This window comes from Rhipicephalus microplus, chromosome 8 (assembly GCF_043290135.1).
Source record: "Rhipicephalus microplus isolate Deutch F79 chromosome 8, USDA_Rmic, whole genome shotgun sequence".
In the NCBI taxonomy this organism is placed as follows: domain Eukaryota; kingdom Metazoa; phylum Arthropoda; class Arachnida; order Ixodida; family Ixodidae; genus Rhipicephalus; species Rhipicephalus microplus.
Window position 1 is genome coordinate 31,812,267 of NC_134707.1, and position 144,179 is coordinate 31,956,445.

The 144,179-nt window shown below is 45.7% G+C and overlaps 2 protein-coding genes across 2 annotated transcripts; both read right to left on the reverse strand.

Annotated features, from left to right (window-relative positions):
• Window positions 1-17,227: 17,227 nt before the first annotated feature.
• LOC142768913 (uncharacterized) lies at window positions 17,228-18,672 on the reverse strand. Its single transcript, XM_075871464.1, has 5 exons — window positions 18,271-18,672; window positions 18,110-18,212; window positions 17,654-17,738; window positions 17,529-17,570; window positions 17,228-17,392 (listed from the first exon to the last, which is right to left on the reverse strand). Exons 1-5 carry the CDS (start codon window positions 18,564-18,566, stop codon window positions 17,256-17,258), a joined length of 663 nt encoding a protein of 220 aa, XP_075727579.1. The 5' UTR covers window positions 18,567-18,672; the 3' UTR covers window positions 17,228-17,255.
• A 23,413-nt stretch (window positions 18,673-42,085) lies between these two features.
• LOC142768914 (uncharacterized) lies at window positions 42,086-92,336 on the reverse strand. Its single transcript, XM_075871465.1, has 8 exons — window positions 92,182-92,336; window positions 84,460-84,584; window positions 81,384-81,446; window positions 78,891-79,012; window positions 54,535-54,593; window positions 50,544-50,652; window positions 48,615-48,680; window positions 42,086-42,238 (listed from the first exon to the last, which is right to left on the reverse strand). The coding sequence occupies exons 1-8, from the start codon at window positions 92,267-92,269 to the stop codon at window positions 42,196-42,198; spliced, it is 675 nt and encodes a 224-aa protein (XP_075727580.1). The 5' UTR covers window positions 92,270-92,336; the 3' UTR covers window positions 42,086-42,195.
• Window positions 92,337-144,179: the final 51,843 nt, after the last annotated feature.

The following is a 144,179-nucleotide window of genomic DNA, read 5'->3' on the forward strand; positions in this document are numbered from 1 at the left end:
TCTAAGGACGGCTTATCCCGAAGTCTACAGCATCGGTCGCCCTTCACCTGTTTGCTACAGCTGCGGTGCGACAGGACACATCTCTCGTTTTTGTCGCCGTCGCCGCCAGACAAGGTATGGCCCACCACCGACTTGGCCTAACATTGAAGGCGTCAACGATGATCATTGGCAAGGAAAACATCCCGCAACAACCGCTATAGGCTTGCCACCCAGGAATTTTTTCCGCCATTTTAACAGGAGGATTGACTCGCCAGCATCATACCGCAGCCTGACACCACCAACCAGTCGCTCACGCCTTTCAACATCCCCACGGCGACGTTCTACACCACCGCCTCCATCGGGAAACTAGCCGGCGCGGCCTATGGAGGTAAGGTCGTCGGCCGGTCCCCGTCTCTGCAAACTGCTCCTCTTCCTATTATGATGTCCCAAAACAAAGTGTGTGTGTTAATTGATAGTGTGCCTGCAACTCTGTTAGTGGATACTGGTGCGACGGTTTCCGTCATGAGTGCAACATTCAAGGATAGACTTGGTCGGAAGGTTATGTTCCCGTGGGAAGGTGGTGTGATGTTTCGTGGTGTCAGCGGAGAATGCCTCGTTCCTCTAGGTATTTGTGTTGCAAGTGTTTTGTTTGGTGCCGAATATCTTGTCTCGGAATTTTTGGTATTACCGCAGTGTATCATGATTTGATTCTTGGGATCGCCATTTTTCAGGATTGTGGTGCTTCGGTGAATTGTGGCCCAGGCGAAATTACGGTGAATAACGCACTTTTGTCTACGCTTGCTGAGATATGTTTACCGGAGAAAAACTATTTCGTCGCGTCGAATGATTCTCTTTCAGCGCCATGGTCTTTATCACGTGTTCCTGTTAATCTTGCTGTTGCCGACCTTTCATCGTTTGACGCGCAAATTCAACCACTTGCGACCGGTTGCGTGGAGAAAATTGCACTTGTGCCTCGTTCTCTCGTGACAATTGTGAACGGCGTCTCAAGCTTATGGGCTTTCAATTGTTCTTCGGTGCCTGCTGTTCTTCCACGTGATATAAGGCTTGCCGAGTTCGACAAAATCCCGTACGGCACTATCATCGTTTAAGGCGAAGAGCAGCAGTCTGAAACAAGCGAACCCCGAAGAAGCAGTTCTAAAGAATAGATTTTAAGAATGATCAGCAAGTCGCTACGCTCACATGAACGCCACGTTCTTGCACGTGTCATTATGACACATCTTTGGCGTTCGATTTCACAAAATGTGACACGGAGACTTCACTACCGCGTTCTCGTGCTCATCACAGAATTTACAACGGATCTGCACACCCAATCCGTCAAAAACCTCACGGCGGGTCGTCCACAGAGAGGGCAGTGAAAGCTGATTAGGTCACCAATATGTTGCGGAAAGGTGTTGTCCACGAGTCATCTAGTCCGTGGGCAGCGCCTGTGATCTTAGTAAGAAAGAAGGGTGGATCATGGCGCTTTTGCATAGACTACAGAAAACTAAATGCGGTTACCGAAAGAGATGTGTATCCGCGTCTTATAAGTGATGACGTCATTGATTGCCTGCATTCTGCTGCCAACTTTTCGTCACTGGATTTGCGATCAGGGTATTGGCAAATACCAATGCACCCAAACGACAAAGAGAAAACGGCCTTTCTGACACCCTACGGCCTTTATGAATTTAGTGTTATGCCGTTCCGTCTTTGTAATACACCAGACATTCGAACGCTTTATGGACACAATACTTCAGGGACTTAAATGTGAAATTTGTTTGTGCTATCTAGATGATGTGGTGATTTTTGGAAGCACATTGAACGAGCATTACAGACGTCTCAATCTTGTTTTGGATTGCATAAAAGGCCGGCTTGATCCTAAACTGTAAGAAATGTCGTTATGGTGAAACGGAGACATTAAAACTTGGACATCTCGTTAATCAAAATGAAGTAAGGCCAGACACACGAAAAATCGAGGCCGTCAGCTCTTTCCAACCACCAAAATCAGTGCGGGAATTGATGAGCTTCTTGGGCCTACTATGCTCATATTTTCGTCGTTTCGTTCCGAGGTTCGCTGATGTTGTGCATCCCCTAACATGTCTTCTTCAAAAGGACCTTTCTTTGAACTGGACTTCAGCTTGCGACGATGCGTTCCACTAGCTAAAGTTTCTATTAACGTCGGGGCCCACTTCGATGCGCCCTTGTCTACGGAAGTGCATGCTGGTGCTAGTGGCATCGGCATCGGTGCTGTACTTGTGCAGCGTCATCAAGGAGCTGAACACGTAGTGGCTTATGCCAGTCGCTCTTTCAACAAAGCTGAACGCAACTATACCGTAAAAGAACAAGAATGCTTGGCAGCTGTTTTTGCGATACACAAATTTCGACCTTATATTTATGGACGTCCGTTCACTATCGTTACCGACCACCACGCTCTATGCTGGCTGGTGAATCTTCGTGACCCGAATGGTCGACTGGCACGTTGGGCTCTTCGACTTCAGGAGTACGACTTCGTCACCTCGTTCAAGTCTGGACGCCGCCACGCAGATGCCGACTGTCTCTCCCACCTTCCCCTGAAGACAAATAAGTGTCAAGAAGACAGTTCTGACGACTGTTCTGCCTCTATTTCTTCCACATTCCCCGACTTGAGTACTTTCAAGAAAAAACAAAAGGCTGATATTAGCTTGGAGCCATTACTTGCCGCGGCATTGCGTCCTCAAGCCAACGGCCGCTTTTGGTCTGTGACGGCCTTCTATACAAGACAAATTATTCGGCCAAAGGCGCAAGCTTCCTTCTAGTCATACCACAGAATCTACAAATTGACATACTCAAGGCCATACATGACGATGCGACAGCTGGTCATTTGGGGTTCATCAGAACTTTGAATAGGACACAAGAGCCCTTTTACTGGCTCAGAATGCGGGGCACAGTCAAGCACTATGTCGCAAGTTGCGAACAATGCCAAACCTACAAGCGGCCTACAACTCCTCCGCCAGGTCTTCTCTATCCGGTGCCACCTCCTCATCTACCATTTGATCAAGTTGGTATCGACTTTTCGGGCCCGTTTCCACGCTCTTCTGACAACAATCGATGGATGATAGTGGGCGTCGACCATCTGACTCGTTACGCAGAAACTGCAGCGATACTATTCTCGACAGCGGCGTGCGTGACCACGTTTTTGCTTAGAATTATCATTCTTCGGCATGGCCCTCCCAGAGTGATCATTAGTGATCGTGGGCGTCAGTTCGTTGCGAATGCCGTGCAAGTACTGGTTCGTCTGTGCAATTCGCAGTTCCGCCATTCATGCCCGTATCACCCTCAGATGAATGCGCGGGTAGAACGTACGAACCGAACTCTGACTAACATGATGGCCATGTACGTATCGTATGACCTCAAGGACTGGCACGACATTCTCCCCTTTCTTACTTATGCGTATCGCACGGCCAAACATGAGACAACCAATTACAGTCCTTTTTACTTCCTATACGCACGTTCACCGTTAAGCTGCATCGATACTATTCTACCATTTGACTTCCATAGCGACTACTTTGTCTCCAGGACACTCTGCCAAGCCGAAGAAGCCCAGCGAATTGCCCGTCTTCGTACTGTGCCTTCGCAACACCGATCAAAGGAAAGCTATGAACCCCGCCATCAGTCTGTAGCATACTGCAAAGGAGACTTTGTGTGGTTGTGGACGCCACAACGTAAACAGGGCCTATGCGAAAAGTTTTTACCTAAGATCAGTGGCCCATTCGTCATTGTTGATCGCTTGAGCGATTGAACATACGTGGTAGCACGGCTGACATCAGCTGGCCGTCGGTCGAACCGGACCCAGCTGGTACATGTCGGCCGCCTTAAATGGTTTCACCCTCAACATTCAGAATAATTCATACTCGCCCAGTGGGCTTCATATGGGAGCCGGGAATTGCAGTGGGTATGAGCCGAGAGAGGAGAAGAGGAGAAAGACGTGAACTGGTGGAGAAACCAACGCCATTACTACCGAAGCATCAACCTTGCCCTGCAATAAAACACCCTTTGACTTTAACCGTAACAATATGACGAAAAGATGCAGATGGAGGTAGTTGGAGTGTTGAATAGATAGACGAACGGACACACAGACAGATGCATGGAGGGACGCATGAATGGACGCAGGGAAGGATGCATGGACAAACGCAGGGACGGACGCACGGACGGGCGGATGGACACATGAATGGTCACACAGATGGACGCATGGTCGGAAGCAAGAACGAATGCTTCACCCCACTCTCCATCATTCACTCCGTGGATGTGCTGGCAATTTTTAGCATTTTACTTTTGGATATTTTACGCACATTGTTACTTCGTGCAGACTTAAATTTAGTGAGCTAACGCAGAAGTATTATTTAATTTTTATGCTACGCTGTCTATATACTTTCTGCTGATCATGCTACGCATCAGCTGGGTCGTGAAATTTCGATGAAAACATAGCATTCTTGCAGTGTATATTTTTCGTAGAGAAAACTCCAGACAATACTTGTGTTGTCCGATATATAAAAATAGGTGGACAAGTTTGGGTGAAGACCTAGCTTTTGAGAAAAATTACAACAACCAAACGTACAAAAAGCCGCAAAACAACAAGTAAAATTACCAGAGATCACGTGAATTCAACAGCGCGCGTAAATCTGAGCGTGTTTTTAACAAAAATTACGAAAAGTACCGACTGATTCCAAAGTCTAGCCCGCATAGCGGTAAATGTTGTGCTCCGAGACTAGCACTCTGGGTGTTAACAATCTTTGAGACTTCTATGTTCTCAAAAAGAAGTTTTTTTTCTTTTGCCAAAGAGTGGCAGCACTCTGCAGGCAGGCTTGCTTGAAAGGAAGAGGGGCAGCGTTTTTTCAACTTGGCGCGCTGCCGATTCCGGTAGCAGCGCTTCAGCTATCTCGATTCCACCAGGCGCACGTAATGCTCGTCGTTCTTCGTCTAGAGTCGATAAGCTGCCGCGCGATAGTTTCAATGAACACTTTTTCACCTTATTCTCTTCTTTCTTGCTTCTCTGCACTGTTGTCGTCTGGGGACTTACAAACAAATGTCAATTGTTTCACTGTTCCCTTGGAAGTGGCGTCGGAACTCAATGCTACTAGGAAACGAATATTTTTCTTGCCTATATCGAGGAGTTCATAAGGAACGCTAGTTTCATGCAAGTACAGAAGTGTAGCAAAGCCACTGGCGGAAACAGTTAACGGTTACCATCACCAACTTTATCAAGCGAAGAAAAACTACGTTGCAGTGATGGAAACGTGGAAGAAAAAAACCACATGCCGAAAGTTACACCTGCCTGAATCGAACGTTGATGGGTCCGCAAATAGACTTGGCAAATACGCACTGCATTCAGAATAAGAAATTTATTCGAAAGAGCACTACATCCCCGCAAAACCTTGCATCACGAGAAATAAAATAGTAAGTCACTGCTGCTGAGTTGTTCGCACCACGTTTCTGGCTGTATTCTCAAGAATCGTGCACAAAAAGAGCGCCGAGGGTGAGTTTGAAACCCGTGCGCAGCTAAAAAAGAAGAATACAGTGCCCTTCATTGTAGAGTGGCAACAAATAAATCTTGATAAGAGGTAAAGGCAGCAGCCTAATATTCTGGATCCCTTATATTGCAACACAAGAAAACACAGATTCTATAGAGTACGACAGCTCAAGAGACCGTTGCTGCCTCTCCTTTAAGATCGAGTCCTTCATTCTCCATCACGCTTACAAAACATTTATTTTTGTGTACTTTTTTGCGATTTAAGATGATAACGTTGTAACACAAAAGAGCGCTGTCTTCACCGGATCTTGCATTAGTCTTCGTTAAAGTGATTTATATTTAGCAAGCTAGCTACGGCAATGATTACTCTCCTGAGCAAGGAATGTCGTTGGTGTGTTCAGCTTTATTTGTTTCCTTTATAAAGGAAGTTTTCTTAATCGAAGAAACGAGAAGTGTATAGCAGAAGAAAAAAAATGGCAGCATAGCCACGGAGTGAATGATGGAGAGTCGGGCGAAGCATTCGTCAATCTATTCGTTCTCTCTTCCGTCCGTCCATGCGTTCGTCTCTGTGACCGTCCATGCATCCATCCACCCGTCCGAGCGTGTGTCATTTCGTGCGTCCGTACCTGCGTTCGTTCATGCATCCGCCCCTGCGTCCGTTCAAGCGTCCATCCATGTATCTGTCTGTGTGTCCATTCGTCCATCTATTCAACACTCCAAGTACCACCATCTGCCATCTTTCGATCATATATTGCCCGTAAGGAAGCATCGCAATCAAGCGGACATTCCGAGGACTAAACGAGAGGTGGCACACGCACACTTTCTTACGGCTTGCGCTTCGGGTCTACTTCCCACCTTTAACCACCTCGAGTTCATGGTATATACTAGTTCACTGTATTCATGGCACTGCCACCCAACGCTCGCCAAGCTTTTATAAAACCAAGGAGGTTAAGTCCAGCGAGTATAACGTAGCAACCTTTCCGGTCAGGTAGAGCTCAATGTACATGCCAATGGCTGCTAATGAAAAATGAGAGACAGGTGAATTCGGCTCTTGCTTTCTCACGGCTTGAGCTTCGTATTTACTTCCCACCGCTAACCACCTCGAGTTAATAGTATACACTAGTTCATTGTATTGATGGCACTGCGGCCCAACACTCGCTAAACCTTTCTAAAACTGAGGAGGTTACACCCAGCGAGTATTACGTAGCAACCTTTTTTGTCAGATAGTGCTCAATGCACATGCCAATGTTTGCTAATGGGGATCGCAGCGGGCGCTTTAGCTAAAAGGCGAATGCTTCTGTCTCTCATTCCCCAAAAGCAGCCATGGGCATGTACATTGAGCACTATTTTTTTATTGTTTAACAATGCACACAAGAAATCTCTCACCGGCACCACCTTGGAGGAATTGTTAGACACTACGACTACGAGGGACGAACGATTGTCGCTATAAAAAGCTTCGTCCCCAAGAAGCTGCCTGTCTAAAGAGAGATGTTTTTGCTCTAACAACCTCCGTATTCGAATACATTTTTATTATTAACCTCTCGAACCAAGTTTCTATTGCCGCTCACTGAACAAATCGCGTGGCGCTGCCGGGGTACGTTTCACCGGAATTTAACTTTGTTGTGTACCCGGAGTGACCGCATGGCCCCTTCAATGTATATTTCTCTGGTTTTTCAGGAAAACTATCGAAGCCTTTAGCATTTCACTTGAGGGTATCTTGCGAACATCTTTGCTTCGTCAAGACACAAATTGAGTGAGCTAAATCAGATGTATTATTTTATTTCTATGCTACGCTGTTTATATACTTTCTGCTGATCATTTCACGCATTATCTAGATCATGAAATTTCGACGAACACACAGCATTCTTACAGTGTAAATTTTTTGTAGAACTAAAGCGCAGAAAACTCGAGACAGTACTTGTGTTATACGATTTATAAAAATAGGTCGACAGGTTGGGGTGAAGACCTAGCTTTTGAGAACAATGACAGCAACCGAGCGTACAAAAAGTAGCAAAACGAGTAAAATTACCACAGATCACGTGAATGGAACAGCGACAATAAATCTGAACGTGTGATTAACAAAAATCGCGAAAAGTACCGCCAGGTTCCAAAGTCTAGACGGCATACCGGTAAAGGTTGTGCTCTAAGACTAACACACTTGTTGTTAACCGTCTTTGAGGATTTTATGTTCTCGGAAAGAACTGTCTCCTATTGCCAAAACCGCAGCACTCTGCAGGAAGGCTTGCTTGAAAGGAAAAGGGGCAGCTTTTTTGAACTTGGCACGCTGCCAATTCTGGTAGCAGCGCTTCGTTATCTCGTTTCCACTAGGCACACGTAATGCCCGTCATCCTGTGTCTAGCTGCGATGAGCTGCCGCACGATAGTTTTGATAAACATCTTTTCTACTTATTTTCTTTTTTTTGTTTCTCTACACTGTTGTCTCTCGGGGACTTATGAACAAATGTCAATTGTTTCGCTGTTCCCTTGGAAGCGGCGTCGGCACTCAGTGCTACCAGGAAAGGAGTATTTTTCTTGCCTATTTCGGTAGAGTTCATTATGAACGCTAGTTTCATGCAAGTACAGAAGTGTAGCAAAAACACTGGTGGAAACAGTTAACGGTTACCATCACCAACTTTATTAAGTTAACTACGGTGCAGTGATGGAAACATTGAACAAGAAACCACATGTTGAACGTTACACATGCCTCAATGGGACGTCGATGGCTCCGTAAATAAACTTTCAGAGTAAAGTTCAGAATAACAATTTTATTCCAAAAAGGACTACATCCTCGCAAAACCTCGCATCACGAAAAAAAAAAAATTCACTCGTGCTGAGGATTTCGCACCACGTTTCCGGCTGTATTCACAAGCGTCGTGCACAACAAGAGCGCTAAGATTGATTTTGAAACTTGGGCGCAGCTAAAAAAAAAAATGGTGCCCTTCATTGTAAAGCGGCAACCAATTAAATCTTGATACGAGGTAAAGGCCGCAGCCAAATATTCTGGATCCCTTTTTTTTTTAACACCAGAAAACACGGATTCTATAGAACAGGACAGCTCTTGATACCGAATGCTGCCTCTCCCCAAATATCGAGTCCTCCGTTCTCCATCACTCTTCCGAAACATTTATCTTTTATATATGTGTTGCGATTTGAGATGACAACGTTTTAATACAAAAAAACACTGTCTTCACCGAAACTTGCAATAGTATTCGTTAAAGTGATTTATATTTAGCAAGTCACGCTATGCCAAATTTTACTTTCCTGGGCTAGGAATGTCGTGGGTGTGTCAAGGTATGTTTGTTTTCTTAAATGAAGAAATGGGAAGTGTATTGCAAGAAAGTCCCCAGACGACAAAGGTGCAGAGAAATAAAAAATAAAGAAGAGAGTAAGGAGAAAAAGTGTTCATCGAAACGATCGCGCGGCCGCTTATTGCAGCGAGGTGCAGAATTACGAGCATTACTTGCGCCTGGTGGAATTGAGATATGCCAAGCGCTGTTACCGGAATTGGCAGCGCTCCAAGTTGAAAAAACACCGCCCCTTTTCCTTTCAAGCAAGCCTGCCTGCAGAGTGCTGCCGCTCTTTGGCAATAAGAGACACTTCTTTCTGAGAAGATAATAGCCTCAAAGAGTGTTAACACCCAGTTTTTTGTTCTCCGAGCACAATCTTTACCGCAATGGGGGCTAGATTTTGAATTCCGGTGGTTTTTTTCGCGAATTTTGTTAATCACATGGGCAGATTTATTCGCGCTGCTGAATTCTCGTGATCTGTAGTAATTTTTCTTGTTGTTTCGCTGCTTTTTGCACGCTTGGTTGTTGTCCTTGTTCGCAAAAGCTAAGTCTTAACCAAAAGATGCCCACCTACATTTATAAATCTGACAAGACAAGTATCGTCTCGAGTTTTCTGCGCTTTAGCTCTAGGAAAAATATACACCGTTAGAATACTGTGTTTTCATCAAAATTTCATCGTGCACCTAGCCAATGCGTAGCATGATCAGCAGAAAATATATAGACAGCGAAACAAAGAAATGACATAAAACTTCTGATTTCACTCACTAAATTTACGTCTGGACGAAGTAACGATGTGCGTAAAATACCCGCAAGTAAAATGCTAAAGGGCCTGATAGCCTGCCTGAAAAAACAGAGAAATATACAATGAAGGGGCCACGAAGTCACTCCGGTTACCCGACGTTAACTCCCGGTAAAACGTACTCCGGCTGCGCCACGCGGTTTTTTCAGTGAGCGGCAATAGAAACTTTGCTCGATAGGTTGGTATTAAAATTGATCCGAATAGGGAGGTTTTTCGAGGACAAGCATTAGAGGACCACCGCCACCGCAACAGCGACCTGCCCCACTCTCGCCACCAAGTGGGGCACGTCCAGAGTGTGCGGAAGACAGGGGGGCGAAGGACACAACATCTGGCTCTGACTGACCCGCTTTACCGCGGGTACACGTGTCCACGGAACCACAACATAGATGGTCAACAATGGATACGCCCCCAGCAGGCAGTCTATCCGCCCAAGATGTACAAGTTTTTTTCTGTGTAGAAGTCATTCGTTAGTGTTATTCGCACTCACTTGGCTAGTCTACAGATCCCTACCGCTAAATACGCGCTGCAAGTGTTGGACATAGAACCAATTATTGCCTGATTTCAGTAACCAGATCGCCCACCATAGACCACATCAGCCTTTCCGAGAAAAAGTCAAGCGTGCTTCCGTAATTCAGCGGAACGCCAGAGGTCTACCATCGAGAATGCCTGAGTTTAGACTGTTCGTTTTCAAGAATAAGGTCCCCATCGTCGTCATTTGTGAACCGCATTTTTCAAAAATACATTGACTGTCGGGCGATAAATTGTTCGTTTCTTCATCATGCATTGAGCGAACTCAAGTTGCTGTGTACATCCGTAAAGAACTCACTTATGTTCACCAACGAGTAGAGTGTCACAAAGGAAATCACTACGTGTGTCTATATATTAAATATAAGCAGCTGTCGTTTAGGCTGATAGGCGAATATATAGCGCCGTATATAACTCATGCACCTTGGATAGTGATGGGTGACTTCAACGCCTATCGTCTAATGTGGGGAAGCATCAGAACAAATCGAAAAGGCATGGACATTGTTGATCTCGCATCTGAGCACAGGCTTCAGGTGCTGAACATTGGCAGCCCTACTTATCTCCGAGGAGTAACTCATAGCAGTTGCCCGGACTTGACATTAGTGTCACATAGTATTATCACGAAAGTCCAATGGTTCTCAGATACTGAAACCCATGGCAGCGACCATATCCCAACGTACGTGACACTCAGAGGGCTGGACAATCTCCTTCCCCTGGACACGTAAAAACTCATTGACTGGGAAGAGTGCCAGATATCAGTGGAGAGCAAGTGCATGCACCAACTACTGGAATCCATTGAAGAAGTGATTTGTCATATGATGGAGACTTCCACGAAGATATGTTCAAAATTATCGAAAGGTACTGCACTCCACCAAAAGTTCGAACAACTTCGAGCGGTGCGCCGACATGCCGAAAGACGTTAGAGACGCACAAAATCTATTTATGACGTCATAGAATACACACACAATCAGAAGAAAATTCAGCGTCGAATGCACAAACTCCAGGAACAACGATGGAAGACTTTTTGTGACTCGCTAGACCCTCGAAAGCCTTTGTCTCCCATATATAGGACTCTTCAAGGTATTCACTCGCATCCGCAACAGCATCATTCCTTTGCTGCTCTGCGGCTACATCTACGTCGCTCACAGCTTGATGTTTCTGGTGAATTTTGTGCAAAGATCGCCGGCGACATCTCTATACCAATCGATATATTGCCGCAGGAGTCTCCAGTCACACGAGATCAGCAAGTGGAGGTTACATTCACTATGGAAGAACTTCATGCAGCACTAAACACTGGCAGAGGCTCATCGTCCCCAGGTTCGGATGGAGTAACCTATACTGCCCTTCGACACCTAGGCCCCGAAAGCACAGCGCTGTCTCCTGGACATTTTCAATAGGTCTTGGCATGATGGAATGGTGCTTGCTTGAGTGGAAGTGCAGTCGCCTAGTGCCTTTGTTGAAGCCCGGAAAGTCTTCATTGGATTTGGTATCTTAATAGCCTATAGCACTAGCAAGCTGCGTCGGCAAGGTCATGGAGAGGATGCTGCTTACACGCATGGAATGGTACCTGGAACATTATAACATCTATTATGATGCTATAGCTGGCTTTCGACGCGGTCGGTCCTCAATTGATAGCGTCATTGACTTAGTGACCTCTGTTCAGCAACAGAAAGCTAAGAAGCGTCTGTCGGTAGCTGCGCTCATAGACGTGAAAGGTGTCTATCACACCATGACCCTTGAGGCTGTTCTCAATGCTTTTGAAGCAGCTGAACTTGGAGGTCGTGTCGTTCTATGGGTAAGAAGCTAACTCACAAAGAGATCCATGTTCGTTCTAACTGAAAGTGGGCCTATGAATAAGCATTTCACAAGTCGTGGGGTGCCACAAGACGGCGTTTTGAGTGCGACTCTTTGCAACCTGGTTCTGGTGGAGCTCACTGAAATTCCGCCACCGACGGCTTATATATCTCTCTACGCTGATGATATCTGCATTTGGGCACACGGCATTACACGGCCTCAAGTGCGCACAAGGATACAGGAATAAGCGGACAACAATGACATCGGCATACCTTCGCCAGTAAGGTTTGAATATTGCCACAGAAGAATGCACAGCAGTGGCGCTTACACGCAATCCGATGCCTTTCTACCCATTGTGTGTCGATGGCAGATCAATGGCATATAAGAGCAGTCATAAATTCTTAGGTGTCATCGTAGATCGTGACCTAACCTGGAGCCCGCTTGTCGCATACCTAGAAAAAAAGCTCATTGGCATTGAGAATGTATTGTAGTTCTTCGCCGGAAAATTAGAGCCGTTTCGTGCACTCCATGTTACCGCTTCGTACAAGCCTCTTTCTCGAAATTCTGCGGTACACCCTTCCTGTCCTGTCCAACACGTGCACGGCTAACTTCCGTGCACTGCAGAGCGTAGAAGCCCAAGCCCTTCGGACATGTCTTGGCCTTCCAAGATGCTCATCGACAGTGGCAACTATTGTTATCGTACAAAAACAGCTGGTCACAACGCATATAATTGTCGAGACGCTGAGAGCACACATTCGGCATTTATCATGGCTGCCGTCACATCATTCAGCGTGTTTGACAGCGCGGAGGCCCCATCCTTTGTTCTGTGGTATTGTGCCAAATCATCAGGACGCATTAGGATGCAGCGGCGTTATGGAGTCTTCATCAAGCTGACGTGCACTTATCAGTTCCTGGAATCATTAAGAAGACAGGCACGTCACCGCTAGACCTGAAGCAATTGACTTTGCGTCTGTTGAACGAAAGGTACTTCGACCATATACATGTTTACACCGATGGCTTCACTAATTCTAACAGCTCTACAGGAGCAGTGGCTGTTTCATCTGATAATGTATTGCTTCAATACAAGTTTTCTCACAACACGACGTCGACAGCAGCAGAGCTTGCAGCGCTTCAAGGTGCAGTAAAGCACATTCTTCGGCAGCAACCTAACCAATGGGCCATCTTTTGCGACTCGAGGTCAGCCTTGCAGACACAACGGTTTGTAATGCAGCACGGGTTACACGAACACTCAGGCCCGTATTCACAAACGCTCCTTCACTCAAGGGCTCCCCTCGACTTGACGAAGTCAAGGTGGAGCGTGCTCCTCCACTCAAGGGGCCGCTGCGTTTCATCAACGCTCCTTCACACTTCCTTCGCCAAGGGAGGCCTTGGAAATGCTTCCTTCACTTGAGTGAACTGTGGTGCTATTATGTAAAAATTCCAAATCCGGACAAAGGCGGTCTCTTCCATTGAGTCGCACGCGATTGGCCCATACAAGCTGTGACGAATGCTGTGACGTTATGAGTGACGTGGACTGGGGTGTCACGTGACTCTTTTTTTACGGTTTTCGGAGAAAGGCGATGGAACGGTCGGAGAGACTGTCCGAAAGCAACCGGAGGGATTGAAATGGCTGCAAGGTGGCATTGATTGGATTGAAATGGAAAAAAAAGCACGACTTTTCGGCACCGGGGCAGTTAGACAACATGGCGTTTCCCACTGACATGGTACTTCGCCTTGCCTGTGCGGTAGCTTCAACCGAGCAGAGGCGACAACGCGAGGTAAAAGATGCATTTGAAGAGTTCAGCGAAGAAGAGTTCCGGCAATGTTTTCGTCTGTCCAAACGAACAGTGCGTAGCTTGTGCGACGAACTTGACCCTATCATCGGATGCCAGCGAGCCAGTGGCCTTTCCACAGAGAGAAAGGTGTTGTGCGCGCTGCGATTTTTCGCCACCGGTAGCTTCCAGCTGAGCATTGGTCGCGAGGAACACATCGGCATGTCTCAGCCGGCGGTGAGCAACACCATCCACGAGGTGACGGAGGCGATTATTACCGTGGCTGCCAGAAAAAGGGTGGTGGACTTCCCATTGACCACAGCTGCCAAGGATGAGGCGAAGGCGGAGTTTGCACGACGTGGTTGCATCCCAGGCGTGCTGGCGTGTGTCGACGGCACGTTGGTCGCCATTCGCAAGCCAGAGGGATACAGCCTGGCCGACACGGCGAGTTTCATGTCCAGAAAGGGCTATTATGCCCTGAACGTCATGATCGTAAGTACCGTTCGGATCCTTTCTTACTCGCCCATCGGAGTAGCTGTTCAGTTTTGACGTCGGAGCTGGGAAAAGTACCAATTCAAAGAATAAGGGAGAACATGCGGATAAACGGGTGCGTGCTAGTTGGTGGCTCTCATGGCCTCGGTTATCATAAGTGGCAAGTGTTTGTGTAAGTGAGCCAGTTGTCGTATTTTTTGTCTTCGTTCTGGCATGCATGCGCAATGAAGTTGAGCATTTTGAAGGTAATAAGAATATGGGCTGTAGTCGTAGCAGAATTATACACACGATAGGGAAGTATTTCAAACACGAAAGTACTTATAACCACAATTGCATAGGCTAGCTGTGGTATGTACGAGTGTTCTTTCCCAATAGCATGGGGTAGGTTTTCATTTATCGATCATTCAGTGGAAGTCCTAGCCATGTGTACAGGGGTATGGTCATTGCCCCCTTCCCTCCTCAGTTGCTACACCCTGTCCCTGTGTTCCCCTCTAGGTGAAACTGCATGTACCAATGACTGTACTAGTATGCATTGTTTCCGGCTTATGTGTAGAAAGAAGGGGTTTGTTTGGAGCATAGATGCAGTACTATTTTGTATCACTCATTACAGGTGTGCAACGCACGGCTGCGCATCCTTGTCGTGGACCCACGATTCCCAGGTTCGTGCCACGACTCCTGGGTTTGGGAACACAACCCTTTGCGTTCACGCCTAGCTGCACAGCTGCAGCCTGGCGAATATCTGCTTGGTAAGTATTAATGTGAACTAACTGGGGTAGAGCACTCAGCCGCCATTTATCTATTGAAGGAGACGCAGGGTATCCCCTCGAGCCATGGCTCCTCGTTCCAGTTCCTGGCAGTCACCCCGGCAACACCTCCGAAGGCCGATTCAACAAGGAGCACGCATCCATGCGCAATGTTGTGGAAAGATGTATCGGAGTGTTGAAGAGCAAGTTCCGCTGCTTGCAGCACTTTCGAACGATGCTCTACAACCCCGATCGAGCAGGGCGAATTATTTATGCCTGCGCTGCTCTCCACAACATTGCATTGGACGCGGGGGACTGGACCTTGGATGAGTATGTTGGGGACATGCCACCAGTTGAGGATGACGATAAGGAGCCAGGAGAGAGCCATGTGCTCACACCCCGCAACGTGCTGCTCAGAGGACAGCAGCAGCGCAGCGCTGTCGTGGGCCTTTTTTGAAGTGCACAGGAACGCGGTAAGCTGTCATATCACACACATAATTTATTCATACTAATTCCAGTGCACCCAGGCAAGACAGGGCTGTGTTTGCCACAACACAAAGTACTCACTCGTGCTTCAACATTATGCATGGTGGCAATAGAAAAATGCTGCATTTTTTTTTAAATGTCACATGAATTAGGCAACGGAAACACACTTTTCTATATCAGTGATCACAGTCACAACAGACTAGATTGGATCAAGCGCATATGAGGGGCACCCTGTGCTGACTGTTGCCATCAAAAGATTGTGGGAACAATGCAGCAACGTCACACAACTTCTTTCACGAAAACGCATAAAAATTGCAGTTACATTAAAAACATGTTGCAAGAACGCATGATACGTATGTCCGTCTCTTCTCATAGTCATTGACTGCAAGCATTCAATTGTACACATTTAGGCTTGCCGAGCACAATGCCGTGCCGGCTTTTTGTTCATTGTCCTCAACATTGTATAAATATTTAAATAATATTTCATTTGATTTGAATTCCCGACTACAGTTATACTGCAATGCTACAAAATACGTAAATCAAAGCAGCAAATAACATGTGGGTTGTTTTAATGACACACGGCATGAATATTTGGCTCAGCAATCTCGCTGCTCCCAAAGCATACCACGTTCAAAATTAATTCCTGCAATGAGTAATTTACAATGAAAACAGTCGCTGGAATGTTGCTGTGATGATGACCCTTTTCATTAGTGAAACTGTGCGACATACCCACTTGCTAGTTTAGTGATCTCAAAAAAGACTTGGTTGTAGTTGTACCTTAGCCTCATTGCGCTGAAATGACAATATCACAGTGTAAGCAATTTTCGGCAGGTAAACATGCTTCATAAAGAATGCAGCGAGCTGCGAAACAGTGTGAGGCTAAAAAATATCACAGTCCAACACTATGTGGTAATGCTGCATAAAAAGCGCAGTGAGCTAGAAAACAGTGAGGCAACACAAATATCACAGTGCTAAAAACATTCACAAAAAATGTCAACTATACGCTCTTGGTCTTTGTGTGGATGACTAGACACCTTTAAGATGGTGGGGGGAGGGGGGAGACGCTGCCTCACGAGTAGGTCGAACATAAATTGAGAAACGCATATATCGAACATCAAAAAAGATGAAAGACACGTGAAGAAAAAAACGCTGTACTCCTTGTACAAAGTAAATGCTAACTTAAAGGTAGTATAAACCAATAATGCATGATAAACATTTAAAACATTAAAAACATGATGCAAAACTTAAAATAAACGCATATATCGAACATCAAAATAGATAACTATGTATCTCTTTCCCGCAGAGGGCCCTCAGCCACGGCCCGCTCCTGTGCTGCGGCCGCCCGCTCCTGTGCTGCGGCCGCCCGCTCCTGTGCTGCGGCCGCCCGTTCCAGTGCTGCTACTATACGCCGCGCCAGAGAAGTTAAGTGCAAGGCTGATCTTCTGATCCCCCGCACCTCCTGCAGTGAATCATCATGGTGGAAATGTTTGCATGAGCTGCTGAAGAACTCTCGACCATCTCGTGGCTCGAAGCTGCTGCTGCGGAGAATTGCAACGTGAACAACAATTTCCCCTCAGTTGAAAATTCATTGGCCTGGTGGCATCCTTTGAAAGTGTGAAGCTTCGTGTACAAGCTATGCCCTCTTCGTTTGGATCAACAAACAATTGCTGGAACTACTCTTCATTCATCTCCTCAAATGCATCTCTTACAATCAAACAGCCCTTTTCAGGGCTAACCAACCTTTTGCCCGGCAGTTTATCATTGCAGATGTCAGATACCGTGCCCTCAATACAATGCATGTTTCTTATTTACAGCCCAAGTTGGTTTCAGTCATCATAACAGAGCATCAAAAATGTTCAAACCCTTTACGTAAAATTTAAACAAACGGTCTACTCACATCAAGCAACTTCTCAGTCAGCTCGAGGCTCTGGTCGCACTGGGAAGACACCCGCAACAAGGTGTCGGTGCGCCGTGGCCTCTGTTGACGGCGAGGCCGCACAGGAGGCTGAGGCACTGCAAACATGCAGCATTTTCGTCACCGCATGCTGTGGTAGGCTTTAAGTCTATGGCCATGTTGTGGATAATTGGGCAATTCGAATAACATACGAGAGGTTATTTTCTCAAAACACTTTGATGATCAATAACTTACCCGGTGCAGCGGGGCCGCTTTCCAGGTAACTTGGGGGGGCTTCTGTGGAGTAAAAAATAAAAGTTCACGAACTGGGCGCACATACGTCCTATAATCAATAAAACACTAAGTTCTCAGATGCTTACGTGTGGCTGTGTCACTGTCAGCTGCTGCAGCCGCTTCAGTGGCTTCCACCTCGACCTCCATTGCAGGAGCGGGAACATCCGCCTGCTGGAAAGTGTCGTGGGCATAATCTTTCAGAAAAAGGGTATTCGTTACTCTGGCTATTTTACAACCTTACCTACTAAACATCTGCGGAAACGTTCTGCAGCTATTCAGTGGTCAATGATATCAAGTATTACCATTTTAGTGCATGCACTTGCCCGCAGGCATTTCGTGTCTGTTTGATAAATAAATACGCCTTTTACTGCAAGGGCTGCAAAGCGAGATTTCAGTTGACAAACCTACCTGCTTTTGAATTCTTTTTCCTGCACTATCTTACTGTTCAACAAGGTTCCCCTAAAGGCACCCCTTACAAAATGGGCAAACTCTGTCATGGCACCGCTCAGGAACCCGTGATACTGCGGCGGCAGAGTGCTTACCTGTTGATATTCGAGGGAACCGAAGACGCCACCGAAGCGCGCCAACCCGGTGAGTTGCAACACGCGACCCCGGAAGCCTGGCAGACGACCCCCTCCAGTGCCCCTGGAAATATACACCAATGTCAAAGAACAAATCGCCCGCACATTCAACGGTCACTCACGTTTGTGCCTCTTTGATGGCGGCGGCGTCACGGCGGGCCTCGTGCACCTGCCTGCGCCACCAAGCCTGCCAGTCATCCGCGCTTTTCTGCGCAGGGCCTTCAAGGTTCAGCGCGTCGCTGAGCTCTTGCCACAGCCGCCGCCGGTCGGCGACCGTGACGCCATGCTGCAGCTCAATGGCTTTCGCCGCGAGCTGCGGATGTTCGCTCATAAAGGCGAGCACCAGCGCGCGCTGACCCTCGGAAACGCGGATGAGCCGCTGCTGCTGGTGGCTAGCGGTGCCGTTGCCCTCCGCCATGACTGCGCTCGACCGAGCCAACGACTTCGAAAGTTGCGCCGTTTAGTAGTGGAGTTTTGAAAACAGTAACTGCTTGAAACAAAGTTGTACCTAGCGCCACCACAAATCGTCCCGCTAAATTTAGCGTTGTTTAGAACTATAACAGAAAAAATACGTTTGGATTGTATTGTATTCCTTATTAAACAATTGAAAACTAGTGCCAACACATTTTAATAGTGCGCAATAATAGTCAAACACTTCTGAACATGTTACAAACACTTTTCACTTTGCTATACGGCCCCCAAGTCAACGTCAAAATGATGACGCAAGCCTCCATTTCCCTCATTGGCTGTTCACTTCCTCTCGTCCTCGCGACCGCTGCAGACCGCCCATTTTTTGACGTCACCGACAGACCGCCTCCGTCCGGATTTGGAATTTTTACATAATTGCGCCACTGCATGCGCCAAGAAAAGCACCTGATAACGAGAGTATTCGCAATTGTGGTTAAGGATTGCCTATCTATGTACATTAAGAGGACGCCTTTTCTAGTTACTCTTTTTTCTAAATTGACATTACAGCAAAATACGTGCATTTAGAGTGGTAGTGTTGTTTCCCTTAGCCTTTTGCTGATAGAGTTAGCGAAAACCTCCTTCAAGTCTGGCAACAGTTGAACCCAGGCAGCTGAACGAACAGCTGATGGCATTTCGTCTGCTGCTGAACGTGTCTACCTGCTTAGTTTATTTTGTCTTGTATGCGTCTATTATTTGCAGTTTATATTTACGGTAGTGTTTGCGTGTGTGTTGTTTGAGAGCCTACTTTCGCCGGGGTGACTAACGAACAACGTGAGTGATGACGGGAAGCGCAATAGATGGTTTGTTGCTTTGTTTACTTTCGCTCTACTGAGAGCCTTCTGATCAGTAATGTAGCCACCGAATGTATAACGCGGTGGAATGAGTATTTTTTACTATACATCACAGTATGTTGGCGTGCTTTTAGCATTCACCACCGCATTATGTATAGGGATTACTCGTACGTAAATTCGATCTCGCTACGGGAGTACGTGCACAGTTCCTAATTTCAGGGGCCTGTGCAATGTTTATTTTTCTCATTTACTGCAAATTTCACCGTGGCGCTTTCGTAGTTGTTCCTCTGCGTATAATAGGAAATTTGAAAGACATTGCTCGCAACTGATATTCAATGCTATAACAGGATAGCGTTAAAAACTAGGCAGGTTATACTCGTGGCTGAGCATTCGAATTAGACTGCTACGCAAGTTAAGAAAATCGATCGTGTGCCTTTCTTTCACTATTGGCGAAAAATACATTTTAAAGTTGTTTTCTTCATTTAGTAACATATATAGTCGGTTAACAGGGACTTGTGTGTGTGTCCACTTTAACATTTTAAACTTCCAAGGAATAAGTTATTGTTTTTTCATTGTTTTTCTATTTGCCCTGCATTTGTGGATGCGTCTAATTTGACAGATTCGCATAGAAGTAACCTTTAAATTGGTGTAGCTTCCGTCTCCATGTTCACACAGCGGCAACGTCTTAAATTGTTTTCCTGTCTCCTCCATCCATCTGCATGCTCAGAAGCACAATCGTTAGTGCATGAATGACCTTCGCACTAATGTTTTGGATTTTATTTGCAATATAACTACTGGAAATACCTGTTGCAAAGGATCGTGGTGTCTGTGCTGCATTCCAAAGCCCCGGCACAACATAAATTATAGGGGATGTTTTATTTTTTTGGAAATCATAAAACTGAAGCCGCGTCTGACTTTTGGCGCTGTTCTGTTTCAAAAACTATCCTGTGGGTTCTCTCAATCTTCGAGAAAGTGTCGTCAAAAGCACCATATATTATTCTGCTGATTTATTGAAGACCAGTGCAACAAAGCGGTGAAAAATGCTCAAGAGTATTGCAGTCATCGCGGATACATCTGGTCAGAACCCTGTAAATATAATATCCGCTATTGCTGAATCATTAGCAAGTCTACCAGTTAGAAGCACGCCATCTCAGTTCCGTGGAAGAGGAGTGGTGCTGCTTTATATAAAACAAGTTTAATTTTCCTAGAACTGCTTTCCTGTAGAATCAAAGAAGTGGTTTTTGCAGTCCTGTCTCATCATGAAAAGACAAACACGACGATAATTATGTATTGATAAATGAACGAAACAGAGGTTGTGAATGACAAATGCACCTTTATAACATGTGGCTGATGAGGAGCAACGTGGCAAACATAAGAATGCGAATGAAAAGTGTTCATCAATCAACCATATGCAACCTACACACTGTAAAGATAAAGTACGAGCTCGGAGGACATCATAAATAAGATTAAGGAAGTAGACACCAGAGCGCCTAATGCAGTGTAGCTGCACGCATTCACTGCTGTTTTTGTGCTTTTGTATACAGTCGTGCAAACTCTGCAATGCATTGATAATACGGCAGATTCTAGGAGGCCTTTTCTCTGTGTTCTTCTGTCGGCAGCTGGTCCGCTGCACAAAAGAGGCAAGAAATAATATTAGAAAAACGTAATAGCTTTGATACAAAAGCCGCATTTTTCTTTAATTCTAGCTGTGCACACATTCATTAGTATATCTCGCGTTCAAGAACAGACATGGTTGAAATATTGAGCTTTGACTATTTTGACACAAGTTTGGCTCAGGCACTTGCGCAGCTGACCAGTCATATGGGCATATAATTTTATTATCTAATTGCACGAATCAGGGTCATAGCCAGCAATTCTTTTTCGGGGTGTAGAAATGGGGTTAAATTAAAAAAAAACAATCTCATTATGTATCTGCTGTATTTATAATTCATATGTTTGCGTTTTCATACGACACTCGACGCACTTTTGCGTACATGCAGGTTTCACAGAGCATGATAATCTGCTTGATCCCCTAAATGTGTACTTGGTTGTTCATTGGTATTGTGAGCTGCATAGGCACTGTATAAGGAAGCTATGTTTCACGCGTAGTAGCTACAGCAGCACACTCATTGCGCCCAATGTATTGTGTTGTGCTTTTCCTAAACTGTCTTTAATAGTAATCTGACCGAAGCAGAAAAAAAATAAAAAAACACAGGGGAACTTACCTTCTCATTGGTACAGATGGTCGTCTAACGGAGGTGTGCTTCGTCGTAAATTTCGGCTAGGGCAGCAAAGGTTCACCGGAGAGGAAGCCACTCTAAAGTACGGTGAACCCAGAGCATCAAAAGTTTGCTCTGCTGCTTGCCTGTCAAGCTTTCGCACCACGCTTGAACTGATGCGGTGTGAGAGCTTCATCAAAACACTTCAAAGCACTGGAATCCGCAGTAAGTCATGGAGCACTCGCACGAAGAGTATACGCACACCCGAAGGCAGGTAATCCACTGGCTCATGCACGGAACGCAACCCATCACGGCACTGGTGAGTGCTCCTCTTGACACCACGCCCGCTTATCCCGGCGCAACAGTAGCCGTTGCTGAACCTTTCGAAGACAGCTCCGTAGTAAACGCGCACCGTCATTGTCGAAAGAACGCGGCGGTGGCAGCCAAATTAATCGATCAACGCCGTCAAAGCGAGACGGGCTCCGCCATGGACGCGATGCTGGCGCAAATATTTCACTCGAGGGACGATTCAAGGTAGCTCGATCGCTTCCTTGACAATCTCGAGGAAACGCTCAAGATTTTTTCAAGTGAAGGAAGCGTTTCAAGTGAAGGGCGGTTTGTGAATGGGAAAACGCCACTTAAGGAGCGTTTCGAGTGAAGGGTCGAGTGGAGGAGCGTTTGTGAATACGGGCCTCAGTATATCAGATAAGGCTTGACTACCAAGAAGCGCTCAAGGAAGGCTGCGATATTTCGTTTAAGTGGTTGCCCAGTCATTGCTGAATTGTCGGCAATGACCGCGCGGATGAAACTGCTCGATGGGCTCATGACCAAGACCTGCGTTCGCCCATACCACTCTTGAGAACGGACGCTTGAAGGCGACTACAATCACTTGCTCGCCGTATAACTCTCGTATACAATAGAATACGCCGGGTTTCTCCAACACGCACCTGTGTTCGATCGACCCAAACTTGCAACTTCATTTGCCATTCTGGCTCCCACGATGCGCTGAAATTTTACTGTGTATATGAGGCTAGGCGTGGCATTTACGAATGCGTACTCTCATCTCGTTGGAATGGCGAGCACTTCGGCAATGAGGCTGGGCGTGGCATTTACGAATGCGTACTCTCATCTCGTTTGAATGGCGAGCACTTCGGCACAACATATGCGCCTGCGAGGAAACGCTTCAGCACATTCTATGTCATTGCCCAGCATACTAGTCTCAACGACGTATTAAGGAAGCCAAGCTCTGTCAGCTGCATTCACAGCCGCTTACAGAAGAGAAGATCCTGGGACTTTGGCCGCCGGTTTCCCATACGCACAAAGCCATGAAAGCCCTCTTGCACTTCTTAAAGACCACAAGACTTCCCGACCGTTTGTGAAAGAACAGTGTGAGACAGTGCTGTGTAATCTCGAGCTGACTATTCATCCTTCTCTTGGTTACTCCTCTTCTTTGCTATCTATTTCGTTTCTATTATTCTCCCTTTACCCCACCCTAAGTGTAGGATATCCAACCGAGCCAAGCTTGGTTAACCTCCTTGCCTCTCTTCTCTATTTCTCTCTCCTTCTCTCTTCAGGAAGGAAGCTTTTTCTTCTGCTATACACTTCCCGTTTCTTCGCTTAGGAAAACAAAGAAACCCTAACACACCAACAATATTCCTTGCCCAGAAGAGTGCTTATTAGCCTAGCGTGACTTAACAAACATAAATCACTTAAACGAAGAAAGAGAACGCAGCAGCGTCACGTGAATTCTTCAGTGAGCCGCAATAGACGCTTGGCTCGAGACGTTGGTAATAATTTTTTTGGGGGGGGGGGGGGGGCGAAGCTCCTTATGGCGTGGTTTGTGTGTCCCTTGTAGTACGTAACAACCAGTGGCACATACCCGAAATAGCGGTCCTTACGATTTTGACCTCCAAGGTGGTTCCGGTGAGAGATTTCTTCTGTGCGTTGTTGAACAATAAAAGATAGTGCTCAATGCACATGTTAATGGCTGCTAAGGGGGAATGAGAGACAGGAGCATTCGGCCTATAGGTAACGCGCACACTGCGATCCCCATTAGCAGCTATTGGCATGTGCATTGAGCACGATCTGACAAGACAGGGTTGCTACGTTATACTCGCTGGGTGTAACCTCCTTCGTTTTATAAATGTTTAGCGAGCGTTGGGCCGCATAGCCATGAATACAGTGAACTAGTACATACCATGAACTCGAGGTGGTTAAAGGTGGGAAGTAAACCCGAAGCGCAAGCCGTAAGAAAGTGTGCATGTGCCACCTCCCGTTTAGTCCTTGAAATGTCCGCTGGATGGCGGTGCTTCTATATGGAGAATATATGATGGAAAGATGCGAGATGGTGGTACTTGGAGTGCTGAATAGATGGACGAACGGACACACAGACAGATGCATGGATGGACGCATGAACGGACGCAGGCGCGGATGCATGGACGAACGCAGGGACGGACGCACGAACAGACGCACGCACGGACGGGTGGATGGACGCATGAACGGTTACACAGACGTACGCAGGAACGGACGGAAGCAAGAACGAATGGACGGACGAATGCTTCGCCCCACTCCCCATCATCCACTCCGTGCATATGCTGCCAATTTTTTCAAATACGGAGGTTGTTAGAGGACAAGCGCCTCTCTTCAGACAGGCAGCTTTTTTTTTTTCTGCAATGCAATTTCCGTTTCTTCGCTTAAAGAAACCAACATACCTTAACACACCAACGACATTCCTTGCCCAGGAGGGTAATCATTAGCCTAGCACGACTCGCCAAATATAAATACCTTAAACGAAGACTAATGCAAGATGTGGTGAAGACAGCGCCCTTTTGTGTCATAACGTTATCGTCTCGAATCACAAAATGTTATAAAATATAAATATTTCGGAAGCGTGATAATGAACGGAGGACTCGATCTTAGGAGAGAGGCGGCAAAAAAAATTACGACATATTCACGGGGTGAATGATGATGAATGGGCGAAGCTCCGGAGGGATTCATCGGTAAACTGTGAATCTTCCGTGTAATTCGCCCAGTAGATCATCATGTAAAGACGTGAGAAACGCTGTGTGTGTATATACACAAATCAACTTTTATTTGTTCTTAGACGATGGATGGCTTGCGATGTCCCTTGCCTCGCGCGCTCGCACATCGGGATTCTGTCTGCGAGCGCGCGCTGCTGCCGCCTTGCGCTCTCTCCGCTGTGCAGCCTTATCCATCCGGCGACTCCGAGCGCGCGCCAACAGCGAACGGATTTTATCACAACGCTCCCCCTAGCGTACGTCGCCGCACTAAATCGAACGATTGCATTCAACCAATGACACGTGCCATATGTGACATCATTCCTATTTTATAAGATCTCGCGTCTTTCATGAACTACAAGTACCGCTTTCTAGTTTATAACATCTTGCATCTTTTCATCATCAGCTACAAGTACCACCATCTAGTAAACACTACAAGAACTAAACGAGAGGTGGCTACATGGATGGATGGATGGATGCTATGAGCGTCCCCTTTATAACGGGGTGGTGACAAGTATGCCACCAGGCTCGACAAAAAAAAAACCTTTTTTTCTTTTTTTTATGTTGGCCTAATGCCTCTACTTCGATAAATTCTATCTTAATGGAAAAAAGGTAAATTTTCAGCTTAAGTTCTCTGCCATTTACGGCACACTGTCCATATTTTATTTTTCCTATATTTATTTTTGTCCTTTCTCTCTAATTTTCTGCCACCAATACTCTAACCGTCTCTTACTTATTTCAATCGCGGGTGTGTTCAGCTTTCCATTGTTGTCCCTAAAACCCAAGGCTTCCTGTAGGCTCGTGCCCAAACGTACACCTGGGTGGATATCTCCACATTCAATCAGAACATGCTCCGCCGTTTCCTTATCTTTCCCGCAGCATGTGCATTGTCTTTACTGAATCTTGCTTTATAACTACGCGTTCTAAGGCAACCCGATCTCGCTTCAAACAATAAAGCGCTTCCCCTTGAATTATCGTAAAATGCCTCCCTCCTTATTTCATTTTTGCCCTTTCGGTAGTTACTCAAAGCCGGTTTTTTCTCCATAGCTGCCATCCAGTAAATCCTCTCCGCCTCCCTGACTTTTCCCTTAACGCTCTTTGTTGACATATGGCTCACAATACCAGCCGTATATTTACTAGTGAGTCTTCTAGTTCTTTTTCTCCACTGTGTGTCCACGCTCTTCCTATACAAATAACGGAACACCTTCTCTGCCCATCTACTCTCCTTCATATTTCTTAGCCTTTCTTCGAACCTTATTTTGCTCTGCGCTTCCCTCGCCTCAAAACCTGCCCACCCCATATCGCCCTTTACAGCCTCGTTTGTCGTCTTCCCGTGAGCACCCAACGCGAGGCGTCCCACAGTCCTTTGATTTACATCCATTCCCGATTGCACCTCTGTCTCATGCACACCACTGAGTTCCCAAAAGTAAGCCCTGGAACCATTACACCCTTCCACAGACCTCGAAGCACCTCATACCTATTGTATCCCCACAACGCTCTGTGCTTCATTATTGCCGCATTCCTCTTTCCTTTTGCTGCCGAGGCTTTTTCCTGTACCTCCATGTATCTATCACTCTCATTTACCCATACTCCAAGGTACTTGTATTCACTTACCCTCGGTATTTCTTGGCCTTGTATGGACACCGTCTGATCACAGGGATCATTGAATACCATCAATCCACACTTCGTTACACTGAATCCTAGTCCTAGAGCTTCACCTTCCCTTCCGCATATATTCGCCAGCTGCTGTATATCATCTCGACTGTCCGCAAATAAGACGATATCGTCCGCATAAAATAAACCTGGAAGCTTCTGCTCAATCATCATGCCGCCCTGTTTGTGTGACAGATTAAAACCAATGTTGATACCTTCTAGCGCTTTTTCCATACTCACCATGTACAGCATGAATAACAGTGGGGACAAAGGACATCCCTGTCTCAGACCCCTGCTAACCTCAACGTTCTCTTTGATACGCATTCCTTCCCACTCTATGCAAACTGTATTTTCTAAGTATATCTCCCTCAAAAGCTGTATACAGTCGTCGCCCATGCCCATTCCTTTCAATATATCCCACAAAATTTCCTGATTAACGTTGTCGTATGCCCCAGTGATGTCTAGAAAAGCCACGTACAAGGGCCTATTCTCTATTTTAGATATTTCTATACACTGAGTGAGAACAAACAGGTTATCGTCTAACCGCCTGTCGACTCGAAATCCGTTCTGAAGTTCTCCCAAAATATCGTTATGTTCGGCCCATGTTTCTATTTTCATTTTTACTGCTTGCATCGCCAACCTGTATAGTACCGATGTAATGGTTAGTGGTCTATACGAGCGAATCTTGTCCTTTTCTCCCTTGCCTTTATAGATTAAGTTCATTCTACTTTGTCGCCAACTGTCCGGTATTTGTCCGTCCTTTAAGCTTTTTTCTACTGCTTTTAACAATGCTTCTTTAGTGTTATGTCCTAGTTCGTTAATGAGGCTAACGGGAATCCCATCTAAACCCGCGGCAGTGCGCTTTGGAATTTTTCCTTCGGCCTTTTTCCAGTTGAAATTATCAAGTACTAGCTCTTCCTCTGTTGCTTTCTCCGCCACACTTTTACTCACCGGGGAGATCCCCTGGACGCTCTTTTGAAACGAATCGGCTGTTACCTTTTGGATGTAACCTAGCGCTTCGTACCCTTCCAATTGATTTCCTCCTTCATCTAGAATATGTTGTTGCGTTGTGACAGACTTCTTACCTAGCGCCTTTATGTGGCTCCAAAAAATCCTAGGCGCGGCCTCCTTTTTTTCGTGTATCTCTGTCATCCAGCGTTCACTTTCACCTTTAATTTTAGCCTCTACCAATTTCTGTACAAGGGATTTTTTCTCCAAATATATTTCCCATATTTTTTTTACTTCGTCCTGCGGCCGCTTCTTCTTTTTTGCCTTTCTATGCTCCCGTGATGCTTCGCGTCGCTTCTCGATCGCCTCCCGGATTTCCTTGTTCCACCAACTTTTTGGCTTCCTTTTTCCTTTCCAGCAAACAGTTTTCTTCTCTTTCCCTATCTCCTTCGTCATTAGATGTAACAGCTCCCTATACTCCCAGTCCTTGCCTGGTATTTCGCCTACTTCTTCCTCGACTCTTGCGGCTGTATTTATTATTTGTTTGTCATTTAAATACGAGCTGCCAGACTTTGATTCCATGCTCATATTTTTAGTTTCGTATCCCATTTGTAATGTTATTCGTTTATGATCACTACCCAAGCTGTTAATGCCTTCCTCGTCTATCCTCATTTCTGTCAGTTTGTGGTAAATTCCTTCAGTCATGAGACAATAATCAATACTTGATTGCTTGTTTCCGACTTCCCATGTGATCTGGCCGTCACATTTAGGCCCCGTGTTAACTATCTCCAGACTATGTTGCTCGCAAAGATCTAGTAATAACTTCCCATTGGTGTCTGAATATCCGTCAAGGTCATGTATGTGGGCATTCATGTCCCCTAGAAGGATGATTTCGGCCCCATTACCAAATTCCTTAATATCCGCACTCATGCAATCCACTATCTCCTGATTCTTTTCTCTGCAGTTATTCCCCGTCCACAAGTAGGCTACCCCTAGCCACGTTTCCTTTCCACCTACTGTGCCCAGAACCCAGAGGTGCTCTGAACACGTCTGTTTCACTCTAACCCATTTGGCTCCGCGGTGAATTAGCATTCCTACACCCGCACCTTTCCTTTCCGATATGGTCCTGTTACACCCTTCTCAAACATAATTTTTAATATGTGGTGGCTCTTCCAAGTCTCTAAGGTGTGTTTCTGTAACCGCATACACGCCTATCTGTTCTTTGTTTAACTGCTCCTCAATCTCTAACCATTTTGCCTTCTTTCTGCCACCCTGCATGTTTATGTAACTAATTGCAACACGCGCCTTTTTCCTTTTTCTTTTACCTTTTTTCTGGTTTTTCGCAATTCCACCTGTCAAAGCGTCCTCCTGGTTGTTTTCCCTGTTACGAGCTACCCCGGACTCCGAAGGGCCCGTGAGCCCCCCAAAAAAGCTACTGCGCGTCCTGCCAGTCGCCAGCCCACCTCGTGTCCAAGCCTCTTATCGAAATGAATCTTGTCTCTTTGGAATCCACCCCACCTGTGCACTTCCCTGTTTAAATCCACTACCTCGAAACCCTTCTCTCGACTAATTCGCCATATCTCTTTGTTTGCGTCGACAACCGCTCTTTGCAGGTTGACGTTGCGTACTGGTACTTCCTGTACTGTGCATACTACAATTTGCACCTGGGAGGACACGGTGCGCATGTCATCCACCCCTTTCGCCAAGGTCGTCGGTAGTCCTGACGATTCTTTTTTCAGGACGTCATTTAACCCTCCCGCAATTACAACGAGGTTACGATTGTTAGCTTTAGCTGGGAGTTGTTCACCCGCTTGACTCATTACTGTCCCCAGCGTTTGTCCTGGGAACGTCCCTATCGCAACTCTCTTGTCGCCTTTCACCCTTTCTTTGATTGCCGCTGCGCATCGGACTAAATTTGAGTCACCGGCGATGATGACGTGTTCAGACATTCCTTCTGAAACCTGCACCTGGCTGCTGACTAGGTGACTAGCGTGAGTCACGGCTGCTGGTTTGCTCCCTCCCTCCCTCAAAACTACTTCCCGGTAGCTGGGCCCTGTGGCCAATGTATCTGCCTTTGTCATGCCTGTTTCCCTCATCTCTCCCGCACGGGGGGTCGTCGCCATAATGCTTCCGCCGTCACCTGCGTCTTCGTTCCCCTTCACGACCTTCGATAGGCCCTTCTCGGCTGCCCGGAGCCTTTCCTCCATGGCTGACGTTTTCTCTGGCTCCTTCGCCAATGCATTCTCCAGCTCTGCGATTTTCTCCATGAGCCCACTCTGGACCGCCATCATATTTTTAATTTTCTCCTCGAACTCGCACTGTCTACACTTGGCGTAATCTTCTGCTTTCTCTTCCGCACTAATTTCCACCTTCCTCCCTACCCCGCACTCTGAACACTTTACGGTCTTTTTGACCATGGCTAGCTCAGTTTACCGATGCCCACGTGTTAGAAAACTGTACTAAAATACACTGGTCTAAGCCAAAAAGAACCACAATAATAAATAAATACGCTACACTTCACAGCACCTGCGCATGCACGTGGTCGGTCTACGCGCAGGCCTCAGCCACGTGGTGGCTGGAGAAAAAAAAGACACAATACAGAATACTAAAAAAAAACGTACACTGTACTAGACCTAATCAAGCTTTACGGTAGCGCCTTACGTTCTCATAACGCTACATACAGAGGCAAGCTGGAAACATGCAAAAACACTTATCTGTAGCTGTCATTCCGGAGCTCTCCAAAAACACGTCCGACCTCTAGAGAACCAGCAACCAAAACCAGGTACAGGAGACGGTACCGCCATCTAGTGAACACTGCAAGAACTAAACTGGAAGTGGCTACATACAGGGGATGGTACCGCCATCTAGTGAACACTGCAAGAACTAAACTAGAGGTGGCTACATACAGGCTACAGGGGACGCACAGCCCACGCCCTAAGGAGCTTCGCCCCTAAAACTGCTTCGGCCTTACGAGCTCTCGTGTTCTATAGTATCTGTGTTTTGTTGTGTTACAAAATGAGAAATCCAGAATGTTAGGGTGCTCGTATCAAGATTTACTTCTTATCAAAATTTAATTTCTTTCCACTATACAGTAAATGGCACCGTATTTTTTTTTGAGCTGCGCACGGATTTCAAACTCACCCTCGCGCTCTTTTGGTGCACGACACTCCTGAATACAGCCGGAAACGTAGTGCGAACTACTCCACGCGAGTGCTTGATTTTTTTTTTCGTGATGCAAGGTTTTGCAAGGATGTAGTGCTTTTTCGAATAAAATTGTTATTCTAAATTTGGGGTTCATTTACCAAATTTACTTAAGAGCCGTCAACGTCCCATTGAGGCAAGTTTAACGTTCTGCATGCGGCTTTCTTGTTCAATGTTTTCATCACACTAACGTACATTTCCTTCGCTTGAAACAGGTGATTGTGGTAACCGTTAAGCCTTTCCGGGAGTGGCTTTGCAAGACTTCTGTACCCGCACGAAAGTGGCATTCCTAATGAACTCTACCGATACTGGAAAGAAATACATGCTTTTCCTAGTAGCATTGAGTGCCGACGGCGCTTCCAAGGGAACAGCGAAACAACCGACATTTGTTCGCATATCGCCAGACGACAGCAGTGCATGGAAACAAAAAGAAGAGAATAAGGAGAAAAAGGTTTTATCAAAACGTTCACGTGGCTTATCGCAGCTAGACGCAAAATGACGAGCATTACGTGCTCCTGGTGGAATTGAGATAGCCGAAGCACGGCTGCCAGATAAGGCAGGGCGCCACATTAAAAAAAAATGCTGCCCCTTCTCCTTTCAAGCAAGCCTGCCTGCAGTGTCCTGCCAACTTCTGGCAATAGGAGACACTTTTTTCCGAAAAAAATATCAGCCTCAAAGATGGCTAACATGCAGAGTGTCAGTCTTGGAGCACAACTATTACCGCTATGCGGGCTTGTCTTAAGACTCCGGTGGTACTTTTCTCCTGGGCAAATGATTACTCTCCTGGACAAGGAATGTCGTTGGTGTGTTGAGGTATGTTGGATTTTTTAAGTGAAGAAACGGAAAGTGTATTGCAGAAGAAACACTTGCCTGCCTGAACAGAAATGCTTGTCCTCTAACAACCTTCTTTTCGGATAAATTTTTATTACGAACCTCTAGAACCTCGTTTCTAATGCGCCTCACTGAAGAAATCTCGTGGCGCTGCCAGAGTACGTTTCACCGGGATTTGACTTCGTGTAACCGGAGTGACTGCGTGGCCCTCCGCTGTTTTTTTCTCTGTTTTTTTTTTCGGGGAGGCAATCGGGTACTTTATCATTTTACTTTGAAGTATTTCAAGAACATCGCTACTTCGTCCAAATGTAAATTTTGTAAACCGAACCAAAAGTATTATTTTATTTCTTGCTTCAGTTTCTATATATTATCTGCTGAACAACGTACGCGTTGACTAGGTGATGCAATGATAATGAAAACAAATCAATCTTACAGTGTATATTTTCCGTAGAGCTAAAGTGTAGAAAACTCAAGGCAATACTTGTGTTGTCGCATTTAATAAATTAGGCGGACATCTCTGGGTGAAAACGTAGTAATTGAGAAAAATGACTACAACCAAGCGTACAAAAAGCCTCGAAACAACAAGAAATGTTACGATAAATCACGTGGTTTCAACAGCGCGAATAAATCTGACCGCATGATTAACGAAGATTCCGAAAAGTGCTGCCGGAATCTGAAGACAAGAAGCATAGCGGTAAAGGTTGTGCTCTGAGATTTACACTCTGGGTGTTAGCTGTCTTTGAGGCTTCAATGATCTCGAAAAGAACTGTCTTTTACTGCCAGAAGCTGGCAGCACTCTGCAGGCTGGCTTGCTCGAAAGGAGAAGGGGCAACGTCTTTTGAACGTGGCGCGCTGCTTGGTCTAGCGACAGTGCTTCGGCAAACTTGATTCCACCAGGCGCAAGTGATGCGCATCATTCTGCGTCTAGCAGCAATAAGCGGCCGAGCGATCGTTTTTATAAACGCTTTTTCTCCTCATTTTTTTGTTTTTTTTTGTTTCTTTGCACTACTGTCGTCTGGGGACTTCCCAACAAATGTTGATTGTTTCGCTTTTGCCTTGAAAGCGGCGTCGGCATTCAATGCTACTAGGAAAGGCAGATATTTCTTTCCAGTGTCTGTAGAGTTTTAGGAATGCCACTTTTGGGCGGGTACAAAAGTGTAGCAAAGCCACTGTACAAAAGATGTTACGGAGAGCTACATGCCGCCAACACACTCAAGCTCGACCAGTGAAGTGAAATGGTTAGAGCATCGAAACGTGCAGTTACGACTACAGGCCCCGCTACTCTACAAACTACTCCTGCACTTTACCGGTACCGTCCAAACGATGTTGTTGTTGGATGAATTTTCACAATTTAGACGTTGCGAAAAGCGTACGCGTGTATTCGTTTCGATATGCTTGTTGCGATTGCGCTGATGAAACAGGCAACATCTGAGTGCATTGAATTGCGAATGGTTAGTCTGCTCATGACTGTGACACAAATGCTACCTAATGGGAAGTGGAATGCTTTTGTTGCGTTGAAGAAGCCACACTATGAAGCTTACAGCGCAAGTAATGACGACGGCTCAAATTGTATGCAAACCATCGCCACGTTAAACATTGAGTCTCATGCAGCCACGACAGCATAGTGGCACTAGTGCCATTGTAGTGGGCACTAGTGCACCACTACAGCGGTAATTCCGTCCGAAGGTTCGGCACAAATTATCTCGGAGCGCCGTTCAGTTCATACGCCAATTAGAGTTCGCGTAGTTATTTTGTAGTACGCACAGGATTACACGCAAAGTCGACTATCTGACACCACCACCGTTCACACTGCCGAGAGAAATGAGGCAGCGAACATGTAGCAGTTCATATCGTTTGCGGAAGTACCTTGGTCCGAAATACATTCATTCGACGATTAGGCGTTCATCCAGTGAAAGCGGCACGGGCCGTACGTCCGTGTGTGATATCTTTTCCTTTGCGAGTTCACGGGCTGATTATCCTCCCGCAGCCGTCTTAGATTGCACGACGCGCAACCTATAGCCCATGGGCATTTCAAATTATCCAAAATACTTGCAAAGGTCCTCAAGCATTGTAGCATGGTATGCGCAAAAATTAACAGTTTTCTTGGCTGTAACTCAGTTACATCGCAATAAAGTTTTGAACTGAACCTTGAAAAATAGGATCTTGTAAACGTAAACAATTACAAACCACCACGGGAGATAAACACATCACCTTGCTAAAAAAAACGCCAGGCTTGTGCGGAAGGCACCACACAGTCACAGCGAAAGCGCAGCAAAAGCTAGAAGAGCGCCCTTTCAGAGCCTTTCAAAACACTAATTGGGTAACTACTGCAAGCACACTCGCTTGATACCCACTAGGGCATTAATAAAATTTTCGGGGTAGTAAGCCGGTATTTGCTATGCTATTTTCGCCATTCTTCTGAGAAGCGTTGTATCCGATGAACACTTGCTAGGAATTTCGTGCCAATTTGTCATGCAGTGGCTGACGATGATGAGTAATTATGGCGTAATTGGGTATACGTCCCACTGGTATTAGGGGAACAAGAACGAGCTTTTGTAATAGGTTGAGGCAGTGGACGACCCACTCGTTACGCTATTCGCATTGTGCGACGAGTGGCTGTTATTTCACTGTTTTAAAATGCTGTATAAGTCGTATTATCGCGATCGCTTTCCCGGCATCAAGCCTACCTAATGCAAGTTTGCCACCAAGTTCCAAGCATCAGCGTAACTCAGTGGTGTAATACTGGGCTGGCATCCAGCTGACCGGGGCTCGGGTGCCATTGTGTCATTGGTGCTAGTTTTTTTTCTACTTTCGCGCGATATTCTTACGGACACCGGCAGCGGCGGCGGCTGACAACTGCGCGTGACCCGAGTTGTGATCTCATAACAGCTTTAGCTCTAAAGCACCTCCTGATCGCACCTTCTCGCGTAGCTGTACAGAAATATAGGTGGTAAACACGGAATACACAAACGTATTCTAAGACTCTCGATATAGACAAATACTCATCTTAACTGAGAAAATACCGCAATAGGTCACGCAGACTTTCTCAGTAATATTTCAAACGCCTATTCAGTTAAGCCCACTATTCTGGTTAATTGCTGGCCCATTGAAAAAAAAAAAGTCCACAAAATGAATGATGGATTCCACCATCCACTATTTTGGTGGATTATAGTTCAGGCAATATTGATTGCACGTGGTGTATGATGTATCCTGGAATGCCAGCGATGCAGGAGCGTGAAACGGCGTCAAAACCACCATAACGAGCAGCCACTAAAATTAAATAAACAATTATTGCATAGAAAGCACACATAGAAAGATATAAAAGCACGCGACTTCGTGGATTCAAACGTGCATCCTCTGAAATCCTAATAGAACACACTAACCACTGCGCCATGCCAACATATGGAAATTCACCGCTAAATGACTGGTGAACTTGCGAACTGACCGTCCAATTACAGTTTTGTTTGTCAGGTACTCGAGATAGACGGAATCTGCACCTGCTACTAAAGCTTTGCGCATTTATAAACACAAAAATGGTGAAAGTAGCAACAGCTTTATGTTTTTGTTACAGTTCACAAACCGAAGAACATATAAATCAAGGGGACTGAAGAGCAGGCACAGTTAATGGGCAGTTACTGTCAAGTTTAATATCCGTTTCCCGCTCGTTCTAAAGGGCCACATCTCTCCAGGCTTTAAGGCACCTCTAGGCTCATTCGATGTAAACGCCGACACATTTGATTGAGTATTTAGATTTTTTTCGTGCAATGTAATGTGCAGTCGTGCCAACGCACTGCTGTGGCTCTATCGTTAGCAACAACTACATAACGGCTTGACCAAAACGAATGCGTTGCGCTGGAAACGATATCTAATTGTATTCGTTTAGTAGGCATACGAATTGACAAGTCGATGTTCACGCGTAAGAGCCAGAGCAGTGCCAGCGAGTGCGATTGCCAGTTGTCGGTGAGGGGAGGCGTACCTGCTGGAAGTGCTGGAACCGCATCGCATCAACATTTGTCGCTTCTTGCGCGGACACCGTGCACAATTAAAACGCTTCATTTAGGTTGCACGACTTTGCTGTATTGGCATTTTTACTCGTCAAAATAGTGTATTCTGAAATCCAGAAGCATCGATTACACTTCTGCGGGCTTGGTCGGTAGGCTTAACCTTTGGTGGAAACCATGGTGGTAGAACAGTAGCGTGAGTCACACTCGCTGTACTCGTCTCGACGCATAACAAAGGTAAACATTTAAGCATTTTACTGTCGCCCGCAATTCGTTACCTTAAAAGTGCGGCTAAAGTAATTGAGTGCTCAAGAAATGCCACAGTTGCATTTCTATAGCGTGGCGACATCTGGTGACCGTTGTATGCTCGTCTACAGTTGAAAGGGCAATGACGAAGTGGAGCGTATTTATTTCTGGACAACTGCGTCGAGGATATAACATATTTGTGGTCGCTGTTGACAGTGACACAACATCACAACAATGCAGCACATCGCACATGTCAAACATTGTAAGTACGAGCACAAAATAACAACATTCAAGGCCGCATTCTACGCTCCACAAAATTTGAAGCACTGTTGACACCACACAAATAAAAAATGTGCTAAAAATTAGCGGCGTTGGTTTCTTTTAACCATAAAAATATTTTGCAGAGCATTCTAGAGTGGAACATGGAAAATAAGTTACTTCACATACTGCCATCTGCTTTTTCATCGTGCCACCATCATCCACCAAGTTTCTATCACGCCACCATCATCCAGTTTGTTCACCAAGCTATCCACCAAACACGTTTTTAATCGCCACCATAAGCCGGCATTTTCCACTGTCACCACTATTTGCTCGCCATGACCACCAACCCCTGCCACAATTTTTTCCCTCTCGCCATCATCAGTCATTATGACCCCTGAAGCTTCCACCATATACCCTAATATTTTCAACATATTCAGTATTCTTTAAAACATATCCGCCAATGATCCCAGTATCCAGCTACCCAGGATTTTCAATAGGATAAAACTTACAAGCCCTGCTGTCGTCGGAGTACAAACATGCTGCGCGAAATGAATTTGAAGACCATTCAGTAGAATTAGCCGATGTCTAGGAAGGAGTAAACTGCTGTGCGATATAGGCATGTTTATCCGGAGTATTATCCTGGTGTGATGCAAGAGCTATGCGTGAAGCAAGAATACACTCCTTCCTGTAAAGCAATGTAGGAGCCTTGCACTTTATTTCACCACTGCCGCTCAGCCCCTGGCAAACCTAAACGAGCCACACGTTTACGAAGCAGAGCATTATTACAGATATAACTACATAAAAATTGACAGAGTTGACCCATTTGCGTTCAACACATGTTGCTTCCCAGTGATGTGTGATCTGTTTATACTTCCTCTAAATTACGTGCTAAGTTTTTAATCACCATATCATTGAACGCCGGTATCATATGTTCCGTATCAACATGCCAGCGCCCATGTATATAATTAGATCATTAGCTCTCATCAGAACTTGCGCTTGCTTCAGAATAATTGCGCTGACAGCAATAAATAGATGGTGATATGAGCCATAACTATGGTGAAATGCATCATATCCCACTGAGAACAAAGCTGCTGGAACGTTTCATCGTTAATGGTGAAATCCACTATTTGACTGTCCGTGCATTTTAAAGGACCCCTGAACCTCTCCAATATTTTCCCAAACATTTAAAGCGAACAAGCGCATCGCGTGCAGATTGCCGTCGCGATCAACGATGCCACACGCAGCAGCACTGCAGGTAGCGGGTGCGCCACAATTTCGAAAAGAAAAATAGCTTCTTCTTTCTAGTCCCTGCCATTCTCACCATTGACATGTGTGACAGTGAAACTCGATGACGTTGCCACTTTCAATGGTTGCGATTGGCTGAACAAAAACCGACGACTTCCCGTTACTATGTAAAGAGCTGTTTGCGGGCACTTTGTTGTTCTTAATCGTGTTGCTGCTTGACACGCCATAAACACACTGTGGAAAATTTCTTCGCGAAACTCAAATTGGGTTCGTTTATGCTATATATTATTGTCAAGTCGGAATCGATAAAGCGGAATATTTATTTGCACCGGACTATGTCTTAGATCGTGTTGATTATAGGTTCAAGATAAGAAAAATCGATGCAAGACTAACGCATTTCGAAATTATTTTTAACCAAAAGATGAGAATGGAACCAACTACCTTCTAGCATTGTCTCTACTATCTCAAACTATTTGTTTTATTTCATGTTAGAATTAGTGTGTTGCATTTTCGGTGTGTTATATTTTTATTAATATATGTATTTGTGTTAAAGATTGTGGTTGAGGCGACATTGAATATTTGTTTTGCTGACTATGTATGTTTTGTTTTCTACTTTTTGTAAATGCTGCCCCACAGTAATGTCAATCGGTGCTGTGGGTATCGAAATAAAAAGTTAAATAAAGAAAGTGTCAATAAATAAGCAATAAATTTAAGCACAAATAATGTAGTGAAATAACAGTGACAAGCGCCCACCACAAACTTCAAATTTGTTGCCAAGTCACATTTTTAGCAATTTTTTAGAATAACTTGAAATATAATGAGGATAACTTCAACAAGAATGTAGAGGGGATATGTACTGAATTCGTTTGGGAGATGATAGAGACTGCATGCAGACTTTTCAACAAACAGCTGTATTTCCAGCTGAAAAATCATTTGTGTGGCTTTAAATTTTGCCGGTGACACAGACTGAACTCATATAGATGAATCATCTGAATAGCTATATATAAATGTATCCACATTAGACCATGTTTAACTTTATATGGATGCTTTTATATATAGCCATATATAGATGATGGCCATATACGACCATATACAGACACCCATATATGCGTATATAAAAGGTATTAGGTATATCAGGTTTTACAAGGGCCATATATGGCTACATCCGGAATTGGGCATATCAGGTTGTATAAGGCCCATATATGGGGATTCGCTATAGAGCCTCATATGCCTCATTCCTGATGTAGCCATTTAAGGGAATTTTTATGTCGTCCATATGTAAGATTTTTTAAAGGGTGTATCCGAACTATAATATCGTGGTGAGGAATGCGTCATAATTTCTAGCTGTACGCTGAATAAGAAACACTAGCAATGCTTTTAGCTTTGAAGGTATCCACTGTAGAGCAGAATTGAGGTCGCACACTTTGTTGTTTGCGTTTAGCTGTCACTCACGGTGGCGCCTTTTTAGGAAAGTTATAGCGATTTCCATGAAACTCAAAGATGCAAGATGAACTATTACTCACGCATTGTTTTCGTTCTTTTGTTTACCTACTGTTTCTTCGATTCCGTCTCTTTGTGTTTTCTATGCCTGTAGCCCCAGCGCACGCATTGTGTCAGACTTAAATGGCATCTTTTGTTGTATCAACAATTGTTTACACATTCGTGAATGCCACGGGTGCTGCTACGTTACAACAGACAAAGGTTGCTTTCAAAACAACACGCAGAAAGGGATATTTCAATGACATAGATGATACACGACTAGAACAAAAGCGGAACTCCGCTTTCTCTAGTATATCTCAAGATCGCATTACGTGACATTTTGGGCTCCGTTTATATGAGTCAAAATAAAGCTGCCCTTTTTGACAAATGTTTAGGTACAAATTTTATGAACACAATAAACTCATTATACACTAACGACGGAGATGTTTGATTGCTGACAAAGTGCGTCAGTCGCAAAGAGATTTTCAATAGGCTGAGAGACTATCGGGGTGAAAGCATTACCGCGTATAACGCAATTGGTTGGTTGGACCTAAAAGGAGTGGCTCAACACACCACGGGGGACAAACCAAATCAATAACTCGGCGAGTAGCACATCACGCTCGGCTCTACTCTAGAAACACGTGCACTCATGTGTCCTGCGTCATATCCAATAATTAAGATCGGCAAGAAAATGATTGCATAGACAAAACCTCAGAGGAACGGAAGAAAGGAGTGTAGGAATTTTCAAGAGGACGAGAACAAAGAAAATGAAATGAAGTGTCTTGGTGGTGCGAGATTTAAAACAAGGTATCCGTGGTTTGAAGGCGAGCGTCCTTTATAGGAAGCGAGCCACCACTTGCTATCAAGGCACGCTAGCAGGACAAGCATTCATGGCAATCATAGGATTGCGTTACCATTGGCGAATGAAATAAAAAACAATAGAGAAGGCCAACATAGATATTAAGAAAAAAATGAGAAAATAATTTATGAAGTTTCGCAAAGAAATTGAAAGAAATAAAAAAGGCGAAGCTACAACTGTACTGCGCAAAACTTGAAACAGTGGAACTAACGAATCTGAGTGTGCCTTGGCTACTGCAGTGCTTTTTCTACGCGATGTTTTTAGTCAAACCTCAGAGCAGAGTGCTTCAAGTTAAGGCTCAGGCAGTTCCAGGCATGACAGGAATGGCCAAACTGCAGACACGGAAGCCCTCGCACGAACAGAATCTTCCCACACCTCATAGTTATACGGGCACATCGGTGAAGTGCTCCAATCTTTTCAGGGCCTTCTAGTAGTGGTCATTAGCTCCGCCCATCGCAGCTTTTCCCCGCGATGGACTACCCTGTCGCGATGCAATTGTTGCATTGGCCTGTGCAGTGTTGGTTACGAGCTCGTGCAGTGTTTTCATTGAAAGACGTGAACGTGTTTTTGATATTGGTGGACCAGGTGGTCGAAATTTCCAGGGCCCTTCACTACGGCATCTCTCATAATCATATTGTGGTTTTGGGACTTTAGAGCCCGCATATCAATCAATAAAAATGCTAACGTTCATTCAGGAAAGAGTACGCTGCTTCACGTGGCTTTCAGTGTGAATCGAGATTGGAATTTTTGTCTTGTTACAACTGTAGAAAGATCTAAAGAAAACGTGGTTATGCTTATTTACGCTGGGGCATTGCAAAACAACATTGATCACCCTGAGCCTCTCCGAAAATCAAAGGGAATCGGGGGGGGGGGATAATCTGTAAACGTTAAGTTGTATTTAAGGAGAAATCAACAAGTTTAGAGTAGTCCGGCTCGTAATATACAGTCGACTGCAAAAGTTTGCGGACCACGCGAGCCCGTGCCAAAATGGCTGTCCACGCAATCTAGTGGTGCGCTATCTACCGTCGACCACAGTTCCGGGTCGGAAACGGGTCTTTTTCGTATTCACCGGCCTTTCAGTTTTCTACTTCCACGTCGCGCATTGTTTGTTCGCAGTTTTCACGGGAAGCGCTGATCTGCAGTATTAACATCACATTGCTGTTTTCATCACGGCGTGCCTATTATCACGGCGGTCCTCAAAGGGCGTTTTGTTGGTTAGGTGTCATTTTTTGATAAAGATTGCGAATGATAAAAGTTATGTTCATGAACTGCTGGCCAGTCAGAAACTCATAGACGCAGATGCAAAAAGCGCGTTGCGTTGAAAAGTGACAGGTGAAAATTGTTTGAGCCTAGTCAGAAAAGAGACAGGTCATCAATTAGGGGAAGGATGCTTTCAGGGCGCTGCTGTGCAGTCAACTGCCGCTGGCGTAGCGGAAGTCTCGCGAAGAGGCTTTCGGCCAGGCGCTCCCGTGGTCTGTAAACTTTTGTGGATGACCGTATATCGTGAGCAATATGAGCTCGAACACGCAAACACGTGTCGCATATCCTCGAACCCTATACATTGGCTGATCTGCAGCAGCCACTGTGGGAAACAAAGTGGAAAGGGCAGCGCGCTTATGCTAGCTGATGACACTCCCTCCTCGATATCGTTTCTGGAAAATGCAGCTTATAGCGTGTCAGCTGCTAGTGGCTGCTGTATGAATTCACATCAGTGCGCACATCTGCAACCAGTTGACCTAGCAGGCTATGAAGGTAGAGAAACATCGGCTGTGACGTGGCCAGCCTCGATACACAGGCCATGCGTTTGTTACATCTAGATGGCGTTCGCTGAACATTTTGATGCGCATCCTTGTTTCCAGTGATTTTTTAATTTATTTTCGTGTTATCAATCTAGCGGCCGAAGGCACGCAATAAAGTGCCGTTTCACAGCAACGACCATGCGGGTATGGGGATGCGGGAGTGCTGACAGTCAGCTGAAGAGCGCCCTTCTTTGCCCTCCAGTTTCGACAGCGCCATCCTAGTATCACGTTAACCGTGTTTTGAGGCTCTTGGCCATGCACTCGCGCGTTCGAACTCATATTGCTCATGATAGTACATCAGTCGACCATCTCTTTCCACTCACACGTTGCTTCGTAATAAGAAAACCTGTAGAAAATCTACCTGGGGTAAGGGGAACAGATGCATAGCCCTGTTTTTTGTCCTCAGATACGAGCCTTGTCATAGTCTGTCATTTATAGCACGCAGCCACGGTAATTTTTGACAGTTACCTTGAAAATGAAGATACTCGGTAGGATTGATTTTTGGGGTTTAACGTCCCAAAGCCACCATTTGATTATGAGAGACGCCGTAGTGGAGGGCTCCAGAAATTTTGACCACCTGGGGTTCTTTAACGTGCACCCAAATCTGAGAACACGGGCCTACAACATTTCCGCCTCCATCAGAAATGCAGCCGCCACAGCCGGGAATCGAACCCGCGACCTGCGTGTCAGCAGCCGAGTACCTTAGCCACCAGACCACCGCGGCGGGGCGATACTGGGTAGTAGGCCCCGAGGGAGAGATTTTGCTGCATTACATCGCACTTTAGCGCAAATATAGAGAAAGAAAATAGTACGTGATATTAGGTTGAACAGAAATAAGCCGGAACATTTTTTAATAGAAGCGAAAACTGAATTCGACATATTTCGATCACTGCAGCGCACAATGAACAAAATTGAAATATTTGTGTAAAACAAAAGTTTTATTTCTATCTCATTTTTGGTTTCATCATTGATGCGAAGCAACGTACGTGGAGCCCCCAGGTGGAAAAGTGGCGCAATGACTCAATTGTCTCAACAATATGGAGGCAAGGGTACGTCACCCTTTGGACAACGCCTGCAAGAGAGCAGAAAAATAAATCTGTATTGTATACTTCACCCCAAAGTTCAGCACGCGTTAATACACAGACGTGAATTTCTTTTTAAGTTTAGCTTGCGTCATTTTACGAACGCTACCAATGCACGCAAATGTAATGAAAAGGAGTGCTTGTTTCGAACGAAAAATATCAATTTCCTCGTTTGCCTAAATAAGAGAACTACGATATAATGTGGTGCAACAATCCTACTAAAATTTTCTGGACCGGGTTTTAAATCTACAGTACCGAAGTACAGGAGAAGAATGCTTTATTGTAATACTGACAAGCTTGTGAGGCATTGACAGAGAAACATCTCTAGTTTACTCTTCATGTAGTGTGAGCGCTTTTCACAGAAACATCCGTCAGCCAGCATATATGAAATAGGTTAGTTTTGTTCTAAATTGTTCGTCCCTCAGAGTCTGCAAAAGGACACCCACATTAATAAAGAAAAATATGACAAAACAAGACAGTTATCGGAGGTTAGGAAAGCCTTCATCTTGGATGCAGCCGAAACTGCTGAAATCATTGGTGAAGCCACTAGAGCGAAAATGCGCGCTTCATTCATAGGGTCCATTGCGCACAACTGACAATGAGACAACAGAGTTACTACGTCGCACGTTGCTGTCATTAGGCGACTTGGACCTACGCCAGACTGCCTAGACCCGCCATTGGGAAACCACGCTGTCAACATCAAAACCACAATTCTTCTTAAGAAAACTGCTTTCAGGCGCCAGTTCATGAAATTGGGGGTAGTCGCAGTCGAAGGAGTCGGCAATAAACGAATAAAGACGAAAGAAGGTGGACGTGTATATAGTGTAGTGGGCCGCGGGGTGAGCGTCAGCAATACGTAACGCCTGTTCGCGCTTTTTGAGACTGGGCAACGCATGTTTCTCATTCATGCTTTTGTGAATAAAGACGTTCCTCTTCTTCTTCTCCTCATTCACGAGCCCTATAAAGTAGGTTGCTCTGTGAAGCTTACGAAAATACGTGCGTTGGTCGAAAGGACACTGTGTGGAACGTTTCTTTTGACTCACATTTTGATATATTTTGCCGGACAAAAGTTCACTCATTTTAAACAAATTATAGAGCACCAATTTCAGCCACCCGTGGATGCACTGAGCGCTGTCAGCATCATCGGAACCACTAAAGCAAACGAAGGCGAAAAGCGCAAACGTGAAGCACAGTGGGGAAAAAAGACTGTACTAGACAGGAGAGTATGAGAAAGGGACGAGCTGACCGGACCCATGGTGGCTAGCCACGGCAATGTTGTAGTGCGCACTCACAAGTGGTTGCCGATGAAGTCATCACCGCAGTATGGGGTGAGAGCGTCTACCGATACCGTATACTTAAATAAGTAGCTGAAATAACGGAGGCCTGTCTACAGCAACTCTTGTCCAATGAACCCATGTACTGCATTGCATGGTTCTTGGTTAGTGACAAAGTGACATACACAGTGATTTCCGGAAACAAGAAATATATATATATATATATATATATATATATATATATATATATATATATATATATATATATATATATATATATATATATATATATATATATATATATATATATATATATATTAATGGTTACGAAGCACCACTACACTTTCGTTGGGGTCTTCGACCCCACAGTTCTTAACTAAGTCAAAAACACGATAGTTTTTTCAAGTTTGTGTTCATCATCATCATCACAAGGCTGACACTACGTCCACTGAACGGGCAAAGGCCTCTCCCACGTTCCACCACTCAACTCGGTCGTGTGCTTGCTGCTGCCAATTTATACCCGCAAACTTCTTAATCTGATCTGCCCACCTAACCTTCTGTCCCCCTTAACCCTCTTGTCTTCTGTGGGAATCCAGTTAGTTACCCTTAATGACCAGCAGTTATCCTGTCTATGCGCTACATTCCCGGCCCCATTCCTTTCGTTTTTTTTATTTGAACTATGATATCCTTAGCCCCAGTGTGTTCCCTAATCCACTCTGCTCTCTTCTTGTCTCTTAAGGTTACACCTACCAATTTTCTTTCCATTGCTCGCTGCGTCGTCCTCAATTTAAGCTCAACCCTCTTTGTAAGTCTCCAAGTTTCTGCTTCGTAGCTAAGTACCGGCAAGATGCAGCTGTTATATAGTTTCCTCTTGATGGATAGTGGCAATCTATTTATCATAATTTGAGAGTGCTTGCCAAATGTGCTCTACCCCATTCTTAGTCTTCGAGTTACTTCAATCTTGGGGTTCGGCTCCGCGGTTATATCCTGCCCTAAGTAGGCATAGTCTTTTACAACCTGACGTGCACTATTACCTATCTCGAACCACTGCTCTGTTTCTAGGGTGTTGTACGTTACTTTCGTTTTCTGCAGATTAATCTTAAGACACACCTCTCTGCTCTCCTTGTCTAACTCCGTAATCATGAGTTGCAATTCGTCCCCCGAGTTACTCTACAATGCAATGTCATCGGCGAAGCGCAGGTTACTAAGGTACTCTCCATTAACTCTTATCTTCAACTGTTCCCAGTCTAGGCCTCTGAAAACCACCTGTAAGCACGCGGTAAGTAGCATTGGGGAGATTGTATCCCCCTGCCTTACACCCTTCCTGATTGGTATGCTGTTGCTTTCTTTATGAAGCAATATGGCCGCAGTTGATCCTCTGTGTATTTCTTCCAGAATGTTTATGCATACTTCATCAACGCCCTGATTACGCAGTGTCTGTATGACTGCTGATAATTTTACTGAATCAAACGCCTTCTCGTAATCTATGAAGGCTATGTATAGTGGTTGGCTATATTCTGAGCATTTCTCTATTACGCGATTGATGGTATGAATGTGGTGAATTCTTGAGTAGCCTGTTCAAAATAACGCTTTTTCTTTGGTTGATGGAATTCTAATGTTTTTTTAACTCTGTTAGCAATTAACTTTGTAAATAGCTTGTATACTACGGTGAGCAAGCTGATCGGCCTGTAATTCTTCAAGTCCTTGTCATCTCCTTTCTTATGTATTAAGATGATGTTAGCGTTTTTCAAAGACTCTGGTACTGTTCACGTCAGGAGACATCTCGTAAACAGGGTGGCTAGTTTTCTTAACACAATCTGTCTTCCATCTTTCAGCAGATCTGATGTTACCTGGTCTTCACCAGCAGCCTTATCTCTTTGCTTGGTTTCCAAGGCTTTTCTCACTTTTTCTATCATTAGTGGTGGGGTGTCATCTGGGTTACTGCTAGATCTTATAGTATTAAGGTCGAGGTTATCTCGGCTACTGTATAGGTTTCTGTAAAACTCATCCGCTATTTCAACTATCCTATCCAGATTGGTAGTTATTTTGCCTTCTTTGTCCCTTAGTGCACCCATCCCATTTCTGCCTATCCCAAGTTTCCTCTTGACTGCTTTGACGCTTCTTCCGTTTTTCAGAGCGTGTTAAATTCTCTCCATGTTATACCTTCTTACATCGAGTACCTTACGCCTATTAATCACCTTCAAAAGCTCTGCCAGTTCTATGTTGTCGGTTGCACTAGAGCCTTTCATGCTTTGGCATTTTTTAATGAGGTTCTTCGTCTTCTTAGACAGCTTGCCAGTGTCCTGCCTAAGTGCCGTACTTCCAACTTCCACTGCACACTTCATAATAATACTCGTCAGATTATCATTCATTGCGTCAACGCTAACACTGGTTTCCTCGATAAGAGCCGAGTACCTGTCCTCAAGTAAGTTTGTGTTAGAACTCGATTAATTGGGGAAAAATTATTGAGCGGGGAATGTCATCGGAGTTAACCTTTTAGCTACAGGAACATGTCTTAATCATGCCTACAACTCGCTTTCTTATGAAGATGTGTATGCTTTTGTCATTGTTTTACCACAAAAAAGTGAAAAAAGGGAATAACTGTCTATTGTGCAACAAAGCAGGCACCAAAAAGGATAAAGTGAATTATTGGACCTCTACATTGCATTGCAAAAAGCAAATAAGCTAACGTGAAAAGAAAAAAAATGACTTAGTTTCGAACATATACATAGAGGTTAAGAACGAGGGGGTTCAAGTTTCAATAAAAATTAAGTTCAGATTTGCGTTTTAAGTGTGGTCATGCAACAACATTCCATATCTTGCGAACAAATTCGGACCTGGTTGTCGTCGTTCACTTTTTTAGAAGAGTAGCTTTTTTGTTGTTTGCGACAAATCGAAGACGAAGGGTGTTGCCAATGTCGATTGTGTCTGCTCCTGTCATATTCTGCATGCGTACAGCAACGCTTGCTTCGCAAGGGTGTTATAGGAATGCCAATGTGATTGCACGCAAGCAGAAGGTCACCTGGTGCTTGAAATGATGCGCCCCCTAATTGGGGCAGAACATTACAAATTTCTATACGCTTTTATCAACAAAAGGAATTTTAAGATAATAATACACTTTAACGTTGTCTAAGACATATTTCAAACAACAGCTTGAGGTTTTCTTTCATAATATTGCTTGGGAGTTAAGTAATCCAAATCCAACAAGTAGAATGAGCTCCACAAACCTATAGATTCCATCGAGTAGCATTTTTGAATGTGTATAATAAACAATACTTCTTTTACGTGGTCTCAGTAATATCAAATATTCAGAAATTATTTTTAATTGGACCCTCTTCCGGTCGTGGGTCAAATGACTTGAGTGTTTTTGAGTAATCCTACGACTCAGCTCCAGCGAGTCTCGTAAACGCTAGATGGCCTCACCACCAGAACCCTAGCACATTGTTGTGTCAAAAGTGCATCGTGCGAGGGAGGAAAGAAATTTAGTTTCGTAGAAAGATAGCAAGAATGAAAATAGCCTCAAGCTTTTATACCTGAAAGTTGGCCAACGCTCAGGGCATCTTCGGCTGGTCATTTCGGGTCTCGCGAGCGGCATCGTATACAGAGTTGGAGGGAAGCGTGGGCTCGCGTTCGGCTGATTTTTTTAAAAACTCTATATCCTCTTGTGGAGCGCTCTGAGCTGCTAGGAGCCCTTTAGACAAAGCAGGGCGGGCACTACGTGTGAGGCGATCAGAAGCAGCGTGGTAGTCGTGGCGAAATCATATGAAATCATCAGGTCATCTGGCATAGGCGCATATTTGTCTGTGTGTCAAGTATAGCCTGTTCAAGCGCTAAGCCATCTCCTTTGTCAACCTACCAAAAGACCCGTGGTGAAAGTTATGGTGGCGATAAACACATAAGACGTGCCTGCGACGAGTAATTCACATAGCTGAGCGTTCCCTTGTGGACGGCTTGCTTTCCTAACGCCGGCCATTTTGTTTGAGAGCATAAGAAGCTGTTGCTTGACATTTGCTAGAAAACTAGTTTTCGCTGTAGGCACGAGGTCTCATGTACCGGTTTTCTTCCGACAACGAGTTTGGCGATCGGCTTGAGTGTTTGTACTCTGACTTAGCGTGCGAGCGACGCTGATTCCGTTCACATCTGAGTCGGAGGATGGAGGCGACCAGCGGAGATACCATCAGCCCCTTTAGACCGGTATCAGTAGCTCCCGCCAATACGGTTTGTTGCTTGCACAAGGATTTGTCACTAGAAATGTAGTAAAGGGTCCCACAATATATACCTTGATGAGGGGTAGGAGGAAAATTTCTAAGTAAACCCCAGTGCGCCGCACGCCCCACGTCCTGACGACTCAATTGCTGGAATGTAAGCGAAATGCGAGAGTGCGAAGGACAGCTAGACCCATGAAACTTGATTACCTTGGAAGTTGTGGCTGCTGCTGTCAACAACACCTACAAACGCTAAAGGCTTGGCCTCTGAACACAGAGATGCCATATACTTCTATAGCTAGGTGTCCTGCAGCTCTATTCCTCGCCGTGAGCCACCAGCAAGAAAAAGGTCTTCGCGGCATGCTCGCTGGTTTTCTTAAAGCCCGACCGCGGTTGAATACCAGGTGCCCTCTGGCATGCTGAACACCGGTTCATTATCGCCTAAAAGGAAAATGGGGTGCCTTGCGGCCGCGAATAACAACGACCTCAGGTAGCACTTTTTGAATGACAGGTGCACGCCAGCTTTGTTTGCCTTGATGTTTGCCAGGGTCCGACATAAGACTACCTTAATTATTGCACACAACAAACTTCTTGAATCTGCTATGCAGAAAAATTGTGCATGAAGGTCACCTGTCAAGTCACACTTCTATTTATTGCGATTGCCAGTTCATCATGTGAAGTTTACTTGAGCCTGATAGACGTGTTCGTTGTTTACCCTTCTTTACTTTGTATACCACAGTTATGCACGTATTTTGAGCCCTCACAAGCGATTTCATAGGTATCGGCTGGTAACTAAATATCTCGAACAACACTTTACATTTGTGTAACGATGTATACCAAACCTATATACTAAGTGAGGTAAACAAACTTTTTAAACATATACATACGAAAAGGTCTTGTTCATTTCCCGGATGTCCGAATCATTGAAAAACATGAAGTGCAATGAACCAAATCTGCAGAATAAATGCAATGTAAGAATCAGCGTTTTCATCACGGACTTAAAACTTAATGTGACAGTTCAAACTGTGCAGACAGCAAGTGTCCGAGACCTTTTTAATACTTGACGATACTTTATCAAAATAGATAGCATTATAAAACAGATGTGAGGGAATATCCTGAATGGCAAAAGTTTATCAGGCTGCTCGTTTTAAACGTTTGTGTATGTTAATGCTATTTTGATGCGCGATTACATTTCGATGAGCTATCAAACGTGAAAGTGACACTTGGCGTCTTCATCAACACAAGCGATGCAACATACTATCAGAGGATGACGTCACATTGCGGTGGCATTGTATCGCCGTATGGTGAGGTGAACATAGCATCGCGTGTCACAACATTTCTGTGGTCGTCCTGGAATCATTTTAACCTCGAATATTATTAAGTGGAATTAAGACTTCACGGGAGACTGGAAGAGACAAAGCATATTTGGCGAGTCTTTTTGTCAATGAAGTTACTTACCCTAATCATTTCCTAATCTGAATAGTGTGGATACAACTGCTGAGCGTCATACCATGCTAGATTTCGCGTCTTCTGCAGTAGAAGTCATCGTCAAAACACAAAGCATTTGAGAATGTTCAATCAGGGAGACATAGAATTAGGTTAATATTATTTTGAAGAAAAGCTTAAAAAAGGGAAGTATATATTTGTTATACTGAAAATTGTCGAACTTGAAAGAAAGTGAGTGATAATCTCAGAACATCCTAACTAAATTTACAATAGTCGCGAAGTCATATGAAATGTGGGACACAAAGATCATAAAAATAATTTTCAGAAGGGCAATAAATGGCCCCGGCTAAGACATTTTATGTTGATAAGGGGACGTCTTCACAGGGGCACAAACATAAGCTGATATAAGCAAGATAAAGCTAAGATACGATACAAGGTAAGGAAATGATAGAATGAATAATGTAAAACTGGAAGCCAGTTCATCCTTGAGCTTTGCACAAACTAGTTTGAGAGAGGATGTAGCAGTTGCTTTCTATGTGTGCCATACAGTCGCAGATTCTATATGTTTATGAATGCGTCGATAGATTATCTCCACTTTGCAAGAAACTGCTTTATCAGCCTCTCATCCGAGATGCACCTCGAGGACAAACTTCTGTCGTAATCATTATACTAATATGCGACGGCGATGTAATTCTAAGTAATGAATAAGCAAATCAAACGAGACAAAGTGAGCACTTTGCTACCCACGTCTAGATTTGTCTCCTGTTGTGAGAAATTGTGTCAAGTATATTTATTCACAGTAAATGGATTTTGAAAGAATTGCTTTGGGAATTGCCCGAAAGCACTTGCTCGTTATTATTCATGAAACAAGATCTTCGAGTGCTTTGATTTGTGCTTGTTTTTATGCAATGTTCGGGCCGAAAAGACACTGTTCAGTACAGTCAAGAGACATAAGCTAAAAAATAGGCTGCAGAGTTGTCTTGCGCTCCAGCGTTTATATTGGAGAACGTTTATTTCCGTTCGATAAAGGCATTGTCTTTTACGGCGTCTTCGTCTTTTATGCACGTAAGCAGCATCCTTTAAGAACTAAAACTTACAACCACTGCAAATTGACCGAAAAACTTTATCAAAAGACAACACAATCATTAAAATCTATTGTGCCCACTGCAGTTTTTTTTTTTCACGTAAAATGTGCTCTTTTCAGTATTCGAAAGAAATTATGCAGTGATAGACCATTTCACAGGTTTTCCAAATATATCGCTTAAAGACCTCTCTTTATCAAATGTGTAACTAAACTTCCTAAAATAAGTAATGTCACTCGATTCATAAACATAGCTTCTTGACTGTGCTGAGCTTACATTGTTACTTACATAATCGCTGTTGCCTTCACTGTTGTGTGATAACCGTCATTCGTCAGGTTATGTCGAATGACCGCGCCGCTGGTATCGTTGGAGCAAAACGTGTTATTGGTCTCAAAGTCTGCATAAAAGAAGTTACATTGAACTTGAGAGCACATAAAGTTTGTATCACATCTGACGCAAGTTGTGCAACAGTGACAGCCCCACTGATGCAGCGCGTATACGTACTACCACATAGCGATTCTAAACCATTACAAAACATCAAAACGCTTTTCTCACGAAGATGTCATATGCACTAGAACAACACGTTAACAATCTTGATTCTTGATTTTTGAAATTTGTAGCTAATGATGTTTTTGTATTCGTTGCACCTTGTTCATTATTATCCCTTTGCCTGTTGTTTATTATACTCTAATTTGTCTTCTAGAGCAACTCGATTTCCTAGTCAAGATGTCTCTTGTTAATTTATTTGATAGAAAATATGCATTTGTTTGTATTTTTCACCGCTCGAATAAGGACTGTTTAAATTTCTATTCTTTTATTCACACTTCTGGAAGTTCCTGTTCGACTATGGTACCCGTGTAAGATAACACGTGATGTTATAATTTTCTGCGTACTGTACTTGCGGTATGTTTCTGCTTTGCTGCCAGGGTGGCACGACCAAGTCAGGCATTTACTTAGCCTTTAGTCGTGTCCCCCAAGGCAATTTTGTTCAATTTTGCCTTGAATAAAGCAAACCTTGAAAAAAACCAATCTAAACCGGCATTCTTCATGAAAGTCATTGAGGAGAGCTCTGTGTGTGAAAAGGCGAAGATGTGAATCACTGCAATGCTATTCATTAGTCCTCTAAATGAAGATTCATTCTGACGAGGTGTAAAGGATGGATATTCTCCCTTGGATAAACTTCTAGTTTATATGCCACGTTGGTCAGGAAGAACGAAGCAAAATGTCAGATATCACGAAGGAGTGTCCCTAAAGATGCATGTCGGGAAACCGCTTCGGTCTTGAATGCGTAGGCAATACGGCATCTTGACGATGGTATTGAGATCAGTTAGTGGTGGAAGGAATTGGTGGTGCCAGTCTTTTGCAGTTCCCTGAACAGTGTTTTCTGTTCGCTACAGTAGTAAACAATTTCCCGGATTTCCCGCCAATCGTAGCCAATTAGAATAAATAATAAATAGCTAGAGTTACACTACAGAGGAACAAAACCGCGGCTTCCAGGTTACCTGGGCAAGTCGTGTGTATATGCGCCAAATTAGATATCCACTTACACGAAAAAGAGATATAGAGAAATTAAGTACAGACGTGGCACGCGAAGAAAACTTACGTTTCGTATGCCCCTATCCCTGTGTGTTTCGCTCTAAGACCACTATTGTCTACCTGGATATGTTTCTAATGCCGCCCAAGTAAGCAGAAAATGTTTGCTTTAATATACAAATGTTTTTTGCTTGTGCCACGAAGCTGCCGATTCCAGAAATAATTGAAAAGAGTTCATCTGGAGTGTTTACCTTGTGCATTTATCACTGAATGAACACAGACTACAATTAAGATAGATGCAGTTGTGTATCATTTCTAGATAACTGGTTTCATAGGTGGGAATCATCATATAATCAAGCAAAAAAAATTCAGCACTGGATGCCTAGTATCAAAACTGCATTAGCCAGTGTGTTGAGTAAGACACCTTTTCGACAGTATCAGCTAAATGTCAAATAATTGAATTTTACACAGCCCACTTCCTTGCGCTCTAACTCACATGAGGTCTATACTCCGGAAGTAATTCCTCAATCTTAAGAATGCGTGATTGAAATTATATATTGCATCTGCACACAAGCTATGCATCACTACCTATTTTTTGTTTTACAAGTCAAAAGAGTCTGCTTTGTGTTTAAAACGCACAATGCATCTTCAATCTTCAGCTTATCGAGCGTTATACTTCAGCACACATATTGCACAGATGCTTCTTCTGAAAGGATCATATTTGGCCTCCTCTTTTTGTTAACTTTCAGTTCAGCTGTCTTAACGAGAAAATAAATAGCCCACATCATGGCAAAGCTACACAGAACTATTGCGACCCTATATTCCTTGAATATTTTTCGCCACTGCTTAGATAAACGAATGCTCAACAGCGCTGTAATTACTTCTGCAGTATTACATTACGCATTTTGTTCTTTTCGTACAACCCTGATGAATATTTTGTAACCTTCATCGTTCAGCACACCGATCAATGCCTCGTCGTAGTTTATTGGAACAAAGATTCCTTACAAACAAAAAAATGGAAGGACGATTTCGTAATCAAGTTGTGATTGACCATTTTTAAAGCCAGTTAGGAAACGTCCGCCCTGCTTGATCATATGAGACTCTGGTCGCCCAGTGGCTACAATAGCTGAAGTTCCTAAAACGTACGTTGCAAACGCTTCCTTACTTAATATCTGCCAACAATAAACCCTTTCATTACTTGATATCTTCAGACAATATATTAAAGGCCACGTATTCCGAATTTCTCTTCATAAACTTCTATATTTTATCTCATTCCTTTCTCTGTGCTATATGTAGAATATTACGTTACAGGTGATGCGCATACTAGGTAATGTGAAACTATACGTATTATACACTTGCATTTCTCCAGTGTGTTTGTTCTTCGCGACAGGAAAAAAAAAAACTCCAGCTCATCGAAGAACTGTATCTCGCTTGAAATTTTTACATCGGCTGTACCACGGTCACTACAAAGTACCGCGTGAAAGCTACTTAAATGAGCTCCCCATGTGGTCTGGTCGTACAAATTACAAACGTAAACGTAATGAAAATTAACCCTACGTAAGTGACGCAGCCTTATATGACGGGCGTTTCGCGCTCATTCAGCAGGCAACCCCTTCACTACAAGACGTAGCCTTCGAAATTAGTAAACGCCAAAGTTGTTGATTTCAAATGCCAAGTACAAAGTCCCTGAACCCTACGTAGGCGGCGCAAACATAGATGATGGGCGTTTCGCGCTCATCCGGCAGGCAAGAAAAATATAGGAGGCTAAGGTATGAGTGAAGAAGGAACTCCGTGAAGAAAAAAAAAATAAGGAAGTGGTGAAGAGGTGAGAATGTACACGTGTCGCTGAGTCCTGGTTTTTGAACCGGTTGTCAGAAGTTCCCAATGACAAGTTTGAAATGCCAACACGGGAGTTTTAATTCCTAGTGGTTTTTTCTGTGTATGTAGCATATCGAATGAATAGAAGAGTCCCTAAAGGAACGTTTATACCGGCTGCTGGAGTTTACTGAACTTGTGCATAAAGTTCGACTCTGTATTTTTTCTGTCATTTGCCGAGCGGAAGTTCAAGTTTGAGATCGTTGGAACTGTGTCTTGCTACTAAAAAATGGTGTGCCACTGCTTCCGGTAATTCGATAGTCCGCTCGTCGAAATGTCGGCTTGACACGAGCCCCATTTTTGAATTTATCAATAGCACGACCCACAATACCTATATGTAATGACTTCCGTATCAGGACCAGCTGTTTTGCTGGTTTTGGTACACTTAAAAATTATGAAATGTCCGTAGGCTCATTAGGCTTTCACTGTGTGTGTATGTATACAAAGGGAAGACAAGGCCAGACGTTTGAACAATCGAATAGGGTAGCATGTATTTTGCATTCTCTTATATGTGCAAGTTTTAAATAGTAGCGAAAATTCGATAACATACAAAACATCAAAAAGTACTTTCAGGTTTTCAAAAACTGGAAGCTATTGCAAGTCACATATTTGTCCTTTCAAAAATACACAAGTTATAAAAAAATTTCACGCTGCCCTTCAAGCAAACACATAGTTTCACTGTATCTAGAAAGTTGCTTCGCCAATCAGCAGCTCTCTCTATCTGAAAATACTTTCTTGTTTTAGAAGTCAAAGTGTAATGGAATTACGCCTACAAAGTTTTCTCGTAGATATAGTATGTAAATAATAATTAAATCTCACAAATAATCAATAATTACTCGCTTGAAATAATATAGCAAAAATGCTTGCGTACCTGACTGACCAGCTCTACCAATCGTGGTAAGAAAGGTACCACTGAACATATACGGGGTCCTGAAACAGAAAAACAGTGCCATGCATATGATTTGCTCTAGTGCTCCAGTTTAATTTCTCTAGTGCGGCAACGTTTTGCCACACTAGAGCTGCTCATTGCGGAATTCTATACAACACTGTTTAAACCTGTGTTGCGGATTGCGCACCTCCATTCCATTCCGATTCCATTTCGGTAAATTGCAAATTGCTATGAGTGCATTGTTTTCAATTTCATCGATTTAAAAAACTTAGCCCATTCACACTCTGAGAACGGCTAGACATGTCAATATCAGTCCTACAGTTCCTTAACGTAGAAAACGTATATCTTGATAGCTTCATAGAGCTAAGAATAATTGTAGCAACACAAATCTGATCTCACCAGATGCATAAAAACTGCAAAACTACGCTAAACACGTTACCACAGTCCAGGGATAGTAGCTTGGTGACTTACCTCGTGCAGTCAACCCACACAAGTATTTGCCATAGAGGCAGTTCTCATGCTACTTATGGTACTTGCATGGTCAACACAATCTTGAAAGAAGTTAGTAAACAGTTGGCAACGAATGCATTTATTTGTTTTGAGCGTATTTTACTACCTTCGTGGCATCTCTTTACCTGGCCAACCGCTGGTAAAGCTTAAACTGTCGGCGGTTACTAACCAGGGATGGTTTCTTGATTGTTTTAACTAAGTAACTATGCCATGTAGATGCCAGATTTCTCGTTAACACCACCGTATATCTTGCAGTAGTCGTGACAATCTCAAGAAACATTTTGACCATTCTTACTTTTGTCGATTACTCTGGAAATATAAATTCGTGCTAAGTGATGATACTGATATAAATAATGGAAAAAGATGATGTGTACAAAAAACACACAATATTTCTCTGAATTCTATGGCTTTTATTATAGTACGCACTGTGCTATTACAAACAATCCTGCGTACGCATTTGCGTGTGTGTCCTCGTCTATGATTTGCTCATGCGTCTATGCATGCTGTGGTCATGCGTAGTTGCCATCGTAATTACAAGAAGTAATTAGCAGCCACCAATTATTCTACGTGGACAATTGCACTTCGCTTACTATCATATATATACTTCTATAATTTATTATCTTGATGGGGCACAATGGCGCACGGCCACGGTAATCCTTCTCTCAAAGCCAGGTAAACCACTCAACTTCGACAATCTACGCCCGATTTCCCTAACCTCATGCATAGGAAAAGCAGCTGAACATGTCATCCTAAATCGTGTATCGCGCTACATAGAGGATCACGAACTCTTCCCGTTCAACATGGTCGGGTTCCGTCCGCACCTTTCAACACAAGACGTCATGCTATTACTAAAGAAACAGATCTTCGACTCAAAAACGAGAGATGTTCGTGGCATTCTCGCCCTAGACCTCACTAAAGCATTCGACAGCGTCTCACACCGCTTTATACTGGAATCCATTGCCAGCCTTGGTCTCGGTAAAAGATTCCAGGCGTACATTCGTTCTTTTCTGCAAAATCGAAAAGCTCAGCTGCATTTATCGCAACTTACATCCGACACTTACACATTAGGTTCCAACGGGACACCACAAGGGGCAGTCATTTCTCCACTCCTTTTTAACATAGTAATGAAGGGACTATCTGACAAACTCCGCGAGATCCCAAACATAAACCATGCTATATACGCAGATGACATCACCATCTGGTGCCCGGGAGGCTCATTGGCGGAGTTGGAGCAAGCCCTTCAAACTGCTCTCAATACCACAGAAGCCTACTTAAAAAACACTGGACTTCGTTTGTCGCCCACAAAATCAGAGTTGCTACTGTACCGGCAATCTCGCCAAGGCGTTCGTAACTTAACACCCTTAGGTGATCTACCCATAGCGCTACACGCCAAAGATGGGCAGCGAATACCCCGCGTGGACTCCATACGCATTCTCGGCCTCCTCGTCGAGGCCACTGGCTGTCATGCAAGAACAATTAAACATATCACAGCTAAAACCGAGAACATGCTCCGACTCATTCAGCGAGTCTCGGGTCGTAGACGAGGCCTTGGAGAGGCCAACCTTCTGCGCATATACCACGCGTTCCTAATGAGTCACATCAATTACGTCGCCTCTGCCCACAACTGGACGAAGGTAGAAAAGACGAAACTAAACACACTCATGCGCAAAAGCATTAAACAAGTCCTTGGTTTGCCTCAAAACACGAGCACTTCCCGTCTCGACCAACTAGGCATGCACAACGGCATCGATGAAGTGATCGAGGCCCAGACCACGGCCCAAGTGATCCGCCTCTCCTCCTCCAAGGCAGGCCGCCGACTTCTAAGCGAGGCCGGCATGTCCCCACACCCCTGCCTTGAACGCGCAGTAACCCTCCCCAGAGTTGTCCGAGCTACTTACATGGTAACCCCATTTCCGCGAAATGTCCACCCACAACACAACGAAGGCAGACGGCTGGCCCGCGCTCGCGCGATCCTAAACCGTACCGCCGCGAATCGCAACTCTACCGCATTCGTCGACGCAGCGCAATACGGTAACTCCTCCTCTTTCGCACTCGCGGTAGTAGATGGCGACGGAGCCCTACGCTCAGCCGCCTCGGTTAGGCTATCAACAAGCGCCATAGCCGAACAAGTTGCTATAGCTTTAGCGATGACCGACCCCTCGCTCACTAATGTCTTCACAGACTCTCGCGCCGCCATTCGGGCTTACGAAACCGGCAACATCGCTCCAGAAGCAGCCCGCATTTTACAAACACGGAAATATACGGGCTCGCACTACCTCTCTTGGTTCCCTGCCCACATGGGCAAAGACGTTCACCCACAACAACCCAACCTCAACGAAATGGCTCATGATCGAGCACGAGAACTGACCCACCGTGACGATCAATCAGCCACCGAAGAGCTGGGCCCAGACGTGCAGTTTAATGACCCACTACTCACCTTCCATGAAATTACCTCCCACTACCGACACAACAGAAGCCGATACCCTTTACCCCATTCAAAACTCGAACGCGCGCAAGAAGTAGCCTTTAGAATGTTACAAACGAGATCGTACCCATCACGGGGCCGACTCAGCCATTATAATTCAGACATAAATTCACAGTGCCCAGATTGCACAGAAGTGTACTGTTCACTCGCGCACATGCTCTGGCAATGTCCCGCGTTACCTCAGGGACCTCTCACCAGTGAGTCCGACTGGGAGGAGGCACTCAGGAGCCCCAATCTCCGAAACCAACTTAAGGCAGTCCAGAGGGCCCAAGAACTGGCGGAACGCCACCACGTTCCCGCCCCGACTCGGGCGTCGCCTACGGTAGCGGCTGCTAGGATGTCCCACGTGGGCACCCTGGTGGCTTAAACTCCTCAGGACCATATATTAAAGTTCTTGACTGACTGACTGATGGGGCATTGTGCATGCACATATAAACGCCCCTGAACTGAAAATTCAGTAGTGTATAATTATTCAAATCAGCACTATTTTCGAAGCAATTTTCAAACTAGCAATTTTCACTAATAAGCAATTTACTACCTTCACTTAATAAGAAGGTAGTGCGTTTTGTGATAAGCAAACGATTAGTGTTTGGTTAGTGAATTAGCAGGCCTTTTTTCTAGGAGTGCAATTTTAAGCAAATAAAGTTTTACTATTGTTCAAGTTTGAATACATTTATGCTAAAATGATGGCTTAGACAACGGTCGGGTAAGGATTCGGGGAGGTGCAAGCTTGGTAACAAGGGATCGCCCGCTATGGCTGGCTACCAAAATCTGTGCTTTCAAAAGTCTACTTCATCTCTCTACCTGTATGGTTCACCTTGAACAACAGTTCATTGCAAACACAGTTGACACAACACACAATTCATCGTCTACGAATGTGCGCTGCGTAGACCTACAGACCTTTGCAATAGATTTGCAGACAAAGATGTGTAGGCTGGGGGAGAGTATTAAAAAAAAAAGTTTGGCGTAATATGTGGCGAGGCTGCGCGGTAGCTGGTACACGACATCTTGCGGTAAACACAAGCATCACATTGGCTTTAATACGTGCCACAACTTACAGAAGCACTCTTTAAAATATGCGCCTGAGTCGCCGATGGCGGTAGAAGCAAGAACAAAGTGAAGGAAGGGGGCACAGCAGGCGTCTGAGGCGACACTGAGAGGCAAAAAATCAGGTGTTGGATAGACATAGCGCCACCATGCCGTTCCGCAACACGGATGTCATGGCACAGAGCCACGGTTACGCAAACAGAGAAGAACTTCAGAGCAACGCAGTCTATATATCAGGACAGAATTACAGGCGATACGTTGCTTGTATATGTACCATGTTTGTAATCAGCCAAGTTTTTTTAAAATACTGCTGAAGTGTTAATTTTGAGGGTCTGACTTACTATTGTTTGAAGTTTGAAAAAGAGCGCGTTGAAGAAATTGTGCTCTGTTTTCGGGCAAAGGCGAAAATATATTTTCATTGCGGTCCACGGAAAATGAGCTTCATTTTATTCCTCCAAATTTTATCGCCATTCCATTCCGGGGTTACGAAAATGTGGAATGATTCCGGATTCATTTCGATTCCGGAGAGGTGACTCCACAACAGTGGTTCAAACCCTATTTTTTCAGTTTATTATATACCCTATTCAATTCTCAAAACCATCATACGTTAAAATCACAATTTTGCATGCGTGAATGAAAAAACTGCACTGAGGTTTATTTTAATACATTTAATTTGTATTGCGAACTTCATTTTGTCGGAACGCTTCACGCTGTTAGTGCTCAAGCTTGCGTTTTACTATTTCGAGGTATAACGTGTAACCTGGCAATGTTCTTGAAGAGTGGCATGGGTAAGAACTGACAGTGCAAAGTGCAAGTATAATTTTATGAACACTAAAGTATGAGTTCACGTCTACTTGATTGAACATCGGAAGCACCTTTTTTTTTTGTTGGAAATGTTTTGGGTATCCTGCATATTTCAGATACCTGGTTATATCACAACTTTGGTTCGTCTGTACATAACGCAGTGCAGCGCGGTGATATCATTAAGTAAAACAAATCTTTCGGCCATCTTGGCTGAGTTGATTGATGTCCTTTTTTGCTTCTAGGATGCCTGTCTAGTACAGTTGTAGGGATATTTCTAAGCACTTATTCATAAATACGCATGAACCTATTGTTCAGTTTTCAGAAACTAATGAGGCTGAGACGATTGACTCACAGTGATAGTTATTTGCATGAAATGAAAGCAAACTGGTTCTTCATTCAGTGATATTTCCTGAGATGTAAGCTTAGATTCCAGTCAACGTTCAAGAAAACCGCATGTGACTGTAATAAAAGGTTATGTACGACAGTTGCCTGTTTGCCTAACGCATATAGTAAGTGAAAAGGGGCTTCTTTTTTCTAGGAATCGCTTGCAGAGTCTTCCAGTCACTTGTCAAGCTATTCAGTATATTTATATTTTTCAAGCAAACACGATTACTTTATGAATTGTGACCTTCTCAAATAGCGTGTTTGTCATTCAATAATGCACTTTTGTTAATGACTTTGCGCCGTTGAGTGCTGAAGTAGAAGACACATTGAGGGATGAAAATGTGACGATACTCATGCTCTGTTCAACATGCATTCAATCGAATATGAAAAGTATATGTCTGCTATTGTTCGTAATTGCCGATGCTTCCGACGAGTGAAATACTAAAATATTGTTTTAACGCTTCTTCCTTTTTCAGTGACAATCCTTTCAATAGCAATAGAGAACAACTTTACAATAAAGTTTTCAGTGAATGATTTCATTTAGCCGTATAACGCCGCGCACGCGTTGACCACAAGTCTTAAGCTCTGGCGGAATCAATAATTAAGAATGGATTCCATAAGAAAAACTTATTGAATTTCTACTTTTACGCGACTCTTGTTAGGTCTCTTCTAGTGTTTCTAGGGTTTTTTGTTGTTCTTGTTTCGGGTCTTTTTCTTAGCTGCGCAGAATCTGGCACATCTTGAGTTCAGTATACCACTCGAGTATTTGTAATTGAGTCGCGTCCACAAAACGACAAAAACAAAATTGGCAGCATATCCACGGAGTGATTGATGGAGATTGGGGCGAAGCATTTGTCCGTCCATTCGTTCTTGCTTCCGTCCGTCCATGCGTCCGTCTGTGTGACAGTCCATGCGTCCATCCGCCCATCCGTGCATACGTCTGTTCGTGCGTCCGTCCCTGCGTTCGTCCTTGCATCCACCCCTGCGTCCATACAAGCGCCCATCCATGCATCTGTCTGTGTGTCCGTTCGTCCATCTCGTCAACACTCCAAGTACAGACATCTCGCATCTTTTTATCATATATTCCTCATATAGAAGCACCGCCATCTAGCGGACATTCCAAGGACTAAACGAGAGGTGGCACACGCACACTTTCTTATGACTTGCTCTTTCCGTCTACTTCCCACCTTTAACCACCTCGTGTTCATGGTATATACTAGTTCACTGTATTCATGGCACTGTGACCCAACGCTCGCTAAACCTTTTTAAAACCAAGTAGGTTACGCCCAGCGAGTATAAAGTAGCAACCTTTTCCTGTCAGATAGTGCTCAATGTACATGCCAATGGCTGCTAATGGGACATATATATATATAATATATATATATATATATATATATATATATATATATATATATATATATATATATATATATATATATATATATATATATATATATATATATATATATATTGATGGACAGCACTGGTCGGCACTGGCGCCATCATGCGACAAGAGCTCGCCGACCGCCGTAGAAAGATCAATACACCGTGGGGAAGGCCGCAAACAAGAAGTACTGGTGGTCAGCTGATCACTCCCACGGGTAATTGAACCACTCGACTTCGCATCGGGGATTCTAGCTTCGTGGCCACTTTCATCCTGTTGTCAAACTGCTGTAAAGAGCTAATTTTGGGCATGGATTTTCTTCAAGATCATGGCGCTGTTATCAACATTCCTCCACGTATGGTGACGTTTTGCGCACATCCGCATGCCGACTACAGCAGCGACGAACCACGCGGCCATTTTCTGAATAGCCGACGATGTGACGCTTCTACCGAGATTCTGCTGCCTTGTGTCGGTGTCCAGTGGGTGGCTTCGCTATAAAGATGTGATAGTGGAGCTCTTTTGTTCGTTTGTTCGCGCAAGGCATTTCCATCGCGAGGGGCGTCCTGGCGCTTTCTGGTGGACAGGTAGAAGTGCTCCTCACAAACTTAAGCGATGAGCGCCGTCAAATTCAGAAGGGTACCACAATTGCCTACTACGACGACGTAGACCAAGCCAAAGATTGTTTTGCTTTGCAACCAGATGACACGACTGTCCCCGCCTCGACAACTTTGTGAGTGGACATCTGCTTCACGCTACCGCCCTCGGATAGGAAGCGCCTGCTTGAACTAATACACCAATTCGAAGACTGCTTTTCGCGTACGTCAAAGGTAAAGCAAACACCATTTACCAAGTACCACAGCACTACTGAAGACAACACGTGACCTATTCGGCTGAACTCTTCCATGTGGCTCCGAAAAAAACGCGAGGACATTCAAAAGCAAGTACAGAAGGTGCTCGCGGATGACGTCATACAACCTTCGAAAAGTCCTTGGGCGTCCCCCGTGGTGTTAGTCAAGAAAAAAGACGGCAGCCTGCGCTTTTGTGTTGATTTATAGCAAGTTGAACTAAGTCACGAAGAAAGACGTTTGTCCATTGCCTTGCGTAGACGATTCACTCGATCGGCTGCGTCATGCGCGCTATTTCTCTTCAATAGACTTCCGAAGTGGCTACCGGCATACAGAAGTCGACGAGAGATATCGTGAAAAACGGCCTATGTGACGCCCGATGGCCTTTTCGAATTTAAGGTGCTTCCTTTTGGGTTGCGCTCAGCGCCAGCCACTTTTCAGGGTCTCATGGAGACATTACTATCAGGCGTAAAGTGGCAAACATGCTTGGTCTATCTGGACGATGTTATTGTATTCTCTGCAACATTCGAGGAACATCTCAGCTGTTTATTCACCATCCTCCAAGCCATACGTTCGGACGGCCTTACTTTAAAACCGAAAAATGACATTTTGGTTTCAACGAACTCAGCTTCCTGGGCCACGTCGTCAGTCACGTGGGTGTTCGACTTGACCCGGCCAAAATAGATGCCGTCACGCATTTTCCTGCCCCACGCGACAAAAAGGCCGTGAGACGTTTCTTAGGTTTGTGCGCCTATTACCGGCGATTTATCTAGGACTTTTCATCTATTGCGGTGCCATTGACAGGACTTCCACGTCAGGAGGTCCACTTATTTTCGGGGGAACAAGAGCAAATGGCATTCAATGAACTACTACAACACCTGCGAACACCTCCAGTCCTTGCGTACTTCAACCAGGAAGCCCCTGCAGCACTGCACACTGACGCCAGCATTGTAGGTCCGGGTGCCGTTCTGGTGCAGTGGCAAGACGGCTGTGAAAGAGCAATAGCCTGTGACAGCAGAACTCTCTCTCGCACGAAGAAGAACTACTCGACTACCGGGAAGTGTCTCACCATGGTGTGGGCGGTCATCATATTTCGTCCATATTTGTACGGCCACTCCTTCTAAGTTGTTAGCGACCATCACTCTTTGGGCTGGCTCACTAACCTAAAGAGCTTTCTGGCCGTCTGGCGCGCTGAAGCCTAAGGCTTCAAGAGTTCGACGACATGACCATCATCTCTAAATCTAGGAAAAGGCACACCAACGCCGACTGTCTCTCACGGTCACCAGCGGAGGCTGTCGCTCGTGATAACGAAAACATCCACGCCGCATTTTTGGGAGTGTTCAACACGGCCACTATTGCACGAGAGCAGCGTAGTGACCCCGAGCTGTTACCACTTATTGAATATTTAGAAGGACAACGTAAAAACGTGACACGGTTATTTTCTATAGGACTGCCATCTTTTTGCTTGCGAAACGATCTCCTCTATAAGAAAAACTCTTCACCGACCGGCAACCCGCACTTGCTCGTCGTGCCTGCCTCTCTTCGAAAGGAAACTATGGAAGCGTGCCATGATAAAGCAACTTCTGGTTATTTATGCTACACCCGAAAATTGTGCCGACTACGATGCAAGTACTACTGGCCAAAGTTACCTGCTGCTGTTAGCCATCACGTGCGAACTTGCACCAACTGCCAAAGACGCAAAGCGCCTCCCAGCAAGCCAGCTGGTCTTTTACATCCAGTCGAAGCACCAGCGAAGCCGTTCAACCAGATTGGAATGGATTTTCTGGGACTCTTTCCCACTTCCACAACAAAGAACATATGGATTATTGTGGCCACCGATTACCTCTCACGATATGCGGAGACTAAAGCTATGCAGCGTGGCACAGCAGCAGAAGCCGCTCAGTTCTTTATCGAAAACATCGTCCTTCGGCATCGCGCTCCGACAGCAGAGATCACATTAGATGACCTGCCTTCCCCGCAGAGCTTTTGGAGTCGGTTCTCACACTCAGCGGTACAGCTCACCGTAGAACAACTGCATACCATCCGCAGACAAATGGACTGACTGAGCGCCTCAACAGGACCCTCACAGACATCATCAGCATGTGCGTTGACACGGAACATAAAACTGGGATCAGATATTTGCGTACATGCCTTCAGCCTCTAATACCTCTCGACAAGAAACCACTAGAATGACACCGTTCAGTCTGATCTATGGTCACAAAGTAACGACAATGTTGGACGCCATGTTGCCGCATAAGTGTGATGACATCCATGTAGACGTCGAAGAACTCACTCAGCGCGCCGAGGAAGCCATACAGCTCGCGCGTGTGAGTATCGGCCATCAGCAGCATCAAGATGCACAACGGCACAACCCCTGACACACGTTCATTAGCTACACGTTAGGCGACAAGCTCTGGGTGTGGATTCCGATACGTTGACGTGGACTTTCTGAAAAACTGCTAAGACGCTACTTTGGCCCATCTAGCGTCACGCTAAGCTTGAACGACGTGAACTACGAAGTTGTTCCCGACACTGACCGTAGTTCTAAGCGCCAAAAGCATTTACCCGAAGTCGTGCACGTCGTGCGTTTGAAACAGTATTTATCGAGTTAATTAGCTCCCGGTTGCCATGTTGGCACGACTACTTGATACGCCTGGTAGAGCGTCTAAGTTGCGCATCGGGCGATGCCTCTTTCGAAGGGAGGCAAATGGCACGTGCTTGCTAAGAAAGACGATGCAAGTTGTGCATGTGCCATGAAGGACTATGAAATTGATTAAAAAGAAGAACCCACTCGAGTGTTTTATTAAAAAGTCCGACCTGTTTCTGGTGTCTCCATCTCTGCGGAGAGAACTCTGTCTTGACATGGTGACAGCATATATATATATATATATATATATATATATATATATATATATTATATATATATATATATATATATATATATATATACATATATATATATATATATATATATATATATATATATATATATATATATATATATATATATATATATATATATATATATATATATATATATATATATATATATATATATATATATATATATATATATACTCCAGTAGATCCTCCGTGAGCAGTCACAACGTGGTTTATTTTGACGTTTTGGCCTGGAGTCTGGCCTTCATCAGGATGAAGGCCAGACTCTAGGCCGAAACGTCGAAATAAACCACGTTGTGACCGCTCACGGAGGATCTACTGGACTATATGCAACGCTACGGCCACTCAACCACCATGCCTGCCTATATATATATATATATATATATATATATATATATATATATATATATATATATATATATATATATATATATATATATATATATATATATATATGACGTATCAAGCGATGAGTAGTAGAGGCAGAGAAAGAAGAAGTCAGAATGGAATAAACATGGCGTATAAGCCAGGCCACGTCGCCCAACCATCATAGCGTCACACGAGTCGACAGGATGAAGACCTCGCAACCACTTCATCGCCCGGCCATCATCATCGAAGACCTCAGCGAGACGCAGTGACCGAACGCGGACCACAGAAGAACGCGGACCACCAAGACCACCAAGCATCATGACAGCAGCATCAGACGACCTTGACATCCCTAAGTACACCGGATCAGCGGACGACGGACCCGTACAGGACTGGTTCAACCTGTTCGAGCTCCATGCCGCCGCTGCATCATGGTCGGAACGGGAGATGATCACGAATACCACTGACTACATCTCCGGTGAGGCATTCAAGTTTTACCTCATCCACATCTTTGAAAACGACGAGTCATGGCGAAAAATCAAAGAGGAGATGATTACCCGTTTTAACAACTATGACCAAGACCTACTCATTGCCAACCATGTAGAGACAACCGCACACTATCGTCAATTCCTTAAGCATTCCTCAACCATTCGAAAGCCCAGCGCGAATTGACAACTGCCTCAATACGAAGTGGCACATGAGTTTACTTACAGAAGGCCATGCGTATATTGGGAAAAACCTAACCTACAAGCGCGCCTCCCTTCTGCGCGAAAGACAGCATTCCCGAAGTCATCGCTTCTGCATATGACACGAGACGTTGCTCAACCACCTGATGCCCTTCACCCTTCGTCTCGAATACGTGGTCCACCACCTGGGTTTTCGTCACGCAGTTCTTCAAGCGCTTCTAACGCTCCCCACTTGCCTTATAAGGATGCCTTGCTCATGGTAGACCAGCTGACGCATGGAGAAAATGCCGAACAACGCCATGACGACTCGAAGAGTGAAAGCCAGTCTTCACACATTGGATCAGCTTACTTTACATCTAGCACAATTGGGCTACCTCCTGGTTTTTCGTCACTTGGCTTTTTCGTCGCTCACAACGCCCACCTCACATCTAGCATGCTCACAACGGTCGGGATAGAGAGGCGGAGCTCGGAGAATACTCAGCCAAGCCCTGAACTTACCATCCAGATTCAGGCGCAAGAACCACTCGCTGCGAACAGCGAAGAAGAAGCCCCAGTTGATGTATCTATCAACTCTGAAGCATTACCTTCATTACCCGAAATGCAGCACAACAGCATAGAGACTACTACCTGCCCACTCGACGCCACATTCAGTTGCCCAGAAAGTCAGTGTCATGGTCAAAAAGGGCTGCCACCTCAGCTCTTTTCGCAGCAACATCATCAATGCCAGCAAGCCCAAGAACAACAGAGATTCCAAGGGCTATACGAACAAGGACGACGACGAATAGAATCATCTTCGGAAGAACACACGTGGTTTATGGAAAGCCGTTTACAAACGTGTCAACCAAACCGACGACATGTTCAAGATTTCTCACTCGAAACAAAGAAAGCATCGAATCCAGGATATTTTCCCAAGGGACGTCGCGTAAGCTTTCTCCAGTCGAGATCAAAACTCAGGCAACACGACATACAACGTAGAAAAAGGCGCCAAACCATACCCAGTATTCCGCAAGGACGCAGAAATTACCACACCAGCCTCGTTCAACAAGCACGCAAACGGGTGGCGCCGCATGGGTTCCAATCAAGACAAATAGCACGACACCAGCGCAAATCATCCATCCAATGCTTCAAGGCCATCACACCACGTTCATTCATCGCAAGAATACCGGCTGTGTTTCCATCTGATTTCACGCTCAAAGCATGCTTATGTCGTCCAGAGCGCAACAGCTAGCCTTGCCCTCCAGAGCTGTACTTTATACCCCGGATTGCTGTCCTCTCCTGTGAAGCTATAGTGTGTTAACGGAAACTTCCTCGGACTTGAAATGATCTCTTTTTGACAGTGTTCAGTTCTAAGCCGTGCATGTTCAGTTTTCAGTTCTGTTCAACTGACGCGACTTCTTCCGGTGGGCGGGGGAATCGTGTGACGTATCAAGCGATGAGTAGTAGAGGCAGAGAAGGAAGAAGTCAGAATGAAATAAACATGGCGTATGAGCCAGGCCACATCGCCCATTCATCATAGCGTCACATATATATATATATATATATATATATATATATATATATATATATATATATATATATATATATATATATATATATATATATATATATATATATATATATATAAATATATATATATATATATATAAATATATATATATATATATATATATGTGTGTGTGGACGATAACGATGATGGGGCATTTAGTGGGCACGAGGTAGTGGGCCTCTAGCTTCTCTCGAGGCTGAAGAAGACGATCTTGTGACTGAGCTGTTGAGGACACGCTGCTTTCGTCGTCCCAAGGTGTATCTGTGTTTTATTCGCGTTGTACCGCGACACTGGTGCAGGTGCTGGGCCGCAACCCTGTCTGATGCTCCACACGCCCGCTGGGAGCCGCTCATCGAGTCCAAACGCATTGTCACCTGTAGAAACACCGGTGCATCGCTCCAGTCGACGGTTGCGAGGCCTCGCGCCAGAGCTGACTCACTCGCGGAAACCTGCTAGGCACCGCACAGCTCAACCAATGGCCAACGCAAGCTCGCAACAGGTGCCCCAAGGCAGCTTTCCGACGCACCCATCTCAGGTGACCCTCTTTCAACCCCTCGTTCCCGATCGCTTTAGTGGCGGTGCCCATGAAGACGTTCACGACTGGCTTGACCACTGTGAGCGTGTTGCCAATGTAAATCATTGGTCGGAACAGGAAAAGCTTTCACGCGCCTATTTCTACCTTGACGACGGTGCTCGTACTTGGTATGAGAATAGAGAAGGCAATCTGTCAGCTTAGCCCGACTTTCGAGAGAAGTTCGTCGATACCTTCGCCATTATCGATAGAAGGGACCGTGCGCAGCAGTTATTGGAGCTACGGGTTCAAAAACCCAACGAAACCGTTGCAATGTTTGCCGAGGACATGACTTGTCTCTTTCAACGAGCTAACCCGCACGTGATGGAAGATAAAAAGTTGAGTTACCTCATGCGTGGTGTCAAGGAGCAGCTTTTTGCCGGGCTACTGCGCAACCCTCCGACTACTGTGGTTGACTTCATTAAGGAGGCTACGGCTATCGAGCGGGCCCTTCATCAACGCTGCAGGCAATAGGACCGCATGTCCTGCAATGTCCCAATCAATGCTATCGCCATGACGTCTGAGAGTCAGATCTGCTTGCGAGACTTGATTAGGGAGATAGTTCGCGAGGAACGGCAGAAGTTGCGGAATCCTGTTGCTGAAAATCCCATCGCATCGATCGCTGAAGTCGTATGCGATGAAATCCACCAAGCGTTGTCTACGGGTAGTCCTGATGCTCAGCAGCGTCCTATGAGCTACGCCGCCGCTCTCCGACGTCCACTGCCCGCTATGCCGAAGCTGTACCACCAGGTGCCGATGGCCCCTTTGTATCCGCCGCAAGAGCAGACTGCATCAACCACCTACGCTACAGCCATACAACCAGCCATCCGCAGCCACCACATGGGCATCGACGCGTCCACCGACCCGGAAAACAGACGCATGGCGCACCGTGGCCAGGCGTTCACTATGATTTCACTGCGGAGGTGCAGGACATATTGCCCGTCATTGCTGGCATCGAGGTGATTCATTCCGTCCTCAACGACCTTGGTTTGACGGTCCACGTGCCATCGACGAATACACTCCGCGCCGTGACACACCTCTTTCTATGGAGCCCGTTATCACTTTGAGGACGGCTCTACCACTGCAGAGAAGGCAATGCCTGCTCACCCTCCTGGTCCGAGACGTCAGTCCCGCTCTCCGTCCCCCGCGCGTTCGCCTTTGTCGCACCACCGCACCTATGCGAACCTTAATACAAGAAGGTCACCTAGCCCGCGCCGGGGAAACTGAGAGCGGCGACCTCCGGGGGCGAGGTTGCAGGCCATAAAGATAACGACAAGAAGCCCCCACAGCACGACGCCATACAGTCGATAAGCCGTGAAAACGTTGAAATTGTGACTGCTGACCTTAGTGTTCTTCTCGACGGCCAGAAAGTGACAGCTTTAGTCGACACTGGTGCCGACTTCTCCATTATCAATCAGGACCTCGCCGACAGCCTCAGAAAAGTGAAGACGCCGTGGACGGGCCCTCATATAAGAACAGCAGGAGGCCAGTTATTGATGCCCTCGGGAAGTTGTACCGCAAGAATTGACATCGGAGGTTCTCCTTTCACTGCGTCGTTCGTCGTTATCGCCGCATGCTGCAGAGGCGTAATTCTCGGCATGGACTTTTTACGGGAATATGGTGCCGTCATCAACATACCAAAGAGCTTGATTACGTTTAGCAACAGTTCGGGCTTACCCAATTCCCCAGAGGCGCGACCAAACCAACTGCGTCTTACTGACGACGATGTGGTTCTCCCTCCGAGGTCATGCACGCTTGTTTCTGTGGCCGCCGCTGCTCAGTTTGACGCCGAAGGAGTTGCGGACCGAATAAGCTCGCTGCTCTTCACCCACGGTATTTCTGACGCACGAGGTATCGTCAGAGTTGCTGCTGGACGCACGGACTTGCTGCTGACCAATTTTAGTGCTGAGCGCCGGCATCTTCCTAAAGGCACGGCTGTCGCTTACTTCGACGATGTCATAGATGCCGAAGGCTGCTTGGCGGTAGTCGACGAGTCGCTAAATCTTGATCCAGCGCCTGTTCTGGACGTTAGCATTACTTTGCCGAAAGACGACTGCCGCAGACTCCTTGAGTTACTGGCCAAATTTCAAGACTGCTTTTCGACAACATCAAGAGTTGGCCGCACGCCTCTAACCAGGCATCGAATAATTAGCGAGGAAACGGCGAGACCTATTCACCAGAACCCTTATCGCGTGGCTCCAAAAGAACGTGAAGCGATACAACAGGTAGACAGAATGCTTGAAGATGACGTCATTCAGCCTTCACAGAGCCCCTGGGCGTCGCCTGTAGTCCTCGTTAAGAAAAAGGACGGCAGCCTGCGCTTCTGTGTGGATTACCGGAAGCTAAATCAGGTGACCAAGAAAGACGTATATCCACTACCGCGTATAGACGACTCTCTCGACAGACTTCGACATGCTCGATACTTCTCTTCAATGGACTTGCGGAGTGGATATTGGCAAATCGAGGTGGACCCGAGAGACCGCGAGAAGACCGCTTTTGTGACACCAGATGGGTTATATGAATTTAAGGTCTTGCCATTCGGTTTGTGCTCAGCCCCTGCTACCTTTCAAAGACTCATGGATACCTTGCTTTCTGGGTTGAAGTGGAAAACATGCTTAGTATATCTGGACGACGTCATAGTGTTTTCCGCGACGTTTGACGAGCACGTTGAAAGACTTGAGGTGGTCTTACGAGCCATACAGTCCGCGGGCCTGACGTTGAAGCCTCAGAAGTGCCACTTTTGCTACGAAGAGCTGCGATTTCTTGGTCATGTCGTCAGTCATGCTGGTATTCGTCCCGATCCTGAAAAAATCGCAGCCGTAGAACAGTTGCCTATGCCGACCGATAAAAAGGCTGTCAGACGCTTTCTCGGCCTCTGCGCGTATTATCGACGATTTATCGCGGGCTTCGCACGCATAGCATCACCACTAACTCGCCTAAAAAGAGAAGACGTCACCTTTGAGTGGAATAACGAAGAGGAAGCTGCTTTTAACGATCTTCGCCAGCGACTACAAACACCCCCAGTCCTTGCCCACTTCGACGAGAGAGCCCCTACGACGCTTCACACCGATGCTAGCAATGTTGGTCTGGGAGCTGTGCTTGTGCAGCAGCAAGATGGCAGAAAGGGTAATCGCTTACGCAAGCAGAACGTTAACACGTGCTGAGGCTAATTACTCCACGACTTAGAAGGAATGTCTCGCCGTGGTATGGGCGGTTACGAAATTTCGTCCGTATTTATATGGCCGCCCCTTCAAAGTAATTAGCGACCACCACTCACTGTGTTGGTTAACTAATCTTAAAGACCCTACCGGCCGATTAGCGCGTTGGAGTCTCAGGCTGCAGGAATTCAACATGGCAGTCGTACATAAGTCAGGAAAGCGACATATGGACGCCGACTGTTTGTCCCGTTCACCCATTGAGTCGGCAACCCTACCCGAGGAGAAGGAAACATCATTTCTTGGTGTCCTCGACACGACCACTATTGCGCAGCAACAACGAGACGACGCTGAGTTGCTTGGCTTAATTACCTACTTGGATGGCAGATCTCGGAAGGCGCCAAGAGTTTTCGCAAGAGCGTTGTCATCATTTTGTTTACGTGGCGGAGTACTCTATAAAAGATATTTTTCGTCGACGGGATCTGCCTATCTGCTCGTCATCCCAGCAGCCCTTCGCACCGAAGTACTGAAAGCATGCCACAACGAGGTTACCTCTGGCCACTTGGGTTACACAAGAACGTTGGCCAGGGTACAGCAAAGGTATTACTGGCCAAGACTAACCACAGCCGTGAAGCACCACGTTCGTACCTGTCTCGACTGCCAGCGACGCAAGTCACCGCCAACTAAACCAGCTTGCCTCCTGCAACCCGTACAGGTCCCAATAACTCCATTCCATCAGATCGGCATGGACATTTTGGGCCCACTTCCTACTTCTACTGCAGGCAACCGATGGGTTATCGTCGCGACGGATTATTTGACCCGTTATGCCGAGACAAAGGCTATCCAGAGAGGTACAGCAGCGGAGGTGGCAAGATTTTTTAACGAGAATGTTGTACTGAGGCATGGTGCACCAACCGTCGTAATCACAGACAGAGGAACCGCATTTACAGCAGCTCTTTTGGACCATGTTTTGATGCTGAGTGGAACAACGCATCGTAAGACCACCGCATACCACCCACAAACGAACGGGCTGACAGAGCGTCTAAACAAAACCATTGAAGACATGCTTTCGATGTACGTTGACGTCGAACACAAAAATTGGGATACAATCTTGCCTTACATAACGTTTGCATACAACACGGCCAAGCAAGAAACGACCCGCATGACACCTTTCAGCCTCGTTCATGGACGGGAAGTACGAACCATGTTAGATGCAATGTTACCGCACGAAGGCGACGACATCGTCCAACACACCGACACGTTTACAGAACGCGCAGAAGAAGCTAGGCAACTTGCATGTTTACGGATCAGCCAGCAGCAAGACTACGATGCAGGCCGCTACAATGCTCACCGGAGAACAGTCGTCTACCAAACTGGCGACAAAGTATGGGTTTGGACGCCCATACGAAAACGACGACTTTCCGAAAAACTCTTAAGAAGATACTTAGGACCTTACCTAGTTGTGCGACGACTGAGCGATGTCACTTACGAAGTTATTCCCGACTGTTCGTATAGTACAAGGCGTCGCCAGCACCATCCTGAACTCGTTCACGTAGTCCGCATGAAACCCTACGTCAGCGAGTGATTGCATGATACTTTAATTTAGAAAAAAAACTGCATTACAGACTGCGCATCGGGGCGATGCTCTTTGGGAGAGAGGCAAATGACGCGTGTCTACATGTGGACGATAACAATGATGGGGCATTTAGTGGGCACGAGGTAGTGGGTCTCTAGCTTCTCTCGAGGCTGAAGAAGACGATCTTGTGACTGAGCTGTTGAGGACACGCTGCTTTCGTCGTCCCAAGGTGTATCTGTGTTTTATTCGCGTTGTACCGCAACAATATATATATATATATATATATATATATATATATATATATATATATATATATATATATATATATATATATATATATATATATATATATATATATATATATATATATATATATATATATATATTGTAATAAATCTGAATAACGGACGCTCTGCTGGTAATGAAGAAGACGAGGATGATCGGTGGCTGTAGTAGTAGCTCACGCACGCCGCTCGCCATTAGCCAGACCTGCCTAATAAAGCACACTTTGCCAAGTTGCGTCTGAACCTTTCTCGACGTACAACACCTCTATTTTAAGTGGTGGAGGAGCTGGGGTTCCCATCAACCTGGAACTTCACAATCGGACGCTACCCTTACCGTTCACCATGACTGCTCCTGGCCCTTCTCAAGCTGCCTTACCAACGACAGTCTACTGTACTGGCGTGCCTAGGCAATGCAACCCACCAATTTTTCGCGGCAACGACGAACAAGACATCGAAGACTGGCTCGTCGAGTACGAAATCGTAAGCACTTCAACAAGTGGAACGCCTGCGACCAGCTCACAAACGTGCGCTTTTACCTCGCTGATGTGGCCAGCATCGGGTTCAAGAACCACGAAGGCGAAATCACCAACTGGTCCGCCTTCAAGACCACCATCGCTGCGGTCTTCGGTCGTCTCGCCGTGCGCTGGCTTCGCGCGGAACAACGTCTCCGTAGTCGAGTCCAGCGCTGGGGCGAGACCTTTACAAATTACATTGAAGATATCTTGTCTCTTCGCCAGTGCGTCGATAAATCTCTAACCGAACACAACAAAATAAAGCACATCATAAAAGGAGTTGACGACGATTTCTTCCAGAAGCTCGTCGCTAGGAATCCACAGACCATCAACGATGTTGTCCAGCTCTGTCAGGAGTACGACGAGTTGCGTAAGCAGCGTGTCTCGACGCACAGGGCCGCTGAAGATACGGCTGAAGTTTCCGCCCTCGTGCACGACGTCGCTGCTGATCACACCATCTTACTGCCCCACATCAAACAATTCATTCGTGAAGAAGTTGCGCGTCAGCTTTCTCTTGTGGCCGAAGCACCTGCGCCAGTGACCTCGTTAGACCCACGTCTACGCAAGTCATTGAGACTCAGGTCACGCAGGCGCTGCCTCTATCGCCATCTGTCCCTACGCCTCTGACCTACGCTGCCGTCGTTGCTAGACCCCCAGCCCCACATGTCTCTGGCGCATACCGGGGCACCGGGTCCGCCTACCCTACGACGCTGCCTACATACACGGCACCCCATCCCGTTTCGCTCCCTGCACCTTCTGTCGTTAACCCGTGGTGCACCTTGGATAATCGACCCATCTGTTTCGCATGCGGTTTCGTGGTTCATATCGGACGCTACTGTCGCCGTCGCAACTTCCAGCCTCCAGACCATGGGAATTCTGCAAATTACCAGGCTGCCCGGAATCCCCAGCGACCATCTTCTCCTATCACTGACTCATTGTCCCCACGACGCCCTGTCGATTCTCGCCGGTCATTACCAACCCGTCGCCGATCTGTCTCCCCGATGCTTCGGCGAACGAGCCCCGCTCGAGAGGAAAACTGACAGCCGCAGTTCCGGAGGCAAGAACTGCGTCGTTGTCGAACTTTCTAAGACCTCCTGTTTGCCTACCAACGAAATTGATGTGCTTGTAGAAGGTGTTGCTGTACGTGCACTTGTCAACACAGGCGCCGTCGTTTCTGTAATTAGTGAAAAACTGTCGCGATTTGAGAAAAGTTACAACGCCGCTTACGAATGTTGTCCTGCATACAGCCACCTCCCATTTCATCGCACCGACAGCTCAGTGCACAGCACGCGTTCTTCAAGATGTTTGGTACGCACGCCGTCAACTTTGTTGTTCTCCCACGTTCATCTTACGACGTCATACTAGGATGGGATTTCCTTTCTACCCATCAGGCTCTCGTCGACTGCGCTCGTGCTGAACTCACGTTGACGAATCCGTGCCTTTATATCGACCACCACAGTCCCTCGAAAGTGTTGGCCGCAGCTGAAGTCCGCATCGCGCTGTTGTCCGCCATCCTAGTGCCTGTGTTTTCCCCTGCTGCCACTAACTCAACGCTCCTGTTCCAACCAACTATAGCTAGTGTGCAACACCGAACCATCGTCCTCCCGTTTGCCGTCATCAACTTTTCCAATGGTTCGGCGGTACTTTATGCGTGCATCGTTTCTGCTTGTCCGTACATCCTGCTACGCGGCGAGTGTCTGGGAAGCCTCGAGACCTTAAATTGTATTTTCGAAGACGCGATCTATCCAGACAAGCCACTTTTACCGACTTGTGCCATTACACCCGCAACTGACGCTAATGAACCTATGGATGTTTTCCACAAATAAATTGATTGCAACCTCACGCCTGGGCAGCAGAAACAGCTAACCAAGCTCCTACGGAGTTTTCGAGCCTCGTTTGACCACAATCAGCCTTTCTTAAGTCGAGCGTCATCTGTTGTTCACCGTATAGATACCGGTCAAGAGATGCCATTACGGCAGCGTCCATATCGTGTGTCAACTACCGAACGCCGTGCCATCAATGAACAGGTTGATGACATGCTGACACGTGGCATAATCGAACCGTCAAACAGCCCTTTGGCCTCTCCAGTTGTGTTGGTGAAGAAGAAGGACGGATTCATCAGGTTTTGCGTGGAATACCGACGTCTCAACCGAATCACGCGCAAAGATGTCTATCCGCTGCCACGCATTGGCGATGCCTTGGACTGCCTACAGGGAGCCGAATTTTTATCTTCTTTAGATCTGCGCTCTGGATACTGGCAGGTACCCATGGCAGAGGCCGATCGCGAAAAAACAGCTTTCATCACGCCCGACGGGCCTTACGATTTCACAGTCATGCCCTTCGGCCTCTGCAACGCGCCAGCTACTTTCGAGTGGATGATAGACTCTACCCTTCGAGGCCTCAAATGGAACGTTTGCCTTTGTTATTTAGATGACATTGTCGTCTTTTCAACTGATTTCGCAAACCATGTAACCCGCCTCGAGAAAGTCCTTGCGTGTATTTCTGCCGCGGGGCTGCAACTGAATCTGAAGAAGTGCCATTTCGTCGCTCGAAAGCTTACGATCCTTCGCCACGTGGTTTCAAAAGACGGCATTCTTCCTGACCCTGTCAAACTTACAGCCGTTTCAGCGTTTCCCTAACCGACCACCATGAAAGAGCTCCGAAGCTTCATAGGCCTTTGCTCTTACTTCCGGCGCTTCGTCCGCAATTTCGCGACGATCATCGCTCCTTTGACCAAGCTCCTCGCCGGCTCTAGAGACCTTTCAGCCTCGTCTGCCACCTGTGACGATTCTTTCAATGAACTGCGCCGCCTCCTCATTTCGCCGCCTACTCTGCGGCACTACGACCCATCGGCACCCACAGAGATCCACACCGACGCTAGTGGTGTCGGCTATGCGCTATTCTTGCACAGAAGATAGACGGCTTCCAAGAGTACGTGGTTGCCTACGCAAGCCGAACTCTTAGCAAAGCCGAAATCAACTATCACGTCACTGAAAAGGAATGACTCGCCATTATTTGGGCGATAGAGAAATTTTGACCTTACGTGTACGGGCGCCCTTTTGACGTCGTGACTGACCACCACGCCCTCTGCTGGTTGTCGTCACTGAAGGATCCAAGCGGTCGCCTCGCCCGATGGGCATAACGCCTCCAAGAATATAATATACACGTGGTCTATCGCTCCAGCCGCAAACATTCGGACACAGACGCCCTATCCTGTTCGCCTCTACCCCTGACCCGGACTGCTGCGAAAGTCTAACCTGTGATGCCACTGCCGTCACCATCGCCGACATGCCATCTGAGCAACGCAAGACCCTTGGGTTGCTTCGATTCGAGACATCCTGGCTGGGCGGACGGCTTTGCTCCCTTCTCGCGCATTGCGTCGGCAAGTCGAGCACTTCGCCACTCGCGACGACGTGCTGTACCGACGCAACTACGCACCCGGTGGACGTCAGTGGCTACTCGTGATTCTACGTCATCTGCGATCCGAAATTTGTTCCACGTTTCATGACGACCCCCAATGTGGCCACGCAGGTTTTCTGAAGACTAATCTCGCATACGTCTCCGATATTACTGGAGTGACATGTACCGTTTTATACGACAATAAGTTCGGGCCTGCTCGACGTGCCAGAGACGAAAAACTCCCTTTTATCACGCGAGCGGTACCTTGCTACCCTTACCACACCCATCCCGACCATTCGACCGTGTCGGCATCGATATCTAGCCCCGCCGCGGTGGTCTAGTGGCTAAGGTACTCGGCTGCTGACCCGCAAGTTGCGGGATCGAATCCCGGCTGCGGCGGCTGCATTTCCGATGGAGGCAGAAATGTCGTATGCCCGTGTGCTCAAATTTGGGTGCACGTTAAAGAACCCCAGGTAGTCAAAATTTCCGGAGTGCTCCACTATGGCGTCTCTCAATATCATATAGTGGTTTTGGGACGTTAAACCCCACAAATCAATCAATCAATCAAGCATCGATATCTATAGTCCCCTTCCCAACACTGCTGACGGTAACTGCTGAATCATAGTTGCCGTCGACCATCTCACGCGGTATGCCGAAACTTCATCCCTTCCCTCGTCTACAGCAAAAGACGTTGCGACTTTCGTACTTCACAACATCGTATTACGTCATGGAGCACCTCGGGAGTTACTGAGCGATCGTGGTCGCGTATTCTTGTCAGACGTCATCACAGCATTGCTGCGTGAGTGCCACGTCGTTTCCCGCAATACAAGCGCCTATAATCCCCAGACCAATGGAATGACAGAGCGCTTCAACCGCACCCTTGGTGACATGCTGTCTATGTATATCTCGTCAGACCACTCCATTTGGGACCAAGTGTTCCCATTTATCACGTTCACCTATAATACCTCCATTCAAAGCACTACTGGCTTCTCTCCTTTTTTCCTCCTTTAAGGACGCGAACCTTCTTGCACAATGGACACCATTCTTTCGTACAAACCTGACTCCTCAGAGTCCACGACTTTGTCTCAAGTCGCTACATACGCCCAAAAATGCCGCCAACTGGCAAGATCATTCACAACCCAAGACCAAGAACGCCAAAAGGACCATCATGACGCATCAAATAACTACTTCCTACAATCCAGGTTCACTCGTCTGGCTGCATGTCCCTTCTGCTACACCTGGCCTTTCTAACAAGTTGGTCCCCAAGTATCACGGCCCATATCGTGTGCTACAAAAAACGTCACCTGTGAATTACCTCATTGAGCCACTGGAACCATCTTCTGACCAACGTCGTCGTGGCCAGGAAATTGTCCACGTCTCGAGACTTAAGCCCTGCTACGACCCTCCCATGTTTACTTGTCCATAGGTCGCCAGGATGGCTCCTCATTTCGCGGGGAGTAATTGTAATGAATCTGAATAACGGACGCAGCGCTGGTAATGAAAAAGACGATGATGATCGGTGGCTGTAGTAGTAGCTCGCGCACGCCGCTCGCCATTAGCCAGACCTGCCTGATAAAGCACATTTTGCCAAGCTGCGTCTGAACCTTTCTCGACGTACAACACCACCTCTATTTTTATTTTACTATATATATATATATATATATATATATATATATATATATATATATATATATATATATATATATATATATATAGAGAGAGAGAGAGAGAGAGAGAGAGAGAGGAGAGACTAGCTTTCAATGACCGCATTTGGTTGCAGCCATCTTAAATTACCAAGTTTTATTCTAAATAACTATGCGAAAACAATGTCATGATCTACGAGATACTGAGAGGCTTGATGTATAAAAATATTTTTTGCTTACCATGTAAAATAGTAAAATATACTGTTATTAGGCCGTTGCAAAGAGCTTCCATAGCTTGTAAGATTCTGCAGTGTTTTGTTATAATCAAAGTGTTCGTTCTCGTAACCTACCGTAAAATTTTTCTGTAAATGTGCAAAAACAGCAATTTTTACAGGTCAGTGTGTCTAGCAATTTTTATATGAAGCATACAATTGTCGGCATTGTAACCCATTGGAGAGATTTTTGTCGCTATCAATTTTGGCATGAATGCTATGTGAAAAGAGAGAAAATCTATTTCGTGAAAACACAAAGTTCTGTCAGTGCTCATATAATCACCAACACGAAAGAAGTACGATTTAGGATTGAAATGCCCGAAATATACAAAATGAGGAAAAGCAAGGAAGGCAAAGCAAAGCTATCATTGTCGTCCAGCGGTTGTGATTTAGGTTACTTGACAGCTTATTTTTAAATCAATGTTCTCCGAAGACCTGCGGTGGCATTTCGAAATTTTATGTTGCTTAGAAGAAGAGTTGTGCAAGTATTTTCTCATATTTTGGCAGTGCTTGAGAGCATGATCGTATATTACTTTGGGAACTTAGTTATCCTGTGAATTCCTAGCAATGTAACAAAGTGTGTTTCATTGCTGTTGAGACACCCCTCTTGCCACACCATGGGTGTCCGGCTTTCTGCAGCATACACAAAACTGACTGCTCATAGAGGCCTAAATTCAAGTAAAGTTTGGAGCACATACTTGAGCAAACAAGATATCTCACTAATGGCAACTAATTACTCCTGTTTGCTTTTGCAATCGCGATCTTTTATCTCAGGAGTTTTGTTTTGTTCCATAACCCCTGACGTGAAATTGAGACTTCCCGATAACCTGCCTCGTCAGCTTACGACAGTCTAACATCGACTTCGCCTCAACGCAAGACTTAGCGATGGCTTTATGTGCCACCTAGGCTTAGTACTAAGTACTTAGTTATGCCTTTACACCATGTTCCCGAATCGTTCGAGCATGAACTTCAAAAATACACACGGGTCACATGCGTTTTCAGTGCCGTTAATATGAGTAATAAAATGTTGTGGTTCCAGTGTGGACACCTGCGCAACTCCTGAGAGCACTTTCAAGAACTGTGAACTAGGTTCGTCAATGCTAACACACTTTTTTCGATTAAATCGCTATGCATTGATCAAAAAATAATATGTAAGTGTAAGGCTGTCATTAGTGCATCTAGCATTCAATCTGCAAGCCTATCGAATGCCTTCGGAAAGTTTTACATAAGCGAAAGGAAACACTAAGAGCCAGAATGTTTACTATCACTCCTGAATTCTTAAGTCGAATACATCTTTAAATAACTCATTGACAACTTTACTTGTGTCAGAATACCTGTCGAGTGGTGTCTTCATGATCAGACGTGAGACCACGGTAAAAAGGAGCACGAATAAATAATTGCGGAAACCTTATATGTTCTGCGTTGGCAACAAGTTTACAAGCAATTAGCTTTGACACAATTCACACCATTTGAATTATAACGAGTAGTTCCCACCAGAATACACGTACAATGGATGACTGCTAGGTAAAGTGAATGAGACGATTGAAAAATATGTATTCATCACATCAGTACAAAACGGTGAGAAGTTTCGAATTTGGCTCCTCCTGTGATTTTATATCAATTGAAATAAAATTTACAGGCTTCAAAGGTGCTACGATACATCTCCCCCGGAGTACTCGTGATTACTTATGGTGTCGTGAAAGCCTCAGGCGTAGTGAAGTAGGGTTCTTTCACAAAGTTTTTCGAGCGTGGAGGAAGAAACAAATCTGGAGGATCCACGTCGGGAATATGGACCAGTAAGAGAACTATCGGCACATTGTATCGACACAGAAGTGGGTCACGGTAAAGGTGGTGTCAACTGACACATTTTCAATCGTGAAGGCCGTTTACTCCTGTCCAGCGCGGTGTTCACCGCTAACCTGTTTGCAACTTTCTAAAAGGCATGTATTCAAAGTACACTAGACGGTATGACCTAGATTATGGTCAAGTGTAATAATAACAAATAATTTTCTCGTCTGTCTGGTGATGCTTTAAAAAAATTTATGACAATCCTGTTTTCCAACGTATGTTGCACGGGAAGTGAAACGAATTTCACAAAAAAAGCATCGCTTGACTTTACAGTTGGTGGAGCATGACACTGCGACTACACGTGCATAAGTTGAGTTCCCCTCCACCAATATTGAGTGGCCGCGCCTTGTTGTGAGTACAGCCGCTTTACAGGTTATTAATTTAGAAGCTGTTATCTTGACTCCTGCCATAGTGTAAGGCCTTTCTATTGGAAAGAAAGAAAGGAAGGAAGAAAGAAAGAAAGAAAGAAAGAAAGAAAGAAAGAAAGAAAAACATTAGCCACTGACAGTAATTTTTGGACAAACCTTGCAATCGCACTTCGTAGTGCAAGAATATGGTACCGGTAATTAACTTCGTAATAATTTCCTTTATTTTACTCTATAGGCATACTTACCTGAGCCACATCTTTGACAGAGATATTAACCATTACAGAGTGATTGTGAAAGTACTGTTGAACCTGAAACAAAAAGAAGCGGGTTTATTCAGCAATTTAGTTGGTTTCAAAGGTCTGACTATTTCTTCGGTCATTTTTTTCTTTTGTGAAGAAGTTGACTAAGATATCTCAATCTATTCTCTTCTACTAGCAAAGTAGGGTGCATTTGATTTCATATCCACACGAAAAACTTTGGATTTCGTCGCCTTCTATTTGAAAGCTTCTAGCACTCTCCTTTCGCTCATTCAGAAAAAGTTCATTCCTTCATTTCGCAAACATCCTTCATTGTTGAGTGGCTAAGGTACTCGGCTGCTGACCCGCATGTAGTTGGTTCAAATCCCGGCGGCTGCATTTCTGATGGAGGCGGAAATGTCGTAGACCCGTGTGCTCAGATTTGGGTGCACGTTAAAGAACCACAGGTGGTCAAAATTTCCGGAGCCCTCCACTCTCATATTCATATGGTGGTTTTGAGACGTTAAACGCCACAAATCAATCAATCAATCATTGTTGATGATAGTTGACGAGTGCCTTATAAAGGCTTCAGCAGCTGTCATAGATAAAAAAAATATACCGAAAACCTATGCGCAATGAGATGAAGATGTCTATTACGACTCGCAACTATCGCTTGTTGTACAAGCGCATGTTCGAAGTTTTCACATCAGTAGACGTAGATAATGACCATGGCATGAAAAGAAGGAAAAAAGTTATTAAAAAACAAACCAAGGCCATTAAAAGTATATAATAAAATAAAATTGTGATCTCCAAGCATCATTTTCTCAGAATGTGTCTGCCAGAAGCAATAAGAATTTTCTCTGGTTTCTCCTTTGATTACATTTTATTCAGAGAATATTCAAAGGCGTCATGCATAACTTTTTCATGCAGCTATGAACTAAATTCAAAAATGAAGCATATATATTCAGAAATTACTGACTGCTAGCATTTCAGAACCCTTTGAGTCTGAGTGGAGCTACAAAGATTTTTTGTCACACACTGCACTTGCGTTTCCTTCTTCGTCCCGGCGAATGAGCTGATGCTACGAAAAAAGAGATACTACGGAGTAGATGGTCTACAACCACCTGACTCGTGACATTTAGCGCTTTTAGTTTCGAACAAACGCGCAGCTCCTCAGACTGATCGCGTGCGCTCAGGTGGTCACGTCGCGGCTTCCCACGGTGACCTTAGTAACTCCCGAGCGTGCCGTGCTCATGTAACTAAACGGCTTGGTGCTTTGTTACAAACCGCTACATTTAGGGGCGAAGTACCTTAAAAATAGCACTTGTCATTTCATCGTCATTGTCCGCGTCATTGTCATCGCCGAACAATTAGTTCGGCGATAACAATGACGCTGATCACAATTACGGATAAGTGTGTTCAAGGCCACACACGGTCTTTTTGCATTGAATGAAAACGAATGCCAATGCGCCGTCAGCCACGAAAACCTAAGTGGCAACGCCGACAACAAGCTGCTACTCATTGGAAACATTCTCATTAGCATTGGTGATTTTTTTTTATTCCATCATAAAAACCTGGTCAGAGTCGTGAAACAGTCTGTCGACTAATAAGGTGCCATATGTTCCCTGCTTCACTTGTAATGGCTATCTTCACTTGGTACGTATTGCTACAAAAAGTAATGTGAAGTGTCAACTTTCGTTTCGAGACTCGTATTCGCAAGGATTTCGGAGGTCATACTATAAGATTTACCTGAATGCCGTCTTGTGGCGCTGCGAATATTTAAACCCATGGTAAAATTTGTTTTTCTTTTATTTACCTTCAAATTTCACGTTATCTATTGTAGGAATACGTACCTAAAGAGTCTAATTTTAAAATTCTAGGAAAACCAAAGTAGAAGAAAAATTCTAGACACCGAAAACACCACAAGAAGAAGGAAGATGCTAGTAGATAGAAAATGCTATCTTGTGCTCGCATAACATGACGCTTTTTTTATGTACCTCTGCCTTCTTCTTGTGGTGTTTTGGGTGTCTGTAATTTTCGCTCAATATAATGTACCCACCAGGCCACCCACTGGTACGACAAATTGAAACCACTACAGCTAGAACAAGAGACTCTAAATCTGAAAAGCCAACTTATACAGGTGCAATACAATTTCGTACCCGAGTCAAATGAGAATCAAGCGGGCATTTTATCTTTGCTCTGTCTCAGTGGAGTGGCGCAGAACACTTCTTTTGAGCACTCCTTTGCTCTGGCACTATTGAATAATTTCTATAACTGGGTATATTGGTCACATTTGCTGCGTCACACGTTTAGTTTGTCAGGTGTGTGGTGGCACGTAAACTCTAGGCACGCCAGTTAATGTGCTGTGTGGTTAATAAATAACTAGGAGTTGGACGTTTAATGTTCTGCCTGCTGCCTGTTATTTCCTTTTTCGCTATTGTGTATATACTTGATGCTCAAACTGAGGTTTCTTAGATCATAACGACATTGAAATGTACCATCTCATGGAATCGGCTGTACTTCGTCGTATGTACTCTGTGATGAGCCCTTCTTTGTCGCTGAAAACTTTTTAGACAGCCGTTTACGTCGGTGTTAAATGTTGCTGTAGAAACTCGCTACATTGCTTGCTATGCATAAACAGGTGGCACATGAATGGATATGAACAAAGGCATTCTCAGAAAGGTCACCACACCAGTATTTTTGTCTCAATTTTTTTGCTGCTGAGCAGGTAATAATTGCTTACTGTTGCAGTGAGTGAGCTCTTAACATCTCAAGAAATAATTTAAACATAGTAACCTTTTGCTGCCTCCTATATTCATTCTTACTTTAGGGGAAACACCTAAATATAACTCGAGAATATAAATAACTACGAGCATAAATATTCAAATTAAAATAAATAACTTTTTTTTACCGCAGAAAGGTAGCCATTTAGAAAAGAGGTTCAGACTCCTTTCAGGACAGACCGCATGGCAGGTTTGAGAATATAAAGAAACGGGCTCTCGTGATAATTTTAGTGTGATAATATTCAACAAAATTCACCACCAAAGACGAAACGCTAGCCTTAAGTGCGGCTTCATGAACCTACCTGGCTGAATATACCAACAAAATAGTCCTTCATTGAGCTGTTCACCATAGTTTCGTTAGTTGTATCATAGTACACGTAAGCGTGCACGCTAATATTTTCCCCAATTGATGTGTTTGACTTTCCGCCTGAAATAGGAAGGTAAAGTTACGTTACCAGTTGCACGTAAAATGCTCCTCAAAATGTTGCTAACCCAAGCCTTGAATTTTTGTGAAAGGGAACATTCGAATGAGCGGAAGACAGCCTCATATCATCCATGTGCCGCGGTGCAGTGGAGAACTGGGGAAAAAAAAGAGAGAACGTAGTGCCCTTCCTCTACAACCTGCACTATCATTTAAATATGTTTTTCTGGAGCGCTTTATAAATTTTTAATGTTATGTCGAGACTTTTCAGCGAAGAAGGATTTTTTTGGATTACGACTCTTGCTATTTTACTTCCGCGTGGCTGGTATTACCGCAAAATAAAGGTATCTAAAAGGATGGCACAGCTTACAGCAAAACGCTCGAGGCTGGGAAAGAGCATAGCTGGTGAGCCTCTAACAAGTCCTAACTTCACTCAAATCTTACACTCTCGTCTGCCCTTTTTTCACCTTTTTAGATAATATACTACACTATACTATATATTGGTAAGGCGCTCTAATTTATTCTCTTTGTAGTGACTATTTTTGTATAAGGTTTTTATTATGTTTGCTTCATTTTCTCTCGTTCTGTCTTTATTTCCATGCTTTTCTCTCTCTGTGTCGCTCTTTCTAAGTACTCACTTTTCTATACTATCCAACTACTTCCCACACTGATCTATGAAAACTAACACTGCAACATACAGCTATAGCGATAGCCAATTAGCAGCCGTACGTTTCGGCTTCTCTTGTTGAACATGTGTACAGAATGCTAGAGTGGTGAATGAGCACGTTTGGGCTCATGCTGATGATCATTTTATATCTGCGACACATGCGGTCTTTATGTATGTAAGTGTGCCGAGCTGGAAAATATAAGCAGAACACGGAATGAGTGTGAGCGTGGAGAGACTGCCAGACGTGCTCATGACACGACTCGGCTGCATCTTGCTTGCTGCCTTCGCTCCACATTGTTGTGTGGTCACGTCAGCGATACATGATGTTTCTTGGCTCCACACAATGCCTGTAAGCGTGTACGCAATCATTGCTCGAGCCCACTCCGACGTCGTTAGAGTATTTAGAAGGAACGTCGTTGCTTTGGCCAAGCTGGTCACTGTCCGAACGATTGGCGGTGATTTTTGTGGTGACAACAGATTCATCGTGATCCGCGTGCCATTCAGGTGGTACGCCGGTAGTCAGAATTACGTGCTTGTCATTTTCAGCAAGTTCGCAAGCCATGCCAAAATGGCACATGTTTGCCCTGTCTGCTAAGGGCGCATCTATAGAAGTCGCATTCTCGGCCAAAGACTGCTGTGAAGTCTGCAGAAGTCGTGCCGACTGATGTGATATGGACTCCCTGCTACCCGCGGTCAGATCTCGTGTCGTTGGCTGAAGGTTTGTCCGGTTGTCGAAATTAACTTGGAAGTGTGACATCGGTTGTGGTACTAGTATAAGGGTTTTGAGCTTCATGTCTGATTGCTGCTTTTGGCCGGATGCCCTCGCACCTCTATGCCAGCATGGAGACCACCCTCACTTGTAGCTATGATGGAGCTCAAGAAGGGTTCAATCTCGAGGCTGCAGCTGAGTGATCTAGTTCACCTCTTGAGCTTCCAGACTTTTTGCAGGTACCAGACTCAAGTTTATCATGGCCGAAGACCACTACCGAAGGCAGACCTTGCGAGGTGCGTCGCTGCGACGATTCGGCCATGGGGAATCACCTCGACTGTGCAGCTGTGCCTTTCATTACCTCTGATGACTTTTTGGTGAACGACGCGTGGACAGAATCCATAGCCCCACGGAACTCACGGTGGCAGAATTCATAGCCAAGGGCGCGTGGACAGGTCCGTGGGAGGCTGATTGAATGCTTGAGTCCGATTGACGGGACCTGCGCCCATGTGATATGATAGTTAACTGCGTTTCCAGGCGAAAAAAGTCCACATGAGTCATAAATCATCGCCAGCTGAATCATCGCAAACAATAAATCGTCTCCAGCTCTGTATGAATTGCCTAATATTTACAAGACAGGTGTTCGAATCTGCCCTAATGCTGATTGTACAAGGTCGTCTCTGCACAAGCGTTCGGCTTACATATACAGGACCCTCTTGCCGCTCATTGTAAAAAGTGAGACGCACTTAAGGAGTTTCAGTGATTTCATTGAAAAGGTTCGCGACATGGTACTAGATGACAATGACAGCATCGTTTGATTTACGGTCATTTCTTTACAAGTGTACCTGTTGGTCTTGATGTTAACGTGTGCAAGGCAGCCCTTGAGTCGAGCCAATCATTGTCGGACAGAACGCCCGTCGATGTTCTTCATCTTTTAAGGTTGCTTCAATTCTGCTTAGAGAAGCCCTACTTTATCTACAGTAGCAAACACTACAAGCAGGTACATTGCACTGCAATGGGCTCTTCTATGTCCGTCGCTTTCACAAGCCTCATTATGAAGGCTGTTGAAAACCGGCCTCTCACTTCATTTGCTGCCCCGCCCAAGCCTTTCCTTCAATATGTGGATGATTGTTTCTGTGTTTTGCAACGGAATGCCCCGCCACTATTCTTGCAACAGCTAAATTCTGTGACGCCGCGATACAGTTTACCATGGAAAAAGAATCAAACAGCTCCTTCCGTTCCTTGACGTCATCGTGAAGCGAGAAGGTAGGCGCCTGACATTCAGTGTCCACAGAGAAAATACACATACTGGCTGCTTTCTGAGCGTCCATTTTGTGCAGCCATCTTGACATAAACGTTCTGTTGTGTCAACACTCGTAAAGCGGAGGAAGAAGATTTCGGAGATTCGAAGATTTTTTGTAAGGAAGAAGACGCAGTAGAAGATCCAGAGACTGTTCAACGGGAGCTGGCTGCTTGTGGATACCCGCCTTCATTCATGAACTTGGTGCAGTGACAACTGCAGCGCCCGGCTAAATCGCAAACCATTGCTACAAAAAAACGCGCATCGGTGCGTTATGTCCCAGGCTTCAGTGAAGTCCTCGCTCGGTTTTGGCACGGCTACGACGTCCAAGTGGCTCACGTTCCGACACGAAAGCTCAAGGGCCGTCCCACAAATGTCAAGGATAAGTTGGACAGGCATGACTTTCCCGGTGAGGTATACAAATTCCTTGCAAAGACTGTGAGTACGGATACGATGGCGAGACAGGAAATTACAAAAGAAGGCTTGGCTTCGGGAATGTTTCAATGGCGTTAGGAACAGGAAATTAGATTCTATAGTTTTCGTAGAACAAGCTGCAATCTACTGGGCACGCTATTCACTGGGATAAAGCCCGCATCATTGCCACAGAAACAGAGTTGTTACCACGATTGCACATAAAATCTCCAGCCATTCATACTACTGCGCATACATTGAACCGGATTATTGGGACAATCCCCCCTGTGTACGCGCGATGTCTGAAACATGTGATGAAACGTGCCTAAAAAGGGCGCACTATGCCATTGGCGGTCACTGTGAACAAGGCTCTCGTGTGCATGGGGATCCGAAACGTCTTTTTAACTTTTGTGTGTTTTACCCTTGTCGGCGTTTTTGTTACTTTACACAACTGCAATATTTCATGTTGCATTGTGAAGGCTGTATACAGGACCCACTCGGACCCCACTCGCATCCCCACTCGGACCTAAACAAGAATGATACAAGAATGATACAGGACCAAACTAAACAAGAATGATACAGGATCCCCACTCGGACCTAAACAAGAATGATTCGGTCCCGGTTCAGCTGCAGGATTTTTTACGTATTTTGTTCGCATCGTTCTCGATTTTCGGTGACTGATATAATGATGATTTTTCACTCACAACAACGACGCCGAACACGGAATTTCTGCGAAATGACACATTTATTGTTCTCACGTTAAAACAAGAGCTTTTCAGACTTACCATGCAAAGCATGAAAGAAGTAAGAAATGATCATATTAGGGCAAACTGCAAGTTTTCACACCGAGTCTTTTGCTGTGTAAAAGTGGGTTTGTGCAAGAAAGAGCAGACAAGTTTACCAGGGCCGAGCGACGTTTATTACTATATGTTCAACGGTGCATGACGCGGTCCCGATAAGCCACAGACAGGATAAGGCGCATGCATTCTATCTTTGGCGCACCTGCGCATTTTCGTCTCAACAATCAAGTGCAGCTCTCATCCGAACACCACACATTCGTCATCCCGCGACAAACTCGCGAATGTGCAATGTTCTTGTACTTCTTGAAAATGACAGCATATACATGAAGTAAATTAGCTTGAGTAGGTGGAGCTCCGGAGGTCATTTGAGTTACTGTGAGTGCCCCGTACATTGGCCTCTAGAGAATTGAAATGAGTGGAAACACGTGTTACAGTGCGTACAATGGTTGCTTTGTCGCAGTGAAAAGTCCACTCCGCGAGGGCCTTTCGCTGGTGAGAGTGCTCTCATGATCATTTTTCACCAATGGAGAAAAGGCGTGCGTTGTCTTGAGCGCACTTGTTCTTCATCGTCTTAGTCGCAGTGTATACACAGGGTGTCCCACGTAAGTTTAGCCAGAGTTTAAAAATATGCCGGAACTCGTAATTACGACAGGACCAAAAATGTATGTTGCTTACTGTTGCCTGGAACTAGTCAGATTTTTTTGTGTTCTCAAACATTCTTTATTTAGATATGTTTAATGAACTAACTTTTCAAGAAAGGAACATAGATAAAAAATTCATTGAAAAAGTTGTAGATCGGTTTGTGAAACGTCCGATTAGACAGTTTTCTACTTTATATCTGATAGGTATTAGTGTTTTTCTGCTAATTACAAATGCTAGAAATACAAAAAATACCACGTGACATACCCGCCAGTGCACCAGCGCGCACAATGATTCTAGTGCTCCTTAACGTTACACGTACGATTGACCGTAGCACTCGCCCCATTGTGCTGTCTCGGCAGGGCCGCAACGACGCTGGGGACGTTATGATGGACGCGTTTCGCTACCGGCCGCAAGAACGATAACCGCTGTGACTGCTTATCGCTGTCATGAACCGGTGCAACGGAAGAGTGTCATTCGTACGCGGAACGTTATGGAGCACTAGAATCGTCGTGCGCACTGACGCGCGAGCGTGTTTGTCACGTGGTAATTTTTTGTGTTTCGTGGGCATTCGTAATCAGCAGAAAAACACTAATACCTAACAGATATACAGTTCGAAACTGACTAATCAGACGTTTCGCAAACCAATCTACAACTTCCTCATTGACTTTTCTATCAATGTTACTTTCTTGAAAAGTTAGGTCATTAAACATATATCTAATTAAACAATATTTGAAAACACAAAAAATAGTCTAACTTCAGGCAACGGTGCGCAACATGCATTTGGTCACGTCGTAATTACGTGTCCCAGCACAATTTTTAGCTCTGACTGATGTTACGTGGGTCACCCTGTATAGTGGGTACCTTTCATGTTCTATGCCTGTGATGACAGAATCGAACATGCATCCGAGCGGTCTCGGAACAGTCAGAGGAACTTCCATTTGGTTCCTGAGAAACAGATATACGAAGTTAATGATGACGTGTGGGTGAAGTAGTGGGATGGTTCAGCGTTGCCGTAAATCAGCGGTGACATTGACCACGAACAGTGCAAATGACTTCCAAGCAGTGTCCAGTTACATGAAAAATTTATGGATCATAACTGTTACGTTGTGCTGAGAAATTCATTTTGTGACCATCAGTAGATTGTGCTACCGGAGATAACAATAATATGGCAATGACAAGGTCTGGGCATGTTTCCCGAGCCGTGGGTGGCTGTTGGTTGTTTCCAGGCAAACGAGCATTTCATAGATCGTATTGAGACGTCGTCTGCTGCACAAGCAAGTGGTTCATGATCATTAACGTCATCATCTTCATCGCCTTCGTCATGGCGCATAATGACTGCTTTGCATGTGTTGTGCCGTGATGGACGAGAGAGAATGTGTAGTCGAGAACGCGCTTGTGCGTCGTCATCGGCATCAACGTCAACGGTGACTATGACTCACAATGCCGACGAACAAGCCTCGACGTTAAATATCTCCACCCTTAAAGCCAGCTCTGCATTTCCCTTAACTTGATCATTCAAAACTTGGCAATGCGTTTTATTTCCGTTTTGTGTCCTCTTTAATCACAGAGTTTGCTATGAACAGATTAATTAAGTGTACACGCAACTTGATACGGAAATTGCAGCGCTGGTCCACATGCAGTTTGGAAAAAGGTTGTCAGAGGCACTGGAAACTTGAAGAGTGAATTTTATTGAAATGTCCGCGACAACAAAAAGGAGCGTGCAACAAATTTTGGGGGGGTTTTGGTGAGACGCCGAGTAATTCAACAAGTTGTGACCGAATCTATGAGGAGAGGCTCAGGCCAGACAGTGTCTAGTCATGCGTGCTAGGCTATCCCCACCTGCTGCGACCTCACTACCTCCACCACTTCCCTGTAAAAGTTCAGATTTAGAAAAAACGGGTGACGGCGAAAGCAGTAAATTTTTTACATTATTCATGTCATAACCGCAGGTATATATTAAAGTCATATCAACAAATTATCTAACCCAGTTACAAATTTTGGTCACAAGTTAACCCAGTCACAAGTTCTGGCGGCGAACAAGGCAGCACCGAGGCGTAGGCCACCAGATAGATGGATAGGTACAGATACAAAATAGAAACCCTCGAAGTGCCTGTGGTTCGCAGAAGAAGGCTTCAAACGGGAATTTACTGATTCCTACAATACTGCCTATATTGAGGCAGTATTGATGCATATCGACGCAACGCCAGCTGGGTTGGACATTTTGGCTATCCGCACTAGCAGCACTGTAATATTCTTATCATATTACCACAGAAACTTCCGTCGCTTGAGCGTTACGCACACCACTCTGTCTAGCTGGCATCGCAGACCAAGCGAAAGGCTTAGCGGCAGTGCACCCCCTTCATGGGCGAGGGCTCAGACCTTGCGGCTAGCACTTGAGGGCTCCTGATACCCACAGACTGCGCGTTCCTTCTGTTGTTCTCTTTCACTCTATCGGTTACGCCAATGCCGATGGTGACACCACTCAAGACGGTAATCAGAGCCTAAGAAGTTGGAAGGTTCTTCATTAAAGTAAAAATCTTAGAAAGCTGTTTACTTGACAAAAAAGTATGACCTACTGCTCACACTGACATATTACGAATTTTATTTTAAAATGGCACCTTAGCAACGCACATGCATATGAAAAAAAAGCGCTGCAAATGTTTCATGTCAGGTATACATAAAGTGTTAAAGTCTTCAAATAAGATGAAGGAAATATAGGCCTCTATGATTCCATGTTTGGGGTGTTTTTTGTTTACGATGTAGCTTTCTTATCACAATACACAAGGAAAATTCAAAAGAAATCTAAATAATCTAAGGGATGTAGATGCCTTGAATTTATGCAAAACGAGCCGTATTTCAGATGCTGCTGTAAACGATTATTAGTTTATAATAATAGAGTAATCACCAGGTATCAAATAATAGTAAATGTCTATTCCTATATTTTTTTCCTAGAAGTAAAACTGTATACCTTAGCTTAGAGTAAAAAAAAAACTGCCTACATGTACATTTCATCACTCAGAACAACAAATATTTATAATGCGTAATTATGAAAAAATGAACTGATAGACACTCACCTTCCAAAACAATATTACTTGAACATATAATGGTACAAAAATACAGCACGCAGAAGCATGCACAAATTTTGTCTAACGTTGCCATCATAAAAATATCAGATAGTGTCGTGATGTCTTCAGGATGTTCTTTATGGCAGGCTACTTAAATACGACACAGTGGTGCGTTCTTGTTCTAACCTAGTGCGTCACGAGTGTTTTCTGCACATTTTAGCTGGAATTGTAGTTTCAATAAACGGAAGGAATATTTCAAAACAAAGAACGCAAAAAAAGTGTATACGAACTGCTGGAAACCTTTCTTGCGTTGTACACTTTCCTGGAAACAAAAGCATAAAACCTTCCAATTGTAGAAGGTGTAATATGTCAACACCAACGTCACTACAAAGACATAGATACTTCACTGGAGCGAGGTCACGTTTCTTTAGGCTCACTCACTTGTATTTTAGAGCAAAATGTGTTATCAAACCACAACAAGGTAGTCGTACCTGTCCGATTGATTTAATGATTGATTTGTGGGGTTTAACGTGCAAAAACCACCACATGATTATGAAAGACGCCGTAGTCGAGGACTCCGGAAATTTCGACCACCTGGGGTTGTTTAAAGTGCCCCAAAACCTGACCACATTGGCCTAGAGCATTTTCACCTCCATCGAAAATGGAGCCGCCGAAGCCGGCATACGATCTCACGACCTAAGGGTCAGCAGCCGAGTACCTTTGCCACTAGACCATCGTGGAGGGGTGGGGGGTTATTCTCCACCACCCCTGCCGATAGTGTATACGTAAGCGCTAACGCAAGAAATAGGAAAATATAGGAACTATAATAAAAACGTTTATGATGAAACAAGGTTGGAACCTTGTCCGTTTCCTGCCAGCCCAGAATTCTACCACTGAGCCATGTCATTTTTATTACTGGTTTCTTAGCATGCCTTGTCTGTAGTGGACACTTTCCACTATAATGCACATGATGGCAACAAAGTAAGGATAGGTAATTAACATATTAGTAATTACATTAGGATCAACTCATAAATCAAAACACTTGGCTAGTGAAAACACTGATTGATTGATTTGTGGGGTTTAACGTTCCAAAACCACCATTTGATTATGAGAGACGCCGTAGTGGAGGGCTCCGGGAATTTTGACCACCTGGGGTTCTTTAACGTGCACCCAAGTCTGAGTACACGGGCCTACAACATTTCCGCCTCCATCGGAAATGCAGCCGCCGCAGCCGGGAATCGAACACGCGACCTGCGGGTCAGCAGCCGAGTACCTTAGCCACTAGACCACCGCGGCGGGGCTAGTGAAAACACTATCGAGCTTATAACTTCCGAGTCGACTATACTTCCAACAAGATTTTTGCGTGCACTAAAGCGTCAGAGTTCCATAACTATGGTGACGTGCTAACTGACTTCAACATCTTCCAAACGAATGCATAGGGAAGACTGTAGATAATGCTGTCAATCTAGGGTAGTTGTTATAAAATGTCGTTTTGGCAACAATCGTGGAGTGCACTTCGTTTATGTGCCATGGCGTGACCGCGGGGGAAGGTATACGGAAGCAGTCATACGTAAAGAACATAGGTAAATGATATCACTTCTTGTGCACCACGATTAACTTAAGCAGCAGTCGCCATTAGCTTGGCTGCCTCTAATTCTTAGTCTAAATATAATATTTTTAATCACTGTAGGGCACGTGCTGATTCCTTGGAAGATTTGGTCATGCTACTGACAGAACAAGTACAACGAAACAGTAGAGAGATGCAGATTTTCGTAGTCTATTTCTGACTCCTGGCCCCCAGTACCTTCAGAAGAACGAATCTGCTGATTTAGCACCCGTAGCACTAACTCAATAGGTAACCCATTTACTGCTGCAGATCTGGAAACAGGAGGCTGTATTATCGTAGCTTGCAGAGCCAACAGTTCAATTCAAGCTGTCTGAAAATACTGAAGCAGAACATAATCAAGGCCACTGCATTTATGATTCATTGTGCAACTTTTACAAACGCCTTGAACGTGCATTTTCACTGCTTTCAATACACGTGATTCCTTTTGAGCAGCAGCTGCGAATTCAAACACGAAATGTGCATAAGCTATCGCACACAATGGTTCATTGTCGAGGTAAGTATAAGAGAACGAACGCCAAGGGCGTGCGCGATAACGTAGCCGCGAACTAAACATGGCAAAAAAGGAATGCGACGTAAGGGCATTCGACCTTCCTGTAAGGCAGACCGGAAACAGATATCAAATGGTGAAACTGACGTGTGCTACATCTATCTTTAACTGCAGCAAGCATATCATTTTCAGTGCTTGGTGGCACTGACCTCAGACCAAGCGAGCTGAGGCCACGCGTCGGAGTGTTCGAGATAAAGGTGCCGACGACTGTACATGTTGCCAGAAAGGTTTCCCATGTCTTCAGCTAGGAAGCTGAACTCCGATAGTGTTCCATTGCTTTGCAGAGTGTACAGACAGCCAAACCTTTAACTATCGTGAGTGAGCGACGAAATTTCTGTGCGTCAGCGCCGTACGATGAGGGCGAGTTGCGAACAGGGCGAGGGTAACGCATGACCGGAAAGCGCGCTCAGCAGGCCCCGACGTCTGCCAGGCTCTTCTTTCTTAGTATCTGAGGTATAGCGCATCCAGGACGGGATAGAGAAAAAGACACATAACACATACACAGCACTGTGCATGTGTAATATGTCTTCTTCTTTGTCCGTTCCTCGATGTGCTATACCTCAGATACTATGGATAAACAACAAGCCAACCGTGCAACCTTATCAGCACACTGCAGATAAACCGCGCTCTACCGCTTATCTCATCAGTGTGGGCTTGAGCGTAGCTTGCAATGTTAATTTCCCGATTTGTGGCTGCAACATTTACCTCCCGAAAAAAATATATGACCGAAACTATTCGCCTTCTCAACTCGGTGGGCACAGCTGATCAGGCTTTGTGGACCGTGCTTAGAACTCAGCTCCGTCGTATGGCGCTGACGCACAGAAAAGTGCCACTCACACACAAGAGAGTTGGCCACATGTACAGCGATGCACGCTCTACACTAATATCGGCGCGAAGAACTTCAGTCGTCGATAAACTGGTCATCGTTGGGTCGTGCAGGTCATCATCTGTGCAGTCGACGTCGGGATCGGTCGGTACCTCTTCTTTTTTTTTTCAGAAAGCACTCGATACTCTGTCTGTAGTCGTTTCTGCCTGCGACTAGTTCACTGCTGCATGGAAGCATCGGTGTTTTTTTCGTGCTGTAAACTTAGTTTCCGGCTTGTCGTGGGTGTCCGGAACATGAAAGAACCACTATCTCTGCCAGATCTCACGTCGTTGACAAATGTAATTGTCAGTGTGTCAAAAAAACTTGTATTGCGAAAGCAATCATATTGACAATATCGGTTTAGTTTTGTCACCGCCAAAATCCTTGTTCTTACACACACACACACACGCACACACACACACACACACACACACATATATATATATATATATATATATATATATATATATATATATATATATATATATATATATATATATATATATATATATATATATATATATATATATATATATATACATATATATATATATATATATATATATATTGTGGACATTTAGTATGCCAATCCTCTTCATCTGTACATTATCATCATTATCATGTGTTGCTCATGCATCTCATCGTTGTCACGTATCATCATCATCTTGGTTCGTTCATCTCAGCTGTCGGCTCCCGGTTCCTCGGGCCTAATAAAGGTCTTTCAAACCAAGACTTCATACGCGGTGGAGCGTGCTGTTAGATCCCTCGTCATCCTCTCGATCACTCTACCCCCTGGAGCTACGTTCAGGTCGCCGCTTGGGTCAGGTGTCCGGAAATATGTCGCACCAAGAAGAGGTCGGTGCTGCAACCGTTCCCACTCCGCCACCACGTGCCGCACCTTTTCACGTCATTAACAGCTTCCAGCGTGAGCCGCATCCCTTCGCTGGTATGCGCGGGGAAGATGTGGAGGAATGGCTGGACGATTTCGAACGTGTCGGCGCTGCTAACCGGTGGGATAACACCTACAAACTCGCATACGTGTCATTCTATCTCATGGGTGTCGCGAAGACGTGGTTCCTCAACCACTTCATCGACATCCCCGACTGGTCAGCCTTCAAAGATCAGCTTCGCCATGTCTTTGGCACACCGACTGTTTGTTCGGCTCTCGCAAAGAAAGCTCTCGCGGCTCGGAAACAGCACATCGGGGAGTCGTATACATCCTACCTACATCGAGGATGTCCTTTCACTTTGCCGCCGGGTTGAAACCCCAATGACAGAGTCAGACAAAGTACGCCAGCTTCTTAAGGGGATTGCACCCGTCGCATTCAATGCCCTTGCAATCCAGAATCCGGCTACCGTTGCGTACGTTGCGACAACCTGTCAGCGCCTCGAAGAACTCGAGTCTATGCGCCTACAACTGGACAGTGACGCGGCCCGTATTACGGCGGATCCAAACCTACGAGACACAATAAGGGTGATTATACGCGAAGAATTAGAACCAATGGGATTCACACTACCTTCAGTGTGTCCCATTCAGTCTTCTTCAACGTCATTGCGGGATGTCATCAGGGAGGAGCTCGCGTCCATGACCCACTTGGCCCACCTGCAGCCCACTGTCGCTCGTACTCTCCCATCGTTCTCGCATGCCGTCGCCGCACCATCAGGCACCGTCAGCTCGACGTCGCCGCCACCAACGTACGCGTCGGTTGCTGCCGCACCTCCCAGAAGCTTTCCCACGAGCTTTCCATCACCACCGCCTGAGCCATCATCTGTCCCTCTCACTGCTCTCTCTCCCGGTGCATATAACACAAGCTACTACCCTCCTCATCGATCGACTCGCCCTACGTGCTATTATTGCGGCTATTGTGGTCACATTTCAGACTTTTGCCGCAAGCGCCAGCAAGATGAGCGCCGAGGGTACGACATACGCGAACGAGACTATACCGCAGGAGCCTTGTACTTGGCCGTCGTTATTCGTCACCGCCGCGTCGGTCTCCATCTCCGCCAGCATCCGGTGAACTGCGCAGTAGTCATCAATCAACCAGACGCCGTTCACCATCGCCCTACCATCGCTCCTCTTCTCCTCTTCAGCCTGCTTCCCTCGCTTCTGATCGGCGTCCGGAAAACTAAGCGATGCAGTTTTTGGAGGACAAACTGCATTCCAACACAGTACTCCAATTCCTCCAGCGCGCCCTTACAATATGATTGCAGACTCAGTTGAGGGAGTGGACGTTGATGCTTTGGTGGACACTGGGGCTGAGTTTTCTATTATTCGTGCTGATTTGTGTACCCGTCTTCGAAAAGTCACGACGCCTTATGATAGACCAACACTGGTTACAGCCCAGGGAACAATGATTCGCCCTTCCGCTCTCTGTACTGCCCGTGTGCTAATCGACGACATTCTTCACCATATCTGTGCTATCCCCGTGCTCCCACGAACTCATTTTAGGCTGGGACTTTCTTTCATCTGGTTCCGCGGCTATTTGTTGTGCACAACGTGTCGTCCATCTTACTGACACAGACCACTTGCTTAGTGACGAAACCTACAGGCCACTTCGACTCATCGCTGCTGTAGACATCGAGTTATCCCCAAATGAACATCAATTAGTCACAGTTTTGTCCAACGACGTTGACTCTGGTGACATTTTGGTCACTCCATCGCCCCGTTGCCTTAATAAAGGCATAGTTCTCGCATCAGGTGTGGCTCGCTTCAACAATGGATCAGCTGTCCTCGTTGCTACAAACACCACACCATATAAAATTTTTCTGCCGCGGGGCACTACTGTCGCCTGCGTTGCCGATCTGGAGCGTGTGTGCGTCGTGCCTCTTACCCCTGCCTCCCCTAAAGGCCATCCTGGAAATCATGCTGCTTCCTCGGCCTTTACAGCAGCCATCAACAAGGACTTGACAGACTCGCAGAAGCAGCAGCTGCTTGATTTGTTGCAAAAGCATGCAAACTCTTTTGACGTTCATTCATCCAGCCTGGGTCAGACAACTGCTACAGCACAGCGTATTCAGACCGACGGAACATCCATCATGCATCGTCGTCCGTACCACGTCTCCCTAGCCGAACGAAAAATCATTGAGGAAAACGCAGACGCTATGCTGCAACGGGAGATAATCCGACCTTCAACCAGTCCTTGATCGTCTCCAGTGGTTCTGGTGCGTAAAAAAGACGGTTCCGTACGATTTTGCGTCGATTACCGAGCACTCAATAAGATCACTAGGAAGGACGTATACCCCATGCCACGTATCGACGGCGCCCTCGATTCCTTACAAGGTGCTGAATTCTTTTCAAGCCTCGACTTGCGTTCCGGCTATTGGCAAATCCCCATGCACGAAGACGACAAAGAAAAAACTGCGTTTGCAACCCCGGGCGGCCTATACGAATTCAATGTTATGCCGTTTGGTTTATGCAATGCGCCCGCAACTTTTGAGCGTTTGATTGACACCGTGCTGCGTGGCCTGAAACGGAAGACTTGCCTATGTTACCTCGATGACATTGTTGTTTTTTCATCGACGTTTCCTCAACATCTGCAACGCTTGGACGAGGTCCTGACTTGCCTTGCGGGCGCTGGTCTTCAAATTAACACCAAGAAGTGCCATTTCGCCAGCAGATCTATCAAGGTCCTCGGTCATGTTGTGAGCAAGGACGGAATTCGTCCAGACGCTGAGAAAACTGCTGCGGTGCTTCGCTTCTTTCGCCCTGACAAGCCGAAAGATTTGCGAAGTTTCCTTGGTCTCGCCTCTTACTTTCGGCGATTCACACAAAACTTTGCCCCCATAGCCGCACCACTCTATAAGCTACTAGCTTCTGGTACGCCCTTTCAGTGGTCTCAGGAATGTGAATCGGCTTTCGGCAGGTTGAAGAGTGCCCTCACGACCGATCCTGTACTTTCTCATTTTCACGATGGTGCACCGACCTTCCTCTATACAGACGCTAGCGTCCACGGTTTAGGAGCCGTTCTCCTACTGCGTGACAACTCTTCGCGAGAGCGAGTCGTTGCGTACGCCAGCCGCGTCCTCTCCGCAGCCGAGAGGAACTACACGATCACCTAGAAGGAGTGCCTCGCCATCGTTTGGTCAGTGCAGAAATTTCGTCCCTATCTTCACGGCCGCCATTTCACCATTGTGACCGACCACCACGCTTTATGTTGGCTTTTGACACTCAAGAACTTGTCGGGACGCCTCGGCCGCTGGATTCTACGCCTACAAGAGTATGATTTTGCCATCGTATACAAGTGTGGCAGAAAGCATAGCGACGCCAATGCTCTTTCTCGCTGCCCACTACCAGCGGCTCCCCTCAGCGTTTCCGCAATCACTTTGCGCAACACTCCCTCGGAGTCCACGTCTACGACGGTTTCCTCTCTCGCCTCTATGGACCAGCTACCTTCGGACGACCCGCACGATTTTTCTTCTCGACAGCTGGCTGACCCATACTGTCGACGTATTATAGGCTACCTCACTGGCAGTTCCCGTCCACCTAATGCGAGGCTCCATCGCCAACTCTCGCAGTTCAAGTTGGACAACTCGGTGCTGTACCGCAAAATTTACCATCTTGACGGTCAGCGCTGGGTTCCCGTTCTACCCCGATCGCTTCGGTCCGAATTCCTCAGAGCACTTCATGACCATCCGACGGCTGGTCACCTTGGTTACCACAAAACCTACGATCACCTTCGAAGTCGGTTTTATTGGCCAGGTATTACCACTAGCGTAGCTCGGTACGTTGGGTCCTGCACTACCTGCTAATGTAGAAAACAACCCACATCTGCTCCAGCCGGTACACTACAGCCTCTTCCGTGCCCAGCCACACCATTCGAAGTTATAGGCATCGATCTTTATGGCCCCCTTCCAGTCAGTGCTGCTGGAAACCGATGGATAGTAACAGCCGTTGACCATTTGTCGCGCTACGCCGAGACGGCATCCGTCACTACCGGTTCAGCTTCTGAAATTGCCGATTTCATCCTCCGAGCCATTATACTGCGTCATGGTGCTCCACGTGTATTTCTCAGCGACCGTGGAAGGGCCTTCCTTTCACAACTAGTGAACGAACTTCTTCGCGCCTCTGGCACAATTCACAAGACTGCCTCTAGTTATCATCCCCAAACTAACGGCCTCACTGAGCGATTCCACCGCACTCTTGCTGACATGATCGCCGCCTACATTCAACCAGACCACAAGAACTGGGTTGTAGTTCTACCATTCGTCACTTTCGCCTACAATACGGCTATTCAGCGGACAACCGGCTACTCACCATTTTACCTAGTTTATGGACGCTCCCCTACTTCTTTCCTGGACGTCTCTTTTTTTACCTGCCATGCGGATTCATCTCCATCCTCTTCAGAGGAATACGTTTCACGGCTCGCAGAGAGCCCCCAACGTGCTCGTATAAACACTGAAGCCCGACAGCCAGACAGAAAGCTAGTTTATGATGAATCGCATCGTGCTTAATCCTTTCAACCTGGAGACGAAGTGCTCCTTTTGACGCCTATTCGCACACCTGGTTTGTGCGACAAATTCCAGCCACGATTTATCGGGCCGTACACAGTTCTTGAAGAAACTTCACCAGTGAATTATCGCGTGACGCCACTTGTAGCCCCAGCAGATCGCCGTTATCGAACTACTGAGGTCGTCCATGTCTCCCGTATGAAGCCCTTCATGCGACGTTCTTTGTCCCCTTCACTTGCCGCGGCCAGGCTGGCCGCTTTCACGTGGGAGGATTCAGTGTGGGCATTTAGTATACCAACCCTCTTCATCTGTACATTATCATCATTATCATGTGTTGCTCATGCATCCTCATCGTTGTCACGTGTCATCATCATCTTGGTTCGTTCATCTCAGCTGTCGGCTGCCGGTCCCTCGGGCCTAATAAAGGTCTTCCAAACCAAGACTTCGTAATATATATATATATATATATATATATATATATATATATATATATATATATATATATATATACGGGGATGGATGCACTAGCCTCCTCTTTCTGCGCGGTAACAAGTGGGGGGGGGGCAGTTGGCTTATCGTTCCTTTGCTATCACGGCAACAATAAGTGCACAGTTCTCGCTCCCACAGCAGGTGGGAACTTCTACGGACCGCGCTCTCAACACAAAGAAAACGATGCCAAAAGTGTACCTGAAGCGGCCGTTCACATATAGACACGCTACACACAAAAAACTGCCAGCAGCAACGACATATGACGTATGACCCTTAGTACCAGCATGCGATGCCCACGGTAGGCGCTTCTCATCAACGATGTTACTACGCACGAGATTTGTTGTGGTAATCTACAGTAGCTGCGCCACAGGAAACTTAGCTACTTGGCAGGCGCACGTTTACTACGAATATGTTGCTATCACAATCAGTGATTTGCCGTCTTCGCAAATTTGCAAAACTGTGACATTTTTTTGTTATTTAGCCGAACTTGTTTCCTCGAAACCACAAGGCAGACTACAGCAATACACACTGGTTCTGATAGCGATGAACGGAGCTTCGGCTGTCGATAATCTGATCCGATGCCAGGCGAGTTGCTTTTACACATGCGCATCGGAAGTCAGAGTATTATCACTGGCAGCCACATTTGTTCTGCAACTGAACTGTATGCATTCTGAACGCAAGCCTAAAAAATGATGCCACGATAATCAGGAATTCTCTCAGACACTGTGGCATTAAGAAATATACTATTCAAAGAGTGGCAACTGGAACCTTTCAGCAAGAAAGGGTCTGACCAACTGCTAGCTGGCGCACCCATCCTCGCTTTTACTCCTTTTAAATATATGCAACAGCCTCCTCAGGAGGGCATTGAATACCAAAGTTCGGCATCAATTTTTTGAAAAATAGAATTTAATTAAATTATGCAATTTTTCGTATGCGCTCTACATCATGTCCCACACAGGACATTTTTATTATTGCGACAAAGACCTTCCTTTAAAGCATAATATATTTTGTGTTAACTGTGTGCTGTTCGGCTGGTGTTGTGGATGAAGTGAAGTAGTGTCTTGTGGAATCTATTTTCATATATCCAGAGGTCGTAACTGGCTGTGTCACTGTAGCGAACGTCGGCTTGATCTAGGTGACGGGAGCGTTCTGGCTGCAACCCTTTACATGTCCATAAAAGGTGGTATGAATCTGCTTGCATCGCAGAAGTGGCACAATACGGACAGGTATCACCAACTCGTAAATGTGACCAGTTCTATGACAATATGAAGGCCTGTGTAAGGGCCACCCCTGCCCGAAGCCTCCTAAGCACAACTTCCTACGCCCAAGTAAGGTGAGGGGGGAGAGAGCAAACACACGGTGGAATGAGAGCACGTGTATTCTGCCGGAAAACATTTTTTACGGGTATGGAGAAAGTTCAGGGGCTGAGGTGGAAGGGGAATGGCTGGAAGGTCTATGTCTGGAGGGCAGTGTGCCTGCTGGTCAGCAGCATTGTTGTGTGGGTTCGCAGCATGGCCTTGAATCCAATGTACTTTTACGCAATTAGCAGTATTATGGTTCAGCTTATGAATCGCCTGATGGTACCGCCAGGTGGCGCCGTTTTGTTTGGCTGGCAGCACACAGTGCTCCACTTTCACGTGTTCTTGGCCCGTTACCGGGCCCCACCCGTGTCTGGACAAGCTCACTATTCCTTCTAGAAGACTTCTGGGACACGCCGACACCATCCGGGCCCCAGTACGACCCCAGGCTGGCCCTCCAGGCCCCTTCAAAAGTACGAAGGCACCGTGCTAACCCTAACGCGAAATGCCTGCACCTCCACGATGCAGCGTTCTGCCCAGCACTCGACACCAACGACAACTTATGCCCTGTCGGTAAGCCCAGTTTCCTCCAGTCGTACTGCTGATACAGCCGTGCCTCCGCTGTCAACATCTGGCATTGTCACCAGCCCCGTGCCGACACCAATATAGCAACAGGCAGCGTTCCTCAACAGCGCGCACGGTTGAGCAACGTGCAACGCTGGTGGCGTCTCTGCTACTCTCAGCTTGATAGCCACGCAAACGCCGGAGCCCGAGAGCCGTAATGCAGCGTTGGCGTTGCAATCAACCACGCCTGCTGCTCTCCCCACCTTGTCTGCATCTGGCCTATTCATTGGAAATTCCGAGTCTGCCGACAAGCGCGTTTCGCCGAGCGTCGTTCCTTCCATCGCCGAAGTTTTGCCTTACATCACTTCAGCTGACGACTTATCGACGGAAATGGACTTCACGGCATCGCAGGTCAACGAAGACAGTATGCCATCCCCTGAAGGCAGCTGGAACACCGTTAGTGCCAATCAAAAACCTGCCTCGACCGCCCACCCCCGCTCCGAGCTCATCACCGTCGGAATCCAACTACCACCTGGAACACTCACGCCGAAACTGCCTATGATCTGATTTCTACCATCATAGCCGCCGCAAATCTATCTCCCAAGACCAGTGCGGAGGTCACCCTTCAAGCCAAACCTGTTCAGAGCCTTGTATTTCTGAAAAAGCACTCACCTCTCACTGCCCACCTCCTACTCTCCCTCACAAGTCTGGAACTTAATGGTAAGCCGATCACTATTAAGCCCTATGCCCCCAGTCCTCCAATATCATGTCTCGGCGTCATACACAACGTCTCACAACACTTCACAACATCTCAGCTCTTGCATGACCTCGAATCCTTTACTTCAGATATACTCGCTGCACGTATGATGGGCTCGACTGAATCCGTCCTCATAACATTTGCTGGAACCATCATCCCTCGCTTTATGTACTTCAAACGCGTTTCTTTTCGATGCCTCCCACATAAACCTAAGCCCTTTACTTGCACTTGGTGCCTTGCTATAGGGCACCGTGCTCATCAATGCCCCCAACACAGCGTTACGACCAAGTGCCGCTGCTGTGCGTCTCCTCTACCAGCAGATCCCGATGCTCACGTTTGCGCCCAACCCTGGTGCATCCATTGCCGAGTCAACACCCACTCATCTCTCGACTCTACCTGCCCCTAACTTCTAGCTAAGCAACGCGACTGCGCCAAAGCAGCTTTTCTCCGTCGCACAGCCATGCGCCGAGCCACTCAGCCTTCGCCACCCTCTTCTTCAGCGCATGAGTTCCTATCACCTCCCGCAACATCCCCCCCCCGGGCTCATACGCCACTAAGGTCAAGGAAAAGCCTCCCATTTGCACTTCTTCATCAAACACACCTTCACCATCTTTAAGTAACGAGAGCCGCTCCTTCGGTCTGCGACTGGCTATGTTGGAGCGCAACCAGCGCGAGCAACAACGCATCTCAGATGAGCTACAACAGAAAATACTCGCACTGACGCAGACACTCGCCACTACCACATCCTCTCTTACCTCTCAACTGACGGAGCTAAATAAGCAACTCACCGCACTCAACGCCCCGACCTCCAGCTCCCATGTAACCAAATTGGCCGACATGGTTGAAACCACCCCCACTGCGCATCACACTCGTTTGATCCAGCTGAAAAGTTCAATTGTCCGGATTCTTACGACCCTCGAAACCCAATCCAAGCGACTGGAATCTTTCACCTATATGCTTAACTCCCTGCAAGAGTCGCTTCTCCCGGCAAAAAAGAAGGCACGCGCACGCGTAGGCGCTTCCTCTTCTAAAAGACATAGATGGCGCGTGAAAAGGACCTTGATATTTTGCAGTGCAACTGCCGCAACTTTCGTCATAATGGTACCCCTTTCCACCAATATCTTCTCACCCGCCAAACATAACCCCATTTTCTCCCTATAAAGGAGACTCGGGCGGCCCTGGCCGTCCCGGGCTACCGCGCGTATCACGCTACGATGGGAAAGCCACTTGCGTCCATTTATGTACGCAATGACGTCTTCGTTGAACCACTAGACATACGCTCCCCCCTCCTGAAACATTTAGTTGGCGTGGTCTATTACCAACCATCTACCCGTATTTGTCTCGCTCTGGTGTCCTTTTACAACCCCCCTGTCACGTCCTCTTTGTTTAGTGCTCTTGGCAAATTCCTGCACTCCCTTCCACCGACCACCCGTATCCTCCTTGGGGGTGACTTTAATGCTCCTCATAGGCTCTGGGGTTATCCCCCAAACACTCAAACCAGGTCGCCTGCTACACTGCCTCGCCCAGGAACGCCATCTCACCCTTCTTAATACTCCTGACACCCCTACTCGAGCGGGCACTGTTTCACAGCGTTCCACTACACCCGATCTCACGTTCTCTCGGACTTCCCTTCCTTTTCACTGGCAGGTGTCCGCTGAAAATCTTTTCAGTGATCACTTTCTCATACACATCACCACCCCTCTTTCCCAGAATAGGCGGAAACAACGAGTCGCTCACACTGACTGGGAAGCATTCCGTAATAACCTTTTGTCTGACTCATTTAAAACTTACGACGACTGGCTACGCGGATCTACGCAGCAATGACATCCTGTAGTCGCCGCGCTCGTTTTCAACTCCCCATTCCTGACCCTGATCCTCACTTCCTCCGCTTATGGCGACGTCATCAGCGTTTGAAACGCGCTCTCCACTCACAGCCTCACAACGTCCAACTTTCCTTCCGAATTGATGCTCTGTGGGCTGAAATTATCGCTTACGGCACTTCTCTCGAGCACTCTCGTTGGAACACGCTTTGTGACGGCCTTGACTCCGCACTGCACTCACGCGTTACATGGCCTCTGTTTAGGTCTCTCTTAGGTACCAAGCCTGCCATTGCTCCCACCCTAGCTAAAGCTCTCACTCAAGGGACTCCATCTGATGTGTTTGAAAATTTGAAATCTCTGTATCTCGCACCCCCCCTCCCCTCACACCTTCCTACCCAGATTACTGTGGCAAAGCTAACCCAGTCCTGGACCACCCACTCATGCTCAGGGAGCTGGAATCTGCCTTAGACACTCAATCTACCCGCTCGGCACCCGGTGAGGATGAGATAACATATACTAAATTACGTATTCTCCCCGACAACGCGAAGGAATTTAGCTTACACACATTCAACGAAGCATGGAACAGCGGCTGTCTTCCAAGCTCTTGGACATCATCTCTGATTGGCATGATTCTGAAGCCGGGCAAACCTCCATCTCTCTAACCATCGCCCTATCTCTTTGACGTCATGCGTTGGCAAGACTCTTGAGCGAATGGCCTTGACTCGACTGTCTGAATATATTGAGGCGAAAGATTTTTACCCTCCTTCTCTTATTGGCTTCCGACGCCATGTTTGTGCGCAGGACATGTTCCTTGTTCTTCAGCATACTTTTCTTTCACCTTCTCGCAGTCAGATCCACGCGCTTGTAACCGTCTATGTACGGAAGGCATTCGATGGCGTGAGTCATGACCACATACTCGCTCAGCTCTCCTCCCTGTCATGTGGCTCCCGCTCCCTCACCCGCGGCACTCCTTAAGGTGCCGTACTATCTCCTACTCTATTTAATATGGCTATGGCCTCCCTTGTCTCCCAACTGTCCCAAATACCTGACCTCCGCCATATTTTTTGTGCAGACGACATCACTCTCTGGTGTACATCTGGATGTCCCGGCCACGTGCAAGATACTTTGCAACGTGGTCTGGACCTTATCGCTTCCTTTCTCGCTACTGCTGGCCTGTCCCCTGCACCAGAGAAATGTGAACTACTTTTGCTAAACCGGTCTGCGTACCAGCGCTCCCACAATACCCTCATCTACCTACATCTTTCTAGCTCTCTCATCTCTACTGTTCAGCAATGCAGAGTTCTTGGCTTCCCTGCACGCGACCAAAAACGTGCAGGCCCTACATCACGCTGTGAAGACTTGCCACTCGGTGACTGACCTCCTGCGACGTGTTGTCACTCAGCAGTCGGGGCTTGACGAGGATCATGCGTGCCGGGTTGCACATGCGCTTGCCCTTAACAAGTTCTTGTACTTTGTACCATATGTTCATTTCACCCAAACGCAACTCAACACACTCGAAAGAACTCTATTAGGCCTCTACAAGGCAGCTCTAAACCTTTCTGTCACTACCTCTACCACTAAGCTCTTTGCCACAGGTCTCTTCCATCCATTACGTTCTCTTGTTTCTCTGTACCATGACTCTCAGATTGCCCGTCTTTCTCTCACTCGTCAAGGCCAATGGCTATTAGCCCAAGCCGGTATCCCTCACATTCCTGTTTCCGTTCCCACCTTGCCTTCTGCCGCTAGCACCGCTGCTTCTAACCTTTGCATCCTTCCCTTCCCATCCAATATGTCTCCCGTTCTTCATGCCAGCCGGCGTCATGCGGCAGCGCAGCATCATTCTCCTCCTCTCTCTACACAGGGAGTTGCCTACACAGATGCCTCATACATGGCTCCTCGGGGCTCGTGTGGCTACGTTATCTACCATCCACACCTTTCGGCACCTGACACGCACACCAGCGGGCCATACTTACACCCGCCAAATGTACTATCGCTCGAGGTCCTTTCCATGGTCCACGCCATGCAGTCATTTTCCTCCCTCCCTTCTCTCCCCGAGTACATGATTTACTCAGACTCTCACGCCGCCATCCGTCCCATACAGAACAACACGTTGCCCCCTGCTCTTCAACAGGAGGTCGAGCGAGCGGCCTCTGCTCTTCAACCCTCCACTGTCTTCCTCCGCTGGGTTCCTGGGCATTCGGGTATTAACGGCAATGAGCTAGCTAATTAGCTTGCCCGCGATATATTGCACCGGGCACCGTTCCTTCCCTGGCCCACACCTGCGGAAGACAGTGAGAGCTCCGCGAATAACGGTGGGCAGATCTCCTTGCGTCACACTATCAAGGAGGTATATCTCCAGCTCCGGCTCGACAAGCGTCTTTACCCCCCCCCCCCCCTCATCCATCACTCACTGCGCTCGAGGCTCCAACTCTACGGCACATCCAAATGAGCTGCCTGATTGCCCCCTCTCGCCTTTTCCTTTATAAATATAGGTCTAACTCCTGCTGTCCTAATTGTCCCTCCCCATACGCTGACCTGTCACACTGCCTGTTTTACTGCCCAACTGTTTAGCGATCCAGCTATTACCCTCCCCCATCCCTTTCCATCACCTCCTGACCCTACTGGATTGGCGCCGAAGAGGAAGAAGAACAGCGTCGACTGATCGCACAGGCGGTCGAAATGCTCGGCCTGTAACTTTGGCTGAATAAAAGTCTATTATTACTATGAATTGCCTCGCAGATCTCCATCGCCTTGTGTACTTTCTTGAGATCCTTAATAGCTCCTAAGGAATAAGTGTATACATCAATCTGCTTAATTGTGGGCAGCTTAGAGGTAGCATCCTGGATTGCGTCATGGATGGCTTGAAGCTACATCACAAGAGGAGTGGCTTCCGTAGATCAATAACGCTGGTGGCCTCTGACAAAATTATGCGTAGTACTCAGGCATGATGTCCTTCCACCGACTTGTAGGATAGCAGCATCTGTATATAGTTTGCAAGTATCAGGGCATGGGGCTTCGATGACGGAGCTTTCGCTAATTGTCGATGATGTATCGGAGCGCCGTAACTTTGTTGCTTTATGAAATGTGATGGTGGTGAATTCCCAGGGAGGCATAGACTTGGGCTGGTTGTCAATACGAGAGCCACGTTGAAAGTGAGCATGCAATGCAGCAACAACCGGTACAAGTTGCCTTTTGGTGCAAAAGGCAAGACATTTATGCTTTTGATCCAAAAGCATAAATGTCCTATGCAAGAGCATAGGACATTTACTGCTTTACAACAGAAAAAAGTATGGTATGACTAAAAAGTGTTGCATGTCTGTATTTGTTTTGCACAAGGAGGCACATTAATGGGGTTAAGATGTGCTGTACATGTATTTGCTTTGTGGAAGCATGGGTGTGTTGCCTAGTGGTAGAGACACTCGCTTTCATGCATGAGAGTACGCATTGAAAACCCAGCGCCAGAAAGAAAAAAAGTTGTTATTTTATTTATTCTGAAGATATTATCGGGTCTGACCAACCACTCGTGGCGCTGAAAGTAGCATAGCTGGGCCTCGGGGCTCTAGTGGAGTGTCCGCTCTTCATGTAAGTATGCTTGCCTATGACTCTGGTGCAATATGCGCAATTTAGTACCAACAGGTGCATTGTACTGAAATGATAAAACACTAATACACGGAAAGAAAAAAAGCTTGGTGGCATTCATAAGAACATGCATGGATGGCGGAATGTTAAGTGCACGCAGCTGGTGTAATACTATACGGCAACGTATACTAGAGCAGCCAAAACGTTCCAGTAACGTTTTTTTAGTTTAATCTGTATATGGCTGGGAGAAACTCAAAACTGTTCGGCATCTGTGTCACGAGCGGTCTCCATTCGTTGTACTCCTAGTTATGCCGTTCTCAACGTAGTACCCAAGCACGTGCGCCATTGGCTGCGTTGTGAGTGACGTCGTTTCTCCCGTCAAATCCGAGGTCCCGATCACGCGCACATCAATTAACACAGAAACCCTCCACATGGGGGAGCTACAAGCAACTCTAAAGGAGCGCCAATAGTAGAAACGTGAAATAGCTCACAGTCGCCGGCGCGAAAGTACAGTCCTGACACGTGAACCAGCACCGGAGGCTGAAGGCCGGCAGGAACTGCGTACTGATAATCCGACAGCCTTCTAAGCCACACTAAATAGCGAACGGGAAGGTTAGCGCCTGTGGCGAGTGGAAACCTCCCATTCGGCTTGCGATGTCAAATGATTGCAACAACACCGCGCGCGATAAGCGCCGTTGCGGACACAGCAGCTCCAAGGTGACGATTGCAAGAGCGCGTTTGCCGGGACAAACGCCCGATTTCGGCGGGAGTTTCTCCCGTGGCACTTTGGCTTCGACTGCGACGTATGTGACCATCTGTCATTCGAGAACAGCCACTGTGATTAACGGTTTGCGAAACACACTTAACCCCCCCCCCATTACGCTCATGCATCACCATGATCAGCGAAGCACAATGTGTGGCATGTCAAAATAAGCACTCTGGTGAAACCAAGACACACGTGTGTCTAACCTCATTAAGAAGCGCAAACATGTAATTTATAATTATGAAACGCTTTAGTCAGCGTCGGGTTGAACGCCCTGCTAAACGCTGAGGCTGCGAATTTCAGCTTTTGCTGGTTAACTACTTCTTGAAGTCCACCTATGACGGAGCTCATAGCATTGTGATTTACAACGTGCAATGCAACACACTCAATTCAGCTTTAATTTGCGCACCACAACCTGGTGCTCATAGCAAAAACGTTTAAAGATGTCATCATACAGACCCGTTCTTCTCTCTGGTATGTTGTGGGTTACGGTGAAATCAACTATCACTCATAAAAATATATGTTCATTAGAGTCATTCCGCGAAAGATACCGAATTGCTTATAACGAAATAGACGACCTTCCGATTGCATTGTTTCAAGGTTCGCGATCACAGCTTTCATAACGCGATTTGCAAAGAGGTGCGCGAAATATCTTTGAAGCCTTCAAATGTTAACGGAAACCATTTTGAAGATCCTATCGGTTCCGTAGAGAGCGTCATTCAAAGGTTAAACAAATCTAGTACGCTGGCTTAGCGTGTGGGTTGCATGACGATGTTAAGCTATGGACTAAACGCAAGAGTCATGCCAGAGGGGTTCGCCAGAAAGTATCTGTCCATGCAACCTCACATATTCAAGACAGTGCTGTCTTCAGTCTAGCGGGCGACTTGCACTTGTTTTCCTCTAATGCGCTTCTACAATAGGGAGCAATCTTTGCATACACACCAGAAAAAATCCAAATAAAGCAGTATACAAAAAAAATTGCTCCGAGATTGGCGCAAAACGATTGTCCTCTAGCGACCCCGTATTCGGAGTAATTTTTGCCCCGCACAAATTTTTTTAAGCTTTATTGTGGTCAAAGAAATCTGTTACGTTTCCGCAATCAGAAGGATGTTTAAACTTTATTGACACCTTCAAATTTTAGAGTGAGCGTATGAGATATTCCTTAATTTCCCAACACGTCTGCACATCAGTCACACCGACACAACATAGCAACGCCAGCGTTTTCGTATTTTTTAATTTTTTTCACTTGCCTTTCCAACTATAGTGAGATTTGAAGTGCCGAAGCACGTTCAGTGGTCCCTCACCCGTGATTATGTTCATGCCGTCCACACTGCAAAAGCCTTGGCAGCACAGTCATTTCCCAGGGTCAAGTTTCTCGTACCTGTTTTCGCACTCCTTGTGCATCTCAAAAATGCAGGAAGTGTACAAAATTAAGCAAAGAGCTCGACAACACACCGTCGTGACTGGTATGTTGGTCGAACTGCTCGCAGTGTTCTGCCTTTGCGCTGTGCTCACTGTTGCATTGACAGAGGTTATTATTCGGCTGCCGCATTTTTTCAAGGAAGCCCTCGGTTTTCCCAAGGTGCGAATTGGGACAGTCGGCGCATAGAATTTGGCACAATGTGCCCATGGTTTTTGGGTCGATGGACGAAACTGCCGATGGGCTCGATGGACATTCAGTCTCGGTTGGACATTCAAGCTCGTTGGACATTGAGTCTCACCCGTCACGTGATCCATTGGACATTCTGTCTCGTTGGACATTCCGTCTCATTGGACATACAGGCTCTCAGTCCTAATTTCTGCAGCCCGGTAGGAAACATGACACAGCATTTGCGAGAAGGAAAATTATGTATAGGAAAAAGGTTAGAGGTGTATTTTTTTCTCTCCCCCCTCCCCAGGACTCAAAAGAGAAAAAAAAAACGCTGCAGCATGGCACTGCTCTCTCCCATGATGAAGACAAAAAATGCGGCAAGTTTTCCGAGAAGGTGACCTCTCCTTTCTCTCTCCCCCTCCGTCCTACAACGTTCAACTGTGCTTTCAAGTGTTCTTTTTTTATTTTTCTTGTCCTATTATTTCATGAAAACGTAGAGGGCTCTGCAACCCGCCTTTCCAAGCGGCAGTTTTTTTTTCTTTGCATTCTTTTCGCATTCCTTGCCACTGGTCAAGTCAGCTCTTTTCCAATCTCTTTGCTGTCTTCAACACACGACAATCCCCGAAAATAAATCAGGGCCACTTATACAAGCAAAATATTTTTTCACACAAATAAGTGGGCGTATGCACTCAAAAAGTATGTATCAAACAGATTGTCCTAGCTTAAGTCACTACATTTATAGAGAATTAACGGTGATTTCAGTTATTCGTGCTTCATTACCTCAACTTGCACGATAGATCGAAATAATTTATACGCTGTGTTAAACCTTGACCTGGCTTTTATTAATATTGAAAGCAGGCAAATATTACCGCTTATGTTTGCTGTCAAGATGAAGAAGATATATTCAAGCAGTAAGGTTTACTTATGACAGTTGTTAAATGATTATTCACTCAAACCACAACTATATTTTCTATTATTGCATGTCAAAGCCGCTCTCCAAATATTAAAAATGTGAATAAGATTACCGAAGTTATGTTAAGAAAAAAAGAAATCATCCAAACAACGCGTTATCGCAATTTTCGATGACCTATGTACGTATATGCCGTAAAATTAGCCTATTATTGTTAACCTGTTTGGTCTCAAACAACATCTCCCGATCCTAAAACTACCTGACAAGAATAGCACAGATAAATCAAGAAGAACCCACTCACCATTTTTTTTTCAAACATCAGCGTCCGCCATTCAAAACTCGTGAGGTCATAATGTGTCATTCACTGACAGAAACCATCACACGATTACCGTTCGCACAGCTCCTTTACGTCAATGATAACCTTCGTTGCTGCTAGTGGTCGCTTGAGATATCGAGACGGTGCACAGAACGATTTCTTTTTCTCGAACGCGGCCAAACGCTTCGCGCAATTCTCACTGCACCGGCTTGGTCTGTGGGGAATGGCCTACCGGTGGCGAGGCTGCCTACGTCACCCCTCGAACAGCCAACAAATGCCCGCTGAGGGATGAGACGGAGCATTTTCGGAGGATCCACCGAGGCAAAAAAGATGCACCGGAGCATTTCGGGAGCAACTATGGGAGCATAATGAAAGATTGGCCCTGTTTTCCTCCAGTTTCCTTCATCTGGCACTCGCAGGAGCAAAACGGTGGGAAACGAATGTATGTGCTTTCGTACAATCCGATTTGAATTAGTCCACCGGAGGAGAGTGGGCACGTGAATCCCTGATTCCTCCCAGCTGGGTATATTTTTGTTTACAGGGTACTTCAGAAAACGATGAAAGGGTTCATTCAAGGGGGATGCCGCTGACAGAGCGCTTCGCGAAGTAGACTTATATTCGCCGTCACTAACTTACAGAAACTTTGGCCATTACAGAGATAAATCTGCTCATTGAAACGTAGGTTCCAGTGGCATTGCTGTTGAAGAGACTGTGCATCCCTAAAAACAGGTCAGCATGTATGTTTATACAAATTAAAAGAAAGAATATTTCCACTTTGTGGGTGTGAATGTGTCCTGAGGTGTTTGTTGAGTAAGTTCCCTGCTTAAAAAAAGAGAGAGAATAAGATGAGGGAAAGGCAGGGAGGTTAACCAGAAAATAAAGCATCCGGTTTGCTACCCTGCACTAGAGGAAGGGGGAATGGGGAAGAAAGATGGGAAAGAAAACGAAGAGGGAAATAGACGCGTGAAAAAAAAGGCTAGGGGGCTATAGTCTATGCTATAGGCCACTGCCACGCAAAAAGTTCAGTAAGGCCTTCACTCATGATTTTTCTGTGAGCACACAAATCAAGTCGCCTTTCAAGCATTGATTGTTCAGACAAAGTTCTGTCGTCAAGGCGAGCTAACGCAGCTGCTAGTTGCCGTTTTTGAACGCTGTAACGAGGGCAGTGACAGAGAACGTGCTCTATAGTTTCATTGCGGCCACAGTGACCGCAAGCAGCACTGTCTTCTTAAAGCTTTTCCCGTGGACATAGGTCATGTAGGGAACAGCATACGTTGTGGCTTCGACAAACAAGCTTTTTCCTTCGGGGCAGGAAGGTTTTTTTTATCAATTCTGTATTGAGGGTGCGAAACATTTCGTACCAAAAAGACAGTTTTATTATTTTTATTTCCTTATCTAGCCGCCTACGTCTGAGTGCTCACATTGTCGCTTCTTTACCTTACTATGTACCACAATCACGATATGACGGCATGATAGTGCCACGTTCCATTTCCCAAGTTTTCGTTATTGTCCCAAAACACCACACGATTCACAGCGAGAAGTAAAGCAGGAACTCTTCGCCGGGCTGATCAGAAACCTGCCTAAGACGGTCGCCGAATTCATTTCCGAAGCATCTACGATAGAGAAGACGCTCGAGATGCGCACGCGGCAATATAACCGTAGCTTCTCGTCTACAAGCTACCCTGACCCAGACATGCATGAGGAAACGAACTTTCTTCTCCTCAGGCATGTCAAAGGAGGGGTCAAACAGGAGCTCTTCGCGGGACTAATGAGGAATCCACCGAACACCGTCCAAGAATTTGTATCCGAGGCGACCGCCATCGAAAAAACCCTGACATGCGCACCAGACAGTATAATCGTCGCCTGACTCCAGAATGCGCTGCTGCTCAAGCCAGTGACTCCGACAACCTGCGTGAAACGATCCGAGCGATCGTGCGGGAAGAGCTGCGCAAACTGTTGCCTTCGGCGCAACCTCAAGTGGATTCGATCGCCGACATTGTGCGAGAAGTTCGGCAATCGCTTCGAATTCCCCAAACACCGCTGCCCGAGCCAGAAACTATGAGCTACGCCGCTGCAGTGCGCCACAACGCTCCTCCCCGTCCACGCCGAAACGCCGCCCCGTCGCACTTCCATCGCCAGACACCACCGCCGCCACCACCCCCACCGACGACCTACCGTTCGCCAGCGGGCCAGCGCAGTGCGCCGAGGAAAACCGACGTTTGGCGCACCCCTGACCACCGCCCACTGTGCTACCACTGCGGCGAGGCCGGGCACACTTACTGCCGTTGCCAGTACCGACAGATGGGACTGCGTGGCTTCGCCGTCGATGCACCACGTCCGCAGCCAGGGGAATGGCCACGTGACATCGCCGACTACCTGATAGGAACTCAATGGACACCCCGAAGTCCTTCCCGTTCGCCGTCGCCCAGCCACTGCATGTCACCGCTCCCCCGGCAGTACTCCGGCCCAACGCGGGGCCGCTCTCCTAGCCCGTATCCGGGAAACTAAGGGCAGCAACCGGTGGAGGTGCGGTTGCTGTGCGACGAACTACCGAAGACCCTCCGACGACGACGACGCCGCGACGGAACTTTCCGAACACAACGCCAACCAGGCAAAGCCCTGACAGCGAAAGCTCACTTACCGAAGGTGGCCTGACGACGCAACATGGAAGCAGCGGAACAAGCCGACGCAGCCATGACCCGACGCCACGCCCTAACTGTAATGCGAGACGGGACGAACTAGCGACCTCGACGTTCTTATTGACGGCCACAGCGTGACCGCTCTCGTCGATACTGGAGCTGACTATTCTGTCATCAGTGGGTCGTTCGCCGCGAAGTTAAAGAAAGTTAAAACAGCTTGGAAAGGCCCTGAAATCCGCACAGCTGGAGGTCATCTCGTAACGCCTGCAAGAATCTGCACAGCGAGAGTCATCATTAACGGCCGTATTTATCCTACAGACTTCGTAGCCCTACAGCGTTGCTCGAGAGATGTCATCCTTGGCATGGACTTCTTATGCCTCCATGGTGCTGTCATCAACCTAAAAACAAAGTCGATAATGTTATCCATAACAGAAAAGGAGTGCCTCGCCATCATCTGGGCTACACCCCCCTGTACCGTTCGCACAGTGGGCGTGATCTTATCGAAATGATCTACTACAGTCCGGAACCTTCTCGAAAACTGCAGGCGTGGTTTGCGCTGAGAATCGTGTGATGTTTTGGGACGATAACGAAAACTTGGGAAATGGAACGTGGCAATAGTATGACAAACGTAATGCAAAGGTGCGTACGTGAATAGGTCACTTGCCCGTCCTTCACTTCAGGAGACTCTTCTCCTAGACAAGTATGACACACCCGCTCGCGCAGGTCATAGTATATACGTATGCACGACAAGTGATGCACTGCACTATTGACCCTGACCTAGGAAATCCTAACGCAACAGCGTGAACAAAGCGCTGTCGCAAGTCTGATACCACCAGCAGTGACGTTGCCGTTCAGCGAGAAAACCAAATTTAGGCAAAAAATAAAAACTAAGGCTCGAGATGCAACATAACTGAGCCATTCTTCGTGGCATGTCAGTATTCTACCAAGTTATATCAGTGTTTGAAGATATTTCGGCAGGAGACACTAAAGGAGAGTAATTTCGAGAAAACTTCTATTGTCGTTGCAGTGTGGGCTAACCCCTTTCATATTGTTATGGCGAGTGTCCTCAGTGATGGCAATGGTTGAGCTGACAGTGAGCCCAGCGCACTAAAATGTAGACCAACAGGGTCACTCTAAGCTTAGCCCCTCACAATAACAATGTCGTCTTCATCCACTCAGCATCATTATGGTATGCGTTCCGGAGCCTCATTTTCATGCCCATGGCTATAAATCAACCGCGAGAACATCATCCCAGCGCCTGTTATGAATAAAAAAGCAAAAGCCGCTGTAGCGCCTTTGACGAGAAAGGTGTGATGTCTGTTCTTTGCGTAGCAGTGAATAAGTGTGTTGTTGGGGAAATATCGTGGGTCAGCTAGCGTGAGACTCGGAAAGGCCGAATGTATCGAAATAAAAGATTCTCCCAGAAGCCAAGACATACTCGGCTTTTGTTTTGTAATCCAGTGCCCTTGTTTTCATGTTTAAGCATGTTACACTCTTTTATTTTTATATGAGCTGTGTGCCGTCTCGGCGAATTCAACCCCAGCACGAGTGCCATGGTACCTTTGCGTCCTTAGCAGGTTTTAATAGTAATAATTTTTCGTTCTTACCCACGACTTGGAGAACAATATCTAGAAACGCATCTGGGTATAACGTTAGCAAACTCTTTACCCGGTCTTTTTGACTGCCTTATACGTGGGGAGGCATCACATACGATGCAAACACCTACGCATTGTGTAATAGCAATTAGGTTCATAAATTTTGTTGCTACACTTCGTATGACGTGCTTCTTTTTAATCAGACAGAATATGTGTTCCGACCTCCAGCTTCCGAGGACTAGTGCTTCTTTCCTTATATAATGAGCTGCGAATAAAAGATTGTTTGAACTTTGCTTTAAAATAAGAAGATACGTAGAGTGTTCAAGCTACGCAGACGAGTATGACCTTTAATGAGCCGTGAGGAAACGAACACTTCTAGATCTCTTGTTCTGTTTTGTTACATTTTGACCTTAGATACGCACGTAATGATGAGTGATCCATCTACATGTACCAACTGTGTGAGAGGGATTCTTGGACTCACAATCGAGGCAGCAGTAGTACGTCATGCTGATAAATATTTGTTGCGGCAGCTTTAATACATGCATGTTGCATTTGCGCCTTTGACAGTTTGAGAAGGATTGTTAACAATAAAGGTTTATGTTACAAGTAATCAAATTCAAAGTTCTTGCAGCTTGTGCTTTTTGTAGACGGTAAGAGAACCTAACTCAGGGAACTCACTCATGAGTACACCTAGAACTGGCTCCCTCTGTCTCCGATGAAGCCGCGAGTCTAAGCCTGAATGAGTTCATGTAGCTAATATTTCGGCGAATCGCAGTGCGAGAAAGTCGCGTTCGCGAAAATTTATTCTCACTACAATTGACTTCATAGCGCAAGTTACATTTACTCAGTGAATCTGACTTAGTTCTCTTTTTATTTTTTTGCCGAACTATGGTTTTATCTTCTCGTCAACAGGATTACTGTAAGCAGTACCTGCATTCACTATAATAGCCGTGCCGACTAGAATGAATTCAAAAACAGTATAGTTCCAACATTATTTCAATATTTGTTCAGATGCCTTGACCCACCCACTCACTCCTAAAAGGAAGCCGTTGAAAAGTATGTGTTTTCTGTTCTTCTTTTCAAAAAGAATGTTCTTACTCGTTTCCAGCCACTCATATCTCGTATTCCATTGTCCTATATCAAAATGGACCAAAATATTCCTGGTTACGTGTGATATTGATGTTAAAAAGAATAAAACCACAGTCGAATACACTATTTCAAGGCTGACGTAAACATCAGCCGGCTTACCTCGTACTAGTTCAGACCTAAAAGCAACTATGAGTCTCAGCTTTAGCGAGTCCAGGTGAGTAATATTTTGTTGATTTTGAGCCCGAGCAAGTCCTGTTGATAAAAATGTTGGTGAGTGAAAGTACGAGTGAGTGCGGCTCCAGAAAATTTTGATGAATCGCTGTCCGAGTTACCCATGAACACAAAATATATATCGATGGAGTATAGTATGGTGAGCGCCATAATTTTAGGCGATCTATGGTAAAGGTTTTCAGCTTGTAGAGCATACGACGATCGGAAGAAGGCAATGCATAATGTTTGGCTATGGCCTTCAAGTGCATTATTGCCGAGCCATTTTTTGTGAGAAATCTTGAATATTTTTGAAGGACAAAAAGGAAGATTATGCCTGTAAGCATTCCCTAATTGAAACTTTTGCCACAGTGCTTGCATAAATTCTTTCTTGCAGAAATGCCTGTAAGACGCATGGTAAATAGTGTTCATGAGAACAAATAAAGTTTTGTTATACTGTATAGCATTATGTCATAGCGTTCGTCCTAATCCTCACTTGTCTTGTGCGTTGGTATACATGTGATACTACAAAGGTTAACTAGCGCCGAAGAAATATTCGTTATCGAACATGCAAACATTATTTAAAACCACACTGCTGCTCTTTGTATACCCTCAGTCCGGCTTAATATTGGGGGATAAGAGCATCGTTACAGGAGAATAACAACAATAAGTCTTTTTTACAAGGAAAGCCAAAACAACCGTAAAAACAAACCCCAAACCGCCAAATATTTTGTATCAGACAGTGCTGTGACAACATGTAAAAATGATGATTAGGCATAGCACGGTTCTGCGACGTACACCCTCCATCATGTACAATTATGTACCCGAATCTTGTAGAGTGAATTACGTGAGTCCTACAATATTGATCGCTTCTGCACAAATGACGCAGTCAAAAGAAAACTGTGCCCGGGACCTAAAGAATATTTCATCGTCTTCACAGCGCATCTTCTGAACGGAAATCACGAGCAATATACACAAAACACTGTTTTTTAGGGGCGAAGCTCCTTATGGCGTGGCTTGTGCTTCCCTCGTAGTACGTAACCACGAGTGGCACATACCCGAAATAGCGGTCCTTACAATTTTGACCTCCAAGGTGGTTCCGGTGAGAGATTTCTTCTGTGCGTTGTTGAACAATAAAAGATAGTGCTCAATGCACATGTTAATGGCTGCTAAGGGGGAATGAGAGATAGGATCATTCGGCCTTTAGGTAACGTGCACGCTGCGATCCCCATTAGCAGCTATTAGCATGTACATTGAGCACGATCTGACAAGAAAGGGTTGCTACGTTATACTCGCTGGGTGTAACCTCCTTGGTTTCAGAAAGGTTTAGCGAGCGTTGGGCCGCATAGCCATGAATACAGTGAACTAGTATATACCATGAACTCGAGATGGTTAAAGGTGGGAAGTAAACCCGAAGCGCAAGCCGTAAGAAAGTGTGCATGTGCCACCTCCCGTTTAGTCCTTGAAATGTCCGCTGGATGGGGGTGCTTCTATATGGAGAATATATGATGAAAAGATGCGAGATGGTGGTACTAGGAGTGCTGAATAGATGGACGAACGGACACAGAGACAGATGCATGGATGGACGCATGAACGGACGCCGGCGCGGATGCATGGACGAACGCAGGGACGGACGCACGAACAGATGCACGCACGTACGGGTGGATGGACGCATGGACGGTTACACAGACGTACGCAGGAACGGACGGAAGCAAGAACGAATGGACGGACGAATGCTTCGCCCCACTCCCCATCATTCACTCCGTGGATATGCTGCCATTTTTTTTACTTTATAGCACGCGTTTGAGAGAGAATGTGTCAGTGGGTTGTGTAGCGAAAATGTATGGAAGCCCCGCCACCCTCCTTCTTCCAAGAGTTTCTAACTTTCGGGCCGCGTGTGTAATACCAATCTTGTACACTTTTTTGTGAACCAATATTGCCGTTGTTGAATGAGTTGGAATCTTGAATAAAAACAAACCATTGACAAAGCCATTAGTTAGAAAATTAGAAAATAAAATAGCCGGAAAGTTATGTCACAAGTTCGTTTGTCCCTCTAAAAGAGCTACTTATATTGACCCTTTTTTTCACGAAGAGCATTTCTTTCTTTCTGGCCTGTTGCACAAGAGTACTAAAGCTGACGTTACATCCTCAGTAATGCGTTTTCGGGGGTGTCACGCACACTAACAACAGCCTAGAGAGGACAGTGGCGGCACAGTCCTCTCTAAGCCTTGATTCAAGAGGTCTATATACTGTAAAGGAGCAAGCTGGAGGAAGAGGACGAAGGTCAGAATAAAAACAGCTGGCCCGTAGGAAGGGCATTGTCACTTAGTTGTCTCGTTAGTTCGAGCAAGGATACAGAGGGCTGCGTCACAAGCTTCTAGGTATCTTGCCACGCAAGGTCTAACAATCTCAACAGAAAAATGTGCACTGGTGGCCTTCACACGCAAGGCGATGACAAGTTACCCGATACGCAATACTGACCAGCCCATCTATTACAAGCGTAGCTATCATGTTTTAGGTGTCACTGTTGACCATGACCTCTGCTGAAGCCCGAGGGAGTTGCCGCTAAAAGTCGAGCAAGCAGACGGGCCTTGCATGGGCTCCATCTTCTACAAGCTCTGTGAGTGTTGTATACCAGTTTTGTACGTGAACATCTGTGCGGAAGTGAACAGTGTCATCGGTGGGAATACCTGTGAATGTTTAAGCTTCGACTGATCTCCAATCCTTTTTAATTGGCCTCGCTGAGTGAAGAGCGGTTGCCAGCCTCGCTAACCCTGACGCCTGCAGCGGTGACCACCGGAACGCGCGTTCCGCCACGGTCTGCTGCCAGCATGCAGTACACAGTCACAGTCGCAGAGCTTCGGCCCTCTGCGTTTAACCCGGATGACTGAAAAGAAGTATTAAATGCATGACAGAAGCACCATACGCAGAAATTCAAGACTGACGTGCTTTCCCAAGCGGTAAACGCCAACGTTGCTGCCCATTGATTGATTGATTTGTGGGGTTTAACGTCCCAAAACCACTATATGATTATGAAAGACGCCGTAGTGGAGGGCTCCGGAAATTTCGACCACCTGGGGTTCTTTAACGTGCACCTAAATCTGAGTACACGGGCCTACAACATTTCCGCCTCCATCGGAAATGCAGCCGCCACAGCTGGGATTTGATCCTGCAACCTTCGGGTCAGCAGCCGAGTACCTTAGCCACTAGACCACCGTGGCGGGGCAGCGTTGCTGCCCAGAGACATCTTGTCCACCTGGACTCCGTCGAGATTCCAACGAAGAAAACAGGCACCAAAGTGTTGGCGGCACGCCTCAGACGCAGCCCGATACCACAGTTACTGACGGAAAATTTCAAGGTTGTTTATAGCCCAAACGCTGGCATCAACATGGCAGCGTTCACAGAGCGAGAATCGCGGGCCGCGTCGCTGGACAGTAGGAGCCTTGTGGAGTCCAGCACCCAAGGTGACCTCACACGCACCAGTATGGGGAAGAATGTTTTCACTATGTCCACGGCGTGCTATGAGAGAGCGGCCAAGCACACACAGATAAGGCAAATCACTCTCCGCGGCAAAACAATTGCAGTCAGCGCCTCCATCGCACCCCTGGATTAAGCCATCCAAGGTATTATCTATCGAGAATGTAATGAATAATCGCCTCAGGAGATCCTGCAGAAACTACAGCGATCTAATCCGCTGCTCCCCATCGTGCAGGATCGGGACATGGGCTTCACATCAAAGTCAGTGCTGATTCACTTCATGTCCGGCACTCTTCCAGAGTCGCTCAAGTTTTTAGGCTCAGTTTTTGGAGTCTACTCCTTCAGACCCAAAGTGGAGGCTTGTACGAATCGCCGGCGGACGAGGCATCGAAGAGACGTCTGCCCAGAACGAATGCACTCCCATTGCGTCGACTGTGGAGAGCGAAACCCGGCCGACCAGCAGTGCACCACCACTTGCATTGCCGGCGGCGGAACTCACAAGACCAGCGACAGACTTTGCCGCCGTCGATACCTACGTGGCAAGACCCAGGGAAGAAATTCCTCACCACATCAGCCCCAGGAGATCCCGGATGTTCACTTCGACCAGACTTCATTTCCTCCACTGAATTCGGGAACCGGTGTACAAATCGGAAGCAGAAGTCTGAAAGAGAACACACCCCAAGGGATGCCAGCGGTGAACCAAGACCAGCAAAAGGTGAGCTGTCTAAGTGGCGGTTCCCGTGGCTCTAGTAGTCACTCGGATTTCAGATATTTCTACTATCAGTCCACTATAGACCGTCTCACCAAAGAAAATGAGGACCTGAAACAACAAATCTCAATAATCCTCGAACGTTTAATTGCACTCACACACAACAAATAGGCCAAACCCACTAAGTGCGAAGAAGCAGAAAAAATTCGTCACTCTTCCCACTGACGCAGGCGATCATTCAGACCCAAATCGATTTCTAGCTGATGACCATCCACCCAAGAAAAAGCGTCCTCTAGAAATCACGCGCGATGTGTCCGACGCATCAGCTTAAGCTATTGAGGAGCATAATAATAAAGCAGAAAAAAGAGTGGATCTCGGATTCACACAAATCGCGGAACAATTTTCTCGTCAGGAACAGGTTATTACAGACTTAACGACTGAGCGTCCCACCCCTAAACCCCCTACATTACCTTCTCCCACCTGATGATGGCTTGTCGCCCCTCCGATAAGCCCTCATTCTCTCAACCGTTCAGAATTTGGAAATGGAATTGTAGAGGCCTACAACGCAAAAAACGATATCTTATTCCTCCACCTGCAGCATGGTGACGCTAGTGGCAGATATCATCGCCATACAGGAACCAAACAGACAATGCAAATAACAGGCTATCGCGCTTAACAGCCGCAAATTTCTTCCACCCTATGGGTCACCACTTATGTTCATGGTAATATAGCACAAGCTACCCATCAGCTTTCCAATATATATTCTGAATTCGTCTTCCTTGAGCTCTGGCCACGCAAGTCTCGATGTTACACTTTAATTATATTAAATATCTACAGCCACACCCGGGAAAAAGTAGCTGACCTGTTGCGCGCGCTCGCATGAGCCCTCGCTATCGCAGTCATCATGACTATAGTCATAGCAGGGGATTTTATTGTCTCACATGTCGAATGGGGATATATGGCCTCTTCCGTTAAAGAATGACAACTCTGCAACTTCATAAAACAACACCAGCTGTCTATTGCGACGGATACTACGCAAGCTACCCACATAGGCAACAGTGTTAGCAGGGACACGGGCCCAGATTTAGTGCTCGTTAAGAACATCACTCAGCTACAATGGGAGAACACTTGCCTCACCCTAGGCAGTGATCACTATATAATTGGCGTCAAGCTTCAGGCTGGTAATCTTAAACCGCGGTACCAGCTCAAAGCTATTATAGACTAGGATGAATTTAGAAACCTTCGTGCGCTGAAACAGGCCACCTCCATTTCAGACTATGATACATGGGTCTCAAAGCTACAAAAAGATCTCGAATTAGTAATTAAAAAAGCACCAACTGAGCATGCAAACGAGCCGGTGGATAGCCGTTTGATGCACTTAAAGGAGGCTTACCAGAATATGGAAAGACGCTAGCTTAAGCAAAAGCACAACCGCACATTGCGGTGTCGCATGTCGATGACTCGACCTCGTCACATAGCACGCCAATAATCTTGTCTCTTAACAATGAACGATGTTATATAAACGGCTCAATTGAAGTCTTCACTTCAAGAAAGCATGGTCTTTTGTACGTAACTTATTATAAATATCAAAATCGAAGGCTGGAACTAGCAAACTTATTACATGACTAATTCACCTAACGAAGAAATACGGACAGGACATAGTGCAAACTCTAATTCAAACATACTTTCCGCAGCATGCGACTGAGTCCATGTCAGAATATGAGGGCCTTTCCAAACAAGATTTAGACCGTACCATAACGGAGGCAGAGGTTTGCGCTGCATTACATCAGCTGCGCACCACCTCAGGTCAGAGACCTGACCACGTCAGCAATAAATCGCTACGCAACCTGGACGCAGGCTCAGTTAAGGTTCTCACTGAGTATTTTAAAGAGCACTGGGAACAAGGCTCACGGCCTCCCTAGAAAAAACATGCCAAGGTGACATTCATCCCAAAGTCAGGCAAACCACTCGACCTAGCTAACTTGCGCCTTATACCCCCCACATGATGTGCAGGCAAACTTATGGAGCACGTCATCAATCGCCCTAACAAACTCATGGAAACAAATCAGCTCTCCCTCCTACTATGTTCTGATTCAGGGCAGGGCTCTCACCCAAGAAGTTATGCTCCAGCTCAAAGAGGAGGTACTAAATCACAACTTCCCACATTTTACAAAACCAATATTGGCACTTGACCAAAGCATTCGACAATGTCCGAAATGCGGCTATTCTAAGAACCTCAGTGCACTCAACCTGGGTTCCCGCACTTTCAAATATATTATGACCTTTTTAACAAACAGAAGCGTCGAGATACACTTAGGATCGGTTAAATCTCCGACCTCCACCCTCGGAAGTAGGGGCACTCCGCAAGGGGCCGTCCTCTCTCCTTTCCTTTTTAATATAACTCTGATCCCTATCGCGCAAAAATTAGCTACGATACCGGCTCTACAACACTCAATGTACACCGCCGACACCCACTTTGGACCACCATGGGCAACAGTGGCCCAATCAGATACACCTTCAAGAAAGCAGCACTAACAGTACAAGAATATGCGTGGAGCATTGGCCTCGGCTGCTCAGCTCCTTAATCTGAACTCCTTTTCAATCGTCCCAGGGACCCTTTCTCTTCAGAAATATTTGTATATTTGGATGATCAACTCATCCCACATGTAAGCAATATCAAAGTTCTAGGCCTCCACATTTCCAATAACGTCTCCAATTCCATAGCCATAGTTACTATACGGCGCTCGGTGCAGAATATATATATCCGTCCTAATAAAGAGGATTTATAATCGCCACTGAAGCATGTGCTAAGCAGACATATGCCGCCTTGCAAAAGCATTCTGCCTGTGTAAAATTGCTTGTTTCCTTCCCTACCTTTCTATTTCATTTCTAGAGAGGGATCAGATAAATTGCCTCATTCGTACAGCATATAATACAACTGCTCTGCACCTGCCTAAAAGTACCACTGCGAGCAATCTTTTCTAGTTCAGAGTGCATAAAGCAGTTGAATAACTGATCGAAGCGCACATATATGCCCGACTTTCGCAATCTAAAACAGGAAGGCTGCTCCTTCAGCGCCTCAAAACCAACCTCACAGGATGCACCACCTCCACAAAATCTCCCCAAGAACACAATAGTGGCAGTCTCTTGATACCGCGATTGCCCAAAAATTCCCACCCCATCCATATTCACGACCGACGGATAGCCTGAGCTAGATCACTTCATAAGCGCTACGCATCTTCGACTCCGGTCGCTTATGTCGATGCCGCAGAATACTCCCATCGTCCTGCCTTTGTGGTGGCAGTATTAGACAATGCCCAGGAATCCCTTTGTAGCGCCACCTTCGACGGAGTGGCTGAACCAATCGAGGCGAAAGAAGCAGCGATTGCGTTAGCAATTGCTTACACCCAGGCGGAGTATATCTTCACAGACTCAAAAATGGCCATTCGAAATTTTGCTATGCGTCGAATTCATGCACCTGCACACCGTATCCTACGATTCCCCCCTCCCCATAAACGAATAAGCACCATTTTATGGATTCCCGCTCATTGTGGTCATCCCAGGAATACAGCCGTCCATGAGCAATGCCGAGCACTCGTGAAACGGGCAGTGGACGGTCTGCCTTCCTTTCGCAGTGCGCGAGAGTTCCCATTCACTGACATGAGATTACTTTACATTACGGCAATTACAGGATGATCTACCCACCAGCCCATAAATCACTGTCGTCCCAGACTGAGCAAATCGTTGGGCGCCGACTCCAAACAGGCACCTTTATTTCTATCTTCATACATTCTAAAATTCACCCGCACGACACGTTACATCATTGTCGCCTCTGCTCGAGTACCCGAGCTTACTTTCATCATACATATGGAACTTTTCCAAACAAGCCGAATCCCCTCTTTGCGGGGCTGAGCGACAGGAGTGATGGGAGGCTGCACGGCACAGCTCATGACCGGACAACCAACTCCCGATCGTACGCTAAGTCATAAGGGTCGCCGAAGCGCACGGACTTCCAGCCACCTAGAGTGGCATGAGGGTTCATCGTCTTCTTGTTTCCTAACCACATCCCCCTTCCTCACCTGACCCAATTGGGGCATCATTAAAGTTGTTTCCTCCTCCTCGTCCCTCTGTTGTATTATCTCTGGTTTTTCAGAGAGGCTATCGGGAGCTTTAGCGGTTTATTTGGGAGTATTTTACGAACATCGTTACTTCGTCCAGACGTAAAACTAGTGACGTAATTCAGAAGAATTATTTCATTTCTTTGCTTCGCTTTCTAAATAATCCGTGCTGATTATGGTACGAATCGGCTAGATGTTGCAATTTTGACGAAAACACGGCATTATTACCATGTATATTTTTCGTAGAGCTGAAACACAGAAAACTCAAGGCAATACTTGTGTTGTCTCATTTATCAAATTTGGCAGACATGTTTGGGTGAATACCTAGCATTTGAGAAGAATGACAACGACCAAGCGTACAAAAAGCCGCGAAACAACGAGGAAAATCACCATAGATCACGTGAATTCAAAAGCGCTAAAAATTGTGACCGTGTGATTAAGAAAAATCGTAAAACGCATTGCCGGAATCCTAAGTCTACAACGCATAGCAGAAAAGGGCGTGCTCCGAGATCGACACTCTGGGTGCAAGTCGTCTTTGAGGCTCTTATGTTCTCTAAAAGAAGTGTCTCCTACTGCCAGAAGGGGCAGCACTTTACAGGCAGGCTTGCTTGAAAGAAGAAGGGGCAGAGTTCTTTAAACTTTGCGCGCAGCCTGTTCTAGCGGCAGTGCTGCGGCTATCTTTATTCCAACAGGCGCACGTAATTCGCGTCATTCTGCGTATAGCTGCGATAAGCGGCTGTGCCATCTTTTTTTATAAACCTTTTTTCTCCTTATATTCCTCTTTTTTTTGGTTCTCTGCACTGCGGTCGTCTGGGGACATCCCAAAACATGTCTATTGTGTCGATGTTCCCTTAGAAGCGGCATTGGCACTCAATGCTACAAATAAAGGCGTATTTTTCTTGCCTATATCAGTAGAGTTCATTAGGAACGGCACTTTCTTGCGGGTACAGAAGTGTCACAAAGCCACACGCGAAAAAATTTACCGGTTACCGCCACCGGCTTTCTCCAGCGAAGGAAAACTACGTTGCAATGATGGTAGCAATAAACAAGAAAACCACGTCCCTAACGTTGCACATACCTCAATGAGACGTCGAAGACTTCGTAAATATACTTGGCAACTAAAGATCAAATTTAGATTAACAATTTGATTCGAAATATCAACACATCCTTGCAACACCTTGCATCACGACAAAAGTGCCGCCATATCTACGAAGTGAATGATGACGAGTAGGTGAAGCTCCGGAGTTAAACCTGATAAAGCATGAATCCTCCGTACATTTTGCCCACTCATTTTTATTACAATGCCCCCCCCCCTCTCTAGCGTAAGTCGCCGCACTAAATTCAACGATTGCATTCCACCTATGACACGCACCATATGTGACATCATTCCTATTTTATAAGATGTCGCCTCTTTAATCATCAACTAGAAGCACCACCGTCTCGTTTATAGCATCTTGCATCTTTTCACCGATTGAATGAATGAATGAATGAATGGATACGGCTGTACCCTTTAGATCGGGCGGTGGCTAGCGCCACCGAGCCGTAATACCTAATGAACCCAAAACTATATTTATTTTTTTCCTTAAAAAGTGAGTTTGAGGATTCGTACTTTGCAGTGAAGAGTTTAATTTTCACTCGTGCCTTGACTTTAGCCACCAGTCAGATAACCTTCTTCTAGTTAAGTCTACTTGCTTAAAGTCTATTTTGCCCTCCTAGTCCCTAAACCACAGTGCTTTGAAAAACTCTGCGCCATCATCCTGAACTATAGGGTGAAGCCCTTTAAAGAACATTATCAAGTGTTCGGCAGTTTCTTCTTCCTCTCCACACGCACTGGATACTGTGTCTACCCCTTCGTATTTGGCCCGATATGTCTTGGTTCGCAGTACTCCCGTCCTTGCTTCAAACAGTAGAGAACTACCACGAGTATTATCATAGATCCTTTCCTTGGCAATTTCCTGCTTAAAAGTTCGATAGATCTCTAGTGCGGACTTCTTAATCATGCCCATTTTCCACATGTCAGTCTCCGTTTCCTTCACTTTCTTCTTAACCGATAGTTCTTTTTGGTTTGGCCACCTGCTGTTTTCTAAGTATTTACCAGTCAACTTCCTGGTTCGCTTCTTCCATTTTGTATCGACATTCTTCATGTACAAGTAGCTGAAAACCTTCCTAGCCCAACGCTCCTCCTTCATTTCTTTCAATCGCTTCTCAAATTTTATCTTGCTGCTAGCTTCCCTGCCCTCAAATGATGTCAATCCCATATCACCTTGTATTCCCTGATGTGGTGTATTCCCGTGAGCTCCTAAAGCAAGCCTACCTATTCCACGTTGCTTAATTTCTAATCTTGCTTGAACTTCTGCTCTCATGCACAAGACCGCATTTCCGAACGTCAGCCCAGGAACCATTACCCCTTTCCATATTCCTCTCACAAAATCATACCTATTGTATTTCCACAGTGCTCTATTTTTCATCACTGCTGCATTCCAGTTACCTTCAGTCGTCACGTATATTTCGTGTTCCCTCAGGTACTCGGTTCCATTGCTTATTCATACGCCCAGATATTTGTATTTATCTGTTATCTCTAGCGTGACCTCCTGTATCCTAAGCTCACTACCTTCATTATTATTAAAAATCATGACTGCTAATTTTTTCTTACTCAATCTGAAATTAAACCTATCTCCCTCATTTCCGCAGATGTCCATCAATCTTTGCAAATCTTCCTTGTTGTCGGCCATTAGCACTATATCATCTGCGTACATAAATGATGGTAGTGCCTGTTAAATAAGTATTCCTTGTTTGAGGAAAGAGAGGTTGAAGCCCAGCCCACTTCCCTCTAATTTTGTCTCTAATCCGTGTAGGTACATCATGAAAAATAATGGTGACAGGGGGCACCCCTGCCTAAGCCTCCATTTTACCTCTGCAGGCTTGGATACCTGTTTTTCATACTTTTTAACTACCTTGTTACCTTTATAAATACCCTTTAAAAGATTAGTGACTACATGTTCAACGCCTAGTGTGTCCAGTATTCCACACAATTCTTTTTGAACCACGCTATCGTACGCTCCCTTGATATCCAAGAATGCTAGCCACAGGGGCCTGTGTTCGTTTTCTGCTATTTCGATGCACTGCGTCAGTGAGAACAGATTGTCTTCCAACCTCCTGTGTTTCCGAAACCCATTCTACAGTTCCCCCAGCAACCCCTCATCTTCTATCCATGCCTGCAGTCTTTCCTTTATAATCTGCATCGCGAACCTGTAGACCACTGATGTCACTGTTATAGGACGGTAGTTGTTTATGTCAGCTTTGTCCCAGTTTCCTTTATAGATCATGCTCATCCTGCTAAGTTTCCATCCATCGGGAACTTCACCATCGATTATTATTTTGCTCACTGCCTCTCTCAAAGCCTGCTTAGACTTCGGACCTAATGTCTTTATCGGCCATCTTTCTTGAAATGCCATCTGGGCCTGTTGATGTATTACTAGGAACCCTTTTCTCAGCCTTTTCTCACTCTCGTTGTGAAAATGGAGCCATTGCACCACTTCATTCGTCCTTGTCTATTGTGGTGCATAAAGTACTTCTTTGTTGAAATTTTTCTGTCACCCTTGTTCTTATATATTCAATAGCTTCGTCCCCTTCTAGCCTGGCACCTTGGGCTGTAGGTATAAAACTCTGCTCTAGGCTCGTCTCATTTCTTAGGGAGTTTAGATTGTTCCGAAATTTCGCAGCTGCCTTTCTATCTTTTTTATGTACTTCTGCCAGCCACTGAGCTCCCTTTCTTCTAATCGTTTCATTGATCAGAAGGGATGCAGCCCTTCTACAGCTTAGAAAGGTTTCCCATTTTCTTTCAACATCATCTGTCGGTTCACCCCGCTGCTTAGCATGTCTATGTTCCCTAGAGGCTTCCTGACGTTTTGCTATGGCTCTCTTAACTTCCTCATCCCACCAACTTTTGGGTTTGTGTCTTCTTTTCCGGGGTGACTTGTTACACGTCTTAGCAAGCTCTAGCTCCAAGAGTCTAATTAGATTCGTGTATGTCCACACTGTCTTATTATCCTTGATTACTTTCTCAATTTGTTTAGTGGCTATTTCAATTTGCCTTTCTTAATAAAATTTTTTCTGTAGTTGCTCATCTTGTCTTCTTCCCACTTTCACTGCTCTTCTAAAACTTAGCTTGATACGTTTGTGATCACTACCCAGACTTCTGGAGCCACCTTCATCTATGTGCATTCCCCTGAGCTTATCATACATCCTATGTGACATCAGTGCATATTCTATCGTCGACTGCAGCCTTCCTACCTCCCATGTTATTTGCCCTTCACACTTTTCGGTACTGTTGCAAATGATCAAATCAAGCCTTTCACACATATCCATGATAATTTTGCCTGTCGGGTCGGTATACCCATCTATATCTTCTATGTACGCATTCATGTCTCCTAGTATAATTATCTCGCACTCTCTTCCTAACTCCTGAATGTCCTTTGATATACCCTCTACCATTGCCTGGTTTTTCTCTCTGGCCTTTGCTCCCGTCCACAAGTACACGAAACCAAGGAATGTCATTTGACCTGCCACTTACCCTTTTTAGCCATAAATGTTCCTTGCACTCCTGCTTGACCCTTTGCCAGTCTGTACTTTTATGAAAGAATGCCCCAATACCACCCCCCTTTCTGCTGCCTTCTGTTCTATTAGAATATTCCCACGCGTAGTCCGGATTGTTCGGAGGTTGTTCCATGTCCCTGAGGTGTGTTATTACAAAACCGTATACCATCGGCCTCTCTTCCCTTAGCTGTTCTTCTCTCTCTTCCCACTTCAGCCTGTTCTTACCACCCTGCATGTTAATATACCCTATGTCTGAATGGGCTCGGCGCTCGTGGCTACGTCTATTTATACCCCGGACTCTACCTATCTTAGACATTGGTGCCACTTTGAAATCGTATCTGTCCATAACACCTGTCGAAGAGTCTCCCTGGTTGTTTTCCTCGTTACTAGCTATCCTGCACCCCGAAGGGCTCGCTTGCCCCCCAAAAAAGCTACTGCGCGTCCTGCAAGTCGCCAACCCACCTCATGACCTAGCCGCCCATCGAAGTGAATTCTGTCTCGTTGAAAACTACCCCACCTATGCACCTCTCTGTTTATTTCCACCACCTCAAAGTCTTTCTCTCGACTCATCCGCCATATTTCTTGGTTTGCGTTGACAACTGCTCTTTGCGGGTTGCTATCACGCACCGATACCTCCGGTATTGTGCATATCACAACCTGTACCTTAGGAGAAGTGGCGCGCATGTCACCGACGCCTTTCGCCAGTGTTTCTGCTAGTCCTGCTGTATCTTCATTTAAGACATCGTTTAAACCGCTTGAAATTATCACGAGGTTTCGTCTATCAGCTGTAGTTTTGAGTTTTGCGCTCGCTTGCCTCATGACTGCTTCAAGCTTGCGTCCTGGGAACGCCCCTACTGCAACCCTCTTGTCACCTCTTACCCTCTCTGTGATGGCTTCTGTGCATCGATTTAAATTCGAGTCCCCTGCGATTATCACATGCTGTGACTTTTCAGCTGGAGCGTCCTGCACCTGGGGGCTACTTGCACCTGTGACGCCGGCTGCTTTGTCCCCTCCCAGCCCCACCACTACATCGCTGAAGCTGGGCCTTGCGACAGTTGAACCGGCTAAACCTGTTTTTTTCAAACTTGCTTGCTCTTCCTTCTCCACCGTTCTGGTTGCCGGTTCCCTACTGTTCTCTCCGTCGGCCGCTTCTTTGTTCAGCCTCGCTAGTGCTTCCTCGGCGGACTTCAGTCTTTCTTCCATTGCCCTCGTTTTCTCTTGCTCTGTCGCCAACGCAGTCTCGAGCTCATCGATTCTCACCAGCAGTTCACTTTGGGCAACCATCACTTTCTCCATTTTTTTCCTCGACCTCACATTGCCTACACTTCGCGTCAGCCTCTTCTCCATCCGCTTCTACGCTTGGGTCCACTTTCAAACCCAATCCACACCTTGAACCCTTTACAGTCTTTTTAACCATGTCTTTCTGACACCAATTGTCCCTATACTCGATAATTACTAAACTCAAGCCCTGCACTACGAAAAAGAAAGTTTAAGCTTTACTACAAAAATTTGCGTGTTCAATGTACGCGCACCTCCCCCACGGGGTGGCAAAGAAAGAAAACAACAAGAAAAAAAATTTCAAACACACACATCCGCACTAACTAATAAATACCTGGTGACTGGCCCCCGAAAAAGCTGTACCATAAAATAAGTGCTACGAAGATTTCAACCGCTGCCTTATAATTATAAAGACAAGCTCAAAACGTGCAAAAGCACTTATCTGTGCAGTCGATCCGGAGCGCTCGAAAAACACGTCCATCCACCGTGACAGCCCGAATCGAACCATCAGCTACAAGTACCGCCTTCTGGTGAACACTGCAAGAACTAAACGAGAAATAGTTATATACAGGGAGCGCACAGCACACGCCTTAAGAATCTTCGCCCCTAAAAAAAATAAAGCACTCCTGCGGAGTTCTTCGCACCACGTTCTGGCTGAATTCAGGAGTGTCGTGCACAACAAGAGCGCCGAGGGTGATTTAAAACCCGTGCGCAGCTCGAAAAGAAAAATACGGTGCCCTTCATGGTACATTGGCAACAAATTGAGCCTTGATACGAGATAAAGGCAGAAGCCTAATATTCAGGATGCCTTATTGTGTAACACAAGAAAACACAGATTCTATAGAACACGACAGCTCATGGGACCGAAGCACTATTTGTGCTGCCAATTTGCTAAGGTTAATTCCTCCGTTCTCAATTACATTTCAAAAACATTTATTTTGATATACGGTTTCTGCGATTTGGGATGATTACGCTGTAACACAAAAGAGCGCTGTCTTCACCGGATCTTGCATTAGTCTTCGTTTGAGTGATTTATATTAGCGAGTCGCGCTAGGCTAATGATTACTCTCCTGGGCAATGAATGGCGTCGGTGTGTTAAGGTATGTTGGTTTTCTCAGGCGTAGAAACGGGAAGTGTAATGCAGAAAAAAAAGCTGCCTGGCTGAAGAAAATTGCTTGTCCTCTAACAATCTCCCCATTTGGAAAAGCCTTTATTACGAATCTCTGGAACCAAGTTTCTACTGCGGCTCACTGAAGAAATCGCGTGGCGCTGGCGGAGTACGTTTTACCGAGATTTAATCTCGGGTACCCGGAGTGACTACGTCGCCACTCCGTCATACTTTTCTCTAGCTTTTCAGGGAGGCTATCGGGGCCTATAACATTTTACTTGGGAGAATTTTCCGAACATCGTTACTTCGTTCAGACTTAAGTTTCATGATCTAAATCAGAAGTATTACTTTTTTTGTTTGCTTCGCTGTCTATATTTTCTCTGCTGATCATGCTACGCATTGGCTAGATGATGAACTTTTGATGAAAACACGGCATTCTTAAAGTGTATGTTTTCTGTAGAGTTAAAGCGCAGAAAACTCAAGACAATATTTGTGTTATCTGATTTATCAAAATAGGTGGACATGTTTGGGTGAAAACCTAGCATTTGAGAAAAATGACAACAACCAAGCGTGCAAAAAGCCGCGAAACAACAACAACATTTACCAGAGATGACGTGAATTCAATAGCGCTAATACATCTGGCTGTGTGATTAAAGAAAATTGCGAAAAGTAGCGCTTGAATTCTAAGCCTACAAGGCATAGCGGTAAAGCTTGTGCTTCGGGATGGATACTTTGGGAGTTAGCCAACTTTTAGACTTTTTAAGTTCTCGGAAACAAGTGTCTCCTACTGTCAGAATTGGGCAGCACTCTGCAGGCAGGCTTGCTTTAAAGGAGAAGAGACAGCGTTTTTGAACGCGGCACGCTGCCTTTTGTAGTAGCAGTGCTCCGGCTATCTTGATTCCACTAGACGGACGTAATGCACGTCATTCTGCGTCTAGCTGCGATAAGCAGCCGCGCTATCGTTTTAACGCGAGAGCGTAAAGAGGTCGTGTCGCATAAAACCCGCCGCCAGCGTCAGCCCCCTTGGTTATGAACGAAAAATCGTCCGTGCGTCTATGACCGAAAAATCAAGTTACCGAGATAGCCGTGGGAGGTCACTTATTGTCCACGCGTGCGCGCGTGATCACATTGAGAATGCCGTGCATTCGAAGAAAGAAAAAGTGCTCAAAATCATGAGGCATGGTAGTTTTCTTGCCCTGCCACTACTCCCTGCTTAGCTTCTAGCGCTTTCATCGGGACGAGGGAAAAGATAATGCAATTGCAGCATGGGACAAACCTTTGTAACTCTATTTGCACTGGACAGATTCTTTGTTTGTGGCATTTACTTCATCACGCAATAATCTCTTCTATTGAATTGATTCCATTGTTACTTGAAAAAGTGTTTGAGCTCCCCTTTAACGCCTTTTGTTCGACAGGCGTCACGACGAAAACGAGCCCATTCGGCAATAATTGCTTGCGCTGGCCCAATCTACTGTGTGCGTGTTTGCGTGCGTGCATGTGTATGTAACAAAACATATGAATAATTATGCACTTAACTGTTAAAGGGTGGACCAGAGGCCGAATTTCCCTATTGTGTTCAACTCTTAAAGTCAAAGCTTAAACATCCTCCATTTTCTGATAAAAACTTTTTCTGTTTATTTTATTCTTTTTTTGGGTTTTTCAGTCATGTAGCCGGCTGGGTACTTCATAACAAATGTCCATGGTTTCACTGTTTCTTGAAATCGGCGTCCGCACCCAATTTTGATAGGAAAGGCATATTTTTCTTGCCTATATTGACATAGTTCATTATAAACGCCATTTTCATGGAGGCACAGAAAAGCATTAGCTCTACGCAAAATATACACTGTAAGACTGCTGTGTTTTTATAAAAATTGCATTCTAGCCAATGCGTAGCAGGATCAGCAGAGAATATATAGACAGCGAAGCAAAGAGCCTCGTGGCAAAAAAAAATTAATTTAGATGGCATGAAGTCATGTGCTTTCAGCATGTGTCAAATTCAGTTCCTGTAGCAAAAAAAGTACCGTGAGATGTTGTAACCAGGTTATGGCACTATCAATAGATTTAAGTCAAATTTGAAGCTCAAATAAGGTGTTACGCTAGTGTTTTGTAAGGCACGGCCAGTCTTTTTTAACAGGTTTAGCAGAAATTGTGGAACGTGCTTTTAGCGTGTTTACAATCCTTGCTAAACCATTCATTTCTGAGTAAGCAGGCCTTGTAAGAGCTCGTTTCGCTGAAATTTCGCTGAAAAATTATGGGGTACATAGTAAGGCATAGTGCTTAGGCGACTCCTGTTGTGATTGCGCCTAAAAAGATAGGGCGTTGTGTCTGTGCGGTCAATATTGCGTCACTGTCAATCCAGCAATAGAAGCTGATGACTACCGTCTGCACTTACCAGAGAACATTTTCACAACATTGCAAGGCAGAAAAGTCTTGTCGGGCATTGACCCATCAAAGGCTTTTCTACAACTTGAGATGAATGAGCAAGCACAGGCACTATTTACGGAGAATACACACGTTGGTCTTTTTCAGGCTTCAGCGTCTAGCTTACGGCGTCGCATAAACGCCTGCCGTATTTCAAGCAGTAATGAACCACATACTTGGCGGCATAGTGGAAACAACCTGCTACTTGCACGATGTCGTTACAGCTGGTCAGACATACGAGTAGTGCCACGAAAGTGTTGAACAAGTGATCGGACACCCTAGCGCCAAATAGTGCAAATTCTTACAGAAGAAAGTATTTTATTTAGGTCGCCAAATTGATAAAATTGGTCTTCATCCTACTAACGATAAAATATTTGCCAGAAAACGCGATCAAACCAGTGAGTGTGACCCAACTAAAAGTTGTTTTGGGCTTGGTAGTTTCTTCCCAACATTTCTGCGAAATTCGTCAATGGTTTTAAAACCTTTACATGAGCTGCTACGCAAAGAAACCAAATAACACTGATCACGTCATTGTGACAATGCATTCAATAGGTGCAAAGTAACGTTTACCAATGACAGTGTTGTTACATTATACGCTGTTCGATAATATATTGAAATCACACGTGATGCGTCAGAATATGGCTTTGGAGTGGTACTGTCGCACAGGGAGAGGTTGCAAAAACCGATAGCATTTGCCTCAATGCGCCCCAATTACGGGCACATTGAAAAAGAAACCTTAAGTGATGTGTTTAGGGCGAAAAAGTCCCTAAATACCCCTACAGAAGAACCTTTAGGGAGGTAAGGAGCCACCGGCCTCGGACGGGCGTTATTCGACCCAAAGAGACAAGATAGGAAATACCCGTGGTGTAGAAAATCAGCGGCGCTCATTTATCATCGCCACAACACCCTCGACACGCAGTCAACCTCCTCCCTTATCACCCTCTCTTTCCTGGCGCTGCTCTATGCGTGTCGCATGGTTAATATCACGCGATGATCCAGTTTTCTCGCATTTGAAAACTGTCGCCCACGTGCCGAATGCGCCTTGCGGAATTTGGCAGCAGCCCGCAAGGGTCTTCAGTCTGGCGAGCCATCTATCGGCATGCCAAAAACGAGAACATAACCGGTCCCTGCCCGCCAAGTGCTTGCTCGGCGGCGTTCGCTCACTTAAAGTATCCTGCACCGTGGGTGAAACTCAGAGATGGCCACTTTTTTTTTTCTTGGATGCCCCTGAATTTCATTCTCAACGAGCGCCAGGCACTTTTAGTCCACGTAATCTTATCAGTGGTGGACTGCATTCGTGATAAAAAGGTGGCGAGCAGCCCAGAATTCCAGAAAGGAAGCAAGCAAAGCAGTCCGTGCAAGACATCTCCGGGGTTGCTATGGCAACGGCGCGCAGCCGCGCCTTGTTACGTTTCCGCGTGTGCTTGCTGGCCGTTTCACGGTTCGTTCCAAGCACACCAATCTTCGCCACTGTGGCCACCGGACTGCCCGATTCAGCGGGGGGTGGATGGAGAGAAAGGTAATCATATATTTCGTATTCTCGTGCATGTGTATACGTGCATGTATGTACATACAGACCTTTAAAATTTTGAAAGGAGAGCAGACACCCCTCCACCGGTTACGCCAATTACTGCTCACGAGGAGTACATCACAGCAGAGCACCATTTGTGACGCCTCGAAGCGGCAAACATATGCGTAGACTGTTGCCGACAACCATTTTTGAAAGAATTGGAGTCGCCATAGGTCGTTCTTGGTTGGCAATATTCGTGTGTTCCTTGTCTCATTTTTATTTATAGAACTGTTTTTCATGGCACCCTTGCTGTGAACAGGAAAAGTGGATCCGATGTGAGCCATACTTTTAAAATGTGCGTGTTCGAGTTTGTTTGTATGGCTTGATGTCGGCAAAACTGCGCAAAGTACGAAAAGACAGAAAGAACCACAGATGAAAGAGCACTCTTTCCGGCGTGTTTATTTCTGTCGGCTCGATTTCTTTTTTGCGCTGTTTTGCGAAGATGCGTAAGCCGGTATTGCGGTTAACCTACGAAATTTCACCACCCCCCCTAAATACAGCCACCTACATTGTGAGATGTCTGTAACTAGGACTTGCTTTGCATGAATAGTACTTAAATACCTCACGGCAATTTTTTTATGCCATCGTGAGCGTCGACGCAGGAAATAAACTCAATATTGTAAACTCCTCCAGAGAGATTGGAGTGGCGAGGACTTTTTCTTTCCCCGCTGCTTTAGTTGCGCGATGTCCCATTTCTGCAGCGGTGTGATTGAAGATATCCAATCACACCGTGGCAGAAGCTCGGCACATATGAGACGTCTCTTTTTGTTTTACGCGTCGGTTCAGGCTGAATTACCAATGACTACAACCGTATTCATCTTTGGTATTTCCCGTCTCCCAATCGAGACTCCGCGATATTGAATAAATCCGATAGCATTCCTTATACTCTCGCGGTCCCATTCAGACCATTCAAATTTACTGAAGTCTCGGAAAATAACGACCCATATGACCTTCCACCTTTATCAAAACAGCGTTATCCAAGTGAGAATCGGGCCTTAGGCTAGTTTCGCCGATTTAAATTCACCTTAACAACAGTTAGCCGTGTAATCAGTCATGCTGGGGTTCTACGGCACTAGGGAACGGAGCTCTTGGGTTTTTTCGAATCAAGCCCCGGTGGCAAGTACGCCATCAAGCATCGAAAAAATGTATCAGAAAAGCTATATACCGTTCATGCGAAAAATATAGTGTTCATAAGCCGATCGGTGGCAGGTCACCCCATTTTTATCACCATCGCCGAGACGCCGAAACTTCGTGGATGACCGGCTGGAACGGTGCTTGCGACCTCTTGTGACGGCAATTTTTCTATACATACGTACATTGTCTTATACGCAAAAGAAATTTGAAGAAAAATATCTGTTTTTCGTGTTGATAGAAACTTCTCTTCAATGATCATGCCAACTATACCTCGCGATACAGTTGGTATGCAGTATTGCCTATGAACGTGAATTATGAGAAATGCTTTTCATGAAAAGGTATAAAAATATGACAGCAGAAGGTGGCTGCTGTTTTTATGTTTAGGTATATAATGAAAATTATTATAAAATAGTTAACCAAAAAAGCTATTATTCTTTTTTTAATTCAAATAATGGAACGCCGCAAACGCCCCAGAGCGAACACAGTGACAACTATAGTAGGTGTGTTACGAATTCTCAGCACAAAATTTACAGCCACATATCAACAACGGCACCTCAGTTTGGTGAAAAAGGGGTGCTTTAGTGGCTTTTATAGGGATTTCGAGCGCTTTATTTGCACGAAATGCAGTTCTCGAGGCACAGTCATCTTTGAGAGCGTCGATTTGCACCTCAAGAGCTCTGATGATATAAGTGAGCACAATCTTAAGGTACCACCTGACTGAAAGAACGGCGCAGATCACAGCCTTTCGCTCTGGCAAAATAGTGATAAAATAGTGAGATATTACACTAACAGAAACGTGAGAGCCGTGAAGTAGGATGATGTAGAATCCTGCCCCATCAGTGACATCAGTCTACCACTGGCACTGGCAAGTTAGTGATTCGTATCCCACATCAGGTGAAATCTTGCCATACATTCGTTTTGTATCTTGCTGTCATTTCGTTATAAATAACGTTTCAACCGAGAACACTTACCATAAAGCCATAGTTCGGTAGTTTGAGGGACTAGTCACTCATAATAACTCACCACGATTCTTCAAGCCTTCGAATTCACTCACATTCATACTTGCGTCTCCTCAAGCTTATAGGCTCTAACTCTCGTTCATACTCCCGCCTAGTCACAATCATATGTCTTCTTTGACATATATACTCACGACTGCCCGCACTCTTAGTTACTGAATCATGTTCACAATCACGCCCACTCACACTAATGAGGACTCTCCGATGTTCATACTCATGACTTCTCACACCCATAAGCATTCACTCACTTCTCACTCACGCCTAGTCACACTCATATGTCCTTCCTCACGTTCATAGTGTCGACTACTCACACTCATGAGTAGTCACTCACTTTATATTCATGACTACTCACACTTATTAGTACCCACGTACATACTCAAGCGTACTCACACTCAACTCCCACTCTAGTTTATACTCACGACTATTCACATTCTTAGTTATTAACGTTCACACTCACCACTTAAGGTCGTGGTCACTCACTCACATTCACCCTCCGGCCCACTCACGTCACCAGTACTCACGCTCATACCCACGGCTACTCACGCCCATAAGCACTCACTCAGTTTATACTCAAGGCTGCTCACACTCACGGGCACTCAACCACGTTCACACTCACGCCTTTCAGAAACTGATGGGTTACTAGTGACGCAAGAACGACGTACTACAATTGTTACCACAGTCTCACATTAGGCACTTTTGTATCGAATTTTCCAGGTCGTTTATTTTTTCACTTTCAATACTGCATTGCGATGGTGTTATTGGGCGTGATGGCATCACTGTACATATGATTCCTCATTGCCGTTGTGAAGTTGGGTACGTACACTTTTGTACAACAATCTATCCTGTGAAAAAGGAGGCTTAACTTAGACTTAGACTTTCAGATCTTCTTCTGGATTTATAGCGGTATACATGTTTTTAACTGTGCAGCGAGCAACATGAGTGCTGCATCTATTCAAACTCTAAATTCGCGGTGGGAAATGGGTCAAATTTTCTAGCTTTACGCTGAGTAAGAAGCACGAGTAATGCTTTTAGCTTTGAAGGTATGCGCTGTAGAACAGAATTGAAGTAGCATACTTTGTTGTGTGCGTTTAGCTGGCACTCATGGAAAGTTAAAGCGATCTCCATGGAACCCAAAGACACAAGATTAACTATTCCACGCGTATTGTTTTCGTTCATTTGTTTACCTACTGTTTTTTCTATTCGGTATCTGTGTTTTCATGCCTGTAGCCCCCGCACATGCATTGTGTCAGACTAAAATGGCATCTTTTGTTGTGTCAATAATTGTTTACACTTTCGTGAATGCCACGGTTGCTGCTACGTATTATCGGTCAAAGATTGCTTTCAGAACAACATGCAGAAAGGGACAATAAATGACATATTTAATACACAACCAGAACAAAAGCGGAACTCCGCTTTCTATTGTATATCTCAAAATCAGATAACATGACATTTCGAGCTTCTTTATTATTAGTCATAATAAAGCTGCCCTTCTTTACAAAAATTTAGGTAAAAATTATACGAACACAATAAACCTATTGGACACTAACAGCGGAGATGTTTGAGCGCTAACAAACTGCGTCAGTCGCGAACAGATTTTCAATACGGGACCGACCATGAGGGTGAAAGTTGCCGCGTGTGATGCAATTGGTTGCTTGGACCCAAGAGGACTGGCTCAACCCCTACGGGGGACCAGCCAAAGCAATAACTTGGTGAGTATAGCGCATCACCTTTGGCTCCACAGTAGGAACACGTGCTCCAACATGTCCAGCATCATATCCAATAATTGAGATCGCCAGAAGAATGATTGCAGAGACAAAGCCTTGGAGAATCGGAAGAAAGGAGTGCAGAGATCAACAAGCGGATGAAAATAAAGAAAATAAAATGAAAATTCTCGGTGAAGCGTGATTTAAGACAAGGTACCCGTGGTTTGAATGCGGGCAACCTCGATAGGAAGTGAGCCACCACTTGCTATCAAGGCACGCTAGCAGGACAAGCATTCATGGCAATCAAATTATTTCGTCGCCATTGCCGAATGGATTAAAAAAACGATAAAGAGGAAGGCAAACATAGAGATAAAGAAAAAAAAATTGAGAAAAAAGACGGATGAAGACTCGCAAAAAAATCGAGAGAAACGAAGAAGGCGAAGCTGGAACTGAACCGCGCAAGGCTTGAAACAGTGGAACTAACGAATCTGAGTGTGTCTCGGCTACTGCAGTGCTTTTTCTAGGGGCTGTTTTTATGACAAGGATGTCCAAAGTGCAGATACGGATGCTCTCGCTGAAACCGAGTTATCATACATCTTTCTCATAGTTCTACGGGCACATCAGCGAAGTGCTTTAATCCCTTCAGGGCCTTCTCACAGCAGCCATTGGCTCAGCCCATTGCAGCTTTTCACTGCGATAGGGTATACCCTGTGCCGTTGCAATTGTTTTATTGCCCTGCGCAGTGTTGGTTACGTGCTCATGCAATGTTTTCTCAGAAAGACGTGAAGGTGTTTTTGATATTGGCAGACTTGCTCTTAAAATCGAATGAAGTGTGGCCTATGTTGGCAACGTCATCCCTAATAACCTTGCAAAAACTTCAGGATGCCTTTGCGACTGATGGCTTGCCAGAAGTGCTCCTAAGTAACAAAGGGCCATTGGTTACCTCGCCGAGTTTGCTCATTTTCCGAGAAGTAAAAGCGGGAAACACGTTTAGAAGACTCCACCTTATCACGCCGCAATGAACTGTGCTCCAGAACAAATGATACAAATTGTAAAAAAATCCCCGCCCAAGCAGTTCGTACACACGGCTAACTAGCGAAGGCTGCAGTGTGCGGTGCCGGTGTTTAGCAGTAGCTTCGACCAGGTATAGAACTGAAGTGTTTTGCAATTACTGGTTACGTGTTCGTGATTTTAAATGAGAACACACCTTTCACTCTGGTTTTCCACAGTACTTATTTCACATGTCGCATACGGTGTATCGCTTGATCCCAGTCATGGAGGAACGAATGTAAACAGCGGAAAAATGCACTTCGCAATGCGATAACACAGTGGTAGTTCTCAAACCGCATGCAGTCAAAGATAGCTCATTATGTACTCTGGAAAAAAATCCCATCGAAGGCGGCGTTCGCCCCCGCGAACACGCTACCGCAATCATCACATTGATGACGCAAAGCCCGGTTATCGCAAGCGTCTGACCTAGCCAAATAACTCTGCGGAGAGGCCTCAGGAGAAGCTGTGGCGCGCGGACTCAACGCTACGGCTGCAATGACGCCACCCACAACTCAGCCAATGGCGCGTGTTCTTGAGTACGACGTAACTCATAAGACAGCCAACGGGGACCCCTCATGACACCACTACCGAACATATTTTCGTTTCTCATAGCTTATACAGCTTTCGCTGTAAAATGGTTTGGTGAAACAGGTGCTTCAGATTTAAACCTGGAGTAAAAAGACGTCAGTGCAGCAAAGTATTGCTAGCTTTTTCATAGCCTACCGGACCTCACCAAGCAGTGTGAATGGTATATCCTGCGCTAAAGTTTTTTTTCAAAAGCCCAAAGCGCGTAAAAGGTTCCTGCTCCTACCGTATTTCACAAGTAGTGAATGCAGAAAAAAGGAAAAAAATTAAAGAGCAACATTATTTGTTTCATAGACCGGAGCGCATGTGTCTGGAGGAATAGAGTGTTTTAGTAAACACACAATGTGGTGATTGTGTGTTCTTGGTCGGAAGGGGTGATGTTCCAGGTTGTTAGTGTGCTGTCCCACATAGTCAAAGTGCGCAATGTAAAGTTTCCCACACCCCGACAATATAGATCCACGACATTCGGACCCTCGTAAAATGTCACCACTCTTGCAAGTGCGCGTAAAGCTAACCCTTACAGCGAAGGTGCCGCCAAACAACACTTCGCCACAATTGCAGCAGCAGACTGACCGAAGTTGTTCCGTTCCCCTGAAACTCCGGCAGACCACATTACCAATGGCGCGCTTGTAAACGACGAATTGGGGGAAACTGGTTTGCGCAAATAAACACAATAAACACACAAAAAGACCACGCGCTTTTCTCTATTTGTGCACATAACTTTATCTTGAAGCACGTACTATTCGCCCAGGGAATCATGACGAATCATGACGGAGTCATGACATATTGTAGGGAATCATGACGAATTACCGCCGTCAAACACGTACAAAATGTGCAACGATGAACTTCGCCCAATCTTCCGTGCCACATACGGCTTCCGAATTGCTGAAACCCTCACTGCTACGTCGTAGTGTTGGTGTGCGCAAGCCTCCAGATTGGTTGTAACATTAAAACACGACCCGAAATGTTGTTTTTTATCTACGTGTGATGAAGTTAATTCTTAGAGGTAGGTTGCTGGTTGCGAGCTATATATATATATATATATATATATATATATATATATATATATATATATATATATATATATATATATATATATATATATATATATATATATATATATATATATATATATATA

Excerpts from the sequence above, each read along its gene's own strand:
- LOC142768913 (XM_075871464.1), bottom strand. The coding sequence starts at position 18,566 with ATGGCGGAGGGCAACGGCACCGCTAGCCACCAGCAGCAGCGGCTCATC. Across the intron at positions 18,213-18,270 it reads GCCATCAAAGAGGCACAAAC|GGGCACTGGAGGGGGTCGTC; the intron begins GTGAGTGACCGT and ends GTATATTTCCAG. Across the intron at positions 17,393-17,528 it reads AAGCGGCCCCGCTGCACCGG|TGCCTCAGCCTCCTGTGCGG; the intron begins GTAAGTTATTGA and ends GCATGTTTGCAG.
- LOC142768914 (XM_075871465.1), bottom strand. The coding sequence starts at position 92,269 with ATGATGGCAACGTTAGACAAAATTTGTGCATGCTTCTGCGTGCTGTAT. Across the intron at positions 79,013-81,383 it reads CTGTCAAAGATGTGGCTCAG|AAAAATTTTACGGTAGGTTA; the intron begins GTAAGTATGCCT and ends GCACATTTACAG. Across the intron at positions 54,594-78,890 it reads ATATTTTACTATTTTACATG|GACCCCGTATATGTTCAGTG; the intron begins GTAAGCAAAAAA and ends TTTCTGTTTCAG.